This window comes from Cervus canadensis, chromosome 21 (genome assembly GCF_019320065.1).
Source record: "Cervus canadensis isolate Bull #8, Minnesota chromosome 21, ASM1932006v1, whole genome shotgun sequence".
NCBI lineage: Eukaryota > Metazoa > Chordata > Mammalia > Artiodactyla > Cervidae > Cervus > Cervus canadensis.
The window spans coordinates 51699291-51810680 of NC_057406.1; the positions used below are offsets into that span (position 1 = coordinate 51699291).

Below are 111390 nucleotides of genomic sequence, written 5' to 3' on the forward strand. Positions count from 1 at the left end.
AAATTTGGGGTCCTGATGAAACTCCACTTTTCACATATTCTTTCTTTCAAACTTTTCAAAATGTCAAGGTTGGTAGTTTTCAAAAATTTGGTCTCAGGTCTTTACTCTTAAACATTATTAAGGACCCCAACAGTGAAAAAGACAAATGTATCTTATTATTAATATAGTTTCACCTCTAAAAAGGTGAAGATACCTCTAAAAGTGTGCCTACAACATTCTGAGGGCCACTGTTTAGAGATGTTTATTTTGCACCAGAGAAGTCATTGGGATTCTGTCTGAACAAAGGAAATCAAGAAATCAGTTCCAGGGATTGCTTCTCAGCTTCTTAATGTCTCTAGGGTTAGCTGACTTGAAATTTCCTGAGTTTTTCAAATGCAGACCACCCTTAGTGAAGGGACAAGATTGAAGGTGATGGGATGAAGATGAATAAGCCAGACTTCCCTCACAAATCCAAACAGAAATATACTATTGTGCACTCTATACAAAAATTTTAAAAACTACTAACCAAGCAATCTTAACAATTCACCCCGGTCAACAGTGAAGTTGAAAGAATAATATAACTACCCATATTCCATTCACAAGATTCATATTTCACTTCATTTGTTTTCTTTTCCTTCCTTACACACGCACACACACACACACACTTTTTTCCTGAACCATTTGGGATGTTTCAGGCCTTATGACTTTTCACTCTAAGTATATCAGCATATGTCTCTAAAGAAGATGTACTCTTCTACAGAAACCCATTGGGCTTAATGTTGATATGATAATATCATCCAGCACAAGTCCATAGTAAAATTTCCTCAATGTCTTTGACTCCAGGCTCTGTTTAAGGATTATATGTAGCAATTTGTGGCCAGTTATGCTTTGCAAAAAAAAATGTTTGAGAAATACAAGAGAGAAAAAGCCATGCCTAATCCCATCATACCAGAACAACTTACATGACCATTTTACAGATTCATTTTCAGGATTTATATAGGCACTTGTTGTTCAGTTGCTCAGTTGTGTCTGATCCATTGCGACCCCATGGACTGCAGCATGCCAGGCTTCCCTGTCCTTCACCATCTCCTGGAGTTTGCTCAAACTCATGTCCACTGAGTCGATGATGCCATCCAACCATCTCATCCTCTGTTGACCCCTTCTCCTCCTACCTTCAGTCTTCCCCAGAATCAGGCTCTTTTCCAAGGAATTGGCTCTTCGAATCAGGTGGCCAAAGTACTGCAACTTCAGCATCAGTCCTTCCAATCAATATTTAGGGCTTCCCTGGTGGCTCAGACTATAAAAAATCTATAGGCAGAGTTTTACATAATTGCAAAACTACAGTACATAGGATTTGGTATTCCGTTTCTTTTCAATTACCATTATGTCAAACCATTTCCGTAATGTTTTGAGTCTTAAATAGTATGCAGCCATTAAAATTATTGAAGAACAAGAGAGCTGCTGTAATTTAGCCATTGTCCTAGTGTAAGACATCTGTTATTTCTACTTTTTTAAAACTTAACTGTATCGTATATTGTTTATACTGTGATTAAACTGTTGGGAATAGTTAGACAAAAAGAGGGGAATTGAGACTGGGAGTAGAAAGAAGTGAAGTAGGCTAGAGAGCAGGGAGAGAATCTTTGTAATACAGCCTTTGGAGGGAGAAAGGCAGCTGAAACAAGATATAACTTTGTCTCTGTCTCTAGAAAGGTGATATAAACATTCAGGAGGTAGGGAGTGAAAGAGAGTTAGTTAGGTCAATGGCCTATTTTGTTCCCGTTGGATTTTACAGGAAGTTATCATGATTACTTTTCATACTGTTCATGGGGTTCTCAAGGCAAGAATACTGAAGTGGTTTGCCATTCACTTCTCCAGTGGACCATGTTTTGTCAAAATTCTCCACTGTGACCCATCCCTCTTGGGTCACTGATTCCTGAAATGTCAATGTTCACTCTTGCCATCTCCTGTTTGACCACTTCCAATTTACCCTGATTCATAGACCTAATTTTCCTATACAATATTGTTCTTTATAGCAAAGGACTTTACTTCCATCATCAGTCACATCCACAAGGCCATTGTTTTCACTTTGGCTCCATCTCTTCATTCTGTCGACTAAAAAGGATGTACAACTTGAGAGCTGTGCGAGTTAAGTTTTCTTTGGGGCAAAATGAGGACTGTAGCCCAGGAGGCAGCATCTCAGATAGCTCTGAGAGACTGCTCCAAAGCCGCAGTTCAGTTCAGTTCAGTCACTCAGTCATATCCTACTCTTTGCAACCCCATGGACTGCAGCATGCCAGGCCTCCCTGTCCATCACCAACTCCCAGAGTTTACCCAAACTCATGTCCATTGAGTCGATCATACCATCCAATCATCTCATCCTCTGTGGTCCCTTTCTCCTCCTGTCTTCAATCTTTCCCAGCATCAGGTCTTTCAAATGAGTCAGTTCTTCGCATAAGGTGGCCATAGTATTGGAGTTTCAGCTTCATCATCAGTCCTTCCAATGAACACTCAGGACTTGACTCTCAAGAGTCTCTCCAACACCACAGTTCAAAAGCTTTAATACTTTGGCCCTCAGCTTTCTTTATAGTCCAACTCTCACATCCATAAATGACTACTGGAAGAAACCATAGCTTTGACTAGATGGACCTTTGTTGGCAAAGTAATGTTTCTGCTTTTTAATATACTGTCTAGGTTGGTCATAACTTTCCTTCCAAGGAGCACGTGTCTTTTAATTTCATGGCTGCAGTTACCATCTGCAGTGATTTTGGAGCCCAAAAAATAAAGTCAGCCATTGTTTCCACTGTTTCACCATCTATTTGCCATGAAGTGATGGGACTGGATGCCATGATCTTAGTTTCCTGAATGTTGAGTTTTAAGCCAACTTTTTCACTCTCCTCTTTCACTTTTATCACAAGGCTCTTTAGTTCTTCTTCGCTTTCTGCCATAAGAATGGTGTTATCTGCATATCTGAGGTTGTTGATATTTCTCCCGGCAATCTTGATTCCAGCTTGTGCTTCATCCAGCCTGGCATACCCCAGCCCGGAGGTCAGGGGCGGCAGCCGAGAGGAGCTACCCTGCGCCCGAGGTCAGGGGCAGCAGCAGAGAAGGGCTACCCCATGCCCGAGGTCAGGGGCGGCAGCCGAGAGGAGCTACCCCGAGCCCGAGGTCAGGGGCGGCAGCCGAGAGGAACTACCCTGCGCCCGAGGTCAGGGGCAGCGGCCGAGAGAAGCTACCCTGAGCCTGAGGTCAGGGGCGGCGGCCGAGAGGAGCTACCCCGCATCCGAGGTAAGGAGTAGCGGCTGCGCTTTGCTGGAGCAGCCGTGAAGAGTCACCCCGTGTCCAAGGTAAGTGAAACCCAAGTAAGACGGTAGACACGGAGACAGGGGATCAGAGGGCAGAGAGACTGAAACGACAACCACAGACAGCTGGCCAATCTGATCACACGGACCACAGCTTGTCTAACTCATTGAAACTAAGCCATGCCGTGTAGGGTCATGGTGGAGACGTCGGACAGAGTGTGGTCCACTGGAGAAGGGAATGGCAAGCCACTTCAGTATTCCTGCCTTGAGAATCCCCTGAAAAGTATGAAAAGGCAAAAAGATAGGACACTGAAAGAGGAACTCCCCAGTTGGTAGGTGCCCAATATGCTACTGGAGATCAGTGGAGAAATAACTCCAGAAACAATGAAGCGTTGGAGCCAAAGCAAAAACAACACCCAGTTGTGAATGGGACTGGTGATAGAAGCAAGGTTCGATGCTATAAAGAGCAATATTGCATAGGAACCTGGAATGTTAAGTCCATGAATCAAGGCAAATTGGAAGTGGTCAAACAGGAGATGACAAGAGTGAACATCGACATTCTAGGAATCAGTGAACTAAGATGGACTAGAATGGGTGAATTTAACTCAGATGACCATTATATCTACTACTGTGGGCAGGAATCCCTTAGAAGAAATGGAGTAACTATCATAGTCAACCAAAGAGTCTGAAATGCAGTACTTGGATGCAATCTCAAAAATGACAGAATGATCTCTGTTCGTTTCCAAGGCAAAACATTCAATATCACGGTAATCCAAGTCTATGCCCCGACCAGTAACTCTGAAGAAGCTGAAGTTGAATGGTGCTATGAAGACCTACAAGACTTTTTAGAACTAACACCCCAAAACGATGTCCTTTACATTTTGGGAACTTGAATGCAAAAGTAGGAAGTCAAGAAACACCTGGAGTAACAGGCAAATTTGGCCTTGGAGTACAGAGTGAAGCAGGGCAAAGGCTAATAGAGTTCTGCCAAGAGAACCACTGGTCATAGCAAACACCCTCTTCCAACAACACAAGAGAAGACTCTACACATGGACATCTCCAGATGGTCAACACTGAAATCAGATTGATTATATTCCTTGCAGCGAAAGATGGAGAAGCTCTATACAGGCAGCAAAAACAAGACCGGTAGCTGACTGTGGCTCAGTTCAAGAACTCCTTGTTGCCAAATTCAGACTGAAATTGAAGAAAGTAGGGAAAACCACTAGACCATTCAGGTATGACCTAAATCAAATCTCTTATGACTATACAGTGGAAGTGACAAATAGATTTAAGGCACTAGATCTGTTAGACAGAGTGCCTGATCAACTATGGATGGAAGTTCGTGACAATGTACAGGAGACAGGAATCAAGACTATCCCAAGAAAAAGAAATGCAAAAAAGCAAAATGGTTGTCTAAGGAGCCCTTACAAATAGCTGTGAAAAGAAGGGAAGCAAGAAGCAAAGAAGAAAAAGAAAGATATACCCATTTGAATGCAGAGTTCCAAAGAATAGCAAGGAGAGATAAGAAAGCCTTCCTCAGTGATCAGTACAAAGAAATAGAGGAAAACAATAGAATGGCAAAGACTTGAGATCTCTTCAAGAAAATTAAAGATACCATGGGAACACTTCATGCAAAGATGGGCTCAATAAAAGACAGAAATGGTATGGACCTAACAGAAGCAGAAGATATGAAGAAGAGGTGGCAAGAATACAAAGAACTGTACAAAAAAGATCTTCACGACCCAGATAATCACGATCGTGTGATCACTCACCTAGTCAGACATCCTAGAGTGTGAAGTCAAGTGGGCCTTAGAAAGCATCACTACGAACAAAGCTAGTGGAGGTGATGGAATTCCAGCTGAGCTATTTCAAATCCTGGAAGATGATGCTGTGAAAGTGCTGCACTCAACATACCAGCAAATTTGGAAAACTCAGCGGTGGCCACAGGACTGGAAAAGGTCCATTTTCATTCCAATCCCAGAGAAAGGCAATGCCAAAGAATGCTCAAACTACCACACAATTGCACTCATCTCACACGCTAGTAAAGTAATGCTCAAAATTCTCCAAGCCAGGCATTAGCAAATTGTGAACCATGAACTTCCAGATGCTCAAGCTGGTTTTAGAAAAGGCAGAGGAACCTGAGATCAAATGGCCAACATCTGCTGGATCATAGAAAAAGCAACAGAATTCCAGAAAAACATCTATTTCTGCTTTATTGACTATGCCAAAGCCTTTGACTGTGTGGATCACAATAAACTGTGGAAAATTCTTCAAGAGATGGGAATACCAGACCACCTGATCTGCCTCTTGAGAAACTTGTATGCAGTCAGGAAGCAACAGTTAGAACTGGACACAGAACAACAGACTGGTTCCAAATCGGGAAAGGAGTATGTCAAGGCTGTATATTGTCACCCTGCTTATTTAACTTCTATGCAGAGTACATCATGAGAAACGCTGGGCTGGAGGAAGCACAAGCTGGAATCAAGATTGCCGGGAGAGATATCAATAACCTCAGATATGCAGATGACACCACCCTTATGGCAGAAAGTGAAGAGGAACTAAAGAGCCTCTTGATGAAAGTGAAAGAGGAGAGTGAAAAAGTTGGCTTAAAGCTCAACATTCAGAAAACTAAGATCATGGCATCTGGTCCCACACTTCATGGCAAATAGATGGGGAAACAGTGGAAACAGTGGCTGACTTTATTTTTGGGGGCTCCAAAATCACTGCAGATGGTGACTGCAGCCATGAAATTAAAAGACACTTACTCCTTGGAAGAAAAGCTATGACCAACCTAGACAGCATATTAAAAAGCAGAGACATTACTTTGCCAACAAAGGTCCATCTAGTCAAGGCTATGGTTTTCCAGTAGTCATGTATGGATGTGAGAGTTGGACTGTAAAGAAAGCTGAGTGCTGAAGAATTGATGCTTTTGAACTGTGGTGTTGGAGAAGACTCTTGAGAGTCCCTTGGACTGCAAGGAGATCCAAGCAGTCCGTCCTAAAGGAGATCAGTCCTGGGTATTCATTGGAGGGACTGATGCTGAAGCTGAAACACCAATACTTTGGTTACCTGATTCAGAGAGCTGACTCATTTGAAAAGACCCTGATGCTGGGAAAGATTGAAGGCAGGAAGAGAAGGGGATGACAGAGGATGAGATGGTTGTATGGCATCACCGACTCAATGGACCTGGGTTTGGGTGGACTCTGGGAGTTGATGATAGACAGGGAGACCTGGCGTGCTGCGATTCATGGGGCCACAAAGAGTCAGATACGACTGAGTGAGTGAACTGAATTGAACCCATCATATATGTTAAATAAGCAGGGTGACAATATACAGCCTTGACATACTCCTTTTTCTGTTTGGAACCAGTCTGTTGTTCCATGTCCAGTTCTAACTGTTGCTTCCTGAATGGCATACAGATTTCTCACGAGGCAGGTCTGGTGGTCTGGTATTCCATCTCTTTCAGAATTTTCCACAGTTGTGATCTACATAGTCAAAGGCTTTGGCATAGTCAGTAAAGCAGAAATAGAGGTTTTTTTAAACTCTCTTGCTTTTTCGATGATCCAGCAGATGTTGGCAATTTGATCTCTGGTTCCTCTGCCTTTTCTAAAAGCAGCTTGAACATCTGGAAGTTCACGGTTCAGGTATTGTTGAAGCCTGGCTTGGAGAATTTTGAGCATTACTTTACTAGGATGTAGGATTGAGTGCAGTTATGCGGTAGTTTGAGCATTCTTTGGCATTGCCTTTCTCTGGGATTGGAATGAAAACGGATCTTTTCCAGTCCTGTGGCCACTGCTGAGTTTTCCAAATTTGCTGGTATATTGAGTGCAGCACTTTCACAGCATCATATTTTAGGATTTGAAATAACTGGAATTCCATCATTTCCAGTAGCTTTCTTTGTAGTAATGCTTTCTAAGGCCCACTTGACTTCACACTCTAGGATGTCTGGCTCGAGGTGTGATCACACCATCATGGTTATCTGGATCATGAAGATCTTTTTTTGTACAGTACTTCTGTGTATTCTTGCCATCTCTTGTTAATACCTTCTGCTTCTGTTAGGTCCATACCATTTCTGTCCTTTATTGAGCCCATCTTTGCATGAAATGTTCCCTTGGTATCTTTAATTTTCTTGAAGAGATCTCGAGTCTTTGCCATTCTATTGTTTTCCTCTATTTCTTTGTACTGATCACTGAGGAAGACTTTCTTATCTCTCCTTGTTATTCTTTGGAACTCTGCATTCAGATGGGTACATCTTTCCTATTATCCTTTGCTTTTCACTTGTCTTCTCTTCTCAGCTACTTATAAAACTTCCTCAAAGAGCCATTTTGCTTTTTTACATTTCTTTTTCTTGGGGATGGTCTTGACCCCTGTCTCCTGTACAGTGTCACAGACCTCTATCCATAGTTCATCAGGCATTCTGTCTATCAGATCTAGTCCCTTAAATCTATTTCTCACTTCCACTGTATAATCATAAGGAATTTGATTTAGGTCATACCTGAATGGTCTAGTGGTTTTCCCTACTTTCTTCATTTTAAGTCTGAATTTGGCAATAAGGAGTTCATGATCTGAGCCACAGTCAGCTCCTGGTCTTCTTTCTGCTGACTGTATAGAGCTTCTCCATCTTCGGCTGCAAAGAATATAATCAATTTGATTTCAGTGTTGGCCATCTGGTGATATCCATGTGTAGAGTCTTCTCGTGTTGTTGGAAGAAGGTGTTTGCTATGAGCAGTGCGTTCTCTTGGCAGAACTCTATTAGCCTTCGCCCTGCTTCATTCTGTATACCGAGGCCATTTGCCTGTTACTCCACAGGTGTTTCTTGACTTCCTACTTTTGCATTCTATAATGAAAAGGACATCTTTTTTGAGTGTTAGTTCTAAGAGGTCTTGTAGGTCTTCATAGAACCATTCAACTTTAGCTTCTTCAGCATTACTGGTCGGGGCATAGAGTTGGATTACTGTCATATTGAATGGTTTGCCTTGGAAATGAACAGAGATCATTCTGTCATTTTTGAGATTGCATCCGAGTACTGCATTTCGGACTCTTCTGTTGACTATGATGGCTACTCCATTTCTTCTAAGGGATTCCTGCCCACAATAGTAGATATAATGGTCATCTGAGTTAAATTCACCCATTCCAGTCCACTTTAGCTTGCTGATTCCTAAAATGTCAATGTTCACTCTTGCCATATCCTGTTTGACCACTTCCAATTTGCCTTGATTCGTGGACCTAACATTCCAGGTTCCTATGCAATATTGCTCTTTACAGCATCGGACCTTGCTTTATCACCAGTCACACCCACAACTGGGTGTTGTTTTTGCTTTGGCTCCAACGCTTCATTGTTTCTGGAGTTATTTCTCCACTGATCTCCAGTAGCATATTGGGCACCTACCAACTGGGGAGTTCCTCTTTCAGTGTCCTATCTTTTTGCCTTTTCATGCTGTTCGTGGGGTTCTCAAGGCAAGAATACTGAAGTGGTTTGCCATTCAGTGTGGAAGGTCCATATATAAGGTTTTGGTGAAGGGGGAGTTCAATACCATGAAGCACTCATTTTTTACAAAAGGTTTTTTGTCAGTCATGAGGATCTGATGTCACCATGAAGGGATTTAGTGCTTCTCTAGATATGACAAGATACAAGGATTAAGATCATAAAATTTGCTCCTACAAATACCAAACTATCTAAAGACCTGGCCCACCAGATTCCCTGGAGCACAGATTGCCTCACTCCACCCTAAACTCCCTCCAGGGTTGTTGAAGATCAACAGCTATAGCAGCATGGGGTTCAATCTCCATAGAAAGTGAAGTGAAGTCAGTCAGTCGTGTCCAACTCTTTGCAACCCCATGGACTGTAGCCTACCAGGCTTCTCCGTCCATGGGATTTTCCAGGCAAGAGTACTGGAGTGGGTTGCCATTTCCCATCTCCATAGAGGCAGATGGCAATGCCTTTATTGTTCACTCCTTGTCAATGCCCTTGGTAAGTGCCAATTTGTAGTTGACAATTCTTTTTGGAGTTATTTCTCCACTGATCTCCAATAGCATATTGGGCACCTACCAACCTGGGGAGTTCATCTTTCACTGTCATATCTTTTTGCCTTTCATACTGTTCATGGGGTTCTCAAGTCAAGAATACTGAGGTGGTTTCCCATTCCCTTGTCCAGTGGACCCCATTCTGTCAGAACTCTTCACTATAATCTATACGTCTTGGACTGCCTTGCATGGCATGGCTCGTAGTTTCATAGAGTTCAGGCTGTGGTCCACCTGATCAGTTTGGTTAGTTTTCTGTGATTGAGGTTTTTTATTCTGTCTGCCCTTTGATGGATAAGGATAAGAGGCTTATGGAAGCTTCCTGATGGGAGAGACTGAGTTTAGGGGAAACTGGGTCTTATTCTGATGGGTGGGGCCATGCTCAGTAAAACTTTAATCCAATTTTCTGTTCATGGGTGGGGCTGTGTTCCCTCCCTATTGTTTGGCCTGAGGCCAAACTATGATTAAATTTGATAAACAGAGTGCTTGAAGAACTGTGGAGATTTCTGACATTGTACAGGAGGCAGCGATTAAGACCATCCCCAAGAAAAATAAGAAAGCCTTCTTCAGTGATCAGTACAAAGAAATAGAGGAAAACAATAGAATGGGAAAGACCAGAGATCTCTTCAAGAAAATTAAAGATACCAAGGGAACATTTCATGCAAAGATGGGCTCAATAAAGGACAGAAATGGTATGGACCTAACAGAAGCAGAAGATATTAAGACGAGATGGCAAGAATACACAGAAGAACTATACAAAAAAGATCTTCATGATCCAGATAACCATAATGGTGTGATCACTCACCTAGAGTCAGACATCCTGGAGCGTGAAGTCAAGTGGGCTTTAGGAAGCATCACTACAAACAGAGCTAGTGGAGGTGATGGAATTCCAGCTGAGCTATTTCAAATCCTGGAAGATGATGCTGTGAAAGTGCTGCACTCAACATACCAGCAAATTTGGAAAACTCAGCAGTGGCCACAGGACTGGAAAAGGTCCGTTTTCATTCCAATCCCAGAGAAAGGCAATGCCAAGGAATGTTCAAACTACTGCACAATTGCACTCATTTCACAAGCTAGTAAAGGAATTCTCAAAATTCTCCAAGCCAGGCTTCAACAGTATGTGAACCGTGAACTTCTAGATGTTAAAGCTGGATTTATAAAAGGAAGAGGAACCAAAGATCAAATTGCCAACATCAATTGGATCATTGAAAAAGCAACAGAATTCCAGAAAAACATCTGCTTCTGGTCTATTGACTACACCAAAGCCTTTGACTGTGTGGATCACGGCAAACTGGAAGATTCTTCAAGAGATGGGAATACCAGGCCACCTTACCTGCCTTCTGAGAAACCTGTATGCAGGTCAGGAAGCAACAGTTAGAACTGGACATGGAATAATGGACTGCTTCCAAGTTAGGAAAGGAGTACGTCAAGGCTGTATATTGTCACCCTGCTTATTTAACTTCTGTGCAGAGTACATCATGCGAAATGCCAGGCTGGATGAAGCACAAGCTGGAATCAAGATTGCCAGGAGAAATATCAGTAACTTTAGATATGCAGATGACACCACCCTTATGGCAGAAAGTGAAGAGGAGCTAAAGAGCCTCTTGATGAAAGTGAAAGAGGAGAGTGAAAAAGTTCGCTTAAAGCTCAACATTCAGAAAACTAAGATCATGGCATCCAGTCCCATCACTTCATGGCAAATAGATGGGGAAACAATGGAAACAAATGACAGACTTTGTTTTTGGGCTCCAAAATCACTGCAGATGGTGACTGCAGCCATGAAATTAAAAGACACTTACTCCTTGGAAGAAAAGCTATGACCAACCTAGACAGTATATTAAAAAACAGAGACATTACTTTGCCAAGAAAGGTCCATCTAGTCAAAGCTATGGTTTTTCCAGTAGTCATATATGGACGTGAGAGTTGGCCCATAACAAACCTGAGCACCAAAAGAATTGACGCTTTTGAACTGTGGTGTTGGTGAAGACTCTTGGACTGCAAGGAGATCCAACCAGTCCATTGTAAAGGAGATCAGTCCTGAGTGTTCATTGGAAGGATTGATGATGAAGCTGAAACTCCAGTACTTTGGCCACCTGATGGTAAGAACTAACTGCTTGGAAAAGACTGATACTGGGAAAGATTGAAAGCAGGAGAAGGGGACGACAGAGGATGAGATGGTTGGATGGTATCACTGACTCAAAGGACATGAGTTTGAGTAGGCTCCAGGAGTTGGTGATGGACAGGGAAACCAAGTGTGCAGCAGTCCATGGTGTCGCAAAGAGTTGGACACACTGAGTGACTGAACTGAACTGATCATGATTACTCCTGCATTTATGGAACTTGTACTGAAAAGGGAAGTTTTCCATTTACGAGGTGATGCTAGTTATATTAATAAAATCTACAGAAAGCTTTTATGAGACTAGTAAGTGGGATCATTTTTGTGAATACAGTGTAATATTTTCATTATTTTAGATTTCTTTTAAGATAATAACCCAGGTGAGAATGCTGGGTTAAAAAATATATATAAAATATAATAGTTTATATTAAATAAAAATATATAAAATATAAATTATATAGAAATATATATATTTATATACATAAATATCTATAATAAATATAAAATATAAATTATATAAATTTTATATATTAAAAATTATATAAACACAATATAATTATATAAATATAATAAATATAAAATAGAAATTATATATATAATATAAAATAAAATACAAAATAAAATATATTAAAAAATATATGTTTAAATTATATATATGTAAATAGTTTATTTACATACCCCCTCATATTCCATGGACTGTTCTCAGTGCACAATTACCCCCAGTGGGAATTTCCATTTTTAATATGTAAGAAATGATTCTTCATTGTTTGAATTTGAATTTATGATTATGAAATAAAATAAAATCAATAGACACTTTTTATTCTAGGTTTGCTCTTTTATTTCTAATAAATTAAAGAATTTCTGTTCTTTATTCATTGTATCATTATGGTAGTGCTGTTTTCTCACCAATTTGCTGGTTGTTTTTTTATTTTGCTTTGTTTTAAATGTAAATATTTTCTCTAAGCTACTCTTTTGCCTTAAAAACCCTACTATTATTACTATTATTTTGCAGTATAATCTGTTGCTCTTTTTGTTTGTATTTACTTCTAAGCTTAGGAAGTTATTGCCTCAGAGATCTGGTAAAGTTCCATTTAACATGCTTTGTCATATAGTAAGAGATAAGGGAAAAAGCTTTTTTCTAAATTATCAAGTCATCATTGCTATACTATATAAAAAATACATTCTTCCTTTGTTGTCTTGTGATATATTTTATTATAAATTATTCCATATTTGTCTGTTTCTGGGCTATCCAATCTCTTTTACTGATGTAAATAATTCTTATAGATGTTTAAGTATGGAGTTTTTTTTTTTATTACACTTTAGAGTTTTTGTATGTGGATAGTAGATACGTGATGGATCAAAATATTATGAATTGATCTCAGGCAGAAGAATTGGGGCAAAATAGAAGAAACACTATTAATTTTTTTTTATTTCTTCAATATATGGAACGCTTCACGAATTTGCATGTCATCCTTGCACAGGGGCCATGCTAATCTTCTCTGTATCATTCCAATTTTAGTATATGTGCTGCCGAAACAAGCAGGAAGAAACATTATTTTATGTGGGTTTTTCTGAACACCTGGTTCTGTGTAGTTCTTGCAACATTTACTTAATATATTTCTTTCAGTGCTGCTTCAAATTTTATTTCAAAATTGACAGGGAAATTTTGAAAATAAATGATAAAATGAATAAATTGTATTTGCCTTTGTTAGAAGTGGAATTTAAGGAAAAATTCTGATGATTATGTTTATTTGGGCAGTCTCTTGATATTTATTTATTTACCTATCTATCTGTTTGTTTTATTTTTATTTGTGGTGAATAGTCTTTCCCCAGTAAGACTGCAGCTTTTTTGATTATGGAAGATATTCCTTTCCTTTCCATGGCACTTAGTACTGTGTTCTGTGTATTGACAAATATCTGAGCTTAATAGGAGGGTGGGGCCTTTGGCATAGATGTTATGTAAGGAATTGTCACCTTCTTTTAGAATCAGTCATCCCATGAAGTCAAGAGAGGCAGTAAGGCATAATGGGATAGGAAGTGTGTGTGGTAGGCCTGACTCCAACGCTGATTAATTACCTGTCTGTACCTCAGTTTCTTTATCAGTAGAATGAATCAGTTAGCTTAGTGGCCCCAAATGTCTTTCCCATGCTCATATCCTGTGATTCTTTCTATGAGATTTTACCACTAAGAATCCTTGTATCCACTTTGCCTTCTAAAATAAGCAAAATGGAAAAGACAAGATGAAAACCAGAGCTTAATTATAATTTTGCTGAAGTATAATTCTAGAGAACTATAGCCCTGATTTGAATTTTAACTCCATCACTTACTGTAAGCTGTGCAACCTTGGGAAGGTTGCTCCACCTCTGAATGTTTCCTTATTTGCAAAGTAGGGGTGATGAGATAGCAGAGTCTGCCTAATGGTATCCTTGTAAACACTAAATGAGATGATGCATCTAGATATTCACTCCCTCTCTAGTAAACATGAATATGAACTATGAAGATGATGAAGAGATTGGAGAACAGTTAGGTCTCAGACAAGCAGAAATGAGAAGAAGTAATTCGCAGAGCAAGTATTCATAGTAAGGGTAGGGTTGAGTTTGGTCTGTGTGTGAGCCCTGGAGAAGACGGCTCATTTAGACATTTACAAACTGGAGGTAGCAATCTCTCAGTGGTTTTGGCTGGTGATGCCGCACGGGATGACAGAGCTGTTGTGTGGGGATCACATACCATTCAGCTGGATCATGTTGGTTATGGTGCCAGATTGGGCCCCAGCAAAGTCTGGGGAGGAAACAGAGATGCTGAAAAAAAGTTGTTGTTTTTTTTTAAATTGGCTGCTTCTGTGTCCTAAAGATCCTGTGTCTGCTTATCCAATACGTAGCTGGAGGGAAAGCAGGAAGGCTTGGTTTGAGCTGGCTGTGCCTGTGTCCCCAGGCAAGTTGTGTGAGAAGGGGACATAATGTCTGATGTGGGGCCTCTGTGTGCCAAACACAAGCGGGAGTGAGGGTCGGGTACATGTGGCCCTCAGTGTCCAGAGCCTCTTACTAACTCTTCTACCTTCCAGGGATGGTTCAGGCTCTTGCTATCATTTGTCAGGATCCCCTGAGAACTCACTCTGAGTATGGTGAGATGAGTGGGGAATATCGAATGAACTGACGGAAGTCTCCAGTCAGATGACAGAACTGAAGATGTAATCCGTGGTAGAGTCCTTCCTTAGAGTCCTTATTTTGGCTCCTGGGGCTAAAATTGTAAGGCTTGTAGAGTAAACCTAATATTAGAAGCTGCATCATCGTGTTTTTCTTTCCGATAATTACCATCTTTGCTTCTATTACTTGTAGCTAAGGATCATCTCTCTAGTCAAATCTTGCCAAAAAGCTCAGCCGTCGTGGTGAGTGGCCCCCCCCAGGGTCCTCCAGCACGGCCCTCGAGGATCCCAGAGCCCAGGCACAGGTCTGTATCCACAGCCACCCTGTGGTAATCTTCAGCAGGTCCACGTGCAGGTGCTAGACTGAGGTAAGACGTTAACCTCAGAGGGTGGTGACAGGTTGTTGAATGAGAGAAATTCAACAGACATTTGAGCTCAGGTGTAAAAATTGGATTTCACCTTAGGAAGCGGGTATGTGTAGGTGTAACTTGCTTCAGAGTACTTGGAGAATGTTGATTTGAGAACAAAATACTGCTTCAGTAATCTTTTTCTTAGCTCTTGCAAAATCCTAGGTGTTGTCAGGTAGTCAAGGTCAGGGAAGATAAGGTGAGGGAGTTAACCAAACTGGGTAATTTGCTGCCCTTTTAGGCATGTCAATAGGGAATATTTCCTATGGAATTGTTATTTAAGGTACTCCTAATTTGGATAAATATCTCCTTATGCTCTGGTTTTTTATGGACAAAGAATGAACTGTGTTTCCTATTTGGTTCATGATCTTAGATTATTAGAAAAGGTCAGTGATCACAACCGTGGGGAGGATTGGTTTAATCCTCCTCAATTTAACCACAGATTGAAGTTGAGAATTTAAAGACAGACTTGGTCAGGTGCTTAACAGGAAGGTTGAGGGCATTTAAATATCTCTGAAGTTTAGCTTTAAATTATACTCAGGGTAGCTCTGAGATTAGATACAGTGGGCTCTTAAGTAAAGGTAACTTGCCATCTGTGCAGGTAATTTATTAAGTTCAGTTTTCCCTCAGCTTATCTATCTCTTGACTTATTTTCCACTTCTCAGAGAGATTGAATTCAGAAGTCTTTTTATTCTGGAAGCCTTATGTAGAGACAGGCTTCTTTGATTGTGTGTGTGTTCTCTTTTTCCAAATAAAAACAAAGGGAAGGAGGGCAAGCAGTGGACACATTTAAAGCAGGCAGAACCTTTCATCTTTGTTCTTCACCTTAGTCTGCTTCATTGTCACCTGAGGCTTCATCCCTACTGATGCCATCTGATGCCCTTTGTGTGGGACATATATCGGGAGTAGGGTTGCCCAGAGGTAGGAGGCATAGGTCCCATTCCTAGGGGGTTATTCAAACTGAGAAGGCAGAACATAGGCTTAGAAAGAAAGATGATCTAAGATAACCCATGCTATTAATGCATTCTAAATGATTAATATAAGCAGTAAATGGTAGAGAATTTTAAAAATGACCGGGTCTTAGAAATCTGTTGTAAGATTCCTGCCCTCTGGAGGCTCAGTTATCAAGCTCTGGTGATCTTTTGAGATTCTTCTCCCTTGTTTAACCTTTAAAATGAAGAGCTGAGACTAGTTGATGATCGAGATGATTTTAGTTATGAGGTGACGGGGTTGTCTAACCTTTTGTGTTACCAAATAATGGTTAAGAGCCTGAACTCTGAAGTCAGAGTTTGGATCTTGGTTCTATATCCTATTAGCCATGTGACCTTGGATAAGTTATTTACCTATTGTGCTTCAGTTTCCTCATCTGTAAAATATGGATAATAATAGTATTATCTCAGAAGTTCGTTGTGAGGATTAAATTAATAAATATTTGTAAAAGCCATAGAACGTGCCTGACACATGGTAAATGCTATTTAAGTGCTGGTTAAATAAGAGAGTGTTAGTTGCTCAGTTGCTCACTCTTTTCGACCCCATGGACTGTAGTCCACCAGGCCCCTCTGTCCACGGGATTCTCCAGGCGAGAATACTGTGGGTAGTCATTGCCTTCTTCAGAGGATTGTCCCAACCCAGGAATCAAACCTGGGTATCCTGCAAATGCAGGCAGATTCTTTACCTTCTGAGCCACCAGAGAAACTATTTGCTCTTCCTGTTTTCCTGTCAAGACTTAAGACCTGGGATGGTGACCTTCCTTTGGTCAATTCTGAATCTTAGGAAGATGGCCGTCAACAAATATCCGTCTCTATTCCAAGCACAATTGACCCTATTAAAAACTGGTTTCTTATTCTAATCTAGCCTGTCCCTTCATAGCTCCATCCTCATGCTGGTACAGCAGAAGCAATAGCTGGATGAAAAACACCTCAGTTCTCTTTCTGTAAATCTCAGTTTCCTCGACAACAGGGTGATGATGGCGGTGCCAGCTTATCTACTCTGCCCGTAAAATACACAGCTTCATTATGAGGCCCGGATAATTTCAAGTCTATGTAAAAGTACTTGGAAACCTACCAAGTATGTTTTTATTAGGAAGCCCTAAATAAAATTATACATTTTAATAAGTGTGCAAATACATATTAGTGTCATTATCTGAATAATTTCTGAGTATACCAGGCCTTCTGGACAAATACCTTCTGGTTTTACCTTGACAAGTACCAGTTCCTTAGCTTTTTAAAATATATATAATATATACACTGTTTTCATATTCACGCCAATTAATATGGAAATTAATTTTCAACATCTTTGGCTGTGAATGATGGTTGTGTACCTCTCCTGGTAAAAACAGTGACTTTCTTCTGAGGGGGGTACAACTTATATACTTGGCTGTTCACATTTATTTTAAAAACGTTTGCCTTGGAATAGTATTTCCCCAGGTTATTTTCTTCAGTTTTTATTTTTATCATCTCATTTGACAGTTGTGATGTGAGTGAGTCAGAGTGGAGAAACTTCATTTTTATATTTGTACTTGGCCTGATTGATTCATATTTCTCTCTAGGATGAGTAATATAATTTGCATTAATTCAAATGGGGAAATACCCACAAGGAAATTAAATTCTACATAAAGTTATATAGAAGTTCACTTCCTGCTTGTTGTATAACACATCTTTACTGTAATCCTGCTGTGAAGTGTGGGTTTTATAGATACACTGCCCCCCCCCCCAACCTTTTTAGAAAATATAATTTTTGTTTCAGTGGGGAGTCAGAAGTATGCAGTTGGAATTAGCAAATGATGTTTCATTATAATTTATCCACTGCTTGATGTCTAGATCCACTGCCATTTTCCCATGTGGTTATTTTACAGACAAAATTTTATCATTTTCTACTTTTATTAATAAGAATACCCTAGAATCTGGCGCTTCTGATATTCAATACAAATCTTTAATCTTATACTGAGGAACAATGCTTAAGTTTAATCAGAGTTAAAATAACCTACAAAATAGTTTCTTTTTAAAAAAATTTCTTTATTTTTGGTTGCCCTGAGTCTTCTTTTCTATGCACAGGCTTTCTCTAGTTGGGGCAAGTGGGGGCTACTCTTCATTGCAATACAAGGGCTTCTCATTATGGTGGTTTCTCTTGTTGCAGACCATAGGCTTTAGGTACGCGGGCTTCAGTAGTTGGGGCATACAGGCTCAGTAGTTTCGGCTTATGGGGCCCTAGAGCTTGGGCTCAATAGTTGTGGGGCACAGGCTTAGTTGCTCTGTGGCATGTGGAATTTTCCTGGATCAGGGATTGAACTTGTGTCCCTGCATTAGCAGGTGGATTCTTATCCACTGTGCCACCAGGGAAGTCCCAAAATAGTTTCTTGAAGTGGGGTCATGTGTACTCTGAAATTTAGAGTGTGTATTCTATAATTTCGCATATCATGTTTTGATAATTTTAGAATTTTGATAATTTACTTTTAGAACTTGCTTTCTAAATCTGGAAACTTTTTGTTGTTGTTTTTGTAACAAACTGTAAATGGTTTACTTCTAAAACTAAGCAGATAAGGAAGTCTTAAGAGTCTGTACTTTTATGTGATAAACTTTTTATTTTTAGTCTTAGAAAATGAGCATTAGAGTATGAATTAACTTTTGTCCAGGCAGTCTTCCAGCTATAGCTTTCCTTGCCCTTTCCTTTAAGTCCCTCTTTATACACCCCATCATTCTTTGAAAGGATTTTTGTCTTTTTAAATGTATGCTGCCAGAGAAGCTGGATTCAGACTGGGGCACAGGTGCTGTCCAGAGAAGTGTAAGAGAAAGGCCACTGAGGTTGTGTGAATGAACTCATTCTCTCATTTTTATCAAAGTGCTGTATTTGGTCCTATAGAAGTGATAGACATCTTTAAATGTAATTCATTTAATTCATTTATAATTCATTTTAAATAGACATCTTTAAATGTATAACAGAAAGCCTACTATTTTAGTAGTTAAGTGAGAATGGGACAAGAAGACATTCTCTCTTTTTTTTAATAGGTCAGTTTATTTTTTTATATTGGAAAAAATGGGCAAAAATGGAGACTGACAGCTAGTATCTAAAAAAACAAGTCCTCTTCTCCAAACCCTTGCATTGCCTTACCTGGACCATAAGAGCCTCTCAGCTGCAGTCTTCACCTGTGGTTCATGTGAATGCCCTTGCCTCTTCACCCTTCATCCCCCATCAGTTTCAGGAAAGGGTTCAGACTCCCAGAAGCGCCCTTTGCAGCTCCCACCAGGACCCCGCACCTGCCGAGGCAGAGGCAGGGTTTTGCTTAGTCATTCTCAGTCCGCCCGAATGTACACGTGCACTGAAGCCAGCCTCGGACGGACCACGCGCTTCCTGCTCTGGGTGTTCCAGCAGCCGGAAGCATCTCTAATTTAAGATGTTCTCCTCTTTGACGATTTCTGTGAACTCCAGGCGGAAGTGCCGGCCTTTTTCATTTTACTGCATGCGCTGGAGGAATGTGGTTCTGCACTTGTCTGAAGTATTAATAACAGGCTATTTGTAACTTGTATGTAAATGTAATTTTAAACTCTCTTTTATTCAGTAATTTCAAAGTTATTTAGCGGTAATTTTAAATCTTAGTGAAATGTAAGCACCTTGGAAACAACAAGCTCTGAACTTGACTCCAGACTCAGTGAACATGGCTTGGACAAGCGCTCACAATTTTTATCTGTAAAACTGCAACAGTGACACCAATTTTATAGCACTATTTAAAGAATTAAATAACTAATAAAATGCCCCCCAAAGTTATTTAGCATTATAAATTTGGCACATGTAACTCTTATTCTTCATGTAAAATTTTAAGTTTTTACCATTGTAATTTATGTAATCTTGCTCATATGACTTTTGTAACAGATTTGCTGGTTAAAAGTTACTTGACCAAAAAATAAATAATACTTTGACCATAGTAGGATGTGTTGTTTCCTCAGGTTTGCACATAATGTTTTGGAAACTTTAAGTATTCCAGTGCCTTTTTAAACATGGTTAGTACTAAGCCCATTTTATTGTGGAATAGACTGAGTCACTAAATATATAGAATATGTTTTATGAAGGCACACAGGTGAATCACTGAGGACAGAATAGAATGAACAGACTTCAAATACTCTTATTAAATATCTCACTGTCAACAGGGAGAATCTTGTTGGGTACATAAAAAAGACTAAAAAGTGTTCAAAGGAGAAGGCTGCTTGAGGAGGAAAGTAACAGAGAGGGTAAGAGACTCTACTGTTGGCTATAACTTTTTTTTTTTAACATTTCCCCTCTTGTTTTTCAACTTCTTCCAGGTAAAGAAGTTATTTAAATCTATATCTACTCCTTATTTTTTTGCTTGAACTTGGTCAGGTAGGTAAGATTCTGTTTAATATGTAAATTATATCTGCTGACTGTACATTTCATTTAATCTATTGCATCTGGCTTTTATTTTTCTTCCTTGAAGTTTTTGTTGTTCAGTAATCTCTTACCAGTTGATTCCTCTTACCTTTTAGTTCCATTTAGACAGGGCTTTCCACTAGGACCAATCCTATTTACCTTTAGTTTATTATAGTTTAGGTATTACTCTGAGTTTCCTATTGTTGGAATCATTATTTCTACTAACCTTGAGTCTAGTTACAAGTACAGTATATGCTAGTTTTATGGTAACTTTATTATTTTTGCAAATTTGCCTCCTTCCTGGAAAGTCATACCAAATAATATTTTTAACTAAATATAAATTGAGATGTATTCAGAAACTGTGGTAAGGACATGTAAAGACCAGTAGTGATAAAGATCCATGAAAGGGGCCGTTGGAAAATAGTTGCATATGGCTAGAAATCCCAAGGAAAGAAAGGTAGAGTGAAGTAGCCTCTTCCCAGGACCATGGTGCTCAGTTTTTTGTTTATGGGTCAGAAAATCCCAAAGACTCAGCAGTCAAGCATTATGAAGAATCTGATCAACTGCATAGCATCACCATTTCTGTTGTAAAAAGGGGATCCCTCCAGGTCAGGAAGTGTAGGTAGGTAACCTTCATTCCTAGTAGCTTCGGGAAGCAGTCCTAGGTATTTATAGTCTCAGGCCAGTCTCCAAAGGAATAAAATGGCAGAGAAGGGACTCAGCTAGAGAGAGACATGGTAATTAGGACAGAGAGCTCATTTCTAGGGTCAGGAGGTAGTGGTGGGGCAGAACACTATTACCTGATGCTTCTAAAGACGAAAATTCCCTGACACAGAACCAGATAATAGGCCACTTACTGAGTGCCTACTGTCTCACAGAGACTGTGTGGTTGTATACACAAAGTCACTAATACAGGAACTCTGCAAGGAAGTTATTACGTTACATTTCACACATGAGGAAATTGAGTCCCAGAGAGGTCAAGTAACTTCCCCCCAGATCATAAAAGTAGATCTGTAACTTGGACACAGGTCTGTGTAATTCCAAAGTCTGTGTTCTTTCCGTAATACCATGTTGTCTGTCTCTCCTGGCATGACCTTTCTGTTCCTCCATCAGGGAAGACTCTTGCCCCTAAACACTCCATAGTATATGAAAGGAAATCTCAGTAATTAAAATTTCATTTGGGCCAAAAAGTAGCCTTTTTTTTTTTTTTTTTAAATTTCTTTATTTCTATGCTGGGCCTTCAGTGATGTATGCGTGCCTCCTCTGGTTGAGGCTAGCGGGGGCTACTCTTTGTTGTGGTGCGCAGGTTTCCTTCCCACTGCAGTGGTTTCTCTTGTTGCGGAGCAGGGGCTGTAGGCACGGGGCTTCAGCAGTCGGGGCTCGTGGCTTTGATGTACGGGCTCAGTAGTTGTGGGGCACTGGCTCACTTGCTTCAAGGTGTGTGGGATTTTCTCTGCTCAGAGATCCAAGCCTGTGTCCCCTGCATTCTTAGCCACTGGACCACCAGGGAAGCCCCCAAAGTAGCCTTTTAAAAATAAAAGTTTTCTGGGAAAGTTAAGTCACTTGCAGCTTGGTGTGAATTAGAAAAAAAGTAATTACAGTAACAAGATAAAGCAAATGAACACATTAATTAAGGATGGGAAAAGAAGGGAGGTAACACTGAAAGTAGATGGGCAGGTTGGATGTACCAAGTGGTTAGGGGGCAGGAGTTGGAAGGCAGGGAGATTGGCGAGCGTGCCAAAAGGTGGATGGGGATCAGTTAAGGCAAGCTTCAACTACTTTGGAATTTTAATTCTGGAGCCACTAATCAGACAGAAGCTCTTTTCTTTTGTTGTATAAGTGGCAATAGATCTGTAGATCCCTGCTGGGAGTTCCCACTCACCCCTTGCTAAAGTCCTGTCTGAGAAAATCTGAAGTATGTGAATTGGGATATGTTGAAACTGTAATTTAAGAATGGGAACCTCTTACTGGATGGTCCTCTGTGTCCTCACTTGTTGATTTGTCACAAATTAAGAAGCTATTGTCCTCTTTTTCACAGTCTGGGCAGCTTGCAGGGACTAATCAGAATTTGTAAAGTCAGCAATTCTTAAAATGTGGTCTGCAGACCTCTGTTGGTGCCTGTGAACTCTGGTGGTCCTCAAGGTCAAAACTTTTTTCATAGTAATGTTGAGATGTTATTTACCATTTTTATGTTTTGACATTTTCATTGATAGTGCAAAGCAATAGTGGGTAAAACTGCTGATGGTTTAGCATGAATCAAACTAGGGATATCAAACTGTACTAGTTTATATCATATTCTTCACCACTACCACACACACAGTGAGAGAAATGTCAATTTTACTTAAGACTAGCCTTGATGGAGTCATAAGCATTATTAACTTTATTAAATCTCAACCCTTTGAGAATAGATCTTTTTAATATTCTGTGTGATGGGGAAAGTATGCATAAAGTATTCTGCTACATGAAGTATGATGATTTTCTCAAGGAGAAGACACTTATGCAATTAATAGTTTGAGTTACAAACTGAACTAGCAGCTTTTTTCATGGAACACAATATATACTTGAAAAAATAGCTGACAGTCAAACTATGGTTATCAAACTTGAGTACTTGGCAGACATTGGCCCCAAAATGAATAAAATGAGTCTGTCTCTTCAAGGATAACAATTGACAGTGTTTGTTGCCAATGGTAAAACTGAGCTTTCACATGAATATTAGAATTTGGGAAGTTGTATCTGCCATATGAACTCAGTAGCTTTTTAATACTTAAAGATTTTTCTGGGACTTACTGGTGGTCCAGTGGTTAAGACCGTACACATCCACTTCAGGGACTCTATGCCTGGTCAGGGAACTAAGATACTGCATGCAGCTTGGCCAAAAAAAAAAAAAAGTGTAACAGGGAACTCTGCTCAATGTTATGTGGCAGCCTGGATGAGAGGAAAGTCTGGGGGAGAATGAATACATGTGTATGTGTGGCTGAAACTTTGAAGTTCACCTGCAACTATGACATCATTGATTGGCTATACCCCAAGACAAAAGAAAAAGTTTTAAAAAAGACTTTCTTGATGAGGTTAGTGGTACTATTTATGAATATAATTATTAAAAAAAAATATTCTGTGTTGAAATATGCCAACATCTGGAAGATTTGTGTAACTTAGTGAATGAATATTTTCTTAATGATCAATATATGACCTTACAAAGTCACTCATGGGTAACAGAGCCTTTCAAAGTGTAAGACCAATGGGTTTAAATGTGATAGAGCATAAAGACATCATCCACACAGTTTCTGATTCCACCTCGCATCTAACCTTTAATCAGTCACCATTCGTTGAGTTTTGGTGTAGTATCAAAAAAGAATATCCACAATTATCTAAAAAAATATATATTAAATATTTCTCATGTTTCCAACTACTTCTCTTTGTGAGGTTGAATTTTCTTCATACACTTCTGCCAAAACAACAGATATCACAATATAGTGAATGAAGAAGCAGATATGAGAATCATCTTTTTTTAAACCAGACACTTAAAAAAATAGCAGAAAATGTAAAATAATGCCAATCTTCTCATTATATTTAAGAAAATATAGTTATTTTAAATTAAAATATGTTAAGATGTAATGGGTTTATTATTATTAATTTTAAGAGAATAAATATTTTTTAAATGTTTTAATTTCTAAATTGAGTAGATATTGATAAATGTAACCTATATAAACAAAAATTCTTTGGGATCCTCAACAATTATTTAAGAAAGTAAAGGGGTATTGACGCCCAGAGTTTAAGGTCGTGTGTTCCAAGGCAAGGAGGAAGTGTGAGTGTTAATCCAGTCAGTCAATCTGGATTCTGTGAGACTTACTTGTCTGCAGCATAGGAGGAACACGGTCCAACATGTTGGGAAGGGGTGGGCTCAGAACCAGTCACATGGGAGAGTTATGTGATCTCGTTCATGTCTTCGAGAAGCTTGTGATTATGGAGCTGAAATTGCTGATGTGATCTCTTAAGTGCTGGTTTCAAAAGATATAGCTTCTTATCTGTTTCTGCTTGACCCCACGAAGAACCATAGGCATGCCTTTCACACTGGTCTTGGCTCCCGAACCCCTGAGTGCCTGAATTAAGAGTAGATTCTCAAATAATTCGAGGGCCAGTTGGTAGTCGGGGTATTTGGTATAGAATCAGATGGGTGCATTTATTCATCCAGCATGTTTCCTGAATGCTTGCCATGCCAGACTCTATACTAAGCGCTGGGAATACAGTAGGGAACCAGGCAGGTGTGTTATCTGTTCTTATGAAATTTACTTATTTTTATTTTCCCCAGAAGACGCCCTTAATCTTCCTTTAGAATTGAGGGCCTGTGGCAGCCAGTGCTGTGTACTGTCTAACTGGATTGGTAATAGAGTGAGTTCTGGTGTTTGCAGTACTATAAGCTCTCAAAGACAATCAAGAACGGAGGCTGTGCTGGCAGGGAGGATCCCCTGGAGAAGGGAATGGCAACCCTCTCCAGTATTCTTGCCTGGGAAATCCCATGGACAGAGGAGCCTGGTGGGCTGCAGTCTCTGGTGTTGAAAAGAATCCACCATGAGACTAACACTTTCACTTTTTTTTAGATGAATTAGGGGTGTTACTTGAGAACAACTGTCAAGGTGAACTCAGATCTATCAGGGTTGGTATTGGAGAGAGGCGCTCAGCATGGGCAGGCACGGCATTGGCATCTGTGTGTGGGCCGTGGGAATGGTCACAAATACCACCCTCCCTGTGCCAGAGGCTCATGCATGCTCTCCTGTTTCATCCTCAGAGTACTATCTGCGAGGTGGGTAGTGGTACCACCTTCATATGAAGAGGAAGCAAAGCCCAGAAAAGTATTGATAGAGAGGACAGCTGACTTGCTAGTTAACACATTGGTAATTCCTGACCCCTCCCGTCTACTTCCTCTGCCTCCCTCCTCAGAACCTTTCGTGACTCACCCATCCTGCCTTGTGCGTGGTGTTCATAGTACGGATATCATGATAGGTATTCCTAGATGTGAAGATGCTGTTGTAACCGGAGGTTGTGCAAGCTGCCACCGTGACAGCCGTACCTTGGCTCTTCCTGTGTGGGAGCTGCCACTCACAGGGCTCACTGATAGACGAAGTCTTACATCTTGGTCTCGGGTGTCTGCCCAGTGACTTTGATCTGTGTAGCAGACAACATCAAAGTAATCCTCTTAATTTGCTCTGGCAGCTGCTGCCATTCTTTAGCTATCCATGTAGAAAGCAGACATAAAGTCTGAGAGGACATGAGTGACAGTTTGCCACAAGTATGGATCTCGATGCTGTATGTTACTAGCCCAGGGGTTCTGAGATGCGTCACCCTTGTCTCTAGGCTGCTTACAGAAAGCATGGCTCTAATGCCTTTAGCAGAAGGGAGAGGAACTAACATTTGAGTTGTATTGATGAATTAGCATTCCCTTTTCATGCCAGTGTTTCACATCTCTCTCACTGAATCCTCACAATGACCTTGTGAGTCTGCTGGGTTTAATTCTGTTTTGCAAGTGAGGAAGCAGCTGCTCAGCATTTTAGTAGCTTGCTCACCATTGCTATGTCAAGCCTAGGCCTGTCTGGTTCCTCATGCACTTCTTCAGAGATGGCTTGCCTTTAACAAATAAAAGCCCCTTACAGGGACTTTCCTGGTGGTCCAGTGGTTAAGACTCAACGCTTCCAATGCAGGTGGTGTGGGTTTGATCCCTGGCTGAAGAACTAACATACCACATGCTGCCAAAAACAAACAAAAATAAAGCCAGCCCCTTACAGGCAGAGGTGCCCAGGCTAGTTCAGGTCTCACCACTTTGGTCCTGATGCTTATTTGTTCAGCAGATGTGTTTCGGGCACCTGTTTATGTGCCAAGCCCTGGGAGGAGAGGAGAGAATGAGGCACAGTATTGTTCTTTTTTTAAAAAATTTATAACATCCTTCTTTGTCTCTTGTAATCTTTTTTTACCATTTATTTATTTATGTTTATTCTTGGCTGCACTGGGTCTTCATTGCTGCATGCAGGTTTTCTCTGGTTGCAGTGATTGGGGCATCCTCTGTTGTGGTTTGCAGGCCTACCATTGCGGCGGCTTGTCTTGTTGGAGAGGACAGGTTCTGGGCGCTGGGCTCAGTAGTTGCAGCTCCTGGGCCCTAGAGCACACGGGCTTCAGCAGTTGTGGCCCACTGGCAAAGTTGCTCTTCGGCACGTGGGATCTTCCCAGATCGGGGCTCCAACCCCTGTCGCCTGCACTGGCAGACAGATTCTTAACCACTGGACCACCCAGGGAAGTCCCACAGTGTTGTTCTTTAAGGTCATTCTTCTCATTTGTTTCTATCTCCTTTCTGAAGACTGTGGAATCACAGAGTAGCTGTGATAGGGTGTTGGATAGGTGTTCTCCTGGTAGAAAAAAATAGGAAGGAATTCAAGGTCATAAACAAAAACAAGTCAGAAAACATCACGACTTGTTCATTTAGAATGACTATACTAAGGAGGGTCTGATGGAGAGAATGATGAGAGATTAAAGTGTGAAAGTAAAGAGACTTTATCATACAGGAAGTGGGGATCTATGGGAAGTTGTTTTGTTTTTTATGAATGAGGCTTAAATTTTATCTGCAGAAATGTTCATTTTAGAAAATTTAAGAGACTGCAGTATAATAAAATACAAAAATTACATATAGTTATATCCAGAGATAACCACTATTAACATTTTTTGTGTATCTCTTATGTATCCTGTGTACCGTTTTGTTATTAAAGTATTTTGCATGTTATTACAAGTTCTTAATAATTTCTCCATTGTTATACTCCATGTAATATTTTTATTTAGCTATTCCACTGTGGTTGGACATTTTCTGTTGCCAGTTTTTTTGCTATTATGGAATAAGAGGTTAGAAAATATTTTTCTTCAGACATAAAATTTTTGCTGAATATTTAGAATTATTTTCTTAGGATAGATTATTGTAATTAATTTCAGGGTCAGAGTATGAACATTTCTAAAGTTCTAGAGCTTTTTAAATAATGTGTATTAATTAGTAACTCCACAAGTTCAAGTGGGCCTTAGGAAGCATCACTATGAACAAAGCTAGTGGAGGTGATGAAATTCCAGTTTAGCTATTTCAAATCCTGGAAGATGATGCTGTGAAAGTGTTGCACTCAGTATGCCAGCAAATTTGGAAAACTCAACAGTGGCCACAGGACTGGAAAAGGTCTGTTTTCATTCCAATCCCAGAGAAAGGCAATGCCAAAGAATGCTCAAACTACCACACAATTGCACTCATCTCACACCCTAGTGAAATAATGCTCAAAATTTTCCAAGCCAGGCTTCGGCAATATGTGAACCGTGAACTTCCAGATGTTCAAGCTGGTTTTAGAAAAGGCAGAGGAACCAGAGATCAAATTGCCAACATCCGCTGGATCATCAAAAAAGCAAGAGAGTTCCAGAAAAACATCTATTTCTGCTTTATTGACTATGCCAAAGCCTTTGACTGTGTGGATCACAATAAACTGTGGAAAATTCTTCAAGAGATGGGAATACCAGACCACCTGACCTGCCTCTTGAGAAATCTGTATGCAGGTCAGGAGGCAACAGTTAGAACTGGATATGGAAAAACAGGCTAGTTTTTCCAAATCGGAAAAGGAGTATGTCAAGGCTGTATATTGTCACCTTGCTTATTTAACTTCTACACAGAGTACATCATGAGAAACGCTGGGCTGGGGGAAGCTCAAGCTGGAATCAAGATTGCCGGGAGAAATATCAATAACCTCAGATATGCAGATGACACCACCCTTATGGCAGAAAGTGAAGAAGAACTAAAGAGCCTCTTGATGAAAGTGAAAGAGGAGAGTGAAAAAGTTGGCTTGAGGCTCAACATTCAGAAAAGTAAGATCATGGCATCCGGTCCCATCACTTCATGGCAAATAGATGGGGAGACAGTGGAAACAGTGGCTGACTTTATTTTTTCGGGCTCCAAAATCACTGCAGATGGTGACTGCAGCCATGAAATTAAAAGATGCTTGTTCCTTGGAAGAAAAGCTATGACCAACCTAGACAGCATATTAAAAAGCAGAGACATTACTTTGCCAACAAAGGTCTGTCTAGTCAAGGCTATGGTTTTTCCAGTAGTCATGTATGGATATGAGAGTTGGACTATAAAGAAAGCTGAGCGCCAAAGAATTGATGCTTTTGAACTGTAGTGTTGGAGAAGACTCTTGAGGGTCACTTGGACTGCAAGGAAATTGAGTCAATCCATCCTAAAGGAAATCAGTCCTGAATATTCATTGGAAGGACTGATACTGAAGCTGAAACTCCAATACTTTGGCCACCTGATGCGAAGAGCTGATTCATTTGAAAAGACCCTGATGCTGGGAAAGATTGAGGGCAGTAGGAGAAGGGGACAACAGAAGATGAGATGGTTGTATGGCATCACCGACTCAATGGACCTGGGTTTGGGTGGACTCTGGGAGTTGGTGATGGACAGGGAGGCCTGGTGTGCTGCGGTTCATGGGGTTGCAAGGAGTCGGACACGACTGAGCGACTGAACTGAATTGAACTGAACTGAACCATAAGTTCAATGAGTTTTCCCTGTACTTGGTATTAAGAAATAATATTAATAGTTTCTTTAAAATTCTTTTTTTGTTGCAATAACATAGTAATGATATTATATTGAATATCTCTTTTGTATGTGAGCTATCTTGTAGTTCCTTTTTTGGAAGTCTTTCATATTCTTTGCCATTTTTATTTAATTGAATTATTGGTCTTTTCCTATTGACTTGTAACTGTAGTATATGTGTAAAGAAAATTGGCTTTATATCTCTGATATGCTGAAATTGTAATACTGGTTTTGATTTAAAATTGAATCAAAAGCTAGGCTGAAAGTGTTGTGCTTAGAGATAAGTTGTTACAGATAGGTGGTGAGGGAGCAGTAGTATTCACTGTAATAAATACGTCACTTTTCCTTCAAAAAATTAGCTTTTGCCAATTTGAGGGATAGAAATATGTCTTTATTTCGATCTGTATTTCTTTGATTATTAATGTGGCAAAAAATTCTCCATGTGTTTTATGATATTATCTGAATTGTCTGCTGATGTTTCTCAGGAAACCCTTATGTGGCAATTTCTATGGGCCACTGCTGTAAGCACTTCAGGCGGTAACTAATTTAGTCTTGTTGTTCTGTGAGATAAATATTACTGTTATCTCCATTTCATAGCTAAGGAGTTAAGACACGAAGACGTTAGAGAACTTGCTCAACGTCATACAAACAGTAAGTGATAGAGCTGGAGCTTGACACTAGGGAATGTCTCCAAAGGCCAGGCCTTGCCGAGCTGCTCTCTGATCTAACCTGTGCTTACGCTCTTATTGGTCATGGTTCTCCCACTAACTTCTATGCACACGCATGCACACACACACACACTCATGCACATCTCACACACCAGGGAAGTTTTTACTCCTGTATTAGCACTATTTTCATAAATAACCACTGCTTTGATTGGGCTGTTTATGTGTGCTCTGCTTTTATATAAATGGACCAAGAGGATGGAGGCTGATGGTTGTATAGAACTCACATCAGAATGCATACGTATATAACTTCTATTCAAGGAAATTTCTGTCTTGGAATGAATGCAAGTAGGGAAGCTGATTATCCATTTAAGAAAACAATGTACACAGTTTATAAAAAAGAATTTCTCTTTAAGTAGGAAGTAGAAAATGTATCTTTGTGTTATGCAAACCTGGGTTCCTATCATGGTGGGTGGCACAGCGTTACTCCTCTGAGTTGTTAGAATTAAATAAGATGTTTGTAATGCATCTAAACATGGTGTTTAATTAATGTCCTCTTCTTAATGTGCTGAGATATGAAAAGGATAGATTAAGCTTTTTATAAGGCAAGTAAATCTCTTTTTAATTGCCAGATATACATTCTTGTAAATCGTTGATTCTTTTTTGTTTTTAATAGTTGATTCTTTTAATTCTTTCAACAAATGTTGGAGGGCCTGCTCTTGTACATAAAAGATGTAAGTTCTGCCTTTCGTGGGCTCATGGTCTGTTGTGGCTCATCACTCATCACAAGTAGAGGACTCTGCTTCTCTGAGCTTTTGTTTCTTCATCTATGAAGTGAGGATGTAGTGAGGTTGTGTGTAAAATGCCCATACTGTTCCTGACACATAGTCAGTGCTTAGTAGTAGCTGCTAGTTCATGTAATATTATGCAGCCATTAAAAATGATTCATATAGAGTTTTTAATAATAGTAAGGGGAAATTTTCTGTACTATAATGATTAATGAAAAAATAGAGTTTAAAGTAGTGTTTATAGAATAGTCACATCTTGCTTCAAAAAGTATAGGAAAAGACTGGAAAGAAATGCACAAAATGGGAATAATCACTCAAATATTTGTGCATCTATCTTGCCATGCTCTAGGTACTGAGGTAACACAGGTGAATAAGTGCTGATTCTTCCTTAGGGGAACATTTTATTTATTCTGGGGGAACCTTTTAGTATGGCAGACAGATGATCACAGTTCAGTGTCGGCTGAAGGACAGGGAGAAGTCAGGCAAGCTGCCTTGACCTCTGCTGTGAAGAGAGGGGACAGTGGTTATCAGTCACTGAGAAAGGGGACGGAGTTTAGACTAGCGAACATGATGACTTTTGTTTTGGACACATTGTGATTGTACAACGTGGATGTATATAGGCTCGTGGGTGTGTAAGTCTAGATGAGGAGGAGATAGAGATTTGGGAAGGCTTAATCGCCAGGTGAGGTTTGAGGCTGTGAGGATAGGTGGAGACACTCAGGGAAAGTTTGCAAAGTAAAGTGACAGTTAGGTCTTGATTACATACAGACGGTGAAATTTTGAATAATTTTGTTTTCTTCCTTTGCTTTATTCATTTTAAAAATTCCTACCATGTCAATGTGTTTCCTATAATGCAAAAGTAGTTTGATTAGAATAAGGTTTGGCCACGTGTGACAGCAGACCTAAAACAACAGTGGCTTAAAGTATATCTAAGCCTATTTCTCTGTCGCCTAAGAGAAGTTTAGATAGAAGCAGTACGTCCAGGGCTTAGATGGTACTCTGTCGTGTTGGAGACAATACCGAGTCCTCCTGTCTTTTGTTCCACAGACCTGAGTGTTTGTCTTCTATCTCACGTCCCGAGATGAGTGCCCCAACTCCAGTCATCAGTTGGAAGAAGAGTTGAAGGACGACATGTCCTTTCCATTTGAGAACAATTTCTGAATCTTGCTCCTGACGGTTCGCTTACATCCTATAGGCCGTAACATAGTCACTTACTCATATATTTGTTCAAAGAAGATGGGGAAATGAAATTGTTATTTTGGGGAGCTAAAAATCAAGAATCTAGTTAGTGATACTAGTAACATCTAGGTTTTGCCTGTGGAAAAGCTGAGGTTGTTTGTCTGAAGGAATTAGTACAATAATTTCCATGTAAAACATACATTAATCTCCTACTTCAATCATGAGGCACTATACTGAGGTCAAGTGGAAAATACTTCGTCTTCTTAGAAAGGCCAATGACCAAACATTGAACTAGAGGCCTAGTAAACTCACTTAATGGTTAACGTTGAACCCTGTCAAGATGAGTAGGTCATCTAGCTTCCTTTATTGCAACACAGCCTCAAGAGAGTTGCTGAGATTATTGAAAGATTAGGTGACAATTGTAAACCTGTAGATAAAAGAGTTCAGAAATACTTTGGTCTATCCTTAGAATGGAAAAGTTGGTCTTAATACATCTGAGGTTATAAATGAGATGTAGGTCACTTTTAATTCAAATCAGGCTCTGGAGTATTATTTGCCAATCAGGAAGATTCAAGTCTGCTTTATGGGTGACCACACACCTCCACCAATGGCTGGTCATCAACTGTCTTGGGATTAATAATGATAATAAAGTGTATAGTACTTATTTGATCTGTAAGATCTAAAAGCTGTTTACCACTGTTAATTAACACATGAGCCCTTGGCTGGTGGTGAGGGTGACTGATCTCTAGTCTTACAAGATGAAACGTATGAGGGACTTCCCTGGTGGTGCACTGATTCAGACTCTGTGCTGCCAGGACAGTGGGGGAGGTTCACACCCTGATTGGGAAACTAAGATCCCACATGCTATGCAGCCAAAAAAAAAAATGAGACATCTGAGACTTGACTTCAGTAAAGCCTGTTCCTCCTGAGGTTCTGCTGGCCAGTTGTTTTCTAGGTTAAAAATGTTTTCTTTCCTCTAGAATTGAAATGGGACACCATAAGACCTAAAACAAATGGGGTGTAGGAAGGGAATGTTTGTGCTTGTTCTAGTGTCTGTACAGTATGCATGTATGTACATGTAATACAAAATGCATGTGCTATTTTTACTATTTTTTTTTTAAGTTCCTCATGTCTTTTCATTTCTTTTACTAAGTTGGTTGAGAAACTTATGTTTTTCTTCTACCAGGGAAAGAACAAGCTCTGAGCCATGAGAATGGATGACTATGAAAAATGACATGCTTAACTTTATACTGCTAATTAAAAGAATGATGGATAGGTTACCCCCTTGAATTAAGTTTTATACAGAGTCTAGTGTAACACATTTTATTTATTTATTTATTTTAGTGTAACACATTTTAAACAGTTACTGTGGGAAAATCCTTGCACTGAGGCCTTCCTAGATTTGTGCCATGCCTAAAGGACATAATGATGATAAAAACAACTCAAATATTGAATGTCTATACTACATTCTGTGGAGAAGGAAATGGCAACCCACTCCAGTACTTTTGCCTGGGAAATCCCATGAGAGAAGCCTGGCAGGCTACAGTCCATGGGGTCGCAAAGAGTCGGACACGACTGAGCGACTTTACTTCACTTACTTCATTCACTTCACCACATTCTGAGCCCTTTACATCTACTTACTCATCTAATTTCCACAACTGTGACATAAACTGCAGGTACTGGTTCTTTTTTTTAAAAAAAATCACCATTTACAGATCAGTAAACTGAGGCACACAAAGGTGATGGAACCTTCCTAAGGGCATGCCACTTGTCAGCAGAAATGCCAGGTTGTGTGGCGTCAGAGGAGGCTCTCATAGCTATTGCTCTGTACTGCTTGTCAGTAGAAAGCTGTCTGAGGCTACGGGACCAGCTCAGATATTCACAGAAGAGGAGACCGAGGCACATTTGAAGGCGGAAGTGCTTAAATATTAAATAGTCCTGGATACAAGAGAAGGAGGCGATGTTTAAGGGATGTTGTGTTCCCAGGTCCATTTGGAATTAGAATAGGTCATGGGGCTGTGGTAAAGGTGAGCTTTACTGTTAAATCTCTACCCTTCTGAGATTGGAAAGAAGTCTGGATATAGAGAGCTGCTGTGCAGAGGAGCTGTAGGAGGGAAAGTACTTTGTACCTGAGGACCTTGAACATTCAGGTGTGTGCTGGAACTGGTTCTTACTAGGTCAAGAGAACCGCGGTTAAACATCCAGGAATTTTGCAAGCAGGTCGGCAGCTTGAAATCAGCCTAAGTGGGGGTTTTTATACCATGGAAATTGGCAAATGCTCCAAATAAGGGCTTCCCCCCACTACCATCCAAAGCTGGTTTCCCAGGACACCTTAGACTCTTTTCTCTACTTCAGTAACATTTGAAAGCCTGCCATCCTACCAGTTGAATTCAAACCTCGAGTGAATGCCTGCCTGCTATGGGGAAGGCACTGAGCCAGGTAGTAGGGGTGCAAAAACCAGCCCCTGAGTGAAAAAGACTGTGGTGGGGAGAGAAGAACATGGGGCATGTGTCCTGGACTAGCTATCAGACCTTTGGCCACTCACTTATCCTTGGTTTACTCATCTGCAAATGGAGGTGATGATACATCTCCCAGAAGGTTATTAAGATGATTAATGAGAACATGACATGTGAAGCTCCCACCACAGAGGTGCTCAGTAATCGACAGTTCTGAGAGTGGCAGCCACGTAAACAGAAAGCGTTAACGTAGCGACGTAAGAAATAAAGATGGAGTGACTAATGCCGTGTTTGATCAGAGAAGGCTTCACAGAGATTATGGTCCCCCAACCAGGATTTCAGAGTTTTCAAGGTAGATCTTTCATGGATGAATTCTGACCTGATTCTTGTCAGAAAATTCATCCTTTCTTTTGTCCCTAGAGCATGTTCCTTTTGCCTCTTTTTCAGCCCGTACCTCACAATACATTACTGAATAGTAAGAGAAACAGTAGACTTAGAAGTAGGCACACCTAGATTTATTTCCCAACTTCAGCACAACTGCTTTGTGACCTTTGACAAGATTCTTAACTTCCTGGAATTTCTGTTTCTTATTTTGTAATATGGTGTAATACTTGGATTATTGTGAGGATTAACTGAGAATGTAGGGGGCAGAGCCATATACTGAACTGCCTTGGGAACCCCAGACTGACCCTAGCATTTATTTTTTGTTTCATCTCCTCTTACATTTCTGCATTTCATGCAAAAACACGCCATTTCTTTTCTACTACTGTGTCTTTCTCCGTGATTCCCTCTGCCAAGAAAAATTCAGTTCATGAGGTAGAAGAGCATCATGGTAAGAGCCAAGGGCTAGGTATCAGTCTCAGCTCTGCCATTCATTAGCGAGGTGACCAGGGGAAGATGATTTTCGTCTCTGTGCCTCTGTTTTTTCAGTTGTCTGTAAAATGTCTGTATCTCACTCGTCAGATTATTGTGAGGATTAAATTAGCCATATAAAAACCCAAGTCTATGCCTGGTACATGGTAAGCACTGAAAATCTCTCAGGGCTTCATCCCACTCCCATTCCTACCACCTTTATTATTCCTCCAGGTATGATTCAAATATCACCTGCTTTGTGAAGTCTTCTTCAATTTTCCTACACCTTCATTCACTTGCCCTCTGTGAAGTTGATGGACCACCACATGTTCCAGGTACACTTCCTAGGCATATTGCAAGTGTTATTTTATCCAGATCACCCCATATGTTCTTATTTACTATCCCAGCCACCCTCTGGGGTTGATCAAATTTTCGAAGGTCAAATTCACCTTTATAAGAGGACTGAGAATCTTTGATAGCTGACCCTGTCACGTACAGACTCCCCCCTCCCCTTTTCCTCTTAGAAAAAGATTGAATCTACAAGTTAACTAGTCATATCCCTATTGTACAGATTGAATCTTTCAACAAATAATTATTTTTAAGTATTTATTTATTTGGCTGCACTGGATCTTAGTTGGGCACATGGGATCTTTAGTTGCAGCATGTGGGCTGTAGTTCCCTGGGCCCCCTGCACTGGGAGAACTGAGTTTTGGCCACTGGACCACCAGGGAAATCATTCAACAAATATTTATTGAGCAGTTACTAAGTGTGGGCACTGAATTAAGTGCTGGGAAGACTGTGGGGGACATAAATAATCTCTGCCATATGTGGCTATTTACATTTAAATTAATTAAAAATAAATGAAATTTAAAACTCACATCTGTACTTGTCATATTTTCTGAGCATTAAACAGGGAGAAATCAAATGGAGATGCTGGGAATTGAACCCAGGACCTCATACATGCAAAGCATGCGCTCTACCACTGAGCTACATCCCCAAGTGCTCTAGTTGTGTTTTATTTGCTCAATAACTACATGTGATAGTTGGACAGCGCTGATACAGAATATTTGCATCATCACAGAAAGTTCTATTGGACTAAGCTATTCCAGAGGGGAGGCTGACATTGATCAAATACCCATACATGAAAATATAACTGCACCTGTGGTAAGTACCAATCAGAAAGAATGCATGGTGACACAGCATTTCAGAGGGCAATTTGGCAAGACATGTTTGAACTAAGATTTGTTGAGTGAGTTAGCAAAGCCTATAGTTAGATTAATTAAAAAGATTGAACTTTCTTTGCTACATCTACTGTGGGAATGAACCATTCTCAGCAATCAGACTATTCCAGAAAATGCCAATGTTACTTTGAAGGGACGCACAGTTATTGTGAAGAGTCCTAAAGGCACCCTGTGGAGGGACTTCAATCACATCAATGTAGAGCTCAGTCTCCCTGGAAAGAAAAAGAAGGGGCTCCAGGTTGATAGATGGTGGGGAAATAGAAAAGAATTGGCGACTGTTTGCACTATTTGTAATCATGTACGGAACATGATCAAGTGTGTAACACTGGACTTCTGTTACATGATGAGGTCTGTGTGTGCTCGCTTCTCCATCTATGTCAAGAATGTTTCTCATGTTGAAATCCAAATTTGGGAAGGTTAAAAATACATCCCCTTGGGGTTCAGATGAAACAGGGTGTTGCTTGTTCAGTATCTCGAGCCCAGAAAGATGAGTTGATTCTTGAAGGAAACAACACTAAGCTTGTTTCAAAGCATTCAGCAAATGATAACAGGTAAAAACAAGGATATTAGGGACTTCCCTGGTGGTCTAGTGGCTAGGAATCCCTGCTCCCAATACAGGGGGCCTGGGTTTGATCTCTGGTCATGGAACTAGATACCCCCATGTCTCAACTAAGACCCAGCACAGTAAAAAAAAAATTATTATTATTTTAAACAAGCAAGGATATCAGAAAATTTTTGAATGGGATCTATGTTTCTGAAAAGGAACAGTTCAGCAAGCTGACAAATAAGATCTGAGTGGTCTGGCTATAGAAACAGCAAGATGCCAGATGGTTTTTCTGACTTATTTGTGATATTTAAAGATGCAATAAAAGCTCTTTTGATTTGGGGTGGGGGGAGAGGTTGAAAAAAAAAGGCTAATGGCTAGGGCATAAAGATGGAGAGATTTGGGTGACTCTCTAAAGAGGTAGAAGGACCACAGAAGACCCTGTAGAAAAAGAGTGAGAAAGCTGAGAGGCTTAGTAACTTGACTCTAATCAGTGATAGAACCCAGATTTGACTTAAGTCTGTGCTGCATAATGGAGGCATATTCAAAGGACTTTACCTCTGTAATTTACAGATCTCATCTTGCTACTTTCCTCTTTGGAAATCACCAAATTTCCCTAGATTATTTCTTCAGCAAAAAATATGCTGTAATAATTTGCTTCTTAGACAAAACAAACCCAAAAAAAACCTTCCTACATCCCTCTTTAGCCACTTTCCCATTTTTTTTTTCCTTCTTCTGTTTTTACAACAAAACTCCTTGAAAGAGTTGGCTATACTTATTACCTCCAGGTAGCTCAAGTGGTAAAGGAGATGCAGGTGACTCAGGTTCAATTCCTAAGTCAGGAAGATCTCCTGGAGGAGAAAATGGCAATCCACTTCAGTACTCTTGCCTGGGAAATCCCATAGACAAAGGAGCCTGGTGTGGGCTGCAGTCCATGGGGTTGCAAAGCATGACTGAGTACACATGCATTACCTCCATGTCCTCTTTTGTTTTTTTCTGTTTCTTGTTGAACCTCCTCTACTTAGGCTTTCCTCCTCCCTCACACATCCTTATCATTTTCAATGAAGTCAGCAGTGACTTTGCTGACTCAATGCTTGTCTTGCAGGATTTCTTAGCAACACCTGATATAACTGATCTTCCTCCTTTTTGAAGCATGTCTTCCTTGGCTTTTGATTTACCACATTCTCTTGGTTTTCCTTCACTGCCCTCCAGTTCCTTCTCGGCCTCCTTTGCTGGACATGTCTCCTTTGCACTTTGCCAGGGCTCAGTCGTGGACTGTCTTCATTTCTCCAAATACATTAACTTACTAGGTAATTTCATGTAGTCCCATGATAGCTGATTTTATGGTACCCAGTTGTTTGATCAGACTCATACCAGTCTAGATGTTGCTGTGAAGGTGTTTTTTTTTTTTTTTGACGTGATTAACATCAAAATCAATAGACTTTGAGTAAAGCAGATTACTCTCCATAAAGTAAGAAAGCTTCCTATAATCAGCTGAAGACCCTCCAAGAAAAGATTGAGGTCTCCTGCAGAGGAAAAAAAATTGGGCCTTCATGCTCAAGACTGCAACATTAAAGACTGCTGGAGTTTCCAGCCTGCTGGCCTATTGTATAGGTTTCAGACTTGCCAGCCCCGACATCCTGTGAGCCAAAAACATCTCTCTCTGTCTCTGTTGCTTTTGTTTCTCTGGAGAACCCGACGTTATATACAATTCTATATCCATGGCTTTAAATATCTTTTATATTTGACTTCCACTTTTTATTTCTAACCCTGACTTCTCCCTTGAATTCCAGATGTGCGTACCAACTGCCTACTCAGAACTCTCTATGTGAATAGCAGCAGGTCTCAAACCACACCATGGATTTGTTCAGAACTGTTGCTTTCCATCTCGCCCATCTTTTCTCCTCCTCCTGAGCGTCCCGCTTTTAATTAAGGAGTACCCACATCTACCAGCTGAGGTCAACACCCTGGAGTCATCATTGATTTTTTTTCTTTCTTTTACATTCCTCATTCCATCCATTTGTAAAACTAATTAGCATTATCTTCAGATAACATTGTCTCACCTCACTAATGCAAACCTTTGTCATCTCAGCTTGTAGCACCACAATTTCCTGACTGGCCTGCGTTCCTCCACTCTTGAGCCTCTATCTTAGTCTGTTCTCCACACAGCAGAGCAATCCTGTAAGGGTGCAAATTAGATCATTTCTCTCTCCTCTCTTGTGACACTTTGGCTTCTTATCACATTAAGAATGAAATCCAAAGTCCTGACTATGGCCTTTGGGATCCGACCCCTGGCTACTTCTCTGACCTCCCTCCCTACCACTTTCTCCCTCACACATTGAGTTTTAGACACACTGGTTCCTTTGCAGATCCGCAGGCAAATCAGGCAGTCTCCCCATTTAGGAGTTTAGCATACCCTGTTTCCTCTGCTTAGAAAGATTTCCCTCTTAAGTCTTGCTCCTTCATTTCATTCTGGTCTCTGCCCGAGTGCCGAATATTTAGATCTTTCCTGACCGCTCTACCCTACTTTATTCTCAGGGTACAAAGAATTCTTTCCAAAAAGTTGTTTGTTTTTTCCCCTCCTGTGAGGGGAGCAGTGAAGTTAGGCTGGTAACTGCAGGGATTGGGCATATGGGGTCATGGGAGATTTAAAAAAATGGGAACACTACCGTGTGTTTGTGTGATGGTGGGAATGATCATGTGGGAACAAAAAGCTGATGATGCCCGAGAAGAAGGCTAATTTGAGGAGTGAAATTATCGAAGATTGAGAAGTCAAGAAAACATGAAAATCTGAACACAAGTGGAGAGGTTGGCCTTCATTAAAACAAGGATGAAGGCAGGGAATATGCCAGCTTGGTGGTTGTGTTGGAAATAGGTGGGAGTTCTTTCTGGTTATACTATTTTCTTAAAGTAAAAAGCAGGTCATGAAACAATGGCAAAGTGTGGGTGTTGTTGACTTAAAGAAAAACACAAGAGTTGGAGTTTATTAAGTTTTATTCAGGATCTTACTGAGAACTATAGCCCAGAGACAGTGCTCATGATTTTTTTTTTTTTCCTTTCGGCTAGGAAGTCAAGCATGTGTGTGTGTGCTTAGTTGCTCAGTCATGTCCGACTCTTTGCGACCCCATGGATTATAGCCTGCGAAGTTCCTCTGTACATGGGATTCTCCAGGCAGGAAGACAGGAGTGGGTTGCCATGCCCTTTTCCAGGGGATCTTCCCAATCCAGGAACTGAACCCAGGTCTCTTGCATTGTAGGCGGGAGCCACCACGGAAGCCCAGGAAGTCAAGCATACATCTTGATAAAAGATTACTTCTTATCACAAAGGACAGGTATCTCAACTTAATGAGTATGGGAGGATGCAAAAATCTGGGGTCACTGAAATTCTTCCTGAGACATGCCTCTAACTGTTTAAGGACCTGTTTATTCAAAGCATAGAATGCTTCATCCTGCTTCCATCCCGAATTCCTCTCACGTTTGTGGGCAGTTGAATTGGGTTGCAACTTAATCCTTACAGAACTGGGTGTTGAGTGTTGAGGAGGGGGAAATTTCCCAGTCTGACTCTCTTGAGTCCTTGTGGCTGGACTAATAATAAAATTGACACAAGACAGATTAACAGGAGAAAAAGAAACAAATTTTAATTCATGTCCATGGAGCACCCATAGAAATGGGATCCATGAAGTGGCCAAAGGAGGCAGCTTTTATATTTTTTAGACAAAGAAACAGTACCTTTGTGAGGAACTGATAGGACAAAGAAACTGAGGTTCTCGGTGCCCAATTAGTGGCAAATACAAACAGAATGTGGGCTTGGGGTATATTCAGTTCAGTTCAGTTCAGTTGCTGAGTCGTGTCCGAGTCTTTGTGACCCCATGGACTGCAGGACCAGGCCTCCCTGTCCATCACCAACTCTTGGAACTTGCTCAAACTCATGTCCATGGGTCGGTGATGCCCAAACAGGTTTGCTTCTATAGGCGTCCTGGCGCCACATTCCCTATCTCTGGTGATGAGGGTGTCCTTCTGCCTGCAGGTGCAGGAGTGGCTTACTTCTTGCCCTCAGAGAGGCAGAAAGGAGAGTCAGAGTGTCCTCCTCGCACGGGGGCCACTTCTTTATTTTTGCCGTGCTGTGTCTTCTTTGCTCTGCACGGGCTTTCTCTAGTTGCAGTGGGCGGGGGCTGCTCCAGTGGTGTGCGGGTTTCTTCTTGCAGTGGTTTCTCTTGTTGCAGAGCACAGGCTCAAGGGCGCATGGGCTTCAGTAGTTGCAGCTCATGAGCTTAGTTGCCCCAAAGCATGTGGGATTTTCCCACATCAAGGACTGAACCCGTGTCCCTTGCATTGACAGGCAAATTCTTAACCACTGGACCACCAGGGAAATCCTGGGGCCATTTCTTAAGTAATTAGTTAAAAAAAAATCAGTGTTGAGGCACATTTTGGGGTGGCGTAACCTGGGCCCCAACTTGAGTAATGCTCTTTATTTTCTTTTGTTCACAGTGTGTTAGAGGTTTGGTATGAAAGAGTCACTCTGGAAATTGGGAAAACAAACATATCAGTGATACAAAGGACTGCTGGGCAGCTTTGGAGACACATTGAGATTAGTGGCCTTGACTTTAAAGTGAAATTACTTTTAATTTCTTTGTTTTCTCCAGCTGTGTTTTCTGGTTAAGTAGGGTACAGAGTATGTGGATATCTAGATTTAACAAGGGTGGCCCTTGCCAAGTCAGTACAATTGAGGACTTGGACCTTATTTGGAGGTTCCTAGAGAGCCACTGAAGGTGTGAACAGAGAAGATTTGAGCGTCAGAAAGGTGACTCCAGGTCTGTGTGTGTGTGTGTGTGTGAAAGAGAGAGAGAGAGAAAGGCTTATTGAGGAACGGTAGTTTAGTGCAATAGTACCCTTGATCAAATACTTATGTAGACCCATTAATAGTGTGCTTAGACAACAGCTCAGGAGCAGAGGGTCTTTTCCAGCATTTTCTGCACACTTACTATATATAACAGGTTCCAGGAGGGCACATTCAATCAAGCAAGGTTTTGCCTTCTCAAAACTCTGTTGGATTTAGATGGTTTGTGTAATTATTTTTAGGTGTTTGGGCACACCAGTTGGATATGACTGAGTGACTGAACTAAACTGAACTGAAGAGGGAAGGAGTGATAAACCCTCAGGTAGAAATCAGGCAAGCCCTCCCAGAGGAGGTGACATTTCAAATGAGCTTTGAGGGAGGAGGCCCTTAGGGAGGGAAGATAATTTTAGGCAGGAGGAATAACAGGAACCCAGTCAAGAGAGGCAAGATGTACCACTGGAACAAATGCTGCCTGATGAGAGGTGGGGGGCAATGAGGCTCTTTTCTCATTAACCAGCGACTAAATAGAACTAAGGCATTCTCTATTTCCCAACAAGGATAAGATACCTGGGCCTGGAATTGCAGCAAGAATCGTTTGAAAGCAAAGTGAAACTTTTTTAAATGGTGATTTAAAAAAAAAAAAACATGAAAAGTAACTACATGGGGCCAGCTACTCTTGGGATTTGTGTTATTAATATAATCTGCTCACTTAAGAACAGTGTGAAGGGGACTTCCCTAGTGGTGTAGTGGTTGAAACTCTGTGCTTCCAGTACAGAGGGGCATGGGTTTGATCCCTGGTCAGGGAACTAAGATCTGCCTGCCATATGGCCAGACAAACAAAAAACAGTGTCAAGTTAAAAATGCCTTATCTAGCCTTTTCTGGTAATTCTGCCTGTCTGTCATATAAGTCAACCCTTATCACTTGCTTTTAGCATATTAAGTTAAATGATTTTAAAGTCCTTCTGTATCCTAAGATGTGCTTTTGAAATAAACTGTAGTTTCTGAAGATTTTTAAGAATTCAGAGTCATGACCCTGATTCATGGGTTGTTTTGTGTAGCTTGAATGAAACAAGGCAAATACATGGTTAATACAGAGCTCAACATCACAGCCAGGAGTAAATGTTACGTTTTCTCCCTTAATCCCAGCTTTCTTTCCTTCACATTTTCCATTCTTTGCTCTCTTAAGTCACCTTGTTTCCTGAACACTTATGTGCTAGATCTATCCTCTCTTCTCAGGACTCCAGAATTGTCGTGGTCCATGCGTGGGTTGGAGAAAAATTTCCAGACATTAGACAGAATGAGAGGGAAATAAAGTTTATTAGAGTGGGAGACTCTGTTAGAACAGCGGGCCAGCTCAAGCGAGAACTGACGTTGAACAGGGGTCCTTGGTCCACTTTTATACCCAGGTACAAGGAGTGGGACGGGGGTCTTGAGGGTCACTTGCTGATTGGATGAGGCACATATACTAGGTGGGGGGTGGAAGAGTAAGGCAAATACCTTCTCCCTGTGGCTCAGGAGGACCTGAAATCCATTAACAGTTACCACACGGGGGAGGGAAGGACGATAAGGGTCTGGTTTTTCTGTTCCTGCATTCCAAGACCCTCCTTGGTTTTATCTGCTCTTTGGTCTTTGGGTCACCGCAAGAATCAGGTGAGACATGCACATAAATAACCACCAAACAGAGAGAGTGTCAGTTTAGCGTCTCGTAGGGGAACAAAACTTGTCACCCAAAATGTGTCTCTTTGGTTTGAGGATTCTTTGGGGTCGATTATTTTTAAGAAACAAAACCTCAGGAAGAACTTTTTACCTTGTCCCCTTACCTGCCAACAGGGCCTATTCCAGGAAAAACAATTATTGTCATAGAAAAGTACAGTGTGAATTAGGTGTGGTAGACTGGGGGAATTCAGCAAGGCCTGTTTGGTTGAGGTTCTCTCTGGGTCCCACTGTGCCTGCGTGCGTGTGTTCTCAGTTGGTCCGACTCTTTGCAACCCCATGGACTGTTAGCCCGCCAGATTCCTCTGTCCATGAGATTCTTCAGGCAAGAATACTGGAGTGGGTTGCCATGCCCTCCTCCAGGGGATCTTCCCGACCCAAGGATCAACCCCAGGGATCAAACCCGCATTTTTTTTGTCTCCTGCATTGGCAGGTGGATTCTTTACCACTAAGCCACCTGGGAAACCTGAATGACCCAACAAATGTTTATCAGATATTTGCTCATTTTCTTCTTCCTGTAAATTTCCTTTCTTGCCTTTGAAGTCCCAAACCCTTTACCTCCTTCTTCTCTGGGACAGTATACAAGCTTCAACCTGCCTAACTTTTCCTTGGACCTCATATTCTCATGTTAATTTCGTAAGTGTGTAGTTAAATTTTATGTTCTCCTGTAATTTGTCTCATGACAATTTAATTCCTAGACCTCTAGAAAAACCTAGGAGACTGGAGAAAATGTTTTTTCCCCCTCCCCTAAATGTATAGTGTGTGTGTGTGTGTGTGTGTGTGTGTGTGTGTGTGTGCATGCACACGTGTGCATACATTCAGAACCGGAGAGGCTTCACTAAGCCTCTGCCTTGCACTGGGAAAGGGACTCAAAGGAGCAAATTGTGGCTTCATGGATTCTTTAGAGACCCTCAACCCTTTCATCTGAGCGTGCTTCAGTCAGGCAGTAACCATATGGCACAGTGGGGAAGGTTATTTATTTATTCAGCAAATATTCATAGCCACCTACCAGTATCAAGTGCTGAGTAAGAACATGAGTAAGAGCAAGGAGGTATGAGAGAGTGGGGCTCACCTGGGCAGCTGGCTGCAGGTGGCTGCCACGGCTGGAGTTAAACATACTCTCAGTTTTCCTTAAGACAAACATGACAGACTGAAATCTGAGTGGGATAAGAAGAAGTACTACAAAGCGAAGTTACGCTTGGTAAGAATTTGTCACTTTTCAGAATTAGTCAGGATGGACTGGAAGTTTCTTTTAAAAGACACATCACTTCCTTTACAGAATCACCAGACTGACTAATCCATTACCGTAGGGTAATGGATCCCAAACTGCTGTTCACTAGAATCATTCAGGGAGTTTTAAAAAACCTCAGACGCCCAGGTCGCAGCCAATACCAATTATTAATACATCGGAATGTTTGGGAGTGTGTACCAGGTGTCAGAATTTTTTGAAGTTTCTTGCCGGATCACAATCGGTAACACAGTTCCAGAGTCACTGCCTGAGGGCATAGTCCAGTTCAGTTAAGGCACACTCTTTTGGTTCCGGTTCTACACATTCCTTAAGTTGCGTTTGCACCTTTTTTGGGTTGGGGGCGCTGTGAGCAGGAAGAGCATGGGCTGTCACCCAATTAGGAGATCCCACTTTGCTAAGCCCATCCGCGTAGGCGCCAGCGCTGCACGAGGAGTGGATTTTTGCTTTGTCATTCTGACTCTGGCGGTTTGCCCGCCCATTTAAGAGGAGGGCGTGGCTTCTCGGAGCCACTTGGAGCCCGCGGACCTTTCGCTCAGTTCGCTCCAGTCCCGCATTGCACCCGGAGCTGAAGGCTCTGGGACGTCCGGAGGACCGCCGGGTGTCCGAGGGCTCGCGTTCGTGTAAGCTTCGGGTTCACTGGAAACGGAGGAAGCCTGGAGCCCACGGGCGGTGAGCTCGCCGGGCCCAGAGCATCCTCCTGCCGGATGCCTTGGGGATGCAGGGGGAAGGGAGACGTTTGAAGGCGTGTCTGAGCAGGGGTGAGGCTTCTCTAAGGCGGGGGAGTTTTTGGCGTCGGTCATTGTTTCGCCCAGGTCGGTGAAAGCTTAGCGCGTCGGTAGGTGAGACCGGCCCTCTGTCGACTGGTAGTTTCCTGTCTCTAGCTTTTCTTTATAGGGACGGTTTGCAGAATATTGGAGAAAAATGGGGTTTTGTATCATTTCGTAGAGCACGAGTCTGGAAATGTAGATGCAAATATGATGAATAGTTTAACAGCCTTGTCAGCCGTAAGCGAGTATAACAATTTAAGGATGCCTTTCGAGTAATCTTCACACCACTGAATCTTCAGAAATTGCGAGAGGTTGGCAAGTCGTATGTGTCTCCGTGTGTGCAAGCGGGGAGACCACGCTCAGACTGCTGTGACTCCCCAGGCTGTTACAGGAGACGGCCAAGAGGAACGGGTGCTCATCTCACTGGATCAGGCCGGGTAGGCGTTTAAAGGCTACACTGCGCTGCCGGGTTTGAATCCTGGCTCAGCTGTTGAGTAGCTTGCTTGAGTTTGGGCAGGAAAGTGTTTCTGTGCCTCTTCCCTATCTGTGAAATGGACCTGATAAAACATATTATGAAACGGTAGTGGTGAATATCTAGTGTTGATATATGCAAAGCACGGCAGAATCGGTCCTGCTATTATTGTTATTATAAGACTGTACTTTTGGGTGCTTGGGTGGTTTTTGTCTGATGAATGGACCTGATGTCAGGATAACTGGAGTCTATTTTTAATTCTCACTGACTCATTCTCTACCTGAGTTCATCCGTTTGCACCCAGGCTGTCATGTAGGGTGTTGCTTTATTATTTCAAGGCTCTTAAATAAAGGCACCCTCAGCGGGCAGAGTGTCCTTAATCTTGCCCCGTGGTTTCAGATTTCAAAGAAACTTTGGAATTTGGTTTTCTGCATGCTTTAGCGATGCAGAGTTCAAAGGAAGATGAAGTTGGGAGGTGTTTTTTTAATAAAAACTGAGGTAATTGTGCCTTAGCCTTCTTTATGAGGCTTTTCTGAATTCTGGACTTGCCGGGAAAGTCGGACGCGTATTTTAGCGAGACTTGTTTATCTTCGAGTCCGGCCGGAACCCGGGGGTTTGTGGCTGGCCGCGATGCCACGTTTCCAGGCCGCGTGCAGGTGCGCGGGTCCGAGACCCGAGCCGGCGCGCGGCCGTGGTCAAGGTCAGGGCCGGGCCGGGGCCGGGCGGTGGCCGGGGGGAGTGCAGTTGGGGACGCGGAAGCCCCGCCCTCGTCGCGCACTTCCCGCCGCGGCCCCGGGGCGGAAAGACTGACCGGCTCCGCTCTGCTTTTGTGCCACAGAGGACGGGCTGGGCCTCGAGGGAGCGCTGTCCGAACGGACCTCCAAAACCCTTGTGAAACGGAGAAAGATAGGCCGCCATGGTCCGACCCTGAAGGTAGGTGGGGGACCTTAACGTCTCTTTCACCCGCCTGAACTGGGAACAAGCCCCCCGAGCCGGTCTCAGAGCCAGAGTGATTGTGAGCGAACCTCCAAAAGGAGCACATCCTTAGACAAACGACGGAGAAACGCGGGCGCCAGCTCACGTGTGAATCGACTTGGATGAGACACATTTCAGAACAGGGAAGCTTGGAAGGGCAGAGGGGCCTATTTTCATCCCCTTTCCTTCCTATTTCCCTCCCTCTCTCTTCCAGTAAATCTAAATAACTTTTTTTTTTTTTTTTTTTTAGCAGCAGTGTAAAACTGCTGAAAGTGAGTTGTTTAGAGAAGTACCGAGAAAAGTGGGTCTGGCAATGGTTATCTTTGTCCGACCCTATCATCTTCCTTTTTAATTCTTAGGGAGGGAAACCCAGAAACCCAAGTCTCAGGGGAGAGCAACCTCAGACTCCTGGAGTGAGTTCATTTCCCTGCAGTGGTCTTTTTTCCAGCTCAGAGTTAACCTGGTAGAACCAAGGGAAAGAAAAAAAATCCTTGCTTTGGGTGTTGGTGAGCTGGTGACAGCCCTCCCTTAGGCCCATCTACTGAGGGCTGGATGGGTCATGGCCTACCTCACTGGCCCAATGCTGGCGGGCAGGGTGCCCCTTTGGAGGGATATGCAACATGGATGGTGTTCTATTAACACATCAGGTGGGGGAGATACTCACAATCTTATCACCTTGATATATCTACTTTAATTTTTGCTGATTTTTTTTTTTGGTCGTCCTTGTTTAATTGTATTTGTAATTTTTAAGAAATGGAACTCATACTTGACCATTGCCGTCTTAAATAAGCTTGAGTTCTCAGTTTGACAGTGTATTTAGATATGTTTGCCTTCAGGATGACTGGAACAATTAATTTGCATTTTTATTTACTATCTTTTTTTCTAAAAGAATCATTTATTACCTTTTTGAAGAATGGGTACAGAAAATGGCGATAGACTTCAAAGACACAGTAAATAATGGAAAATAATTGAAATAAAAAAGGCTTTTGTTGTTTGTTGTTTAGTCACTTAGTCATGCCCTACTCTTTTTGCTTCCCCATGGACTGTAGCCTGCCAGGCTCCTCTGTCAGTGGGATTTCCCAGGCAAGAATACTGGAGTGGGTTACGTTGCCATTTTCTCCTCCAGGGAATCTTCCTGACCCAGGGATCAAACCCATATCCCCCCAGTCTGCATTGGCAGGCAGATTGTTTACCACTGAGCCACCCCTAAAAAGGCTTTTAGCTTGATATAAAATATATTGTGTTACTCAGACCTTTATTTTGCAAGTAAAATGAAACAAAGTCCTATTAATATTCCTTTCTGTCTGATCTCCCTACTTGTGTCATAAATTTGCACTTAAAAAGGTGTATAGGCATTTGATCTTTATATCAATTCTATAGATAATCCTGGCTTTAATACCAATGGGAGTAAAAAGAATGTTTATGAATTTTTTAATAAGCTTTGCACCCACTTAATTGATAAGATCTGATGTTCTCAATTCTATATGATCATAGTTAATTTTAGCCATTTAATGAAGTGCAGTGCCATGAACAAAAAGCCTACTGCCAAATTATAATTAAAATTAAAAAAATTATTTAGCATATCTCTTCCAAGTAAACTTATCACTCTCCTTTGTATCATTTGATTTGTTTTTGGTTTTTAATGAGTACTAAAAAATGGAAGAAGACGGCTAGATAAGGACTACTGCTTTGAAATGTTTATGAATTTGCAGCAAATTGACCACATTTGGGGCTAAATGGTAAGTCCTGAAATTCTTAGGGAAAATTGGGTTTGAGTGGAGAAAGGCATTTATTTAGTGGAGAATTGAGTGCTTATGGGATTATTGCTCGGAGAAGGCAGTGGCAACCCACTCCAGTGCTCTTGCCTGGAAAATCCCATAGACGGAGGAGCCTCATAGGCTGCAGTCCATGGGGTCGCTAAGAGTCGGATACAAGTGAGTGACTTCCCTTACGCTTTTCACTTTCATGCATTGGAGAAGGAAATGGCAACCCACTCCAGTGTTCTTGCCTGGAGAATCCCAGGGACGGGGGAGCCTGGTGGGCTTCCGTCTATGGGGTCACACAGAGTCGGACACGACTGAAGCAACTTAGCAGCAGCAGCAGGATCAGTGTTATATCCTAAAGTCCACACCTTAAAGGTTAAGATTTCCTGCTTTAATTGCAACCTAAACAATGAAATGGGAGTTGATAAAAATGCCTGCTTTTCTTTTCTCCTCTTAATATTGTTTCTTCATTTGCCTTCCTTTCCCTCAGTAAACAGCAGCAGCACCAAAACCTGCCTTGCATTCACCGTGAACTGTAGGAGACCAGGGAGCAGGGTCCTACTGGAAGGACCTGATAAGTTTAGACTATGTGATAAAGGCTTTAAAGAAGTGTCTTTCAAAAAAACTGCAGTCACCTGGAATGCTTGTTAAACATTCATGCTGGGCTATATTCCTTGAACTCTCTGGAAGGGGCTAGGTTCTGCCTTTTAATTTATTTTAAACAAGCCCCCTCAGGTAATTCTTATGATATATATCTCGTTTTGAGATTTACTTTAATGTATGAGGTAGTTTGGTCAAGATTAGTTGCTAAATAATTAGAATTGAGGAAAACCAAACAAAAGATTATGACTTTAATACCCGGAAGGTATTTTAGTTAAATATTTTAGTATAAAGGTAAATATTTTAGTTCTTAAGAGCAAGTTTGCAAATTTTCTTACAGGAAATCTTATATGTAAATCAGCATCTCCTGGATTCCAGAGTTTTGAAACCACTTGTACAAAATGAATGCCTGTTGGTGGTGTTGAGAGGAAAAGCACAGCGAGTGGAAAAGCACTTGCTGGAATACGAAGGGCCAAACATAGTTAGCACTTAAGCAGTTTGAGAGAATAATCTGGGGAGATGAGACTAAAACTTGCAACATGGGACTTATTTTATTCCAGGCAGTAACAGGAGAGGTGACACGGAGCAGCGCTTTTTGAGGGACATCCAATGAATTATGGAACCAGTGTCGGGCAAGCTCAGAGATGATAGTGTGGTGGTCCGGCTGCAGGGCCTGGGGCGGGGGGCACTGAAATAGGCAGGTCTCCTTTCAAGCTGAACTTCTGAAGTTACCAGAAACCAGAAACTCCTGACTGAATGGACATCAGGAAATGGAGCGGTAATTTAATAACTCTGACTAGTCCACTTTCTTAATACTCTACTAAAAGGAGCAGAAAACTTGATTCTCTCTGAGACAATCCCTTCTGGGGAGATTAGTAATGTCTGTGCTTTTCAGCCTAATTAAGGTTGAGGCCTAAGGAGTGTTGAAGGACTGCTTTGACCCTGGTTTCTTAAGAAGGTAAGAGGTAAGGACTAACAATGTTTAGAAGGGGCATAGATTGTTCGCAGTGCAAATACATTTATCTGGCGCTGATTCTACAGTACAGTTTTTAGTAGCTGTGACTCTATGGTGAGACCCAATGCCTTCTCCCCTCGCTTTAACCAAGAGATGACTCAAACCTCTTCGCTGTCTGTCCTTGTACAATGGTGTCACTGTTCTGGTCCAGGCTTCAGATTTCTTTTCGCCTTTATGTTTTGTGTTCATTTCGCCAGGCCTGACTGTTTCCCACGTAGGTGCCTTCTGCCTCTGTTAACTCTTGCCCAGGCTGCTTCAGGTACTCACTGCCTCCTGCCTCTGTAGTCTCTAACTGGCTGCCTTCATCTCTCTTCCTGCCCTTCCTGTCCATCTGCTGCATAGTCATCTTCCTGACTGCTTGTTTGCTGCCCCCAGATCTGCATCCAGGATAGAGTGTACATTTCTTAATTTGGTTTTCTGTGTCCCCAGGGTTTGGCCCCAACCTGCTTTTCGGGTTGTCTCTTGCTCCGCTCTGTTGCCTATACTGGAAGCTTGTGGGAATACTGTCGCAGCTATAGTCCCTAACATTTCCCTCCTTTGGTCTGTTCTCTATTTCATTTCAAAAGTCATTTTCTGACTTTTCCTGCTCAGACCCATTTTTCCACCTGCCCACTTGGGTCAGAGTACAAGGCCAGATTTGCCTCTTTCCCCTCCTCTGTGCTTCCTCAGTACTCGCACAAATCCCCATCTCTGGGAATAGAGGAGTCCTGCCAATATCAAGAGTGAAGAGCTAGACTTATTCTTAGTGCCTGTGTTTCCAGATCTGTCTTAAGATCTCATCAGATATTTAAATGAGCATGCCTATCAATGAGAGTAGCTATCATGTATTGAATGTGTCTTCTGTGCTAGCTTCTAAATGCTGTGATCTCTAGTTGATTTAATCCTCATCCAGATGACAGGGTGGAGACCCTCAGAACTTAAGGAGTACGCCCAGACGACACAGCGGCAGAGCCAGGATGGAGCGCAGGGCTGTCTGTAAAGCTCACTGAACTGTTCTCACACTTCTGGCACTTGGCTTTGTGTTTCGTCTTTTGGGATGCGTGCCTGATCTCTTGGGTATGACTGTATGCTCATGACTCACGGCCGAGCCCATGCACATCTTGGTATTCCTAGCATAGTTCTGGCAAACTGGCGTTGGTGTGCAGCATACTTGCAGGCTGGAATTGCATTCCTCTGTGCCTACTACGTTGTACCTTCCTTTAGGACAAAAATGGTTTATTTTTGTGTCTTCCATGTGTTGTGTTAATACCTGGTATGCACTCAGTAAATACTTGTGGAATGAATGGTTGATGGCAGAGCCAGAGGACTGACTTTAGTGAGGGATTTAGCTATGAGGTGTCTGATTTTGTGGAAGTGGACTGTCTCTCTCAGCAATTGTCCCCAGAATGGTTCAGGAGAGGTTCTAGGCAGCATATAATGCAGTTCAGACTTTTAAGGAGCTGTGTGATTGGAGCATTGTCCACTTAAACAATTTATGTAGCTGTGTCCAGGTCAACTGAGAAGAAAGTCACATTATGTCTATTCAGCTAATGCTTATTGAGCCCCTGTATTCTTGCTGTTGAGTTAGGCCCTGTCTTTGTCATCTGTAACATCTGTAGGGCAATATATATATTTAAAAATACATTTGTCACCTGATGTTTGTAATACGGTTTTTTTTACAAAGAGTTATGGCCACTCTGTATGACAGAGAAGTCATCTGATGGGTGACATTTACAAATGAGGAAAGTCAAACTCTGAAGAAAGCACTACTTTTAACTCTGGCCTCAAGGGCTGAGTTTTTCCAAGGCTGCCTCCTTTAGAAGCCACACACCCAGTGCTTCCCTACCCCTAGTCTATCAAAATGATGTTCCTGGTCATTGCTGGCTTCTGAGATGTCCCAGGAGAGTTGATAATGGCTCTTATAGTGGAAAATGTTCTCTTTTCATCTCACAGCCTTGTTTATGTTAGTTGTTGGGGCTTGGCAAGTCAGCCAGTACTTGGTTTTCTGAAGTGTCAGTTAAATGTATGACTTTAAACCACAGAGCAAGGGCGGAGGTTTTATGTACTCTGAAGTATCTCAATGGGTGGGTCCAAGTTATTTTGTGGGACGTGACTGTCATTTTATCTTTTTACTTCAGCTAACAGTAAAGCATTATTTGAATAGAACAGTTATTCAAAGCCTGTTTTAGATACAGAGTATTTTCAAAGAATCTGCTGAAATCCATTTATAGAAAAATACACATAAAGAATTCTGCGTATAATTTCAGACTCACTTTGTGGCCCAGATTTAGAATATCTAGTAGAGTGGTTTATCTTTCAAAGTGCTATACACAACTGTCGCCTCAGTTGTGTCCAACTCTTTGCGACTTTATGGACTATAGCCCATCAGGCTCCTCTCTCCATGGGATTCTCCAAGCAACAATACTGAAGTGGGTTGCCATGCCCTCCTCCAGGGGTTCTTCCCAACCCAGGGATTGAACCTGCATTTTTTATGTCTCCTGAATTGACAGACGGGTTCTTTACCACTGGTGATACCTGGGAAGCTTAACTGAAGCCTTAGTAGGTTTTAAAATTTTATTATATAACAGATTTCACTGGTTTCATTATAGTGAGATATATTTCTGTTTTCCTCCTATTGATTCAGCCTTTAAAACATTTTTCTGTTCCTAAAACAATATCCAGGAGTGAGGCTACTGGTTTGTTACATTTTTTTCTGTTTAGTGTTTTAATGTTTATTAAACATTTGCTACCTTTGGGATAACTGAAGATTTAAGTAACTACTCAGTAGTTGTAAATATTGTCAAATCTATTACGTAATTCTGATTCATTCAATACTTATAGTAGCTTTATGACAGAGTAGTAGTATTCATATTTTACAGATGAGGAGACCAGAGGCTGACAGGGTTAAGCAGCCTGTCTAAGGAAATGCTAATAGGTCATGATTGGCCTTCCCCCATGGCTCTAGTGGTGAAGAATCCACCTGCAATGCAGGAGACACAGGAAATGTGGGTTCAATCCCTGGGTAGGAAAGATCCCCTGGAGGAGGAAATGGCAACCCACTCCACTATTCTTGCCTGGAGAATCCCATGAACAGAGGAGCCTGGTGGGCTATAGTCCATAGGATTGAAAAGAGTAGGATATGACTGAGCACGCATGCCTTACACATGATTGGAACCCAGCTTTGCCTCCTTCCACTGTCCATGGAGTTTTCAGAAGCTCATTTTAAAAACAGATAATCTGCCTTGATCATTGCAAAGTTTAATATGAACAGGCAAACAAAGCAAAAACATACACCTAAAAACATAGCCTTAAAGGAGATGAAAATGAAAAAGAACGTGTATACAACACCCAGCTACTCCAGCAAATCAAACTAGGCCTTCAGCACGTCTCTTCACAGCTTATCCTGGCAGGATGAAGGGAGAAAAACTGCAAGAAGGAACAGGAAAGTATCAGGAGGTAGCTAATAGCAGGGTATCTTTTAGCATGCAGGACTAACCTGACTGGTTCCTGGCTTGGCTCAGAGGTCTCTTAGATATCTCTCTGTTATAGATTAATCAGGCAATAAAAACCCACTGGAAAAGATAGTGAATCCTGTATGACTTTTAAAATTTGACCATAGAGAGACCTGTAGCACACTGTAACATTCATCCATCCCATTAGGTTTGTGTTGAACACTGAGGGTTGTGGAAGGAGCTTAAGAATGCTTGGAACGAATGAATCTGAACTCCTAGCAAAGGGACTGAACAGTAACATTGGAGAAAAATATTGAAGAAAAGAAGAAAGGAAATAAAGGCCTTATGGAGCCTTTAGCAGCAACTCCGTTCTTCAAATGATCAGGGGAAATCATTAGATTTGAGATTTTTGCTTTGTAGCCACATCTAAACCTTGTGCTCTCAAGGCACATACCAAAAGGCAGACCATAATGCAAGTGTTACTTTCTGAGGATGCTATATGTTACGGAGGTTCTTAGGAGCAGGGATCTAGCAGAGAACAAATTTAGCACTGGAAATCACAACTTAATAACCTAATGCTTGTCTTGATATGTGCTGTTGCTCTGAGCAAGTTGTGTGGGCTGTTATCTCCTGAGAAATCCCTGTAAATGGTATTAGTAATACTTTATAAGTAGGTTGGGAAAATTCATTTACTTTTCTAAAGCATTTAAAAATTCTTTGATGAAAGGCTCTGTGTGGAGCAAATTGGTGCTAGCCTGTTTTCCATGCTCTGAGCTAGGGGTAGATAGACACCTTAGGGTGGGAGGATTGGCTTGTCTTTTGGAGTTCATCTATAAATTGCTTTTATTGAATTTGAAATAGATATCAGAAAGTCCCCAGAATATGGTTTAACTGTAAAACCAAACTTTTTGGGATTTGGAACTTGGGACTATGAGTTTTCACCAAAGATATAAAACAGGTTAAGTATTAGTTTGTACTTGGCCAGGCTTGGGGGTAAAATATGGCCCTTAGATGATCCTGGGCCCCAACTTTGTTTTCCTGTTGCTTTTTCTTCGTTTCAGAGAAATAAGCCTGAATTATGCAAAGCAGTCAACTTTCATTATCTATGTGTGAGATTTATTTCTTTCACTAGAAGAAGTTCATCTTTTGCTGCCAAATAAGTTGCAGTAGGTTCTGGAACAAAGTTTTTCATCTACAATTACACATTGAAATGTGTCTACTCAAATATATCCATGTGAAAATAGCTTAGCTTGGAAGATTTACAAATAAGTTCTTGCTTTAGGGGAGCTAACAGTTTAATTTGTTGCTATTCAGTCACTAAGTCACCTTCAACTCTTTGCAACCCCATGGACTGCAGCACCCCTAGCTTCCCTGTCCTTCACTGTGCTCCTGGAGTTTGCTCAAACTCATGTCATTGAGTCACTGATGCCATCCAACCATCTCATCCTCTTTGCCCCCTTTTCCTCCTGCCTTCAGTCTTTCCCAACATCAGGGTCTTTTCCAATGAGTCAGTTCTTCACATCAGGGGGCCAAAGTATTGGAGCCTCAGCTTCAGCATCAGTCCTTCCAATGAATATTCAGGGTTGATCTCCTTTAGGATGGACTGGTTTGATCTCCTTGTGTCCAAGGGACTCTCAAGAGTCTTCTCCAGTACCAGTTTGAAACCATCAATTCTTTGGCGCTTGTTTATGGTCGAACTCTCACATCCATACGTGACTACTGGAAAAACCATAGGTTTGACTATGCTTACCTTTGTTGGCAAAGTGATGTCTCTGCTTAATACGCTGCCTAGGTTTGTCACAGATTTTCTTCCAAGGAGCAAGCGTCTTTTTAAAAATTTTCATGGCTGCAGTCACTGTCCACAGTGATTTTGGAGCCCAAGAAAATAAAATCTGTCACTGTTTCCATTTTTTCCCCATTTGCCATGAAGTGATGGGACTGGATGCCATGGTCTTAGTTTTTTGAATGTTGGGTTTTAAGCCAGCTTTTTCCCTCTCTGCTTTTACCTTCAAGAGGCTCTTTAGTTCCTCTTTACTTTCTGCCTTTAGAGTGGTGTCATCTGCGTATCTGAGGTTGTTGATATTTCTCTCTGCAGTCTGATTCTAGCTTGTGAGTCATCCAGCCCGGCATTTTGTATGGTATACTCTGCATAAAAGTTGAATAAGCTTGGTGACAATATACAGCCTTGACCCACTCTTTCCCAATTTTGAACCAGTCCCATTGTTTGAACAGTCTAATAGAACAGGATGATATATATGTACAAATAACAGTAATGCGTCCTGTTTTTGAAAAACAGATGTTTCTTTCTGAATTTTAACCCTACTTTAAAAAAATAATGGTGAACAAAAATAGTAATATAACTATTTTTGAGTAACTTAATACTAGCCTTGCTGGCATATCGAGTGCAGCACTTTCACAGCATCATTTAGGATTTGAAATAGCTCAACTGGAATTCCATCACCTCCACTAGCTTTGTTCATTGTCACGCTACCTAAGGCCCACTTGTCGCTTGCTCCTTGGAAGAAAAGTTACGACCAACCTAGACAGCATATTGAAAAGCAGAGACATTACTTTGCCAACAAAGGTCCATCTAGTCAAGCTATGGTTTTTCCAGTTGTCATGTATGGATGTGAGAGTTGGACTGTAAAGAAAGCTGAGCGCCAAAGAATTGATCCTTTTGAACTGTGGTGTTGAAGAGTCTTGAGAGTGCCTTGAACTGCAAGGAGATCCAGCCGGTCCATCCTAAAGGAAATGAATCCTGAGTGTTCATTGGAAGGACTGATCTGAAGCTGAAACTCCAATACTTTGACCACCTGATGTGAAGAACTGACTCATTTGCAAAGACCCTGATGCTGGGAAAGATTGAAAGTGGGAGGAGAAGGGGAGGACAGAGAGAGGATGAGATGGTTGAATGACATCACCAACTCAATGGACATGAGTCTGAGTAAGTTGGTGATGGACAGGGAGGCCTGGTTTGCTGCAGTCCATGGGGTTGCAAAGAGTCAGACACGACTGAGCGACTGAACTGAACTGAATACTAGCCTTTGCTGTTCATGCATTTACAAGAAACTGTGCTCTCAGTCGTTTCAGCCCTGTCTGACTCTTTACAACCCCATGGACTTGTAGCCCACCAGGCTCCTCTGTGGGATTCTCTAGGCAAGAATACTGGAGTGGGTTGCCATTTCCTACTCCAAAACTGTGCGCTAAAGTCAAAGAAAAATGAACCTGTAAAGATGCATTGGAAGGAAGATAGGGCAGATACTTGCGGATGCAGGAAACCAGAACTTGAGCTGCACTGAGGTGTTCTCTCTCCCTCTCCCTCCCCTCTTGTGACTAACGAGCTGAGTCCTTTCTCCAACTTTACATGATTCCCCCCCGTGAACTAGTGGCAGTATTTTCCTACATAAATTTGTCTCGTGACTTAACAGCGTTCATGTTCATATCCTCCTAACAGATGGTGTTTAAAGTCTTCACAGGTTTCTCACCTTTTAGAGTTCAGATTTACTATCCACTCGGGTTGTGTGACCTGTACTTTTGCAGTCTTCCAAATAGTTCCTTGGCGGAGACCCTGTCTACTTTATTCTCGTACTCTTGGGTGCTGGAGAATCAGAGATCAGTTGCCTAACACTGGGGGACGGGGTAGGGGTGGGTAGGCAGTGCACCTTTGCGCCTGCGCCAGCCCGGACCCTGGCTTACCCGGTCACCCGCTCCCCTCCCCCATGGGGTAGGTTGGCGCGGATTTGGCTTTTGAAGGCCTTCAAAACACAATTTACATTTGTATAATGAAGACCGAGTTCCTAGCAACCACTTTGCAAGTGAATCTTGGGAGTTCAGTCTTTCTGCAATGGAGATAGTGCAGGCCGCGATCCTTGGCTTTGTTAGCAGTTTGTAATTTAGCCAGATTTTATTTTTTAAAACAAAAACATCCCCCCACCCCATCTTTTAATGACAGTATGCTGCAGTATGTGACAGCCAGTGTTTTAAAGTACGGGGCGTTTAGTCTCCCCATAGTTTTGTCGTTAGCTTTTCCAAGCGATTCTTTGAAAGCTAGATGACAGTGTTAGTAAACGCCAAAATAACGGCTGTGGCTTGAGCCAGCCGGCGTTACTCCAGCGTGGCGGCGGACCGGCTTCTCGGCGGCGTTCTACGCGTGTTCGCGTTCTACGCAGCGGGGGTGCTTATGCGCTCACTGAGGGGGCGGGGCGCTAGGCCGCCGCTAGTGCGCATGGGCGGCGTCCTCCTCCGCCTTGGGGGACCCCTGCAGTTTACGTTGTTGTCCGGGACGTCGCGAAGACCGTTACCTGAGTGCCTCCCGTCGCCGACATGGCCGATGAAAATGGTTCCCTGAGGGAAGCCGACGAGACGAGAGCGCAACCGGCGGTGACCATCCCGGGTAGTGCGTACTCGCGGAAGCAGGTGGAGGAGGAGGAGGAGGAAGCTTTGAAGGTGGAAGCGGCAGCGACGTCTGATGCGGAATCTGATACCTCCTCTGACGACCTGAGCTGGGGGGAGGCCGACATCCACCCCAGCCTGCTGGAGCGGGTGGATGAGGAGAAATGCCGGAGTATCCGCAAGCAGTACCGGCAGCTCATCTATTGCGTCCAGCAGAACCGAGACGACATAGTGAACACGGCGAGCGACTCCTTAACCGAGGCTCTCGAGGAAGCCAATGTCCTGTTTGACGCAGTGAGTCGGACAAGAGAAGCGGCTCTAGACGCTCAGTTTCTTGTTTTGGCTTCTGATTTGGGTAAAGAAAAAGCAAAGCAGCTGAACTCTGACATGAACTTTTTTAATCAGGTGGCATTTTGTGACTTTCTGTTTATATTTGTGGGTCTAAATTGGATGGAAGATGATGGACATGATCCGTTGAACAACTGTGACGATAACATAGCTCTTTCCTTCTGGGAGACAGTGCAGAAGGAAGCGACATCGTGGATGTTACAAGCTGAAACATTCCACTTCCTTTTTGGCTCGTTCAAATCAGAGTCTGCCGCGCGAAAGCCGCGACTTGATCACCGGAGAAAAGTTCAGAAAATGGAAGAAAATGGGGATATGCCTACAAAGCTGAGGAAGCTGGATCTGAGTGGTAATCAAGAAGCCACAGAAAAAGAAGTAGAAAGAATCTTGGGATTGTTGCAAACGTACTTTCGAAAGTATCCTGATACTCCTGTGTCTTATTTTGAGTTTGTGATTGATCCACACTCTTTCTCTCGTACTGTGGAGAATATATTTTACGTTTCTTTCATTATAAGGGATGGTTTTGCAAGAATAAGGCTTGACCAAGACAGGCTGCCAATATTGGAGCCAATTAATATTAACCTAGCCGGTGAGGGAAATGATCCCAGTTTCCACAGCAGGAAACAGGGAGTTATATCTTTGAGTTTACAAGACTGGAAAAACATTGTGGCAACTTTCGAAATTTCAGAGGCTATGATCACAAACTCATACTAAAGATTTTTGTTCTTAGCACAGATGCATTTTAGTTTATTTTCTAAAGCATAGCATCGTGGAGAGTAAAATCCAAACAGAAGCACATACTGTATTTCTTGTGAAAAATATTTTCAAGAAAATAAGTTGTTTTACTGTGCGTTGTATTTTTCTTGGTAGTTTTATAAAGTTGTCATGATAAAGTTGTCACTGGCCTGTTCATGGGAGAGATTTTTTGACTGCTCCTTAAGACTTTATCAATAAAAACTGAATTCCATAAAATAAAAAGTGTTTGATAATTTGAAAAAATGAGCTATGATGCTCTGAGATACTACATTGCTTTCTCTGCTACAGGGACCCAAGGCAATCCCATATGGGGCTCTTGACCAGGTTGGGGGAAAGAATGGGTGAAAAAAATGGTCAAGAAAGACTGTAGGGCAGTGCGTAAGTCATGTTAATCCTGTATTAAAAAAATTCAGATGCCATGCTTCATTTCAAAGAAGACTCATAAGATGAATGAGTGGGTGTCCTTGTTCTAAAGAATTTCTACTGTGATGTGGGCTTAACAAAAGTAGACTGACTTCTGTAATAGGTGAGCTGTCACCTAAGTACTGTATGAGTAGGAATGGATCAAAGATCGGGCAGGGAAATATGGATGGTCAAATAGGTGACACTGTGGGAAGTTATGGCTCCAGAGAGATCTATACGTTTTTTTTTTTTAAAACTATTCTATCTGAATGTTATACTAGGCAAAAATTGATTTACCTCATCTGTTAGTGCCCTCTGTCAGATTATTTCAAACACAAAATCTAACATCCAGTTACAATCTTTATCTACTTGTTCTGTTTCTTCTCTGGCCCCTAGTTTCCCTTTGTAATTTCTGCTAGTACACAGAGTGTTCCTCAGAATTGGTGATGTTTCATTATGTACTGGCCTTGAATATTTGTTCCCAACTCAATTTTGATTTCTTAATAGGACTTTGAATGCCTGGAAACTCTCCCTGTGTAAACTGAAATATCAGTATATGATTAATGTATCCAAATTTCCTTCACTTCATATAAAGCTCTAAAGGCTTTTGTTGTTGCTTGTATTAAGAATATAAATTACAACCTTATTTGGATGCTACTTCTGAAAATTTTGGTCTTTAAGGAAACAGTTTTTGAAGGTGTAGTGAGCATCCTTGCAAGCTGTTTTTCTTGATCTCTGTAGAAACAGTCTTTGGTAGTAGTGAGTCTTGCCATTAAACCTTATCTGGCAAGTGGATCTGCTTTGTGTAATAGGAATAATAAAATTTTCCTGTTAAGTCTGAATGTAGTACAGGGAAGGGAAATCCAGAGAGTAAATGAATGACATCTAGACGGAGAGGAGATTGAGAAGTTCTTCAGTAATAATGGAAGTGTGTTTTTTTTTTTTTTGCAAGAAGGGAAGTTTCTCAAGAAACCGGGCCAATTATTTTCTAAAGTAGTCACTTCTTGCCCTTTTCTTATGAAGGGATGCTAACCCTTCCCAGTGCCTACCACCTTTTGGTCCAGTGGTTGTGGAAATCTCTCTGATCCTCCCTTTAGCATGCCTCTACCGTCCGGGTTCCTTAGGTTTTTCAGACCTTTGCTTTTTGGGGAAAAGATAATCTTAGAGATAGCAAAAAGATCTTGCCTCAGGTCTGCTTACACACCAGGTGTCTTTAGGAGTATTTGAAGATGTAAGTGTTAACTAAAAGCAGGAATGGAGAATGTGGAGGTTTAGGAGGAAAGTAATCTTTTGGGTCTTCTCTAAAGTTACAGCTGTTAAAATATAAATCAGATTGACCACTTGTTTCGATTTAAATTGGTTGTTAAATGACGTATAGATTGGAAATTAAAGCCAATTATTTTCTAAAGTAGTCGTTTCTTCCCCTCTTTACCCTGAAGAAAAAAGGGAAATTGGCTAATAGATAATTCATTTATCTATTATAATGATAATGAATAGATATTCATTTATCTATTAGATTAGATGTGACCCAAACTACAAGTCTGCTGGCTTCTCAACAATATATTTAGAGTGGCTTTAATTTCACAGGTTCAATAAAATCAGCTGATAGGAAAATATCATGAAAGTTTTTTAAACTAGGATTTTGTTGTTTAACAGAACCACTTCTGATCAAAGGATCTGGGATCAGATCCTGCCTTTTTAAATTCTAGTTAGAGACTTTGCACACATTATTAAACCTGCAGGCCTTAGGTTTTTTTATTTGCTTAGTGGGAATAATGACCTATTAAATGTACAGTATGTGACAAGTACTTTGATTTACTGGGTATGATATAGTGAGAAAAGCAAGAGATTTGTAATCATTTAGACCTGGGTTTAATTCTTATGGACAAGTTTCTTAATCTCAAAAGATTTCTTGCCGTTTCTGAAATGGGAATGACATGTGCTTAGAAGACGATTGTGAGGATTAAGTGGGATGATATGTACAAAACATTCAGCACAGTGTTGGGCTCATTGTGAGCACTCACGTAAGTGCCTCACGTAGTAGATCAGTGTCAGAATGCAGCTGCTGGCTCCTTCCATGGTGACTTCTCCATCTTGGTTCATTCATTTTAAGTCTAGACCTGGCTTTCTCAAATTCTTGCCCTTGTTTTGTGGAAACCATTATCAAGTGATTAGAATTAGCACTTGGTTAATTCAGCAACTGTGCCAGGCACTGCACTAGCACAGAGGGGAAGGTGATAGATTGAAAATTGCCCTACTCTCAAGGAATTTATATTTTAATATGTGTGTTAGTTCCCTATTGCTGCTGTAATGAATTTACTGTTTGGTGGCTTAACACAAATTATCTTACGATTCTGGAGGTTGGAAGTCCAGAATCAGTTTCTCAGGGTGTGCAAGGTGTAAAATCAAGGTGTCAGCATGGCCAGGTCCTGTTGAGGCTCTGAGGGGAGAATGCTTAGCCTTTTTGGAGGCTGCCTGCATTCCTTGATTCACAGCCTGTTCCTCCATTTTCAAAACTGCCAGTGCAACCTCTCTGTCTTCGTTGATTTCTGTGGTGTCTCCGTGTGCCTCCCTCTTATAAGGATACTTGTGAATAAGTTGGGCCTTGTGGGGTAATCCTGGGAAATCTCCCTATCACCAGATTCTTAACTCACATCTTGAGAATCTCTTTCACAGATAATGTATTTGCAGGTTCTAGGGATTCGGACTTTGATGTTGGGACTATTGTTGAGCCTAACACAGAGTGGGAGACCACAGTAATTTTGTCAGAGATGACTGCTCTGAAGAAAAACTACCTGGAGAGTGGTTGAGATGCTATGTTGGGGGGTGTGTGTGTGTGTGTGTGTGTGTGTGTGTGTGTGTGTGTGTTGGGGTGGTTGAGATGCTATGTTGGGTGTGTGTGTGTGTGTGTGTGTTGGGGTGGTTGAGATGCTATGTTGGGTGTGTGTGTGTGAAAAACTACCTGGAGAGTGGTTGAGATGCTATGTTGGGGTGTGTGTGTGTGTGTGTGTGTGTGTGTGTGTGTGTGTGTGTGTTGGGGTGGTTGAGATGCTATGTTGGGTGTGTGTGTGTGTGTGTGTGTTGGGGTGGTTGAGATGCTATGTTGGGTGTGTGTGTGTGTGTGTGTGTATTGGGGAGGGGGTGGTTGAGATGCTATGTTGAGTGTGTGTGTGTGTGTGGGTGTGTGTGTTGGGGAGGGGGTTGGGGTGTAAGGCAAAGCCCCTGGCAGGGGGCATTGAAATGGAGTCTGTTTGTTGTAAGTAATTTGCCTGGATGCTTGATTTAGAGTCCTTTAAATGTTACTGATTATGTGAAAGTGAAAGTCGCTCAGTTGTGTCCAACTCTTTCTGAGTTCATGGAATTCTCTAGGCCAGAATACTGGAGTGGGTTTAGCCTTTCCCTTCTCTTGGGGATCTTCCCAACCCACGGATCAAACCCAGGTCTCCCTCATTGCAGGCACATTCTTTACCAGCCGAGCCACAAATGTTATTGTGGCCCTTAAGTATTTCAGGCACATGTTATCTGAAGGTCTAGATAACTGGTCATGGAGAATCAGTGTCCCTGGTTCTCCTGGAAGAAAGGTAGCACAGCCAGCATCTCGACTTCGTGAGCAGGAAGACAGTTCTTTGATTTATGCTCACCCTTTAGCATTACTGTAGGGTACTTTTCACCCAGCACCACCTATCAGCGCTGATTAAAATTTCCTCTAGGCCAGCAGTTGGCAATTTTTGTCCTGCAGAAAGCCAGATAGTAAATATTTTAAGCTTTGTGGCCCATATGGCCTCCTTGAAACGAATCAACTGCGCTCATGTTGCAGAAACAGCAGCCATAGACAGTTGCAACAAATGGGCCTGGCCTTTTTCCGATAAGATGTTACTTAATGGATACTGAAATTCAAGTTTCATATAATTTTCATGTATCATGAAGTTTTACTCTTGATTTTTTTTTTTCTTGCTTACAACTTTAAAATATTAAGAAGAACAATTCTTAGCTCAGGGACTGTTTAAAAAGAAAAAAAAGAAAGAACTGCAGGCCTGCTAAATTTGCCCCTCAGACTGTAGTTTGCTAATTGCTGTCATAGGCTTTGGGGCCCACTGGGCTCTTCTAGAAAGTCTGTAGCATTTGAAACCATCACTTAGTGTTATTTCTTTCCTGCCCCATGGTCATCCAAAGCACAGAGGCTTGACTACATCCCCTAGTGGATGCTGCAGTTTGTTGGCAGCAGCAGCTGATACAGTTTATATAACCATGCAGACAAGGAGCCCAGGCAGGAGAATTTAAGCAGTTTGCTCAGGATCACATAAATAGCAGAGTCAAATTCAGATGTTGACTAAATCTGAGCTCCTAACCAATATGCTACACACCTGGTACCTTTTCTAGTGTTTTCCCACAGTTTTATTTTCATGATGAGAAAACTGAACTGAAGCCCAGCCTCTCAGTACATGTAACACAGCAGGAATGAGCACTCAGATCTTTTATTCTAAGAATGTTTTTGAACATCACATCACAGGCATGTGGAGTTGGCACTGGTGATGCCAGGATGAAAGAAAAGATGCTGTCCTTATGGAGTTGATGGGATTGTGTGAAGATACCAGCAGGGGCCTCAGGAGAGGAGCCAGTCTGCCGTCAGCTAAAGGCTTCCAGCTAAATCTTGAAGGACAGGAAGTGGCTGGGGTGGAACAGCCTTCACTGAGTGCTCTGAGAACCTGTATTAATGCAGTTGTGAGAAGAAAAAGATCATGTTGTTTGGGACCCTTAGGGAAACAATGGAAGGAATAGTCTTATGTTGGGATCTTCAGATATTGGTAAAAGAACCTAAAGGGATGCTTTAGAAAGGGTGATATTTTGTTTACATTGAATAGAAATAATATAACCTGCCATCAATGTACTGGATCAGAATTTGGTGGGAAGAGGGCATTTCAGGTGAGCGGTGATGCAGGGAAGTGTAGAGGATAATGTCTGCAAAACACCAGAGCTTTTTGACTTAGCCCCTTGGGCAGGCAGATTCCCTTTTGTAGGAAGGAGAGAATTAGTGAATGTAGGGATTTTTCCTTCTAGCCACTGTGCTATAATATGCATTATTTCAAACTCAATAGTTAAGAGGGCATGCTTATTTTACAGAATGTAAAAACAGACTACCAAGGATTAGGTGATAGCCAAGATCACCCAGCCTTGAGAACGATAGAGCTGTTATTTTAACCCAGGTCAGTTTGACACCAGAGCTCATGTATAATGGGTGAAAAACCAAAGACCAGTATACGTCTGCCCAAAGGGTAGAGTCGTGTTTAGGGGGAGAATCAGTCAGTATCAGTTAAATTCAGTTGCTCAGTCGTGTCCAACTCGTTTGCGACCCCAAGTCTGCAGCACGCCAGACTTCCCCGTCCATCACCAATTCATGGAGCTTGCCCAGACTGATGTCCATTGAGTCGGTGATGCCATCCAACCATCTCATCCCGTCATTCCCTTCTCCTCCCGCCTTCAATCATTTCCAGCATCAGGGTCTTTTCCAAGGAGTTAGTTCTTGCATCAGGTGGCCAAAGTATTGGAGTTTCAGCTTCAGCATCAGTCCTTCCAATGAATGTTCAGGGTTGACTTCCTTTAGGAAGGACTGGTTGGATCTCCTTGCAGTCCAAGGGGCTCTCAAGAGTCTTCTCCAACACCACAGTTCAAAAGCATCAATTCTTTGGCCCTCAGCGTTCTTTATAGTCCCAACTCGCACATCCATACGTGACTACTGGAAAAGCCATAGCTTTGACTAGATGGACCTTTATTGGCAAAGTAATATCTCTGCTTTTTAATATGCTGTCTAGGTTGGTCATAGCTTTTCTTCCAAGGAGCAAGCATCTTTTAATTTCATGGCTGCAGTCACCATCTTCAGTGATATTGGAGCCTGATTTTGGAGGGAGAGAATAAAGATGACTTACTCTAATTTTAAAGAAATCTTAATTGCTTTCCGTATTGTGCCCTTCTGGGGAGTCTGGAGCAGTGTTTACTAGGGGTGGGGTAGAGGAAAGACATTGAGAGGCAGATGGAAGAATGTCCATTTTGTAAGCTTCACCAACAGCTGCTGGGGAGAGGAGGGTATATGTTTACATCTCTGTGGGTAGTTCTCAAAATGTGGTCCAGATCCCCACCCCAACTCTTACCCCTTCAAGTAGTCCTTTAGGTCAAAATTATCTTAATAGTAACTTGCTCTTTGTCTTTTTCACTCTGATTCTCTGACAACTCTGCCATGGAGTTTTCCAGAGGTTACATAGCAGGCGATGTGGTGCAGCGGGCTGAACACAAAAAAGATGTGCACTGTCTGTTATCAACAGACATCAGAGAATTATGAAGATATAAAATAATGCCACTTTTCTCACTAATTAAAAATGTTTTTAATCAGTTGTTTATGTTTAACAGTAATGTTTTTATTTAAATTTTAAAGATATTTTAATAGTTTACATATTTTTATATTTAAGATATTAAAATTGTTTTCTTAGTTTTATTTTCTAATATTCAAAGCCCCACCCACATTATTCAAAGCTCTTTGTGGGAAATCCTAAATAATTTAAGGTTCTAAAGGCATCTTGAGACTGAAAGTTTGAGAACTCCTGTTCTTTATCAGCTGCTCTGGTCAGTGGCCACTGTTTCTAGCAGTAATTGGAGAATGGGGGACATTTTTCTCCCATCTCTCCTTACCCCATCTGTGTGCTTCTTCCTTATGCTGTAGAGAAGGAGATGTCTGTCTGTCTGTCTTACCTCTCAGGTGGGCAACCTCCTCCTTAGAACTGAATGACAGCAACTTCAGTTTTAAGTTGGACTATAATTTTAAAACATCATGTGTAGTTCTGGGGTCAGCTGAATACCTCAATTCCCTGTCCTTCTGATTTTACTTTACAAAATTAAAAATATTCAGGTTCACCCGGATTGGTGTTGATACAATTTTTCTTAAACTTGAACCATAAGAACCCAGGTCTGAAAAAAAAAAAAAAAAAGAACCCAGGTCTGATACAGAATTTCAGTAGAGAGCAGGTCATGAAGGTTGGAGGAGGGAGCGTGCTTCTCAGCATGACAGTTTCGTGCAGTTGTTTTATTCAGTAGTAGAGGAAGTAGTTATAGGAACTGGGTGGTTTTTATTTAGGCAGCCAGTGATTGTGTTCTGGCACCATCTGTGTTAAGTGCATGGAGATAAAATGAGGCTTAGATTAAAAATGGTTATTTTCCCAGAAGAACATCTAGCTTCATTTATTTGTTAATTCTTCTAAAGCAGCGAGTCAGCCCTAGATCAGCTAGAGAGAGTAATGCTTACGACCTGAAGCTCATATGGATCCTTCGATCTGAAGGGCTGTTTTTCTCCCCACAGTGCCTTGCATTGGAGGAGGAAGCTCGCCATAATGCCACTTGATGCACACTGGCTGTGTTTACCAGCCTTTCATGTTAGGCCCTTTGTGCAGACGGTCAGGATGACGCGGTCCTGCCCCTGCTGTTGCTGGTTCCCGGGTGTCCTCCCTTTAGCCCCTGAGCCGCCCTGCACGCCTGCTTCACTGCCTGCGGGCAGCCACAGTGCCGCGCCGCCTCCACCTTTTCACACCGCACCCCCTTCCGCATCCCAAGCATCCTCTTCTCCTGACCCTAAGCTCTGCCTTTTGCCCCCCACATCTGACGGTAGGCAGGAGGAAAATGTGCAGTCTGGGCTGGTAAGTCTGTGGGCTTTTTTCTGATTATGAAGGTTAAAACTTGATTTAAAAATTTTTTGTGTGTATTTGGTAACAGCTGTTTCAATCATTCTCTGATGTTAGATTTTTGTTTTAATAAGAAATTTTAAATGCATTACCAAAACAATGTTCCACCCAAATGTGAACTGTAACTAGTGTGTTTTAAAACTAGTAGAATCATGTCAATGTATGACAAAAACCACTACAATATTGTAAAGTAATTAGCTTCCAACTAATAAAAATAAATGAAAAAAAAAGGCAAAAAAAAAAAAACACACTAGTAGAATCAAAGGATTTTGTAAAATTAAAAGTTTATATTATAAATGCCAGATATATGGAAAGTAAATATAGGTAACTTCATGCATAGGCAGATTAAATAAATGAGCTTTAAAGGTCACTTATTTATTTAAATCCCCTCCTCCCACCCCTGTTTATTTAAAATGTCTTGTGAAAGCAGGGACTTTTAACTTTTCCTGCAGGTAAATGGCAGTTAATGATTTTCTTCTGAATTTCTGGATTTTATGCTTTACCTAAACAATGTAGAAAAATAAATACTTGGCTAACTTGTTTCAGTTGTCGTTTGCAGGGTCCTATCTTACTCTATAACCTTAGTATACTCATTATTCTACCTTTGACTAGAAAGTATAAATGTTTGCCAAATTGTATTGAGTCTACTAAAAACATACAGTACAGGTGTTTTTAAAACCTAATTTAAAGCATAGTTTAAAAATTCTAGGAAAAAAGAGCTGACCAAACTTAACTCAGGGGTAAGCTGATTCTTTGGGCCGTCAGGACCTTAGCTTCCTGTCCTCTGCAGACACGCTGCAGTAGCTGTCGCCACATGGAGGGGCATGAGGACAGCCCTGCCACAGCGCGGGCGACTGGTCCCCACTCGAGGGAAGGGTGAACTCTCCCATCGTGTGCTGCGATGTGTCAGACTGCGTTTCTCCTTTGGACGTGCCTTCTCTTTTTCTTCAAGGAAGGGTCCTTTCACAGAACTTTCCAGACATTGCTGCTTTTGAGTTAAATTGTTTTCTCTTCCATTGTTTTTCTTCTTTAGGCTTCTCAGGAAAGCAGACTTCAAAATCCAGTGAAAATGAATGGCTCCAAGGATCTCCCGGAGCCCTATGACTACGACCTCATCATCATTGGAGGGGGTTCTGGAGGACTAGCAGCAGCCAAGGCAAGGCTCCTTGTGTGTCTTGGGATATGGAGAAAGTAGTCAGATCCTTACAACTGTAATCTGCATGTTTTTAGAGCTACCCTTGTTTAATTTTTACATTGGAGTTGCACTAATCATCTTGGTATATGAAATTCTCAGGTATTAATAATTGGCTATGCTTTAGACATTACAACTGTGTTAAAATAGCATTGATTTTTAATGGTCCGTTTCCAGTCCATCATGTTAACCATTCCAACTCATTTTAATAATTTATTTTCCAGGAGGCAGCCAAATATGACAAGAAGGTGATGGTTCTGGATTTTGTCACTCCAACCCCTCTTGGAACTAGATGGGGTAAGCTTTTAAAATACCTTAGAAGTGAATTTGTAGGAGCAGATTTTTCCCTGGCTTTGGTTTGAATGACTTCTAAAATCCAATTTTGAAATTAAATAAATTTAAAAAAACAAACGAAACACCTCCCCCTTTCACTTGTGCTAGGTCAGAATGGACTCCAGTTAAATGTTGAATACTCAGGTTCCTTGGCACAGAGTCCAGATAATACAGAACCGTGTCCACAGCTGTTTTGATGATTGAAAGATAAATATTTGAGTAACTTAGTATATTTAGGGGCTTAATCAGTGAAAGTTTAAACTCTTCCTGGATTTCTGTTTCAAATCTGTCTCCTGTGTCCAACAAGAACTGGAATTAGATACCTTAATGGATAGTCCTTGCTTCTTCTTAGTCTTGGTGAATTCTGTGTTCATTATTTATTTATTCAATAAATATTTATTGAACACTTACTATGAACGAGGACTGTGGAGATATAGCAGTGAATGCGTAGACCTGAAGTTCCTGCTTCTGTGGAGTTTACACTCTCGTGGAAGACAAAAGATGAACAAGAACTTTACCGATTGTGATATATGGTACTGAAAAAGTTACTTGGTGGAATAGAGAGGAACTGGGTAAAGAAAGGAGTTTTAACTTTGAGACCGTTATCAGTGGTGATCTCTGAAGAGGTGGCTTTTAGATGAAGAATAAGAGAGTAACAATGAGCCAGCCCTGCCAAAAGCTGAGGAAGAATCTTCCAGGCAACTTTTCTCTTTCTCACAAAAAGGCACATACAAAGGCCCTGGGGTAGGTTTGGTGGTTGTGGCATGGGTAGTAGATGCTGGAGCTGAGATTGGAGAGGAAGGCAGGTGTCAGACTGTACAGGTCCTTGTGGACCAAGATGAGGGATTTGGCCCTGATAATCCAAGCATAATGGGAAAGCTTTGGGAAGGGGAGTAATGTGATAGGCAAATTTCATCAGGATGACTTGGCTGTGGAAATTAGGAGGAGGCAGGAAGGCTGGGTAAGCCAGTGTCACAATTTCTGATTCACTCATTCCTCAGGTGCTTGTTAAGGTGTCACCTCTTGTCGGGCGTGTTCTTGTGCTGGCTGCAGTCCCGCTGGCCTGTGGAGCTCACGCCCTCTGGTGACACTCGGCCAGCGCTCTCCTGGAAGGCTGCTGGTTCCCAAGCGGTGCAGTCCTCTGCCATCTTGCACTCTTGGCATTTTGGCTGCCTGCCCACCTTCTTATATTATGTTCTAATGGAGACAGGTTATCACCGTGTTCTTTAAGTTCAGGGACACTAAATCTTTTTAGGGATGGACAAGGTGTTATGAATCCTTTGGTGAGAATCAGTGAAGGCTGTGGACCACCTCTGTAAAACATTGCTCACATTCACTAGACTTTTTTATTACTTTTTGACTGCATCGTGTGGCTGTGGGATCTTAGTTCCCTTAGTTCGACCAGGGATCAAACCCATGCCCTCGGCAGTTAAGTGTGGCGTCCTAACCACTGGACTGTCAGGAAATCCCCTATACCAAACTTTGCATGTGGTTTCAGACCCACTGCAGTCCAGCCATGCCCTTCTCAGCAACCCCATTATCACTTCTATTCATGGATTTAGTGGCAAGTAAAAGGTTGTACACAAAGTAAAACCTCAATATCTGGCTTTTTTATCAGCAGTCAGTTAATTATGAATTTTTGAAGTACATGGAAGTTGTGGAAGTCTGCTCCTTTTCGTTTTAGGGTTGTTTTGCTGTGTTTAGTCTGTAAGGCTCTCTGATCTTAGAAATGTTGTGAGACTTAAGAATAAACTCATGTAAACAATGTTGACTACATTAAACAAATAAATTGTGATGTTTCATAGAATAGCATTGGAGCTTGGAGCAGGCCACCCAAAATATGCACTATGGCACGTTGATTATTTTGAATTAAAATTACTTAAGAAATGACCAGTGGGACACTCTGGCCCTCCTTTCTGTTGCCTGAAAGCAGGAAATCCATCACATGAAAGGTGCACTCCCTACATCAGGAAGTAGAAAGACACCCTTATCACAAAAGATAGGGAATTCAGGACTGAGAAGCCTAATGTATAGAAAACTGTTACTTCTTTACCCATTATCCCAAACCCATACTCTGTTTTCATTCTTAAATAATTGAGCACTCAAAACGTCAGTTTCTTTGTCCTGTCAGTTCCTCATAATGTATTATTTCTTTGTCTAAAAAATAGAAAAGCTGTCTCTTTTGGCTACTTCTTAGGTCCCATTTCTATGAAAGCATCCTGTGCACAAATTACAATGTATTTCTCTTTCTCCTGTGGATCTGTCTTATGTCAGGTTTGTTTGCCCAACCACAAGAACTGAAGAGGGGTAGACGGGGAAGTTTCCCTCTCCCTTATAATGGTAATAACTGTTGGCCCTTTTCTTTGGATGATTGTGTACATCAGGGTATAAACTGATTTTGCAATGCTTTTGCAGGTCTTGGAGGAACGTGTGTGAATGTGGGTTGCATACCTAAAAAACTGATGCACCAAGCAGCGTTGTTAGGACAAGCCCTACGAGACTCTCGAAACTACGGGTGGAACGTCGAGGAGACAGGTATGTGGGGGAAGCTTCTCTTCCATTTGTGCTTTTGAGGGGCTTGAGCTGGGATCTTGCAGGGCACCATCCATTCTTACGAGACTAGCATATAACCTGGAAGTCGTTTCCATCGTTTGTTTTTTTAATGGATAAAATCAGTGTGGTTAAAAAAAACAGTGTGGTTATCCTGTGTCTTGTTGGCTGTGTAGTAACTATTAATGGTAAGAACAGATATTATACTTGGAGTATCTTTTTATAACAGAAACCCAGAATTCTTTCAAAGAAATTCTCATAATTCTAGAGTTTCCTATGGGAATGCAGATTACATTTGCTTTCCCTTGAAGCTGTTATTTTTCTCTCATCCAAGAAGTCTTGTTTCATGAGCTGATATTTGGGAGGGTAATTTGTTGAGAAGGGGGTTTTGTTGGATTAAAAATATTTAGAGTACCATGGAAACCACATCCTTTTCTCTTGCCCAACAAAAAAGGCAGTGAGGAGACTCAACCTAATGGAACATGAATTTATCGTGTAATCTGCTGGTGGTCTACCTCTCTTCCTGCTTCTACCCCCCACCCTGCAGGTTATTTACTCCCGTGTCTGAGTGCCTGAGTCTGCCCTTGGTCCACTCTTTGCCTTCCTGGGAGCCTACGTCAGTGTACCCAGTTCACAGCAGAATGTCCTTTAGTTAATGAGTTAGATTTTTTCAGTAGACTTTTCAGAAATCCTCCTAGTGAAGTTATATAATATTACTACTGCTCACCCACTATTTGCACTTGGTTCTGTGCTGGGGAAGTATATAACTAAATAATACGAATCTCTAGATACACAGGTTGTGTTTTCATCGACATGCTGATATCATTGATATACCAGCTAAGTACCCTGGGTGCCCAGAGTTGGGGTCAGTAAATGATTTAAGAGGTGACTGGAAATGACTTTTTAGATGTTTTGTCCTTGACAATAAGCAGAGGAGCGGATAGTTCATTTAGACAGTGAGAAGAAAAGGAACAAGGTTCGCACTTGGAGAATAGTAAATACGTTGGTGTCTCTAGAGCAGGGAGCATGTGGGAACGTAAAGCAGACAGTTGCTGTGGGCTGAATGCCCTGGGCGGTTTGGGATGAGGGTAGGAGGAGGAATGTGGACCAGCTTAGCGAGCTGCAGTTGTGCTGAGGGCAAGTGGGACCAGATGTTTCATGGTTCTTGGGATAGCAGGAAGAAGAGGGGAGAGGAGGTAAAGACCATAGCTGTAGCAGAGAGGAAGCTCCCGTCTTTCCTCAATACCCACCTCATGGCTTCACTGGGGTCCTGCAGGTCAGGAGTCATGTTAAAGTCAGATCATTTTCCTTATTCTCCATTCCATCTTACTGCAGTACATATATGAGCCTGCTGTCCCTGGAGGGGGAACCTGTTGTTCCATTTGGCAGACAAGCAGACCGGAGCTCTGGGGGGTGAAGTGGTGCCCCCATATCATAGCTAAGAAATTGGCAGCACTAGGGCTTCCCTGGTGCTCAGCTGGTAAAGAATCTGCCTGCAATGCAGGAAACCCTGGTTTGATTGCTAGGTCAGGAAGATCCCCTGGAGAAGGGATAAGCTACCCACTCCAGTATTCTTGGGCTTTCCTGGTGACACAGATGGTAAAGAATCTGCCTGCAATGCAGGAGACCTGGGTTTGATCCCTGGGTTGGGAAGATCCCCTGGAGGAGAGCATGGCAACCCACTCTGGTATTCTTGCCTGGAGAATCCCGATGGACAGAGGAGCCTGGCAGGCTACAGTCCATGGGGTCACAAAGAGTCGGACATAACTGAGCAACTCAGCACAGCACAGAATTTAGATTGAAGTCTCTCTGACCTCAAAACACATGGGATTTACACAAGTGGTCTTCCTTCAGCCCTCGTGGCTTCAGTGGCAACTCCTCTAGGGGACCAGGGTTTTGGGAGCTGTTGTAGAAGCTAGTACTCTCAGAGCTTTTGACCTCGGTCTGTGTGTACCTCTCCTCACCATTCTCTCCCCAAAAGGGGCAAGTTCTGTGTGCAGTCTGCAGGCCACACTTGAATTTCCCTTCTGGGTCTTCGGGAGAAAAACCCAAGAACCACTCATTTTACTTGCTAACCACTTTCATAAGATCTGAACCACCCCTGTCCTTTCACACATACTCTTTACGAGTATTCTCAGGGAGACTTCATTCCCTGGGGCCCCCAGGGGTAAGATCCTTTCTTCACCTCACTGAAGTATAGGTTAGAGTAGAGAGATGTGGGTGGTAATTCTGACTTTGCTGTTTACTGCCTGTGTGGTAAGGATTAAATACAGTTGAGTTCAGTCGCCCAGTTGTGTCCGACTCTTTGTGACCCCATGGACTGCAGCACACCAGGCCTCCCTGTCCGTCACCAACTCCCGGAGTTTACTCAAACTCGTGTCCATTGAGTCGGTGATGCCATCCAACCATCTCACCCTCTGTCATCCCCTTCCCCTTCTGCCTTCAATCTTTCCCAGCATCAGGGTCTTTTCCAATGAGTCGGTTCTTCACATCAGGTGGCCAAAGTATTGGAGTTTCAGCTTCAGCATCAGTCCTTCCAATGAATATTCAGGACTGACTTCCCTCAGGATGGGCTGGTTTGACCTCCTTGCAGTCCAAGGGACTCTCAAGAGTTTTCTCCAATACCACAGTTCAAAAGCATCAATTCTTCGGCGCTCAGCTTTCTTTATAGACCAACTCTCACATCCATACATGACCACTGGAAAAACCATAGCTTTGACTAGATGGACCTTTGTTGGCAAAGTAATGTCTCTGCTTTTTAATATGCTGTCTAGGTTGGTCATAGCTTTTCTTCCAAGGATCAAGCGTCTTTTAATTTCATGACTGCAGTCATCATCTGCAGTGATTTTGGAGCCCCCCCCAAATAAAGTCTCACTGTTTCCATTGTTTCCCCATCTATTTGCCATGAAGTGATGGGACCAGATGCCGTGATCTTAATTTTCTGAATGTTGAGTTTTAAGCCAACTTTTTCACTCTCCTCTTTCACTTTCATCAAGAGGCTTTTTAGTTCCTCTTCACTTTCTGCCATAAGGGTGGTGTCATCTGCATATCTGAGGTTATTGATATTTCTCCCAGCAATCTTGATTCTAGCTTGTGCTTCTTCCAGCCCAGTGTTTCTCATGATGTGCTCTGCATAGAAGTTGAATAAGCAGGGTGACAATATACAGCCTTAACATACTCCTTTCCCTATTTGGAACCAGTCTGTTGTTCCGTATCAGTTCTAACTGTTGCTTCCTGACCTGCATACCGATTTCTCAAGAGGCAATCAGGTGGTCTGGTATTCCCATCTCTTTTAAGAATTTTCTAGAGTTTGTTGTGGTCCACACAGTCAAAGGCTTTTTAGATACAATTGTGTGATTAAAATACCTGCCAGCCTTAGTTTCAGTCCCTCCCTCCTGGACTTGGTTCTTCTAATTTTTCCCTTCAGAGTGTCAGCCAGTTGGCGTAGACTCTGCCCAGCACTTTTCTTGGTTCTTTGTTTGATGGGTTGTAGGGAAACATCTATGGATATTTAGGAATTTGTATGTTTGAACCAATTTATTTCCCTCAAAGAGAAGGACATGTAACAAGAATACTAATCTGAAAAAATCTAGAGTGTGTTGGAAAATGTATGGTTGTTCCAAGCAAAATTTGATTTATGCTGGTAATATAATTTCCATATAGTGTCTTCTTCATAGTGAATGTCAGTGGCCCTTAAATTTCAATAATAGTTCTGGGGAGCTACAACTCATGATCATTGAAATGTTGTTAATTCATATAAGGTCTCATACTTAAATTGGTATGTAGTTCATGTTAGCTTTAAACTGTCAACTCAAGAAAAATGAAGTAGGTGGAACAGAATAGCTTAGTTTGGTAAGAAAGGTAGGAACGGACATGTAACAGGTCTTTAGAATCTTTAAGAGATAAGTATAGGCGTCTGCAGAATAAATTTTAATAACAGGGTCAGCAAAGTATAATTCTAGTAAGTTCAGTAATCAAGTGGGTGATGAAATATAACTTGATGAATTGACAGATCTTCTTTCCAGCAAAAGAATATGTTTATAGTGGTCATATAACAATAATAAGAACTGGTTTTACTTATTTACCCTGACTTTATTTCTAAATTATGTAAGAAACTAATAAATGCAGAGATGAGGTGAGAAAGCAGCCACTACCCGTGTCCTGCAGCTCTGCACGGTAAAATCAGCAGGAGCTCTCTGAATTTTAAAACGTAAACCAACTCAAAAGTTATCTTACTTGTGTATCTCTAGAGAAGTTATGTATTCAACTAGTTTAACTGTTTTAGCTCTTTCGTGTTCCTTCCCCTTTTCCAGATTTTAGGATAGAAATATATATCTTCGTATTTTTATACCTTACACCTCTTGTGTATCTATGTCAGGGACAGTGATCCCAAAGTCTCTGACGGGAGATGTGCCCTCTGTTTAAATCCCTTCCCTTTTCCTAAGTGGAAGCGTGGTGGCTTCTTTATTGTTGTCTCATTACTCCTTGTGCCTTCTGAAGCAAGCTTTGGCCTCCCTGTGGGGACCAGAGCTGGGTGCTGTGGGAGTGACTGGCCTGGCCTGCCGGGATCCACCACCCAGGAAGCAGTCATCGCCTCCCTTCTTTTTGTGCTCAAGTGTTGGTGGTGAAGGATACAGTGGACTTAGACAAACATTTTATCATTAGATCTTTGAGGAAGAACGAAACTTGGAGGTATATTTTTCCAATCAGAAGCCCCTAGAGGCTGCTGCTCCGGGTTCCCAGGAGATGAAGCAGGCGTGAATGCTTATTGTGCATTTTTCAGATAGAAACACATCTAATCTCATGGCCTTGAGCAAAGAACAGTGCTTCTGTTTTCTTGGAAGACTGTCTTCTCTGACACTGCAAATAGCTTTCAGTGTGGTGAGGGAGGAAAGGCCCTTTGGACCCGGACCAGGCAGTACAGCTGAATCTGCCTGGTGATGGGGTGGGAGGCGGGGGGAGGGGGGGTGACATGTCCAGGACTCAACCTGCGATCTGCTCTTCTCCTGAAAGCTCCAAGATGAGACTGTGATAAGAAAAAAACTACGTGAGCTCAGTTATGTAAACTGGAGGAGAAGTGGTCCTTTCTGGAAGATTTACTGGCTTCGTATTTTTTTCAGATATATGTTTGAATTCTCTTGTGCTCAAGAATTAAAATGTACCTTTTAAAAAATTGAGCATTTGTGAAGTTTTAGGATCCCATTGTCCTTAGAGAGAAAGCACAATTATTGGTTTGCAGTTGGGGGCTTGCAGAGTTTCTGGATGCATGTATTCTCCTACCATACTCAGCTGACGGTTCACAAACAGTGTGTCTGCGCTGCTGTGAGTTCCCGTGTAGCTCTGGGCAGGTCATCCATCCATCCTTCATTTCCCTGTGTATATACTGGAAGGAATTTGTGCCCCTTCAGGGTATTTGAGGTATAAGTGAGCAGGTGCAGTGAAGATGAAAGGATGCTAGTAGCTCTGTTAGTCTGGATGCTGATGTTGAACCTAGGGGTGTATGGGAGTGGGGGGCGGTTCAGGAGCATGAGAGAATTGGCTTAAGACCCAGTTGCCAGGGTGGGCATAAGGGTGCATCCATGTGAAAAACAGTCCTTGCCTAGGTAGCTGGAATCGACATTGCAGAGGCTCAGCATTAGGTTACAGCTGGTGGACCAGGCCAGTGGAATCAGGAATCCTGGGGGAGGTGCTGGGCTGGGCCAGTGGGTGGGCTGTGTAGGAACAGGAAGTGTCCAGGTGGTATAAGAATGCAGGGGATTTGGGGCATTACTGGAAAGCAGGGCAGCCCTGGAGAACTGGGGTTCAGGGTATGTAACCACCCACCGTCCAACAGGGATCCAGTTACCACCAGCGGCATGTAAAGTAGGAATTTGGATTTTGTGAGACCGAAACTCAGTTCTCAGAGTGAAATGCAAGACCAGGACCATAGGAGCAGCTAGATTATCTTGATGCTGAATCCCAAAGTAGTGGGCTGCAGCTTTTTTCATTTCTTCTGCCTGAGCATAACCACACTAGAGATTGGTGCCTGCCTACTGTACCTGAGGATGAAGAGACTTTGGTAGAGAAAAAGGGATTTGAGGAGTTTGGAAATCACATGGGGCCTAACAGTTACAAAGCTTGCCCGTAACAATAGAATTAGTGTTGAATTAGGTCTAATCATTGAATTTCTGTCATTGAAGTAATTTTTTTTGTACAGTTACTTAGTCCCAACTGTGTCTTCTTTTCGAATATGTTATCTCTTATAGGATTGGCAGAGCAGAATCCACTTAGTACTTCTACCACTGTAAAATTTCAGAGTTCATCCTGCCTTTGATCTTGTTCCTCCCTGGGGGTGTTATTGGCACGCTGTGCTGGACAGCTCCTAGTTGTAAGGAACCGAGGTGGAGGATCTTTAGCATCACTGGACCTCCCTGCACCAGTCAGTTCAGTCTCTCATGTCCGACTCTTTGAGACCCCATGGACTGCACCACGCCAGGCTTCTCTGTCCATCACCAACTCCCGGAGCTTGCTCAGACTCATGGCCATCGAGTTGGTGATGCCATCCAACCATCTCATCCTCTGTCATCCCCTTCTCCTTCTGCCTTCAATCATTTCCAGCATCAGGGTCTTTTCCAAGGAGTTAGTTCTTTGCCTCAGGTGGCCAAAGTATTGGAGTTTCAGCTTCAGCATCAGTCCTTCCAATGAATATTCAGGACTGACTTCCTTTAGGATTGACTGCTTGGATCTCCTTGCAGTCCAAGGGACTGTCAAGAGTGTTCTCCAACACCACAGTTCAAAAGCATCAATTCTTTGGTGCTCAGCTTTCTTTATAGTCCAGCTCTCACATCCATACATGACTACCGGAAAAACCATAGCTTTGACTAGATGGACCTTTGTTGGCAAAATAATGTCTCTGCTTTTTAATATGCTCTCTAGGTTGGCCATGGCTTTTCTTCCAAGGATCAAGTGTCTTTTAATTTCATGACTGCAGTCACCATCTGCATTGATTTTGGAGCACCCAAAAATAAAGTCTGCCACTTTTCCATTGTTTCCCCATCTATTTGCCATGAAGTGATGGGACCAGATGCCATGATCTTAGTTTTCTGAATGTTGAGTTTTAAGCCAACTGTTTCACTCTCCTCTTTCACTTTCATCAAGAGGCTCTTTAGTTCTTCTTCGCTTTGTGCTATAAGGGTTGTGTCATCTGCATATCTGAGGTTATTGTTATTTCTCCCGGCAATCTTGATTCCTACTTGTATCAGAGTGACAACCAAAACCACTACCAATAAAACCACCACTGATAAAACCACATCTGGGATTTGCTTAAAATATTCTAGTTAAAAAGAAGACGTGTTATGTAATAAGATTGATTAAATGTTGGTAGTTGTTAAATTGTTTGATAGTTTTCTAAAGGGAAAAAGTACTTGAAAAGGTTGTTTATGTGCTTGAAGTGAAGGACTTGCTATTTCAGACCAGTTCCTGGGAACTGATGCTTGTCAGGCAGTTGAGAAGCTGAGCATGGTGTCCGTCTTTCTCGTGCAGTTAAACATGACTGGGAGAGAATGACAGAGGCGGTCCAGAACCACATTGGCTCTCTCAACTGGGGCTACCGCGTGGCTCTGCGGGAGAAGAAGGTCACCTACGAGAATGCGTACGGGGAGTTTGTGGGGCCTCACAGGATTAAGGTAAGCGTGTGACTGCCTCAAGATTTTTTGGTTTCGTATCTTTAAGCTTTTGTTGGGGGAGGAAAAGTGAAGGTGACTATCCTAATAAAAACATTAGTGACCCAGACTGTCCAGTTGGGTGATTTTGCGGTCACTTCTTAGGGGCTTTCTCTTGTGGTGTAGTGAAGGATAAGAGGACTGGGTTTGGGGCCGGATTATCAGGATTCGAGTCTTGGCTTTGTGTCTGCTTCCTAGCGTTGTGTCCTTGAGCAACCTCTCACTGCATTAGCAAATTTTTATGAAGATCAAATTGGTCACTGTAGTAAACAGCTTTTTTAATTACAATGTCGACAATTCTAAAGGATAATAACTTATTTAAAATTGACATACTGATTCCTTTGTAGGCAACAAATAACAAAGGCAAAGAGAAGATTTACTCAGCAGAGAGATTTCTCATTGCCACTGGTGAAAGGCCGCGTTATTTGGGTATCCCCGGTGACAAAGAATACTGTATCAGCAGGTAAGGACAAATTGGGGGAGAAAAGAGGATTTCTGCTTTTTCTTTTTTCTCCAAATCTATTTAATCCTTTTCCTAGAACTTAAGTTTTTCACCATATTTTTGCTCAAAGGAACGGGGAATTAGGAAAAAGAGAAAGGAAAAAAATTTTAAACCAGAGAACATTAAAAAAATTCAGGATTATAAACATTGGTCATCTTATCACCCAGAGTTAATATCTCTACTCATATGTAGATTATGCTTACAATATTTATATTTCAAATTTATATGTATGTGAGTATGTCTTATAAATGTATACTATGTAAAATCCAGATGGATATTTACAGATATTTTGGAAAATAATTGATACGTATATCTGTACCTTTTTTTTTTTTTTTTTTGCAAAATTAGGATTACATATCCCCCTTTATTTAGATACTATACGACTTGGAGGATAACAGGCCATTTAGGTTTCCCAACCCTAGTTTTTCTTTACTCTTTGCCATTTGAATGGGTGCAGCGTCAGTGCAGAGGGACCTTCTGAAATCAGTGAGTCAGGCAGGGATTTGCAGTGTGGCTTATTTTTGCCCATCAAGTGGAAATACTGGTGACGTTTTATTGCTCAGGAGTTTTGAATTATGAAGTTATTAAGATAGTCTCCTTGGGTGCTCTTTGCCCAGGAGTTTCTTGTTTTCTGATTATGTTGTAACTACTTATTTTTAGGCTTTTTTCCTTTGTAATATGAGTTTATCCTGTGAACCTTTGCCCGGAGGCAGCTCAGTTGGCATCTTTCATTTTCACTGTCTTAGGTGAACCTCCTTGTCACATTTTAAGAAACTCGTCTACCAACAATACTTTTAGGATCTCCTATGTCTGATGTCCTCACTCTACTAGAAGATTTTGTCAGGCTTTACTTTGAATGGTTTTCTTATTACAGAACCCACACGTTGACGGCTTTTCTCCACCTCTCTCCCCACCCTTGGCGATTGGTGTGGTGGTTGAGGAGAAAACACAGGTTTTCCACCTCAGAGAGAGCTGGAGTGGTGGGACGAGGGTGGGGGTTTGGGTTTGCACATGTGCGATTTTAAACACGTAAGTGGAGAATTACTCCAAATAGTACTAAATAAACTTGTTTGACCGGGAGCTGGACTAGTGTCAGAGTTGCTGTGGTTTGCTGTGCTCACCCGTGGAAGCTCAAGCTGCTCCCACAGCAGTTGAGTGGTGAGAAAGGAGAGTGTCTAAGACCTTGCAAAAATTTCTCAGATATTATGTGTGTAGTTAACTGGGATGGTTTTAATCCTAAAAGTGTCTTGTTCTTAAGAAAGTAAAAATACCTACTTTAATTTGAGTCATTATACGCATATGGACATTTTTCTGTTCTTTTCTTCCTTTAAAAAATTTTTTTCTTTTTTTTTTCAGTGATGATCTTTTCTCTCTACCTTATTGCCCGGGTAAGACCCTGGTGGTCGGCGCATCTTATGTTGCTTTGGAATGTGCTGGATTTCTTGCTGGTATTGGTTTAGACGTCACTGTTATGGTACGGTCCATTCTCCTAAGAGGATTTGACCAGGACATGGCCAACAAAATTGGTGAACATATGCAAGAACATGGTATCAAGTTCATAAGACAGTTTGTACCAATAAAAGTAAGTGGGGTTGCCTGGAGGTTTGTTGATTCTATACTCACATTAAAAGGTGAGAGAGAGTTGGGGTGGGTGAGGGAAGAAGCCTCCTTGCAGCATTATGAACCACTGGGGATACTGTCGTTCCTCAACTGTGTGATTTAGGTGTGTAAACTATTTCTACCTGAATAGGTCCAACCACCTAAATAGCTTTGTTCTTATTTGCAGATTAATGATTTCCTTCCCCTTTCAACTTTACCACCTTTTATTCTCTTCTGTTGAAATGCTTTGCTTTATGTGTTCCATTATTTTATTATCTTTGACCTGTTATCCTACATACCAGTGATTTAAATAAGAGTTTGAGACTAGACTGATTTTTTTTTCTTTCTTTCAAAGACGTTTCTCCTTAGTATACAGTATAGTCCACAGATGCACTGTGTTATTCTGGCTTCCCTGGAAATGATTATCTAATTTTGTTATGTCGGCTGGCCTTGTTTTGCTCATTTAATCTTCTTTTCATTTCTTTTGAAAATGCTGAATAATATACCAAATTATATTTGGTACTTGTTAACCACAAATGTTCTGATACACAAGAGTGACAGAATCGATCACTTGACATATCTCTAACAGATTCCTTTAGGGCAAGTAAGGATGAAACTATATTGTTTAAATTAAGGAATTTTAGTTGTAATATTGTTTAAATTAAGGAATTTTAGCTATTGTTTTTAAAATTGCTTAATGGGCTAGTAACTTGGGTTTTTTTTGTGGGAATGTGAATCTCTTGAATGTTGGTAAATAACAGTATATAAGTGTGGGGATTAGAAAGACACGAGTTCAAATCCTGTTCTGCCAGTCTCTTGCCATGTGACTCTGGGAGAATGACCGCTCCAAGCCTCACTTTCTTTTGTGAAATGATCATGATAACATCCATCTCACAGTTCTCATGAGGATTCCACTAGCATTAGGACTGTGATTAGAAGAAACAGCAGTGTATATATGCTGTTCTTATAAAAAGTAGCATCTTCCTTTCTAGTCTCTGAACATTTTGGATGTTGTGGGCCCTTTGAGAACATGGCGGACTGTCCCTAGTGAAATAAGCCTGTGTCTGTGTACATACCATTCTGCTTGGTTTACCAGGGTGATATAAAGATTGTGAGCTTTCCTGGTGGCTCAGACAGTAAAGAATCTTCCTGCAATGCAAGAGACCCAGGTTCAATCCCTGGGTCAGGAAGATCCCCTGGAGAAGAGAATGGCTTCCCACTCCAGTATTCTGGAGAATTCCATGGACAGGGAAGCCTAGTAGGCTACAGTCCATGGGGTCGCAGAGAATCGGACATGACTAAGCAACTAACTTTTTCATTTTTTTCCCAGAGATTGTAGTGTGCTTTCTCTGACTTTTTTCTTCGCTGATTTGCTGTCTGAATTTTATTCTATTTGAAAATTATTTGAAGGAAAGCCCCTCTAACAAACAGTAAGCAATGAGAAAGAAGGGAATAAATAAAAGAATCTCATGTCGTCCTAAAGATGTTGATGTGAGGGAGATGGGACATAAAAGACCTTACAAGCCAGATTTTGTATTTTAACTTTGGGTTAACCAGCTAGAAGGAGAGGATAATTATCCACCTTGATGTTTATATGTGTCTTTATTGTGGAGTAAAACCTTGTATCGCTTTCACAGGTTGAACAAATTGAAGCAGGGACACCAGGCCGACTGAGAGTGGTAGCTAAGTCCACTAATAGTGACCAAACTATCGAAGAAGAGTATAATACGGTAAGGAATGGTCCTCAGTCATACTTCATTAGAAAGCAAATCATATGCTTATGCTATATTTGCTGGGTTGCTGTTTCTAAACTGTCGGTTCTGTTCCTATTCTAAGACACCTTTATTACTTATGATATTATAATTTGTTTTGGTACAGGGATGGATTTAAATTTTTTCTACTCTAACTTCAATATTATTTATCAAATGGTTATTGAAAAGTATTAGCTTGTTAAAATGAGCTAGAATTTCTCTGTCTCGTGTTCTTGTATTTCCCCAGCCCACCACTTTAAAAAAAACAACTTCAGTGGTAGGCTATGCTTTGTCTCTATACTTGGCTAAATTTACTAAGGAATTGTTAATTCCCTTTTTCTTAAGAAATGTGTATACTATATCATGTTTAGAAGATTTAATTTAAATGATTTTGATTTGTTTAAACTCTTGGCATTATTTTCTTAATAGAATATTTCTTTCCAGGTCTGGAAAATGAATCAGATTGGCTTAATGGAAAAAAATCTAATGAAATAACTCATGCAGAACCTTTTTATTAACAGTCAGTATATATTAATGATTTTTCAGGTATTGCTGGCAATAGGAAGAGATGCTTGCACGAGAAAAATTGGCTTAGAAAACGTGGGGGTAAAGATAAATGAAAAGTAAGAAAAAAATCTTTCTTATGTTTTATTAAATACTACTTCAGTGATTTATAAGGCTCCTTAGTAGTGGGGTTTTAGGTGTTCTGTTTGCTTGGGTTCTCTTTTGTTTGGCCATGCAGCACTTGGGATCTTAATTCCCTGACCAGGGGCTGAACCCTGGCTCCCTGAAGTGGAAGCACGGAGTCTTAACCACTGGCCCACCAGAGGAGTCCTTGGAGTTTTAGATTGTTAAAGTTAGTTTTTACCACAGTCGGAGCATTCCCTTTTTAAGCTTAGAGGACTCTTCATTCAGTGCTAATCACAGTCTTTCCTGTTTGTCTTTTTTTTTCTATCCCTTTTTCGAAATCTAAATGAGATTTCATTTTGTTTCTTTAATATGCATCTGTACAGCAAAAGATCCAGCTCCTCACTGGATTGCAGTTATGTGCTTTACAAGCTTCATTGAATATGCAGATTTGAACCAGGTTTAAAGCTACCAAGTCTTAGAATCACTAGAGTGGTCACTATGTTTCTAGTGCCAGCGGCAAACACGAAAACTTCGCTGTTTTATATATATTAGCTAAAATCCTTCGCACTGTGCCACTGCTCTGGGTGACTGGGGCTCTGTTTTCTGCTTCTAGAAGGGGCATGGGATATTTTCCTAGTACCACCTTTCCTACATCCATTTGAAAACAAGTGCTGTGAAAGGCTAGGTGCCTTGGAAGTTGAAAATAGAGAGTCCCCACTACCGCCCCCTACCTCCCTTCCCTCTTTCAGGAGGAACATTTATTCAGAAGAGATTTCTTAATCTTAATATGAGGATTTTTGTTTTGTTCTTTTCCCCCTTGGTTTGGAGAGACAAGGGAGTTAAGGAGGTCTGATAAGATTTAGCGGACCAAGTGTTCCATCACCTTGAAAACCTACTTGCCTTTGTGCACTTGGGGCCAAGGTTTAGACTTCATGTAGTGTTAATAGCTCACATTTACTCTGTGCTTACCAGGGTCCACAGACTGCTGTGCTGTGTTTTGTACACATTTCCCATTCAGTCCTTACAACCCCTTGAGGTAGATGATGGCATTTTTTACTTCTGTTATTCCCATTATCATCATCCCCATTGATAGGTGGAAAAATGAGGCTTAGAGATGTTAAATAGCCCTCCCAAGATCACAGAGGTAATAACTAACAGACCTAGTTACTGCAGTTCAGAATCCTCCTTGGTTCTTAACCACTGTGTTCTACTTTTCCTATTCCACAGTTTCCTAACAATTTTCTTATTCCTTTGATTTTCAAAATAGTTAGAACGTCTAAGCTTTTGGCTCCTCTGAGCTTTGTTTTTGTTGTTTTGGTAATACATTAGAACATTACCCTCAGCTAGACTCTCGATTTTGGTTCCTTTGGGAGAAAGGGGATTTTGTTGGACTTAATTAACAGTGGTAATGGATGGTGCTTTTAACTGAATGAATTTGCAGGACTGGAAAAATACCTGTCACAGAGGAAGAGCAGACCAACGTGCCGTACATCTATGCCATCGGTGACATTTTGGAGGGGAAGCTGGAGCTCACCCCCGTGGCCATCCAGGCAGGACGGCTGCTGGCCCAGAGGCTGTACGGTGGTTCCACTGTCAAGGTGAGTGGGGGCTGTCACCACTGAGACGCTGCTCTTGTGGTCCTCCTGCTGCTCTGGGTAAAGTGGCTGTGAAGTTTTCCAGGTCGTGAATAATTTAGTTATTTTGATGATGGCATCCCACATGTGCTTTAGTCTAACTGTTCCAGGGAAGACATTGTTACGACCTCTTTGCTTTTGTGGTTTATTATGGACGTTGTCACTCTCTGAACCAAACGAGGAGTAAGATGAGTTGGAGTAAGTCAAGTTTCAGCCCTGTTATATTCTGTAAATTCCTGATAGTTGCATCTTATATCCATTCATTATTACCAATTTGTGTACAAAGTTCTAAATCTGTTTATGGCACCTGACTAGGCTATAAAAGGATTTGAGGATGTAGGTAAATAATGTCAGTCTTCAGAGCTGTTTGAAGTGATATTCAGGCTTTATTCCCCCATCCTTTCTAAAAATAGATCTCCTGCTCTTGGAATGTTGAGAGTGTGTTATATTAATGTTCCAAAATGATTTTAAAAGTCAGTGTAGGAAATTAAAACTCTTATTTGTATCTTATGAGACTAGATGACAAGAAAAGAATAAATATGCTCAATTAATTTCTTAAGACATTTTTTAAAGAACAATTTTAGCTTCACAGCAAAATTTAGAGGAAGTTTGGTGGCTCAGCGGTAAAGAATCCTTCTGCAATACAGGAGATGTGGGCTCAGTCCCTGGGTCGAGAAGGTCTCCTGGAGAAGGAAATGGCAACCCACTCTAGTATTCTTGCCTGGAGAAGAAACCCATGGACAGAGGAGCCTTGTGGGCTGCAGTATATGGGGTGGGAAGAGTTGGACATAACTGAGTAACTCAACCACCACCACCGTAGAGATTTTCCTTATATCCCCTGCCCCTAATTATTATCAATGCTCCCTTCCTAATTATTTTTTTAAAAGGATTCTGGAAATTATTTTTTAAAAAAGGATGGTAAAGAATTTAGTCACTCCCCGTTTTCCTTGTGCATAAATCATCATGGGTTGATTTAGTTAGGTTATAGCAATGGTGCCTCAAAGAAAACTGCTAGTAAAATTTGTGACAAGCATTTTAAGTACATGTGGGTTAGTCTGGATTGTAGTGTAATAAATGTTAATATTTTGAGATTAACAAGGTTGAGGCTGCAGAGAGCTTTTAACACAACGTTGTTTGATCATGCAGGGAATACTAGTTGGTTCATATGACTATTTGGAATAAACTTAACTGCCTCTTTAAATGAATTTGTCTTTTATCCTTTTTGGAGTTTTTGAGTTTATGGTAAATCAAGAAAAGTAATTCACGAAAAAACACCCTGTATATTATCTATGGTGAAACAGGTCACCAGCCCAGGTGGGATGCATGAGACAAGTGCTCGAGCCTGGTGCACTGGGAAGACCCAGAGGAATCGGGTGGAGAGGGAGGGGGGATCGGGATGGGGAATACGTGTAAATCTATGGCTGATTCATGTCAGTGTATGACAAAACCCACTGAAAAAATAAATTAATTAATTAAAAAAAAAAAAAAAAGAAAGGTAATTCAGAAATATAATGAGATGCATTTAATTTTTTTTTTTGAACTTTTTATCTTTGTGATTTCCTAAAGTGGAAAGAAAAATATTTTTATACCAATAATCAGAGGGAAAATATGCAAAAAACTGCTAGTAAATAAGTGTGAAATTACTGTAGCACCAGTTTTCTTAAAAATCCAGTGAATCCACCTACTTTGGACATACCCTTCTTTGTGTGAGCAGAGTACTATATTCTAGCATCTCCCAGGTAGAGCAAATACTGTCTTAAAGTGTCTTTAGCTTTTATCAGCATCAGAATTAATGTAAATTGAAATTAAAGGACTCTTTTTTGTTGTTCCTTTTTCCCGCCCTGTTTTTTAGTCTAACTAATAGGACAGGTACTTTACTGAACAGGAAAATAAACAAGTGCTGCTAAGTCCCTGAGTTTGAAATCTCGTCAGTCTGTTTGTCAAGTATAGTAAACAAAACTGCAATACTAATAGATACCTAGGTTAATTGTATTTGGAGGAATTACACATTGTTTTGTTTAAGAACTGTGTAATCCTTTTAATTTTGCTCTGTGTGCATTAGTAGATCATTCCCATATGTCTGAGAACATTAGTGGATCCACATCCACATGCCTTCCTTCTGAAGGAGCAGCTAGCTATCTGTTGAAAACTTCAGCTTAACATAAACACCTGCCTAAATTAAATGTGTTGTGGGATTTTAAGAGAACCCAAATTGAATAATGGGTGTTTGTGTCTTCCTCCAAAATCGGTAACATATATGCATTGCCTTAGAAGAGAGTTTGGAGAGAAGAGGACCGAGAGCAGCTGTGTCTGTCCGTGCCTGGCGTGTGCTCAGCGCTGTGTGTGCACGCACCTAGCTCCACTGCAGGGCAGCTGTAGAGATGGATGACGTGTTACAGGGGGTTAGGTGACTGACCAAGGTCACAGTGCTTGGAGGCAGCCAAGGCCAAAAGCCAGTCCATATCTGATTTGTAGGCACTGCTGTCTTAACTGGGAAAATGCATCTCGTGAAGACGGCTCAAATGGTAAAGAATCTGCCTGCAATGCGGGAAACCAGGGTTTGATCCCTGGGTTGGGAAGATCCCCTGGAGAAGGGAACGGCAACTCACTATTGTATTCTTGCCTGGAGAAGTCTATGGACAGAGGATTCTGGCAGGCTACAGTCCATGGAGTCGTAAAGAGTTGGACACAACTAAGCAACTGACACAAAGACATAAGGAAGATTTGGGAAGTATCAATTATAAAAGGTGATGAGGGTAGAAAAGATGTCTCAAGACTTTAAAGACTACCACCAATACAGAGGTGCTTGTACTAAATGAAGTGGAAAATATACTGGAAAAGTTTAAATGAATCTTTTTAACAGTAGATTAAAGTCATTTTCAAAGCTGCTAAACATATTTGCCCTTAAATATTCTGTTATTTTGGGGAACATGAGGAAGGAGAAAAATATTTTTATCATTTCAAAGACAGAGAACAGATCTTAAAGCTGAGTCAACCTGCAGGTGATGGACATCCTAGTAAGGTCTTTAAAAAGCCAGATGACAAGACATATGTACCAGCTTTAAAAGATTGTAATGGGCACTCATTTGAAAAGACCCTGATGCTGAGAAAGATTGAAGGCAGGAGAAGGGGACAACAGAAGATGAGTTGGTTGGATGGCATCACTGACTCAATGGACATGAGTTTGAGTAAACTCTGCGAGTTGGTTATGGACAGGGAGGCCTGGCGTGCTGCGGTAAATGGGGTCGCAAAGAGTCGGACATGAATGAGCAACTGAACTGAACTGAATGGACACTCCAGCTGTTTTCTCCAGGGAGCAGTAGATTGTTTTCTCCAGGGAGCAGTAGATTTCTTGGATCTTTTTTTTAGAATTGCTCTCAAACAACTGAAATAATTTTATTGTTACTTAAAATGGCGCTTTGTAAGATAGCTCAATTTTACAGTAAATATAAAAATATTTTATGTCAGAACTACAGAGAAACCACAGTACACATCTTTGCAACTTGAGGATGAATTGTGTTCTAAAAGCTTATTAAATTGATTATCCAAATAGAAGTATTGAAAAAAAAGGCTATATTTCTCAGGCTAGGCCACAATAGTCAGTTAAGCCGATTGGAAACAGTTTTGGGACCAAGGAGAAAAAATATCTTTAATTTGGATCCAGGTTTCCATCTGATACATTATTTTCTGCCATCATTTAATGCACATCTGCTTAAGGTGAATTCATTGTGGGGTTTTTGGTTGTTGTTTTAGTTTATTATGCCTTCACTTTATACTTTTTGGAAGATATTTTTGCTGAATAGAGAATTCTAGATTTATAGTGTTTATTCAAGTATTTTAATAATTGGCCCATTGTCTTCTGGTTGCATAGGAGAATATGCTATCATTTTTATCTTTGTTCCTCTTAAGATTTTCCCTTTCACTGCTTTTTAGCAATTTGATTATTGCATACTTTGCCATGCTTTCCTTTATAATTATTCTGCTTATGGTGTGTCAAGATTTGGGGATTTGTCTGTTCATAGTTTTCATCAAATTTGGGAATTTTTTTAGCTGTGCAGTTAAGTTTTTGCTTTCCTCGTCTTTTGTCCCCCCTCCAAGCCTCGAGTTGGTTGACTGCTGGTTCACTTGATATTATCCCGTGGGTCTCATGCTCTCTTCATGTTTCCCCCTGTTTCTGTGCTTTATTTGCTCAGAGAGCCTATTGCAGTGTCTTCAAGTCCACTGATTTTTTCTTTTGTAGTCTTGGGATGTAAATCCCATTCTGTGTAATTTGCATTTCTAGTAGTTTCATCTCTACAAGTTACATTTTCCTTTTCTGTCCTCAGCAGACTGCATTTTTATCTACCTTCTTGAGCCTACAGAACACGTTTTTAATGACTCTTTTAATGTCCTCTGCTAATCCCATCATCTCTTTCACAGTGTCTATTTCTATTGATTAGTTTTATTCTTGATATTAGTTTGGATGGATGAAGACTTTGTACCCTTACACTGTTGGGTGCTGGGTTTTGTTGAATTCCTTTATATAGTGTTGGAGTTTGTTTTGGTGGCCTGTTAAGTTACACAGGAGTCATTTTATCCTTGTGTAACTTGCTTTTCAGCTTTTTTTGGATGTGTCAACGCTAACGTTTCATGTAGGCCTAGTTTAGTTTTACTGCTCAGTGGAGGCCCTTCCAAGGGATCGGTCCCGTCCCTCCTGCTGTGAACTCGTTCCCCACTCTGGCTTGTAAGAGCTCTGGTCATTTGGGGGTCACTGCTCCCTACTCTGGCTTGTAAGAGCTCTGGTCACTTGGGGGTCACTGCTTCCGGTGGCTCCTTCCTCACCCTGGGTGCTTTCCTCTGGCATCGATTCACAGATGAGTGCTCAGCCCAGACCTCAGGAGGCCCTCTCTGCGGTCTCGCTTTCTCTCTACGCAGCCCCACCCGCTGTGCTGTTCCGCCCTGCAGCTTCCGGCCACCTTGTCATCCCTCAGCCGGGATCTGTCGCTGTAACTCAGAAAGACCACTCTGCGCTCTCCTCCCCCTCCTCACCAAGCCCTGGAAACTGCTCTGGGCAGGAAACTCGCCTCATTTGTTGCCCTTCTCGTTTCCCTTCTCAACAGCAGCCATGAACCTATGGTCCAGTGTCTAAGAAGTGTTTCATATTTGTCTGTTTGTTTTTTTTTTTTAAGTTGTTTAAAGCAGGAAGTAAACCTGGTCCATTATGTGTGTAAGCAGAAGTCTGTCTTTACTTTTGGATCAGAATTCCAAGGATTTGTATTACCAAAAAAAGACTATATATTACTAATTCTAGAGGGAGCCACCTTTTAAAGAGTCCACCCTACTGTGTTAGAGTGAGAACTGTGTTGTTCATATTTTAAGTTCAGAATGATTTAACCTCTTTGTCCAAATGTGACTGGGTAGGTTTTTACTAACTGGCGTTTGCAAATGTATTTGGCATCTCCATAATTATGTTTTTCAAAATTCACATCAGCATATTAAAGCCTCTGAGAAATCTGATGGTTGAGAAACCTATTTGCTTAATACAGCATTTTACAAACACGCTTGACTTCAGAACCCTTTTGTCACCTATGACTATTGAAGTATGCTTTGGAAATACTGTCATAGTCATGAACTTTTTTTTTTAAATAATTGTGTTTACGTATTTATTTTTGACTGCTGGGTCTTTGTTACTCCACAGGCTTTTCTCTCGGTGCAGCCGGTGGGGGCTGCTGTCCAGTTGGCGGTGTGCAGGCTTCTCACTGTGATGGCTGCTCTTGAGCAGCAGAGGCTCCAGGGCACAAGGGCTTTGGTGGTCACGGCTCCCAGGCTCTAGAGCACAGGCTCAAAAGACGTGATGCATAGGCTTAGTTGCTCTGTGGCACGTGGAATCTTCCCGGATCAGGGATCGAACCTGTGTCTCTTGCATTGGTAGGCAGATTCTTTACCACTGAGCCGCCAGGGAAAAGCCCGTCATGAACGTCTTTTGTTCCTTGGTCTTCGTCACCATGTTAGTGGCTGTGTAAGATTGCATTGAGAATGTGTACTATAGAACCACTTTCTTACTTGGATCTTAAAGCCACTCTGATATTTCCACTATTGATGAGGACTGCGACATTGCTCAGTTAATTTATGTAGCTTTTTCTGTATATTAAATTATTATCATAGATTTCTAAAAGTGAGGTTATTGGGCCAAAAACTGTAAAATGTTTTTATGGCTCTTGATTTGTATTACCTAATTGATTTTCTAGTAAAGTCTGTTAACTTCTGCATTAGTAATAGACTTTCAACATCGGGTGCAATAGGATTGTTTTTGCTTTATTTAAGGGAGAGAAAGCATGTGCTTGTCAACACTAGTTGGTAGCTGGATGAGAAGTCGCACGAGTCTCTTATTATTCATGACTAGTCTTGACAGAATGTAAACCTCTGCTGAGATATTATCACATCAGTTAGTGGTTCTCAATACAGTAGGCTTTTATTAGTCTACTTTTCTCTCAATTTGAAGTTTTTTGAAATATATGTTCTTTTGAGTTATAATCTCCAATTATAACTCCCCTCCTTCATTTTGAAACAGTGTGACTATGAAAACGTTCCAACGACTGTTTTCACTCCTTTGGAATATGGGTCTTGTGGCCTTTCTGAAGAGAAAGCTGTGGAGAAATTTGGGGAAGAAAATATTGAGGTGAGTTTTACTCTTGACTACTACTGTTTTCCCCAAAATTTAAAATAATTTCTATCATAAAGAGAAGCTGAAAAATAGTACAAAGGTCTTTTGTATAGCCATTTTTCAGATTCATGTATTAGTAACATCTTGCTCATCTGTTTTATCCTCTTCATATTCTCTTTATCTCCGTGCATCTGTGCATTTCTTTTTTCTGAACCATTTGAGAGTAAGTTGAATGCCCCTTTACCCCTAAATGCTTTAATACTATGAACAAGGACATTTTCCTGTCTAAACGCACGGTGGTTACTACTTTGTAGACAGCTTACTGTTGATATAATATTGTTATCTGACCCACCTTCCGTTCATCAGTTTCATCAGTTGACCCAATAATTTTTTTTTTTCATTTATTTTTATTAGTTGGAGAAACAGTAATTCTTGGTTCTGTTTTTCAAAACCACTTTTACTGGTTTCTTTTTATTATTAATATGGTTAAAAATACAGGGGAAAAAACTAAAGAGTACCTACATTTCTACTGTTATATTAGCTTTTTTTTTCCCGTACCATTACCCTTTAATTTATAGCTAATGTTGCCAGTCACTTTTTATCCTATATATAGTCAAGGAAGGGATTCCCTTGTAGCTCAGTTGGTAAAGAATCTGCCTGCAGTACAGGAGACCCAGGTTCAATTCCTAGGCCGGGAAGATCCCCTGGAGAAGGAAATGGCAACCCACTCCAGTATTCTTGCCTGGGAAATCCCACGGAACAAGGAGCCTGGTGGGCTACAGTTTATGGGGTCACTAGAGTTGGACACAACTTAGCTACTAAACCACCACCAACGTCAAGGAAACTGCACATGAAGTAAACTACTTTTGTATACACAAATAATGCTACACAAAGGGTCTGCTGTTTTAAATCAGTTGGGAAAAAAAGTTTGCAGTAAAACCTAAAAGACCAGATTTGTGAATCAGAGTACATTTTGTAATATGAAAGTCTATTTTAAATTTCTCAACAACTTCTTTTACTCTCTATTTTAGTAATACATGTAACATTGATCTATCAGTAACACATTACTAGCATTTTTTTTCTGGTTATAAGAATAGTATACCCTCATAGGAAATTTTCAAAATATTAAAAAAGGAAATTTTAATTCATGAAAAGATAACTGCTATTAATATTTTTGCATATTCTAGTCTAAGTTTCTGTTTTATATATGTATAATTTTGTGTTGGTATACATAGCTTAATTTTTTTTTTAATCTTAATTTTTAAAGTGTGATTAAGTTACATGCAATTTTCTGTTGTACTTGACACAATTAGTGTTAGGTCACAAGCATTTCCCTCTAAAAGCACCATTTTACAAAATGACTTTTGCAATGTTTCCTTTCCTTTCAGGGGTGCTACTATACAGTAATTTTTAAAAGCCATTTTATTAGATTAATTTTTCACTATTATGAATAGAATGATGAACATCTTTGTTACTCATTGTTTCTCTGATTATTTTCTGAGGATATATTGCTATCAAAAAATAACTTCTGACCAGGTTCTTATGTGTTCCATGAATTTTTTTGTTTAATGAAAGTCTGATTATTAAATATTAAAGATCATCTACTGTCTTCACACCGCAAGTAGTGTTTGGCAGACATACTTCTTGAGACAATGGGTCTAAATTGTGCTTCTGTCTTCCTAGGTTTACCATAGTTACTTTTGGCCATTGGAATGGACGATTCCATCAAGAGATAACAACAAATGTTATGCAAAAGTAGTCTGCAATATCAAAGACAATGTAAGTGCTATTCATATTTACTCCTTTCTACTGATTTCATTCTATTTTTACTAGGCAGCTCTGTTTTGATCACATGATACACACATTGCATTCTTTTAGTATTTCACCTGTGAGTCTCCCTAGCTGTGTGGACGTTACCCTAGGGCGAGGCCCGTGATGACACGGCCTGACTCCCCTCTGCATGAATGTGTTGTGGGCAGGCAGTCAGGACCAGTGAAGCCATTGACTATCTAAAAATAATGAGAGAACAAGAAAGGAGTAACCCAAGTTTGTATCCTAAGCAGCCAGCACTAATGAGAAAGCCGGAATGGGGGAGCTCTTAATTGGGTTCTGATTTAAGATTTCATTGCTTGCTGCTTCGTGTAACAACTAGTAACAGAGACCTAAGGATAAACGCTGTGACCTTACAGGCTTTGTTTCCTAACCTACAAAGTGATGAAGTCATTGGTTTCAGACTTTTCTGACTACTGCCCCCATCTTCTGTAATGTCATCCAGGACAAGTGTGTGTCTGTGCACGTGCTCTGTAAGTGTCCCGTGTGTGTGACGAGAACTCAGGATTTACTCTCTTAACAACTTTCATATCTAACTGTCAGCAGGGTTAGTTACATTTATCCTGCTATACATTACACCGCTGGGGCTTCCCAGGTGGCTCAGTGGTAAAGAATCTGTTTGCCATTGCAGGAGATGTGAGTTTGATTCCTGGGTCGGGAAGATTCCCTGGAGAAAGAAATGGCAACCCGCTCCAGTATTCTTGCCTGGGAAATCCCATGGGTGGAGGAGCCTGGTGGGCTGCAGTCCACGGAGTGGCAAGAGTCAGACACGACTGAGCACACATGCATACACGTTATACCCCGAGTGCTTATTTAGTCTTAAAATTGGGATTTTGTACCTTTTGACTAACTTGATCCACTTCTCCCTTCCCGCATCCCCTATCTCTGGTAACCACAAATCTGATCTCTTTTCGTGAGCTTGTTTTCAAAGTATTAATGACTTACAGCACTGTGTTATTTCCTGGTGTAGAACATAAAGGTTTGATGATTTGATATTTCTGTACATTTCAGATGATCACCATGATAACTCTAGTTACCATCTGTCACCATTCAAATTTATTACATCATTACTGTGCTCCCCACACTGTACTTGACTGTATGGTGACTTATTTATTTTGTAGCTGGAAGTCTGTACCTTTTGGTCTCCCTTACCTTTGTGGGTTGAATCTTAATGAGCATTGGTATATTTTTAACTTAGTTGAGATCTTACTTTTTCAAAAAGTATCCCCAGTAGAAATATAAACAACTAAAAGAATCCATATGTTAAAAGCCTAATGAATTCATTTTTTTCATTTTGGGATTTGAGTATGATTAAGTGATGTATTGGTTTAGTAACTACTGCTCTACACAGTAACCCAGTTGCAGATTGCTTTTTTGTAGAGCCCAGGGTTCTAGAAAAACCTGGATTCCCTACAAAAAAGGTCATCAATAGATGCATTTAATAAATGGACATGCTAGGATTACCTCAGCAAGCTATACAGAATTGACATAGAGAACAGTTTTATGTAGAGTTTTGTCCTTTTAGACATAGTTTTAATAGTCATTTGTATGAGTATGCATTAGATACCATGCTACTACAGACGAAAGGAGAGAATGTCAGACATTCACGCTGGCAGTCTGATGTCTAGTAGGAGATGCTTCATTTGCATACAGCAGTCAGTGAAACCTCAAAAATTTCCTTTCTGTCAAGCCAATCTATTTTAGCTGTACCCAGTTCTCTGGTTCTTTTTTCTTTTACTGCTGTGTCATTTGTTCAAATGGCATTTTTTTATATAATATGAAAAATAACTTACACTACCAGTGAAAACTCATTTTAATTAAAATAACTGAGGATGGTATTGTTGTTGGATGGTATTGCTGTCAATTATTTTCATAAACAAAGACAGTATTACAAGAGATGAATACTTGTCATTGCTCTTTTGTCATAAGCCATCTTATATAAAAGCTTGCTTCTGGTTTTTGACCATCCTTGGGGCAGGTTATATTCATTTTGAGTTCGGTCACTTCAGAGTGACTGAATGTGCTTGGTTTTAAATAGTACTTGCTTGCTAGGCTTTTATTCTTTTTGTATGCTATGCTTTTTATACACAGTATGTTTGAAATTTGCAGAAAGGAATAAGGCAAGTACCTACTGCAGACTCTGACTGTTAACATGTTGGTGTACTTGCCCAAAACTTCTCTTATGAGAGAGAGACATTTACGTCATAGAGGCAGTTTATAATGTGTATGTGCTCAGTCGTGTCCTACTCTTCGCGACCCCATGGACTATAGCCTGCCAGGCTCCTCTGTCCTTGGAATTTTTCAGGCAAGAATACTGGAGTGGGTTGCCATTTCCTCCTCCAGGGGATCTTCCCCACCCAGGGGTCAAACTCTGATCTCCTGCCTTGGCAGGCAGATTCTTTACCCCTGAGCCACTGGGGAAGCTCGCAGTTTATAATAGGCTATATTTACTTATTGAATATGTAAAATGTGCTAGCCATTGCTTAATCATCTTCAAGTACTAACTTATTTAATCCTTGTATAATCCTGTGAGGTACTGTGCTATTGTTATCCCCATTTTATAGGTAAGGAAGCTGAAGTGTGGAAGTTAATTGTGCTAGGAGCTGAAATTCAGTCCAAGGCAACTAGAATCCTTGCTGTTACCTCCAGCCTAGTCGTCTTTCACATTCCTTCTTGGTCCTCCACCCCATTCCTTCCCTGCCCCAGAGGCCACACTCTCAAGTTGGGCTATCTCACTGTTCACACTTTTATATATTTGCTGCCTATTATGTCCCGTAAACATCATACATCATGGTTTAAAGAAAGGTGGTATCCTCAGCTAAATAGAATCCTGTACCTTTTCCTTTTTAATCTTGCTTTTTGAGATCTATCCATATTATTGCATTTAAATCTAGTTTATTTTAAGAGCCAGTGTATTTTGTGCTTTATTTATCCATATGCACAACTCCTGATTGCCAAAATGAATAAAGCAAGAGTCTAACATAAGTGGATTACATACAGAAGGCCCTTCCTGACTGTTTTCAGGGAGCCACTGAACATCAGATAAGGCTCTCTGCCTCATTGCCTGACCTGCCTCGTCTGTTACAAGAGGGTTGGATTGGATGGGCCAGCCCAGAGCTCGGAAAGTCTGCACAGTAGAATGCAACAGGTTTCCCTGCTCTTGGCAGGGGAAGCCTGAGTTTGGATTTAGCATTTATCCAAAATGATTCCCACATAGGTATTTCAGAATTGCCAGATTTTTCTCTTGCTTTCAAAAATGTTTTCACATTTGGAAGGCTCTCAGGTTCTTCTGTCTACGCCCCAAACTTCAGTTTAAATGGTTTTTTAATTTGAATGGCTGCTCTTAAATGTTTCAGCTACCACAGGTAGTTTACCTGGAGCTTTGAGATAACCGGATAGAGATGAGGGCACCACTGAACAGCCCTTTGAAAACACTTTCCAGAACATTTTGGTGCTTACGGGATTGCACACACTTCTGCTTTTCCAAGGTGTTTTTCCTCATCATCACCTGTGGCTGGTTCTTTCTCTTCCTTCTTGCTTAATGTGACCACAGTTCTGTATTAGCCCGTGTTGCAGTACCTCAGCCTACACAGTTTTCAGCAGCAAGCATCAGTATCTCTGAATGGGTTTTTTTTTTTTAGATTAGACTGGAAAAATATTCCAGGCTGTTAAGGAGGGAAAATTCTACATAATTGTCTCACTTTTTGTATCTTAGGAACGTGTTGTGGGCTTCCACGTACTGGGTCCAAATGCTGGAGAAGTGACCCAGGGCTTCGCAGCGGCGCTCAAATGTGGGCTGACCAAAGACCAGCTGGACAGCACCATTGGAATCCACCCCGTTTGCGCAGAGGTGCGTCTCCACACTTTCAGTTAAGGCTAGATAGTGCCTGTCTGTGTGTGCTCAGTCGCGTCTGACTCTTTGTGACCCCCATGGGCTGCAGCCCACCAGGCTTCTCTGACAATGGGATCCTCCGGGCAGGAATACTGCAGTGGGTTACCATTTCCTACTCGAGGGGATCTTCCCGATCCAGGGATTGAACCCGAGCCTCTTGTGTCTCCTCCACTGGCAGGTGGATTCTTAACCACTGCAGCACCTGGGAAGCCCACTAGATAGCACTGTCGTGCTGCTGAGCAGTAAAAACGGTGAGAGGGATTTATACGGGTGTGCTAAAGATCGTTTATTTATCATGTGTCATAAATCATTTGCATGGCAGTCAGCTGATGATGACATTCATACTCAAAAAGAGCACCAGTCCTGTTGTCCCTGAGCTCCCTGGGGCCAGTGACGTTGTCCCCTTGTTAGCTTTCAGCGTCAGAGAGTGAAGGTGAAAGTGAAGCTTGTGAAGGATGAAGCAGATGACAGTAGGACTGGGATTCCCCTGTGGGGCCTCTGGGTGTCCCTGTTTCTCCGCGCCTGTCAGTGCTCATCCGCCAGCCACTCACGCACTGTGCTACTGCTGGGTAGGCTTGTAGGCCAGAGACATGTCTACACTGGAGAACCTGGAGTCATCCAGAGGCTTAGGTACCGAGCTGAGAATGCAGCCTGGAAGAATGTTCTCGTTTCCTTTTGCTCTGTCTTTTCCCTGAGTGTCTTCCTCTATACTAATATGCACCTGTTTAGTGACCAGGGCATGATTCACAGAAAACTTTATATATGTTGTTTTGTTTTGTTTTTGAAAATTTGTTTTTGTGAAGTAAAACTGAATTTCAAAAATGATACATAAAAATTGACAACAGAATAGATTTTAAAAAGCTCTTGAAGATTGTGCAGTGTATGTTTTATTCAGTGTCAGGAGTAAGACCGTCTAGGGAAGGAGAGGAACCAGTTAGTTTCATTCTTTTTCAAAAACAGCGTGTTAGTTTCTTGGGGCTGACATTACACACTGTTGCAGCTTAGGCGTTTGGGAACAACAGAAATGTCTTCTCTAAGAGTGCTGGAGGCCAGGGTCTGAAAGCAGGGCCGCGCTCCCTCCAGGGCCTCTGGAGACGAGGCCTGCCTTGCCTTTACAGACCCTGCGGTTGCCGGCAAGTTCTGACTTTGCTCAGTTTGTAGACATATTGCTCCAGCCTCTGCCTCTGGCTTCATGTGGCCTTGCCTGCTGTGTGTCTGGGTCCAGATTCCCCTTCTACTGTCAGGTCATGGGTTAGGGCCCCGCTGATCCAGCATGGTTTCATTTTCACTTGGTTACATCTGCGAAGACCCTGTTTCCAACCAAGGTCATGACGTTCACCGGTTCTGGGGCCTGGGACTTGAGCTTCTCTTTCTGGAGGACTTTATTCAACCCACGACGGTGGGTGTGGTTAAAAGTCTAGGATAGTTTAAAACAAGTCATGCTCAACTGGGATAAAGACATCCCTTCCCAGCTTGGTTTTGCGAGGGTCTAGGTTTTTAATCTGAATCTGGTTCTCAGCAGACTGGTAGAAAGGCTGCCGTGAGCATGGCTCCTGCTGCCTCACTGGGTCGTGTCGTGTCGTGACCCGGTGGCAGCACGCGGCGCTGTCTGCAGGCTGACTGCCCGCTGGGCAGAGGTGCGCTGGAGAAGGCAGGCATCCTCCTGAAGCCCAGGCCCGCAGAGGGCAGCCAGAGGCCTGTCCCCGCGGTGGCCGGGCGTGCGGGAAACCCTCTTTAAGCCTGTGCCGCTGTGCATCTCCATCTGCTGTTTCTCTTCTGACTTTGAAGCTCGGAGGTGAACATGCACTCTTTTCACAGGGCTTTTCTCTTCGTCTTGTCTCCAAGGTGGCGACTGGTCAGTGAGATTGAGACCTGCTGCCGCTGTCTCCTGAGTGCGTTTGCCACGCAGCCGCGCGCCTCGCTCCGGGCTGAGTGCTGGGGGGCAGCAGGGCTTGGAGTCGGAGCAGCGAGGCTGGCGGGGAGGGCCGGGCACACGTCTGCGTGGTGGGTCCCAGGCTCAGGACAAGTGCACAGGGGCGTTTGGGGCAGGAGGGCCGCAGGGCAGTTCTCGCACAAGAGAAGAACGCGTTCGTGGCAGCCCGTCCGAGGGAGCGCGGAGTATGAGAAGCCTGTGCGGCCGAGATGAGGGTTGTTCGGGGACCTGACGGCCCTCAGGACTGCTGCCGCAGTGCACACCAGCTGTGGGTGTTTGTGCCATTTCAGTAAAAGAACTGGGTGATTGATTACACAACCTTTGGCTCCGAAGTAGTTGCCTACAGGAATTGATGCATTCCTCAGTGGAGGCTTTGCTTTTTTGGAGGAAAATAGTTTGCACAGGGTTTCCTTCCGGAGTTGCTGTGGGAGGAGGAGAGACTGCTGGTGTTTTGACTGGACGCCCCTCGGGGTCGGTGAGAGGGGGCGTCTCAAGGCCTGAGGCGTCATTGACGCACGAGTGTTATTCAGTTTGAGGCTGGTGTGGTGGTTATTTATCCTGGACATCTAAGCAGCAGTAGGAGGAAACTGATCACATGTGATTTTGAGTAGTAATTTCAACTAATTAAGTTTATCTGTAGAGAAAAAATAATGGCTTAAGAAGAAGGAGCATCAGAGACAAGACCTGTGAAATGTCTTAAATGAATTTGTGCCAAACATCAAAAGTTTCGTTTCATTAACAGTCAACATAATCACAGTCTACAGTGAATGGGGTGAGGGGATCTTGTAAGGCTCAGAGCGGTTGGCGGGGTAAGAGATGTATATGCCTCCCACAGTGTTTATTTACCCTTTTGTGAGAGTGTTCTTTGTCCTGGGATCAAAAAGCTGCCTCTGCTCATTTTTTTAAAGTATATTTTTAGGACAATTGTAAACCAGGTCTGTGCGTATAAGACCCGTGTAGGAATTGACCCTGTTTGTTTTTTTCCACATAGACTAAGTTTTTTTCCATATAGACTAACCGCCAAATGGCGGTTTGGCTTCCCCTGTGTCTTTAACATGTTTCCAGTAGAAGAGAAATAGATAAGAGCTCTTTCTTTCTCTTTCATTTCTTTCCATTTTTGATGGGTTTAGTTTTTTATCCACACATCGTACAAGTTCTATTTCTAAATTAATTCCTGAGAAATAAAACATAAGCTTGCAAATTCACAAGCGTGAAATTTGCTTTCATATATTCCCTTGCTCATTATTTTTCTTCCTTTAAAAAATTGGAAAGCGAACTTGCTTGATGGTATTTTAAATTGCCTGTAATACCAGCATCTGAACACAGCTATTTTCATTATTGCATATTATCTTGCTGTTCTCATCTACAGTCACACATTTTTTTTAAACAAAGGAGTTATATTGCTCTTCAAAAAAGAGTTGTACTAGTTTACAGTATCATCAGCTTTGAATTGGAGTGCTCATGAAAATGTTGCAAAATTCAGTGTAATTTTTCTGTAATAAGTCTAAAAGAAAGGACTATTTCAAGCTTTTTCACATATCTTTGTTAATAAGGATGAACTTCTTATAATTATTATTTTTGGGAATGTGAATTGTTCTCACATTTTCTTCTGGGTTCATACTTTAAATGTTTTACTAGCCATTATTACTTGGGTCTGACTTTTTTGCGGTGCTGCTGATAAATTGGCATAGAGGGGGAAAAAAGGCTTTGTCACTGCTTTAAGGCTAAATAGACTAAGGATTTTTCCCAGTATTGTTCCTCCTTTACACAGAAGTGTTTTCCTCTTACTCACAAGTATTTTTGATGCTGATTCCTATTGCTTTGACCTTTAGAAGTCGAAATGGCCTCAATTTCTTGTGCTTTCCTTTCTGTATTAAAAATCAGGAAACTAGATATTTCTTGAGAATCAAAGATGCAGCTGACCAAAGAGGGTGTCCAGGTGTGCTGACATTAAGTCTTGCTTCACTGGGGACCCTCCCAGATCAGCCATGGCTTCTTGTCTCAGTGAGACACTCACTGGCTCGCTGAAGTGAAGTGAAAGTCTCTCAGTCGTGTCCAGCTCTTTGTGAGCCCATGGACTATACAGTCCATGGAATTCTCCAGGCCAGAATACTGGAGTGGGTAACCTTTCCCTTCTGCAGGGGATCTTCCCAACCCAGGGATCAAACCCAGGTCTCCCACATTGCTAAACACAAAATTACTTTATGTTTTCATGCCGCAGCAGTGTGGATAGTCAGTTTGGGTGTGGTTTTGTTTTTGCCCGTATGCCTGGTGGGGCTTTGAAGTCATCACGGATCAGCTGCAGCCCAGCTCCCATGCCGTTGTCACTCCAGGACCCAGCTGGTGGGGCAGCTTCTGGGGCCACTGTGGCTGAATGGCAGAGGGACGGGAGTGCAGGAAAAGCGCCTTGGTGCTCAGGGCTGGTGTTCACAAGTGATGCTTTCCACTTCCCCACCTTGGCCAGAGCAAGCCCCTGTCCCCACATCCATGTCCAGTGGGGCAGGAGTGGATAACATATGTCCATACAGGGTCATCACAGGGAGGTGAAGGCACCATTTGTTTTGGAAACAGAAATATCACAGTAGTGTGAACACGAAGAAGGCTCAGATTTGACAGAGAAGAAGCAAGGTACTTAAGACTTAGGAATGGATGATGTATCAGCAGGGTGTAAGTAGAGGGACCGAGAACCAGTTCCAAGCGCACGGCCTGAGCAGCCACGTAGCGGTGCTGCCGATCGCCGGGAGGAGCTGGTTCCGGGAAGACGGAGGGTCAGTGCCGGACAGAGTCAAGTGAAGAGGTGTGGGTCCGGGCTCATTGTCATGGCGCTCAGGAGAGACGGTGGCTGGGGAGGCCCAGCCTCAGGGGATCTCTCCAGCTGACTCAGTCTGCCTGAAAGGGAGTAGTCGACTGAAGGAGATCCTGATAAGCGTGTCTCAAGGGAGAGAGCTGAGGATCAGCTCAGGAAGGGGGACACACGGGGCTGTAACCACATCATGAGGCTCTCTGAGCTGGGTGGGCACAAGGGTGTTTGGAATAGTACACTTTATTCCCTTCTTTGTATCCAGAATATTTCATGGCATGTTTCTTGTAGAGAATTAATAAGCAACGAGGGAGATTGTTTTAACCACTTCATAAATCGCATGCTAATAAGTGCTTTATTAGCTAGACCCTGCGTTTTCTCTGTTTGACCTAGGTGAAATGCTTGCCTTGGTCGTATCGCTCCTCTCTTGCATACATTCTAAGTACTCGGCCACGTCATTCTTTGTACGAGTGCTGTTATCTCAACTCCCCTGCTGACTTTCGTCCCAGTGTCTGAACCTCTCGTGTTGTCTCCACCCCTGCAGGTGTTCACGACTCTGTCGGTGACCAAGCGCTCCGGGGGAAACATCCTCCAGACCGGTTGCTGAGGTTAAGCCCCAGTGTAGATGCTGCCGCCTAGACTCCAAACCACCGGTGTGTTTCTTGCCCAAGTCCAAGGCGAAGTGCTGCAAAAGGCTCTCGGGTTTGGCACCTGCGTGTCCCGTGCTTACACTCCCCAAGGCCCCCTTGGATCTCACGGGTGGGAGGTGATTCGTGGAAGGCAGGCAGCACTTCATTGGGGTCACCATGATGGACTCAAAACTGGCTTTTGGCAGAGCATCGGAGCGATGCGTCCATGAAGTCACCAGCCCCAAGCCCCTCGTGGTGGGTGGTGATGGAACCGTCAAGGCAGTTTTCTCTTGGCCTTTCCTTTGTGGGTTTTCTTAGACTCACCGTCAAGCTTTCTAATGTTGGTTCTTTTTTTCACTTTTTCTCCTCGGTGTTAGTGATACTAGAAATGATAGCAAACAGTTTTGGTCCAAAAGCAAGTCATGGCTACCATGTGCAAATACAAGCGTCTCGTCGCCGGGAAGGCATGGGGAAGCTCCCAGGCTTGTCCCTGGAGAGACTGCCCTGTGGCCCAAGTCTCCTCCCAGAACAAGGGAAGCACGGCTGGCCAGTTTGCTCACGTGCCACACCACTGGTGATTGCTTTTAGTTCTGTTTAGAAAAGGCAGTGGCTACCTGGCCACCCTATTTGAAGGAGTCTTGCACTGCAGAGAACTTGGTAGTATAGTGTGATTTCCACCGTTCCTCATCATGGAGGCAGATGTACACCTGAAATGGGGAAAAACAAAAAAATGTCATTATTTAGTCTGTTGTGTGCTGGTCTAAGTGCGCTGAGATGTATTGCAATGGAAAACATTTAGCGCTTGTTTAAAACTGTTTTGGGGAGTAGCTTTTGCTTTAAGCTGAAATTACAAGATACCACAGCTTTATTTTCCATGTGTGTTAGGTATCTATTCCTTCGAGAACTACGTTCATAGGAAAAAAGTCTTTCTACACTTGACAATTTAACTCTTGTGGTCATTGCTTTGTTTTTAAAAGGAAGCTGTTAATATCATAATTTATTATTTTTGAACACAGGTGGATGTGAAGGATTTTCATTTAAAAACCAAGTGGTTTTGACTTTTTCTGCTGACCATACTTGGTGGAATTTGGGCAGAAGTGTTGATGCTCTGCCAGCATTCCAACTCGGATTATCGCAAAGAGGTATTAACCCTGCAGTTAGAGATTTCCGGCTACAGCTACTGACAGTGCGTTACACCTAGGCCGTTTCCCCTCTACAGAAGTAGGGTGTTAAACGTGCTGTGGACGGCAGGCCTCCCACCAGCAGTTCTTGTAGGCTCCCAGCCCCCTTTCGGGGTCTTCCCTCTGTGTGTGTCTCAGCCACAACACTGAGCGGCTGATTCCAAGGACATTTCTCAATCACCTCAGGGAACTCGGTGTCCGCCCAGCAGTCGGTCAGCAAGGGCCCCTGACCTCGTCTGTCCCACGGCCCTGCCTCACCCCGCCCCATCTGGTTGTGTGGAGAGAAGGGCAAAGGAAAAAGAGAGGGGAGTTGAGGCAGCTAACTGTGTTCGGTTTTATTTATTATTTAAAAAAAATTTTTTTTTTCCCCTTTCCAAGTCTGCCAATCTCTGAAACTAAAACACAGGCAGTACAGGGTGATCAAGCCTAATCATGTTGTGATTCTGTCTTCTTCGTGGAATGGAATATTCTGCCCCCACAAGAAGAATCCCACTTTATAGACTTGTCTCTGTAATTGCCTGGTATATTGAAACTCATTAAATTCCATGTATTTTTGTTATAAATCTTCTGGAAGAAAAAAAAAGAAAAACAATGTGAAACATTAAAAGGTATTAATATCCACTGTGTTGTGCCTTCTTACTGAATGGTAGTTTCGGGCTCATTTGCCTGAGAACTGAATGTACTTCAGGGCTCATGTTGGTGATGCTGAGAACTCAGTGCTAAGTTTCACTGATGCTGTGTTGTTGGGCCTGGTCGATGTGCAGAGGTGCATATTTTAGTCTTGTTGACCCCTTGCAGGTGGCAGGTAGCGTGTGAGACTTCTCAGCCTCCATATCTGGGGCTTCCGCAGTGGCTCAGTGGTACAGAATCTACCTGCAATGTGGGAGACCCAGATTCGATCCCTGGATCAGGAAGATCCCCTGGAGATGGTCCACTTTATCTAGACAACTTGGACCAAAACAAACAGATCTCACCTCTGAAGGTGTATGTGGTCAGGTAGGGTGGGTGAATCTCCTCCACAGATACTAGGTACCAGGTACTGTTCTAGGTGGGAGAGTTCAGCAGTCAACAAGAAACATCAGTAATCCTCGTCAAAAATTATAGAGAGGGAAACAAGCAAAAATAACTAACTAGGTCAATTGTATTGAATGTTAGATGGTGTTAGGTACCCTGGAGAAAAACCTAAGCAGAGAAGGGGAGAAGTCTGTAGGGCGTGGGGAGTGGAATTTTAATGAAGGTGGTGGAGGTCGACCCCATAGAGAAGGTGACATTTGAAGACAGAGGTGAAAGGGATTCCGGGGGAAGGAGCATTCCAGCAGAGGTCACCAGGTGTAAAGGCCCTGAGGCAGAGAAGGACTGGGTTGGGGAAATGTCAAAGTGTAGCATGGTGGGTGAAGCAGAGAAAGAATGAGTCAAGGTCAGAGATAACAGGAAGGAGCGAATCAGATAGGATCTAGAGTGGAGCCACTGGAGGGCTCTGAGCAGAGGGAGCTGGTGGGAGCACTGGGGTGGCTGGGCTGAGGGCGGGCTGAGGCTTTGTGCTGGGTGGAGGGCGCCGCAGTGATCCAGGGGAGAGCGGATGGTGTTTTAGCTGAAGGTGAGAGGAGAACCAGTAGGACAGACGGACTTCATTTGAGAGTAGAACCAAGAGGACGTAGTGTTGGGTTGAATGTGCGGTGGGAGAAAGAGAGGATGATTCCTCCATTTGGGGCTTCCGCACTGGAAGGACTGAGGCTAGAGGTGCCATTTCACTGAGATGGGAGAACTGGAGGAGGGGCAGGTCGGAGGGGAATATCAGAAGCTTGGGGTGGTGGGTCTCGGGTGCGGGAGGCAGAGGTGGTGCTGGGTTTGAGTCAGTGTCTACACAGCGGGTGTAACGGCAGCCGTGAGGTGAGTTGCTGTTGCTGAAGGAGGGAAGGGTGTAAGGGCAGTTTTGGGCCCCGTACAACTCTTGAGAACTATACACCCTCGGCTCCTCACTTTTATCCACTACGTACTATGAAAAAAAGACCTAGTGTTTATAAAGACATTTGAGACCTTTTACAAAATGCTTCAAAATATGAAGGAAAAAAAAATCAATGCAGCAAAATTCTAATGGATAAATCTTCAAATGCTTCCCACAGTATTATTTTAGCCGGTCAAATACCATTGGATCCGTAGCCTCCACATTTGTTTTTGTTGTGTTTAGTTTCATTTTCTCGTTTTGGCTGCAGTGGGTCTTTATTGCACTGCGAGAGCTCCAGAGCTTGCTGGCTCAGCAGTTGGGGCCTGTGGGCCTAGTTGCTCCCTGGCACATGGGATCTTAGTTCCTGACCAGGGATTGAACCCGCATCCCCTGCATTGGAAAGTGGATGCTTAACCACTGGACCACCAGAGAAGCCCCCACTGCTCGTGTATTTGTAAATGTTAGGTCGAACACAGCAAGGGCTGCATTCATTCATTATATATGGAATGATGCGGGAGTAATTCAGGCAAGCACCAGGGCATGGGGGGAGCAAAGGCCTTAAATTGGCCCTGAGAGGAGCTGTAAAGCGATGAGACGTTATTAATGAGAACTGCAGTCGGGACATAGAGCTGTACCTTCAGGTCACTTTCTGTGCAGTGACTTGTCCTGTTAGTCTCTGTAAGAACCCTCAGAACTGTGGTGCCTGGTTTTCAGGTGAGCAGAGTAAGGTTGGGACTCGCTTGGTCTTTTACGCAAGCGCCCATGGCTTGTAAAGCGAAGAAAGAGGAGGTGCGCCGCCTAGTGTCCGCCTCTGTGAAGAGCAGGCTGCTGCTTTGCAGCCCTGTTACTTTGCTTAAACACAAGCTACTCTCCTGAAGAAACAAAGCCACAGAGCTAAAAAGTTGCAGAAAATCAAAAGAAAAAAATACCTTAGCAGATAATGCCAGAGAAACTCAATTACTGTATGTGTAACTATAAAACAGCATCAAAACTAGGCATAAAACAGTAAAGACCTAAATATGTATCGTACAACCATAAAGTTTATACGGTAAATACTAAAAATATCTGTAATGTAGAGGTGGAGAAAAGCTTCATATACCATGGCCTCAAGGTATAAACCATAGGGAATGTCCTGGCAGTCCAGTGGTTAAGACTCCATCTCTTACTGATGTGGGCCTGGGTTCAATCCCTGGTTGAGGAATTAAGATCCCACAAGTTGCATATTGTGGCCAAAAAAAAAAAAAAAAATCCACAAAACATAAGGCAAAATGACTGCATCAAAAAGTCTGACCACAAAGACCATCATGGAAAAGTTATTAGACAACATCAGGTGACAGCAATTTCAGTGTCTAAAACTGACAAGAGGTTTAGACCCAGGAGACAGCGAGGAATTCTAGGTCATCAGTAAGAAGACAGGAGCCCCAAAGGAAAGGAGGCAAAGGACACTGACTTGGTTATTCCTCGCGGAGGAAACCCCAGAGTCTTAACAAGAGGGCTGTGTGTATGCTCAGTTGCTCAGTCACGGCCAACTCTTTGTGACCGCATGGACTGTAGCCCACCAGGTTCCTCTGTCCATGGGATTTTCCAGGTAAGAATACTGGAGTGGGTGACCATTTTCTGCCCCAGGGGATCTTCCTGACCCAGAGATCAAACCCACGTCTCCTATGTCTCCTGCATCAACAGGTGTATGCTTTGCTACTGTGACACCCGCGAAGCCCGATATGAGATATGTGCAAACTCATGAGTGATTAAGAGGTGAATGTAAGTAACAAGAGGCCACTTCATACTCGTAAGACCTGAGACAGAAGGCTGTTTAAGGCCGAGTGAAGGGACTCCCAGGCTCTGCTGGTGTGAGAGTAGACGGCTTCCCGGTGTTCAGACAGATGCAGCATTGTGCAGGGTGATCCAGCAGTCCTCCTCCTGGGCATCAGCCCCAGAGAAGTTGATGGATCGCGCATATGTGTCCGTAAGGGAACGTGCATGAAAATGTCCTGTGGCATCATTTGTGGCGTTGGGAGGTTGGACCCAATCCTGACATCTCTCACTGAGGGATGGACCAGTGGACCAGGAGGAGGCAGGATGATGAAACAGTGTTATGAGATGTACCATGATATGGGCGGAAAAAAAACAATAGGGAAGAGAGTGAACCCTGCAGCCACTTGTGTACATTGCAAAGATGCTCGGACACCCACCAAGGACCCCTGCAGACAGCACACTTTGAGCAGATCAGAGCAGCTGACTGCGGAGCATGGAGTAGGGAACCATGGCAGTGAAGGGAAGTTGAAGAAAAAGAGGACACCGCCCTGATGCTGGCCTTCCTGCAGGCGCGAGTCCCTGACAGGTGAGTCTTAGCTTCTCAGTGCCCCTCTTTTCCTCCCCATTAAACAGGGGTAATGACGGCTCATCTCCCAGAGTTGCCGGAGGATTAAGTTGTTTACGCACATGGTCAAACGCTTAGAATAGCAGTGGGCACAGAGGGGGTGCTGGGTGAGTGGGCGCTGTTACTATTATCTGAACATGAGTGATGCAGTTCTCAGCATATGCGATCTGAAACTGTGAATGGGCAGCATTGTCAAGTTCAAGACAATTCCCTGTCCCTACCCCAGTCTGGCTCCCTGCTGCCTACAACAGCCTCCAAATGTCCTTCCAGGGCCCCAAGCCAGGGAGTCCCTTGGGAATTGGGGAGCATACTCCACATTTTGAAATACCTCCCAGGGGACCCTGAGCCCAGCTGGTGAGGAGTGTGTCTCAGAGCCTCAGCTGATGCTCAAGGATGTGAGGGTGACCCTGGGGAGAGAGTGGGGTCAGCCGGAAGGAGAGGCAGACGGAAAGGCCCGCCTCTGCCTCAGGGCCAAGTGCAGAGAACAGGAAGGAAGACCCCTCCGTGCACTGGGCCCATGGTCCCAGGAACCCTCACAGGCCTCCTCTGAGTGTGTGTGGGCTGTGTGCTCAGTCGTGTCCGACTCTGCAATCCCACCAGGCTCCCCTGTCCATGGAATTCTGCAGGCAAGAATACCGGAGTGGGTTGCCATTTCCTTCTCCACCTCATCTGAGAGTAGTCACAAAATTAAACAGAGGAAAACACAGCTTTGCATTGTGTCTTCCCCTTTAGGAACCCTATAAGGTGATGGGGTGTTATCAGGAGCCAATACTCCCCACTCTCCCCCAAAACCCTAGTGTGGGAAGGGGATTTTGTGGGGAAGCTCTAGGGTGTGTGTGTATGTGCTGGGGTGGTTGGTTCTGTCACAGGTACCTCCCTTCCCGGCCCCTTTCCTGCTGTAGTGAATTTGAGCCTAATAGTTGGTGAAATGAATTTCTCATGGTGAAAATGAGGAGACAGGAACATGATTTGGAATGCAGTTACCTTGCCTCCTGTGTGGCTGACGCAGCTCAACAACTGCCTTCTCCTAAATTTCTTTTTATGATTCTTGTGGCATTCTGCTGGAGTCCACACTGAGAGCCATTAAGAAAAGGAAGGGAAGAAGAGATCAGGGCTGGGCCAGCCCGGGGTCACTTCTGGTGTCTGTGGGGTCCCCCCACCACCCCATGCGAATTTCAAGAGCCGTGTTTCACAAGGGCTTAGCTCGCTGTCACGGTTATAAACTCTGCTCCTTCCCTGAGCCTCTGAAATAAGGATGTTCTAATAAAAACACCCACTCTGCCTCACGCGATGAGGTGCTTACATGCAGTGTTTCATTTGGCTCCCAGGTGGACCAGAGAGCTGGGCATTATTGTCCCATTTTCCAGAAGAACCTCTGGGTGGTAACATGTGCACAGAAGGGGGATAAACAATCTGGTTTCAGCCAGATTGAAACAAGAAGGAAGGACCCAGGCAGGGTCCCTGGATGGCCAGCCCCAGAGGACCCTGCCCACCTCCATCTGCTGAATGAGAGAGAAAGACACGTGTGTTTTATCTGGACCACTCTTTGAAGATACAGCACTCTGGGGTCTCTGATACAGCAGCATAGCTGTCTGTACTTTGACTTATAAAGCTATTCATTTTTTTTTTCCCAGAAAAGATTTAGTGATATGAGAAAAAGCTTATAGGTTATAGCTCAGGGGGAAAAATCAGTATATGAAAAGAGGATTCTTAAGGAAAAAAGAGAAGATTCTTAGGGCAGTGAAACTACTCTATATGATACTGTTATGGTGGATACATGTCATTATACATTTCTCTAACTAAACCCTAGAATGTACAAAACCAAGAGTGAATTCTAAGGGAATCCATGGGCTTTGCGTGATAATGATGTGTCTGTGGACGGTAATGCATGTGCCATTATGGTGGAGGTGCTGATGGTGGGGTGGCTATGTGTGTGTGTGTGTGTGTGTGTCTGTGTGTGTGTGTGTCTGTGTGTGTCTGTGGCTGTGTGTGTGGCTGTGTGTGTATGGCTGTGTGTGTGTGTGCGTGTGTGTGTCTGTGTGTATGTGTGTCTGTGTGTGTGTCTGTGTCTGTGTGTGTGTGTCTATGTGTGTGTGGTTGTGTGTGTGTGTCTGTGTGTGTGTGTCTGTGTGTGTGGCAGTGTGTGTGTGTCTGTGTGTGTCTGTGTGTGTCTGTGTGTGTATATGTGTATCTGTGTGTGTGTGTGTCTGTGTGTGTGTATATGTGTATCTGTGTCTGTGTGTGTGTATATATGTGTGTCTTTGTGTGTGTGTGTGTCTGTGTCTGTGTGTGTGCGTGCGTGTTTGTGGCTGTGTGTGTCTGTGTGTGTGGCTGTGTGTGTGGCTGTGTGTGTGGCTGTGTGTGTGGCTGTGTGTCTGTGTGTGTCTGTGTCTGTGTGTGTGGCTGTGTGTGTGGCTGTGTGTCTGTGTGTGTCTGTGTCTGTGTGTGTCTGTGTGTGTCTGTGTCTGTGTGTGTGGCTGTGTGTGTGGCTGTGTGTGTGGCTGTGTGTGGCTGTGTGTGGCTGTGTGTGGCTGTGCATCTGTGTGTGTCTGTGTCTGTGTGTGTGGCTGTGTGTGTGTCTGTGTGTGGCTGTGTCTGTGTGTGTGTGGCTGTGTGTCTGTGTGTGTCTGTGTGTGTCTGTGTCTGTGTGTGTCTGTGTGTGTCTGTGTCTGTGTGTGTGGCTGTGTGTGTGGCTGTGTGTCTGTGTGTGTCTGTGTCTGTGTGTGTGGCTGTGTGTCTGTGTGTGTCTGTGTCTGTTTGTGTCTGTGTCTGTGTGTGTGGCTGTGTGTGGCTGTGTGTCTGTGTCTGTGTCTGTGTCTGTGTGTGTGGCTGTGTGTGTCTGTGTGTGTCTGTGTCTGTGTGTGTGGCTGTGTGTGTGGCTGTGTCTGTGTCTGTGTGTGTGTGTGGCTGTGTGTGGCTGTGCATCTGTGTGTGTCTGTGTGTGTGTGTGTCTGTGTGTGTGGCTGTGTGTGTGGCTGTGTGTCTGTGTGTGTCTGTGTCTGTGTGTGTGGCTGTGTGTGTCTGTGTGTGTGGTTGTGTGTATGGCTGTGTGTGGCTGTGTCTGTGTCTGTGTGTGTGGCTGTGTGTGTGTGTGTGTGTGTGTGTCTGTGTGTGTGTGTGTCTGTGTGTGTGTGTGTCTGTGTGTGTGGGTGT

At 42.2% G+C, this 111390-nt stretch overlaps 2 protein-coding genes, 2 non-coding genes and 1 pseudogene across 6 annotated transcripts; 3 read left to right on the top strand and 2 right to left on the bottom strand.

Moving 5' to 3' along the window:
- Positions 1-12851: 12851 nt before the first annotated feature.
- On the bottom strand, positions 12852-12958 carry LOC122424176. The gene has a single exon (XR_006264360.1). It is a non-coding gene; the product is annotated as a U6 spliceosomal RNA (small nuclear RNA).
- Positions 12959-35813: 22855 nt separating this feature from the next.
- TRNAA-UGC lies at positions 35814-35885 on the bottom strand. The gene has a single exon. It is a non-coding gene; the product is annotated as a tRNA-Ala (tRNA).
- A 332-nt stretch (positions 35886-36217) lies between these two features.
- On the top strand, positions 36218-36917 carry LOC122423280 (annotated as a pseudogene).
- Positions 36918-44935: 8018 nt separating this feature from the next.
- Positions 44936-104533, top strand: TXNRD1 (thioredoxin reductase 1). 3 transcript variants are annotated; one of them, XM_043440147.1, is made up of 15 exons: positions 44936-45091; positions 46549-46643; positions 68147-68269; positions 68530-68602; positions 71054-71173; positions 78710-78852; positions 79236-79351; positions 80747-80972; positions 82627-82719; positions 83287-83363; positions 84812-84968; positions 91555-91662; positions 93331-93426; positions 97193-97327; positions 102647-104533. In XM_043440147.1, the coding sequence occupies exons 3-15, from the start codon at positions 68183-68185 to the stop codon at positions 102707-102709; spliced, it is 1494 nt and encodes a 497-aa protein (XP_043296082.1). In that variant the 5' UTR covers positions 44936-45091; positions 46549-46643; positions 68147-68182; the 3' UTR covers positions 102710-104533. The 3 variants fall into 3 exon arrangements, with proteins under 3 accessions (XP_043296082.1, XP_043296083.1, XP_043296084.1); XM_043440149.1 differs by lacking the exon at positions 44936-45091 and adding an exon at positions 45117-45140; XM_043440148.1 differs by lacking the exon at positions 46549-46643 and having other exon boundaries at positions 44981-45091.
- Positions 56421-59223, top strand: EID3 (EP300 interacting inhibitor of differentiation 3). Its single transcript, XM_043440150.1, has one exon. The coding sequence runs from the start codon at positions 57818-57820 to the stop codon at positions 58943-58945; it is 1128 nt and encodes a 375-aa protein (XP_043296085.1). The 5' UTR covers positions 56421-57817; the 3' UTR covers positions 58946-59223.
- Positions 104534-111390: the final 6857 nt, after the last annotated feature.

Excerpts from the sequence above, each read along its gene's own strand:
- EID3 (XM_043440150.1), top strand. The coding sequence starts at position 57,818 with ATGGCCGATGAAAATGGTTCCCTGAGGGAAGCCGACGAGACGAGAGCG.
- TXNRD1 (XM_043440147.1), top strand. The coding sequence starts at position 68,183 with ATGAATGGCTCCAAGGATCTCCCGGAGCCCTATGACTACGACCTCATC. Across the intron at positions 71,174-78,709 it reads GTGGAACGTCGAGGAGACAG|TTAAACATGACTGGGAGAGA; the intron begins GTATGTGGGGGA and ends TTTCTCGTGCAG. Across the intron at positions 79,352-80,746 it reads AAAGAATACTGTATCAGCAG|TGATGATCTTTTCTCTCTAC; the intron begins GTAAGGACAAAT and ends TTTTTTTTTCAG.